This window comes from Pipistrellus hanaki, assembly GCF_964339955.1.
Source record: "Pipistrellus hanaki genome assembly, chromosome: 16".
In the NCBI taxonomy this organism is placed as follows: Eukaryota; Metazoa; Chordata; class Mammalia; order Chiroptera; family Vespertilionidae; genus Pipistrellus; species Pipistrellus hanaki.
This window is the reverse complement of record NC_140518.1, coordinates 36191933-36336111: the sequence shown is the minus strand read 5'-3', so window position 1 is coordinate 36336111 and position 144179 is coordinate 36191933. Positions and strand designations below refer to the sequence as shown.

The 144179-nt window shown below is 43.5% G+C and overlaps 3 protein-coding genes and 1 pseudogene across 5 annotated transcripts in view; 1 reads left to right on the top strand and 3 right to left on the bottom strand.

The window, feature by feature from the left end:
• Positions 1-31712, bottom strand: part of LOC311611240 (NACHT, LRR and PYD domains-containing protein 1-like) — a 55926-nt gene extending 24214 nt beyond the window's left edge. For both annotated transcript variants that reach the window (XM_084863175.1, XM_084863176.1), the window contains exons 1-8: positions 31576-31712; positions 30609-30980; positions 23331-24957; positions 20690-20809; positions 9140-9310; positions 3533-3703; positions 2103-2192; positions 400-491 (exon numbers count right to left, since the gene is read on the bottom strand). In XM_084863175.1, coding sequence (XP_084719301.1) covers positions 400-491; positions 2103-2192; positions 3533-3703; positions 9140-9310; positions 20690-20809; positions 23331-24957; positions 30609-30980; position 31576 — 2644 coding nt within the window. In that variant the 5' untranslated portion in view covers positions 31577-31712. The remainder of the gene's footprint in view (positions 1-399; positions 492-2102; positions 2193-3532; positions 3704-9139; positions 9311-20689; positions 20810-23330; positions 24958-30608; positions 30981-31575) is intronic.
• Positions 31713-35604: 3892 nt separating this feature from the next.
• On the top strand, positions 35605-39945 carry LOC311610764 (MAP kinase-interacting serine/threonine-protein kinase 1-like; annotated as a pseudogene). The gene is made up of 3 exons: positions 35605-36489; positions 37171-37588; positions 39833-39945. The product of its transcript is annotated as an MAP kinase-interacting serine/threonine-protein kinase 1-like (transcript).
• Positions 39946-40909: 964 nt separating this feature from the next.
• On the bottom strand, positions 40910-41642 carry LOC311611292 (ras-related protein Rab-7L1-like). The gene has a single exon (XM_084863325.1). It carries the CDS (start codon positions 41601-41603, stop codon positions 40992-40994), a length of 612 nt encoding a protein of 203 aa, XP_084719451.1. The 5' UTR covers positions 41604-41642; the 3' UTR covers positions 40910-40991.
• A 13526-nt stretch (positions 41643-55168) lies between these two features.
• On the bottom strand, positions 55169-140230 carry LOC311610763 (NACHT, LRR and PYD domains-containing protein 1-like; the record flags this gene model as incomplete). Its single annotated transcript, XM_084862292.1, has 16 exons — positions 55169-55467; positions 61905-62046; positions 64340-64465; positions 64945-65216; positions 71887-72110; positions 73196-73355; positions 74607-74674; positions 77806-77892; positions 84214-84291; positions 88756-88842; positions 91077-91247; positions 93323-93493; positions 101641-101811; positions 104224-104394; positions 129183-130812; positions 139933-140230. 16 exons carry the CDS (start codon positions 140228-140230, stop codon positions 55169-55171), a joined length of 4155 nt encoding a protein of 1384 aa, XP_084718418.1.
• Positions 140231-144179: the final 3949 nt, after the last annotated feature.

The following is a 144179-nucleotide window of genomic DNA, read 5'->3' as shown; positions in this document are numbered from 1 at the left end:
CCTGTTATCCCCTGATGCCACCCTTGCCCACTGTTACAGAAGGCATTTCTATTCCAGAATCCACAGAAAGGTAGCTTATGAGAAAAACGTGGCCCTGAAGGTGGATGGGCAATGATGAAAAGGGATTCCCAGGCCTCAGAGGCCAGCATGGACCAGAGCCTGAGACATGCCAGAGATGAGCTGGAGAGGAGCAGCCTCAGCCCCTGAGTCTGGGAGGGAGGAAATCAGAGATCTTGCCAGGTTCCAAGTGTGGAAGACCTTGCATGGAGCGAGGCCTCTCTAGTTGGGAATTTTGCCATGCCTCACCCCAGAGGCAGGAGCATGGAGGGGATGGCCTTTCATATTCTCCTCACCCCTGTCCCAATTAACGGTGCTCCCAGCCTGGCCCCTTCAGAGTACCTGCTTCTGATGTCTGCAACTGGGGTGGAGATGTGCCATCACTCCTCTGTGGTCCACACAGGACAATCTCAGAGACTGTTTCACGTGGTTCCCTAGACACAGAATTGGTCATTCTCTCTGAGATCTTGGAGGAAGTTGTGGCTGTCTATGTGACATCCCCACTTAATTTCAACCCATCTGAATTTGAACTCATGGCCTTCATCTGACGTTCTCGCATAGATGCTGTCTTTGTGATGGCTTGCATCCACCCCTCCATCCATGCAGGAACTGGGATGCAGTCCTGACTCCTGGCTCCCTCTGAGAGTTGATTGGCCACTTGTCACTGGCTCTAGTATAGTTCTCCTTTCTAGTCCCTTCTCTCAACCTCCACTGCCTCCACCTCCAGCCAAGGCCCTGGCATCTGTGGCTCAAACCACTGCATCCTCCCCTTGTAGGTGCCCTCTTCTTCTCTTGACTCTCTCCAGGCCATTTCTACACAGCAGCTGGTCTTCAATTTGATCCTGACTCATCACTTAGCTACTGAAGCCCTGAAATCTTTTTTTTTTTTTTTTACTGCTTTTGAGGTAGAAGCGAAAGTCATTAACATGGCCCAAAGGCCTCTTTGCCTCTCAACTTCCTGCCACCCCTCAGCTCCAATCCCACCTCTGCCACTCTCCCTGCTCACTCACTTCTAATCCAGTGCTGCTGAAAGGCCCTGTCAAAACACAGATTCTGATTCAGCAGGTCTGGAGTGAGGCTTGAGATTTGGGTTTTTTAATGAGCTCTGAGGTGATGCTGATGCTGACACTGCTGGTCCATGGTCCACACTTGGAATAGCAGTGTTTCTGGTACCTGGCATCCTTCCATTCCTCAAAGGAGCTGAGAATAGAGCCTCTACCTCTGTCAGGAATCTACCCACTTGAGGCTCAGCCGAGCCCTCCCACCTTTTATAACTCAGCTCAGGTCCTTTGGACAGACTCAAAGAGGCCATCAGAGCATTCGCGCTGACTCAGGCACAATGATTCATGCTGTGGATCACCTGGGTCTGTGTCCCTGCTGAGTTAATTCCTGGGTGTTGGGCCCATATCCATGGTCTTGTGCCTAACACACTGTGGGTTTGAAGGCAATATTTGTTCTCTGAGGTATGGCTCCTTCTAAGGCCTCCTAATGTCTTCTGCCACATTAGGTGAGGCCGAGGAATAGGGACCAGGGCATAGATGTATTTTGCAGTCACAGGAGAAAACATACCAAAATGAAGGCCCATGGGGCTGCAGCCAATTCCCAGCAGGAAATTGTATTCTCCTGTTCCCAGTATTCCCCTCCGCTGGGCTGCATGCATGGGTGTTTATATGTGTGGAGATTGAATGAGGTTGGTCTGTCCCCTCCGAAGCTCTCTCTGCTTGTCCTTATCTCCCCCTCAACATCATTGCTTTTCATGTTACAAATCTTACCCACTCACTGATACACATTTCTTCTTTTTTTTTAACCTCCTAATCATCTCATGGAAGGGTTTAAACAGAGAAGGGGCATAATCTTGTTTGAACTAAACAAACAAAGAAACAACCTCATTCTGGCTGCTGTGGTTTCCCAGCTTCTTCTTGCTTCTGTCTGTCTCTACCTCCAACCTCACCCATTCCCACTTCTGGCCCATGTTTCTGGAATAGCCTGTAGGAGTCAGCCGTGGGCCTGGGTCAGCTCGAGGGAGTTCTATGTCTCATCCTTACCAACTACCAATATTCACAAGCTGAGGCTTCTCCTGCTGCAGGAGACTCAGCATCTTTTTCACCTCCTCACTCAGCTGAGTCTGGTCCAGCCTGCAAAGCAAAAAGGAAGCTTAGTTATCCAGGGACCCCCACATGATCTCAAGGGCCTCAGGGCCCAGAATCATGGAACATTCCAGGACCTGTAGGAACCTGTTGTGGGTTGGGTTCCTTAAAAACACATTCTATGATGGAAAGTAGAGTTGAGTTAGGAGGTTTATTAGGGAGTGTTCTTGGGTCAACACCAGGGCAAAGGGAATAACAGGACTGGGTAGAGTGACATGTTGGGCTGTGATGCAGTCCCAAGGAGCACAGCTGACTCTGTGGGGCTTCTGATGTGGGAATGACCCTCCAGGGCTGTCCATACTTGGAGGAGGGTCCTTATACCACTACACCAGTCACTGGATGTAAGCCACGCAGGAGGACAGTGACTTTGTGTGAGATGGCTCTAGTTGGCAGAGGCCATCCTTGTAGCTGGCAGCACTCTCAGGGGTGTGGGGTGGGTCTTCTTTCCTGAAAACAGACTCAGCAGCACTTCACAGCATCCACCAGAGAACAGTCAGTCATGGCTTCAAACTCACCACACCAAACTAGGTCCTGAGATTTCCTTCCTAGAGGCTAGGTGGCTTCCTAGAAAGAAAGAGCCCGTTTCCATTCTCACAAGCCCTGTGCTCTGGGGTTTCTGTTGGATTTGGGATAGCTGCTGCCCTCTCTGGGCCTCCATGTCCTCACCTCCAACATGGAGTAACCTATTATGAGCCATGGACAAGGTAGGTGTGAAGACCCTGAACCTGTAGAGGGCACAGACCTTCCTGCTGTCAGAGCTGTTCTCCCTTGGGGAGGGGATGACCCATGATGAAGTGGTTGTTCCTTTCATCCCAGTCCCAGGGCCCTAGGAAGGAAGGAGGCAGAAACCTTCGCAGGACGTGTTAGAGCTACTGTGAGGCAAACAAAAGTAACAGGTGAGGAGTAACAGGTGAGCAGGGCATGGATACAGACCTACTGCAAAGGCCCAGCTCTGGAGATAGTGATAGCCACACATGCTCAGAGGGGAGGAGGTTGGGTGGTGGTAGACCTATAGGATGGGGTGCTCTTGGTTGTGAAGGGTCAGAGTGGGCTCTGGGAGGACCCACATGTAGAGTGTTCACTTTCTGCTGCTTTAGGTTTGAGAAAGGAGGACTCTCAGAGGGAAGGCTGAGAGTCGGCTGGAGCCTTGGCCAAGACTCCAGCCGTCTCAAGGCCTAAGTCAGTGGCGGATATGGTAGGGGAGGCAGGCTGCCCATGCATTTTTCTGCTCCCTTACTTCCCCTGTCCATTTCAGGGCCCCCACACCCCTTCCCATCACTCTCCCTCCCCTTCCCTGTCCTCTGCCCAGAAATGACCCAGGGCCTTACCCCAGGTTCCTGAGTTGGCAGGCAGGCTGCCTGAGCCCTTCGCAGAGCAGCGTTACACCGAGGTCGCCCAGGTCGTTTTGCTGCACGTCTAGCTCTGTCAGGCTGGAGCTGGTAGCCAGCATGGAGGCCAGGTCCTTGCAATAGTCATTCGTGAGGCCACAGTTGACCAGCCTGTGGGAGAGATTTGCAAGTCCTGAGGGCCCTCTCCTCAGGGTAACTGGGGTCTGGTTTCCATTTCTAGTACTGTGGTCCTTTTGGGGTCCTTGGTGATATTAACAGAGGAGAAACACATGTCTGGAACATTTTACTTAAATTTTATTTTTTATTTTTGGGGAAAGAATTATGGGGGAGGATGGCAGTAGGGTGGAAGAGGTTTATGGGGGGACAAAGGATGATCTATGTAATACCTTCAACAATAAAGATTTGAAAAATAAATAAATGAAAATAAGAGACCAGCAAAAAAAAAAAAGAAATTTATTTTATTTTAAAAAATATATATTTTATTGATTTTTTACAGAGAGGAAGGGAGAGAGATAGAGAGCTAGAAATGTCGATGAGAGAGAAACATCCACCAGTTGCCTCTTGCACACCCCCACTGGTGATTTGCCTTCAACCAACGTACATGCCCCTGACCAGAATCGAACCTGGGACCTTTCAATCCGCAGACCAACGATATACCACTGAGCCAAACTGGTTTCAGCAAGAAATTTATTTTAAATCCTCACCAAGGATATTTTCGCCATTGATATTTAGAGAGAGTGGAAGGGAGGAGAGGGGGGAGAGAGATAAGGGGAGAAATACTGATGTGAAAGATAAAAGAATTGGTTTCCCCCTGCAGGGAGCCCCAGTTGGGGCACCGGGAATTGAAGCTGCAACTGAGGTTCTCACCCTTAACTGGAAATTGAACCCGTGACCCTTCAATTTGGGGGTCAATGCTCCAACCACTGAGCCAAATTGCCAGAGCATGGGAGATTTTCACTTCTCCTGCAGCCAAGGAGCCACTCATCAACATTTCTCACTCCTGTGTAATTCTTACCAATGCTTTCTACTCTCCACATCAGCATTGTACAATTAACTAACCCAACCTTCCAGTTGTGTACTGGGCCTAATTGTTAACCACATCAGCCCTTCCAAATGCCCAGTTAGCTGACACAGGGTGCTTTGGTGGAGTTCAACATGAGGGTGTGTATCTGCTCCCAACCCCATTCTCCCATCTTACCTAGTTCTCACTTTCTCTGTGACTTATAATCTTAGGGTAACTATCTCCCCTCCTGTGGCTGCACACCCCTCAAAGTAATGTCAATGATGAGCAATTATAGCTGCAGCTGTGGGGTGGAAGGAATAAAGTTTTATATCTTAGTAGCTTTGATTTCATTTCTTTCCTGATGTTTGAGCAAGATCACTGCATTTTCATTTTGTACAGATCCTACAAACTATCAAGCTAGTCCTGAAAGGAGGAATTGATGTTTTTTGGTTAGGTAGGAAAGTCTAGTTTAGAATACACTGAATTTGAAGAGTCCCTAGCACATCCTGGAGGAGGGTATGGTTTTTCAGTCCTGAGTTGAAGATGGAAACTTGGCAGGTACCCACTGAAAGGGGTCTGGGATGCAATTGTGGAAAGGCTCTGAATGAGGTGGAGGACACTAAAATTAAGATACCTAGGAATAAATTAACAAAGGCGGTAAAAGACCTATATGCAGAAAACTACAGGACATTGAAAAGAGATAGAGGAAGACATAAACAGATGGAAGAACATACCATGTTCATGGATTGGTAGAATCAACATCATTAAAATGTCCATACTACATATATTTTGTATCCTGCTACATTGCCAAATTAATTTATTGTGTGGCAATTTTAAAAATACATACATATGTATTTTAAAAATATTACCACACTTAATAAATTAATTTAGCAATGTAGCAGAATACAAAATTAACACCCAGAAATGTATGGCTTTTTAATACACCAATAATGAACTCACAGAAAGAGAAACTGAAAAACCAATCCCATTTATCATTGTGCCAAAAAAATTAAGATATCTAGGAATATGCTTAACTAAGGAGATAAAAGACTTGTACTCAGAAAACTACAGGACATTGGGAAAAAAAGATAGAGGAAGGCATAAACAAATAGAAGAATATACCGTGTTCATAGATTGGTAGAATCTATGTCATTAAAATGTCATATTACCCAAAGCAATCTATAGATTCAATGCAATCCCCATTGATTTTAGAGAGAAAGGGAGAGGGCGAGAGAAAGATAGAAACATTAATGATGAGAGAGAATCAGTGATCAGCTGCCTCCTGAATGCCCCCTACTCAGGAGTGAGCCCACAACCTGGGCATGTGCCTTTGACCAGAATTAAACCAGCGGCTCTTCAGTATGCAGGCTGATGCTCTATCCACTGAGCTAAACCAGCTAGGGCAAGTCTAATAGTTTGTGTTTTTTTTTATGGAATATTTGGGGTTTTCTATGTACAATATCATGTCATCTGTGAATAAAGACAGTTTTACTTCTTTTTCAATTTGGATGCTTTTTAAATTTCTTTTTCTTGTCTGATTACTATGGCTAGCATTTCTAGTACTATGTCAAACAGGAGTGGTGAGAGTGGGCATCCCTGTCTTGCTCCTATTCTTAGGGGAAATGGTTTTATTTTTTGCCCATTGAGTGTGATGGTGGCTGTAGGTTTGTCATATATGGCCTTTATTATGTTGAGATATGTTCCCTCTATTCCCACTTTGCTGAAAGTTTTTTTTTTTTTTTAAATAAAAAATGGGTGTTGGATTTTTTCGAATGCCTTTTCTGTGTCTATTGATATGATCATGTGATTTTTGTCTTTCAATCTGTTTATGTGAGGTTTCATGTTTATTGATTTGTGAATAATGTACCAACCTTGCATCCCTGGAATAATCACACTTGATCATGGTGTATGGTTTTTTAAAATATATTGCTGGCCTGGGAGCATATCTATGCAGCATCTACTTACTCTGCTGCCATTTTTTATCCTCCAGACTACTTCTCTTGTATAGAATAGTTTTAGTTTTTTAATGAAAATTGGTACCTCTCCTTTCTTCCCTCTGAAGTTTTGCATTCACTTCTGTGTTTCTATGTCTCTGGAACAGTTTCTATGTCTCTGGAGAGTTCTTATATACCTCTTTCCCTATATACACAGCCACCCCCATTATCAACATCAGCCAGGAGAGTAGTAAATTTGTTGGAATCACTGAACCTACATTGACACATCATAATCACCCAAAATCCATAGGTTACATTATGGCTCATTTTTTGTGCTTTATATTCTATGGTTTTTTGAAATAAAAAATGACATGTAGCCAAAACCGGTTTGGCTCAGTGGATAGAGCATTGTCCTGTGCACTGAAAGGTCCCAGGTTTGATTCCGGTCAAGGGCATGTACATTGGTTGGGGGCACATCCTCCATGGGGGGTGTTCAGGAGGCAGCTGGTTGATGATTCTCTCTCATCGATGTTTCTAACTCTCTATCCCTCTCCCTTCCTCTCTGTAAAAAATCAATAAAATATATTTTTTAAAAATGACAGGTATCCACCATTATAGTGTCATATAGAGTAGTCACTCTGCTCTGCCTATTTATCTCTACCTCCCCAAATGCCTGGCAATCATAGATCTTTTTACTGTCTTCATATTTTTGTCATTTTAAGAATTTCACATTGTTGGAATAATATAGTATATAGCTTTTCAGATGTACTTTTTTTTCAACAAGTAATATGCAGTTAAGGTTCACTCATTTTTTTCATAGCTCTAGGGTTCATTTTTTTTCACATGATGAATAATATTTCAATGTATAGATATACCATGATTTATTTATCTGCTCACCTACTGAAGGACGACTGATTGCTTTCCAGGTTGGGCAATTACAAATAAAACTGACATAAACACCATTGTGCAGATTTCTGTGTGGGCCTAGGTTTTCAACTCATTTGAGTAAATACCAAGGAGCAGGACTGCTGGATCAAATGGTAAGGGTGTGTTTAGTTTACTAGGATTGTGCAAAATGGCACTATTATTTTGCATTCCCACTAGCAATATATAAGGGTTCCTTTTGCTCCACAATCTTGTCAGCATTTGGTGGTGTCAGTGTTCTAGATTTGTCAGTTCTAATTGGTGACTAGATGTGTCCCTTATTTCTAAAATCTAGGCATTGATAATATACATTTCCCTGTAAACACTGATTTAAAATAGTTGCATCAAATACATGTTTGTTTGTTTTTTAATTCATCTCAAAGCATTTTAAATTTCCCTTGTGATTTCTCTTTGACCCATTGTGTATTTAGGAGTATGTTGTTTCATTTCTGTGTATGTGTAAATTTCCTACATTTTCCTTTGTTATTGAGTTCCAATTTCATTTCATTATGTTCAGGTAATATAATTTGCATGGTTTCAATTCTCTTAAATTTGTTGAGATTTGTTTTATGGGGCATCTTATTTTTGCACAGAAGTTAATTTGATACTTGCTTGACATCTCTCATTAGATATCTCAATAAAAAAAAAACAAAAAACCCCCCCTGAAGATTTTGCACAAAATCACACCCTGGACATTCCATCCCACATTTACCCCTCTTTCAGTATTTCTATCTCAGTGAAGGTGCCACTATCCCATGCATATCTCTGGCCTGAACCTAAGATTATCTTCTGTAGCTCTATCTCTCTTTCTCCATAATTCAAAGCTATTGGATTTTACTTTCTTTTTAGATTTCTTAAATCCATTCACTTTTTTCCCCATTTCTGTGGCCGACACCATAGTCCAAGATACAACTATTTCTTGTAGAAACTATGGTAATTTTCCTTAATGAAACCTCTCACCATTTTTATTGGAAAATTGAAACTTTCATATGAATTGGTTTCCTAACCTTTCCTGTGCTGTCCTTCATTCCCGGTTTTATATGGCAGTCTGTGTCTACTTTGTAAACATACTGATTTTTATCAGCCTTTTAATTATAATCACATTGCATTAGAAAAAACAACCCCAAATTCCAACAGGGCCATGCATAGACAGTCTTAAATCATGATCTCTGAAGTAAGGGACACCTTTCTCTCTATTCTTCAGCCTCATTTATCTGCTTTCAATTCCATAACAGCCCATTCACCCTCCTGCCACAGGGCCTTTGAACTTTCTGCCATCCTGCATCAACTAGGTGAACCCTCTGTATTCTTTCCATGTCCTTCAATATTCACTTTATTCAAGTTGTTTTCCACTGGAGGCCCTTATCTGGGCCTGTAATGACACATTTGTTTGCGTGGTTAATGTCATTCACTTGCAAGTTCTGTGGTAATAGAATCCTGTCTGTATTTGCTTATTGCAGTACCCATGGTCAGAGAGGGGATCAATAAATGTTTGTTGGATACACGGATTTTTAAGGATGATCACTTAGTAAGTTCTATAATGTCTAATGACTCGGATATACATCTGGAACTAATATAATATTGTATGTCAACTGTAATTGAAAAATAAAAATTAATGTTAAAAGCCTAAACAAAAACAAAGACCACCCACCCATCCTAGACACAACTTCTATCTTGTATCTCCTGTCCATCCCTGTTTCAGATCAGAACCCAGGCCAGACTCACCTCAAGGTCTCCAGGTGACAGTGAGGACTTTTCAGGGCATCACAAAGACTCTGTACTGCAGAGCAGCTCAGAGAGTTCCCACTCAGGTCCAGCTCCTGCAGGCTTCCAGGGACTTTGAGAAGAGAGAAGAAAGTCTGCCACCAGCAATCTGTAAATAGGCCCCAGTTGTGCCTGAGGGAGAGAGAGAGAGATAGGGTAGATGGGACAGGTGTGTGTGGGGGTTCTTATGTGCACACTGTGCTGAACACCATGGGATTTGGCTCCTCTGAGTGCCAGGCTGCATAGGGCAGGGCTATTGCCAGGGGTTATCAGTCTCTGGAACTGCCTCTCTGCTCCCACCACCCTGGGCTAATTGCTCCCTTCAGTGATGTTTCTCATGGTGCAGCCCTTGCCATTCTACACTGAGGTGCTCATTTAGTGTGTCTGTTTCTGCCTCAGTCTGGGAATTTCTTGTGGGCTGAAGCAGATGTTCATTTTTTTATTTAAAAAAATCTTTAGTGTCCAGCTTAAGGCCTGATAAAGACCTTGGGGATACAGACAGTCTTCCTCTCATCAATGCAGACATGTCTTTATTGCTTTGGCATGGATTTTGTAAAGTTACAGTTTCCAGAAAGGAAAGGAAGAGATGGGAGGTGGGAACAGAATCTGGGCGAGTTGGTTTAAAGATAGTTTTGTGATGGATTTTTGTATATTACTACATACTATACTGTTGTCCAGATTGGCTTGTGTGGGTCCATATAGCCTTCCCATAATTGCAAGAACGTATAGAGGTTCCTCAGGTGAGAGATGGCAAAAGGGAATGTTCTGGGAGAGAACATTTACAGAATATGGGAGAGGAGGATGAGCTTTGTTTGAAAGTTATAGGATAGATTGTCTTGTATAATTTCCACCAATTTAAATTTTATATTTCACACACTATTTAAGTGATTTTATCTACTCCCAAATAGAATAGATTTTTATTTATTTCAAGATGCAAACTGCAATCTCAATTTTATTGCCAAATAAATCCACCTCGATAGCCAAGTAGCACCTTGACCCAATATGTCCCCAATTCAATTCATCTTTCCCTTCATGTCTGTGGACCTGGGATTAACTAGTAAGTGCTCAGTCTATTATCCCTTTCTTTTTGGGCTGTTCTGCATTTTTCTGTCCGGGATAATGAGGGTCAGGCTCTGGGCTGTGATTGTATACCCACTCCCTAGCCGAAATCCAGCGCTGGTCAGAACACACTCCCCGGGAACCAGGTTCCCTGGTCCACCTGTCTGTGGGGATGCCTACAGGTGTGATCACCCATGTGTTTCTGATGCTCAGGAGGAGAAGGGAACGCCTTTCTCTAACTTACTGTCCATGGGAGATTAGACTCAAGGCCCACTTTTGTGGAACACACAGTCGGCCATTCCCTGCACCACACCTCTGGGATGTCTTCTTAAGAATCTACAGGCCCTAGGGTTTGCTCAGGACCTATGTCCCAAGTGCCTAATTTTTTATTGCAATACTGTTTGGCTGCAATGCAAATTAGAAAATAGGTCCCAATGGCTGAGAATGGTACTTTTGATTTCCAAAATCTCAGTGATCTTGGCAACTTCTGCTGCCAATAGACCAGGTGGTCTGAGGTCCCAACTTCTGCTGCCAACAGGCCAGGTGGTCTGAGGTCCCATACGATCAGGCATTTTTACACTTAAGGACACATCCTTTTCTCTGCTACAGCTGCCCACCGTCACAGATTTTTCTTCCTCACTCTAAGCCCTCCAAATCCCCTCCCCCATCTCAAATCCTCCTCCTTCACCACTTTTGATCCTACTGAACATCCCCCAGGCCCAGCCTACAGCTCCCCAGTCTCAGCAGCCTGAGAGTCTGCCACCCTACCCACTGCCACCATCCTATCTCATACCTGCTCTGGAACAGGTTTTTGGCTCTCTTTTTCCTTCAACTCTGACACTAGCCTTAAAGTGCTCCCTTCGGGAGATTGCTGGCACTAAATCTAGCTTCATGCCCAGGGCCACATGAATACCCTCTGCTGGCAGGTTCCTGCCTTCCCAGGCCAAGCAGATGCTGTCCCTAACAGGGACCTACAGAATGGAGCTATCAGGAAGGGCAGACAGGCCACAGGTCTTGATGGTTCTCTGGCTGATAGAAGGACTAAGAAAGGCAGCCCAGAACGCAGTTAATTATAAAAAATTAGCAGAGGTCACCCATGAAAATCCAGCAGTCTTTTCTCTCACCTTACACAGGCCATCAAAAAATACATCAACCTTGACCCTATAGGCCCAGAAGGAACTAAAATCCCAAAGAGACCTTTAAAAATCAACCTTTAAGGTTTTTAATAATAGAGACAAAGAAACCCAAACCCAAAACTAAGACGAAATCTGGCCAAGGCTGAGGCCCAGATGAGGGCCTTTTAGTTCTTAGCCATCACTCTCATAAACCCCAAATAAAGTGCCAGTCCTCCAACCAAGGGTAAGTCAGGAGCTAAGTTTCCTCCGGGATCATGCTTCAAATACAACAAGAAAGTACACAGGACCAAGTCCTACACAAACCCAAGACCCCTGCCTAGGCCCTGCCCAGGGTACAGGAGGGAAGGCCACTAGAAATCAGACAGTAAATAGTCCGGCCTCTCCAGGTCAGACCTCAGCAAGGCCACCCCCTGGATCCGGTTTGGAGCTCCCAGACCTTCTGGGACTAGCCACCGAAGACAGAAGCTGCCCAGGCCCCGAGAGGGCCCCACACACTTACATCACCAGGACAGAGCCTTGGGTAATGATTGTGGTGGCAGGTAAGCTGATGTCCTTTTTAATTGACACGAAGGCCACTTATTCTGCCCTCTCCAAATTTTCTGGGACCCTTGTCCCCTCCTCAGTCTCTATTATGGGGTTGATGGAGCAGTCTCACAGTCATTAGCTACCTCACCTTACACTGCATCTTACTAAATACCCCCTTATCCATTCTTCTTGCCCAACAGGAGTGGTACACGCATGCCCTCATAAAGCCCAGTTGTCTTAAATGACAGTCACCTACTTCAGTTTCACTCTCATCCCACAAAGCTGTGACATTCCTCAGATTACAAACACCTTATCTCCTCCATGACTGTCTCCTCCTCTAAACAAGAACACTCTCCTTTCTCAGACTTGCTAGATACTCTCTTCTCTGTGTTCCCAACCTCAGTCTTTTAAAAAAATTCCTCTATAACATGACATGGCAAAGAGACTCTTCACTGAACTTTTAGATCCCAAGGCCAGCATTCTCACTCCTTTAATGCTCTGAAAACTGCTCTGACCTTAATGCCTTCTCACCCTCCTTTTCCAAAGAACAACTTTCTTTACTGCAAAACTACAAATGTTTACTTAACAGTCTGGCTACTATAAGAAGCTGAACTCATCATCACCCAAACCTTAGCATGTTATATTTAAGGAAAAATGTGGCAGTTTTAAATCCAAGCAGCTAGAGGCCTGGGAGAAGGCTGCTGGGCGTGCTCCCTCCTCCCCCTGACTTTTTTCCAGTTTCATATGCCTATACATAATTTTCCAAAGTTTTGGAAACTTAAAAGCTTTAGAGCATTGCTGGGTTAAATGATAAACATCTAAATATTTCAATAAGTTTTAAGTTCACCTGATTTTAACTTTTATTATAGAAAATCTGTAAGATAAATTTAGAACTGTTAATGTAATGTCTTACACTTTATTAAAAGTATATTTATTTTATTAAAAAATGTATTTTATTGATTTCTTACAGAGAGGAAGGGAGAGGGACAGAGAGCTAGAAACATTGATGAGAGAGAAACATCAACCAGTTGCCTCCTGCACACCTCCTACTGAGATGTGCCCAAAACCAAGATACATGCCCTTGACCAGGATTGAACCTGGGACCTTTCAGTCCACAGGCCGATGATCTATCTACTGAGCCAAACCAGTTTCGGCAAGGTATATTTCTTAAAAGTGAGAATGTTCATAAATGTCAATTTAAGAAATGTTGGTTGTTTATTTTTTTATTATCATTGAAAAATTAAGGTTTAAATATTGTATGGTTTTCATAATAGAGGATATAAGGCATAGATATGCATTTTTAAAGGAAAAAGAAAGTGAGTTAAAGTTGTAAGAATGTTTATGAAAGTTGTAAAAAGGTTCATGAGAGTTATAGAAGGTTTGTAGGAAAAATGTTAAAAGGAAGTTATATAAATGACACAGGCCAGTAAGCCACAACAAGCAGAAAAGAGAAACTGAGATAGTAAGACAGTAGTCCACAACCATCTAGTAAATCCTATCTTCCTAAACCAAGGACACTTAAAAGTAAATAATTTAAGAATAAAACTCATTTTGGTGTATTAGATGACAACCCTCTAATGTCTCTTTCCTTCTACCAGACCAGTGGTCGGCAAACGGCGGCTTGCGAGACACATGCAGCTCTTTGGCTCCTCCCTTGAGTGTGGCTCTTCCACAAAATACCACATGCAGGCATGCATGTACAGTGTGATTTAAACTTTGTGGCCCATGTATAGAAGTCGGTTTTCAGCTATCAAAAGAAATTTTAATCGTTGTACTGTTGATATTTGGCTCTGTTGACTAATGAGTTTGCCGACCACTGCACCAGACCATTTGCCATAACTCTTTAATTTTTTTAAGGTTTTTTTTTTTTAAAAATATATATTTTATTGATTTTTTTTGCCCCCGTCCCTCCCTCTCATACATACCCTCCCTCCCCAGAGTTTTATGTCCATTGGTTGTACTTATATGCATGTATACAAATCCTTCGGTTGATCTATTATCTCTTCCAGATCTTCCTCCCCTCCCCACTATAATTTGACAGTCTGCTTGTTGCTTTACTATCTCTATATCTGTCTTTTGGTTCATCAGTTTATGATGTTCTTTATTATCCATAAATGAGTGAGGTCATGTGGTGTTTCTCTTTCATTGATTGGCTTATTTCACTCAGCATGATGTTCTCCAATTCCATCCAGGTTGCTGCAAATGATGAGAATTCCTTCTCTTTTATGGCAGCATAGTATTCCATTGTGTAGATGTACAATAGTTTTTGGATCCAATCATCTGCTGATGGGCACCTAGGCTGTTTCCAAATTTTGGCTATTGTAGATTGTGCTGCTATGAACATAGGGGTGCATATATCCTTTCTGATTGGTGTTTCTAGTTTCTTGGGATATATTCCTAGAAGTGGGATTACTGGGTCAAATGGGAGTTCCATTTTCAGTTTTTTGAGGAAACTCCACACTGTTCTCCACAGTGGTTGCACCAGTCTGCATTCCCACCAGAAGTGCACGAGGGTTCCTTTTTCTCCGCAACCTCGCCAACACCTGTCATTTGTTGATTTGTTGATGTTGGCCATTCTGACAGGTGTGAGATGGTACCGCATTTTTGTTTTGATTTGCATCTCTCGGATAATTAGTGACTTTGAGCATGTTTTCATGTGCCTTTTGGCCTTCCTTCTGTCTTCTTTTGAAAATATTCTATTTAGGTCCATTGCCCATTTTTTAATTGGATCATTCATCTTCCTTTTATTTAGTTGTATAAGCTGTCTGTAAATGTTGGAGATTAAACCTTTATCAGCGGTATTATTTGCAAATATGTTCTCCCACACCGTGGGCATTCTTGTTGTCTTGTTGATGGTTTCTTTTGCTGTAAAAAATCCTTTTATTTTGATGTAGTCCCATTTGTTTATTTTCTCTTTAGCTTCCATTGCCCTAGGGGCAGTATCAGTGAAGAAGTTCTTTTGGCATACGTCTGAGATTTTGCTGCCTGTGGATGCTTCTAGTATTTTTATGGTCTGATGTTTAAGTCCTGTATCCATTTTGAGTTTATTTTTGTGAATGGTGTAAGTTGGTGATCTAGTTTCATTCTTTTGCATGTGTCTGTCCAATTTTCCCAACACTATTTATTGAAGAAACTGTCTTGACTCTATTGTATATTCGTGCCTCCTTTGTAAAATATTAATTGAGCATAGTGATTTGGGTTGATATCTGGGTTCTCAATTCTATTCCATTGATCTATATGTCTGTTCTTGTGCTTGTACCAGGCTGTTTTGAGAACAGTGGCTTTGTAATATAGTTTGAAGTCTGGTATTGAGAACCCTCCTACTTTACTCTTCTTTCTCAGGAAGTTGTGGCTATTTGGGGTCTTTTATTGTTCCAAATGAACTTTTGGAGAGTTCTTTCTAGGTCAGTGAAATATGTCGTTGGTATTTTAATGGGGAGTGCATTGAACCTATAGATTGCTTTAGGAAGTATGGACATTTTGATGATGTTGATTCTACCAACCCATGAACATGGTATGTTCTTCCATCTCTTTACATCTTCCTCAATCTCTTTTTTCAGTGTCATGTAGTTTTCCACATATAGGTCATTTACTTTCTTAGTTAAATTTATTCCTAGGTATCTTAATTGTTTTGGTGTGATGGTAAATGGAATTGCTTTTTTAGTCTCTGTTTCTGTAGTTTCACTGTTGGTGTATAGAAATGCCATGGATTTCTTGGCATTAATTTTGTATCCTGCTACATTGCCAAATTCATTTATTAAGTCTATTAGTTTTTTAATGGAGTCTTTTGGGTTTTTTATGTACAATATCATGTCATCTGCAAATAAGGATAACTTTACTTCTTCTTTTCCAATTTGGATGCCTTTTATTTCCTCCTCTTGTCTAATTGCAATGGCTAGTACTTCCGGTACTATGTCATACAGGAGTGGCAAGAGTGGGCATCCCTGTCTTGTCCCTGTTCTTAGAGGGAATGGTTTTAGTTTTTGCCCATTGAGTATAATGTTGGCTGTGGGTTTATCATATATAGCTTTTATTATGTTGAGGTATGATCCTTGTACTCCCACCTTGTTAAGAGTTTTTATCAGGAAAGGGTGTTGGATTTTATCAAATGCTTTTTCTGCATCAATTGATATGACTATATGATTTTTATCTTTCAATTTGTTAATGTGATGTATCACGTTTATTGATTTGCGGATATTGTACCATCCTTGAATTCCTCGAATAAATCCTACTTGGTCATGGTGTATGATCTTTGTGATGTTCTTCTGGAGTCGATTTGCTAGAAATTTGTTGAGGAGTTTGGCATCTATGTTCATGAGGGATATTGGCCTGTAATTCTCTTTCATTGAGTTGTCTTTACCTGGTTTTGGTATTAGGGTGATGCTGGCTTCATAGAAGGAGTTTGGAAGTGTTCCTTCCTCTTGGATTTTTTTTGAATAGTCTGAGGAGGATAGGTTTTAGTTCTTTCTTGAATGTTTGGTAAAACTCTCCTGTGAAGCCATCTGGCTCTGGGCTTTTGTTTGCTGGAAGCTTTTTGATGACTGTTTCAATTTCTTCCCAAGTCACTGGTCTATTGAGATTTTTACATTCTTCCTGATTGAGTTTTGGAAGTTTGTATTTTTCTAGGAATATGTCCATTTCCTCCAGGTTGTTCAGTTTGTTGGAATAGAGTTGTTCGTAGTATTTTGTAACAATCCGTTGTATTTCGGTGGGGTCTGTTGTTATTTCACCTCTTTCATTTCTGATTTTGTTTATTTGTGTCCTCTCTCTTTGTTTCTTGGTTAGCCTGGCTAGAGGTCCATCTATCTTGTTTATCCTTTCAAAGAACCAGCTCTTGGTTTTGTTGATCTTATGTATTGTTTCTTTGGTCTCTATGTCGTTTATCTGTGGTTTGATTTTTGTTATTTCCTTCCTTCTGCTTACACTGGGCTTTTCTTGTTGCTCTTTTTCTAACTCTTTGAGTTGTAGAGTTAGATCATTTGTTACCATTTTTTTCTAGTTTTTTGCAATAGGCTTGTAAGGATATGAACTTTCCTCTCAAAACTGCTTTTGCTGTGTCCCATAGATTTTGGATTGTTGTGTTTTCATTGTCATTTGTTTCCAGGATGTTTTTAATTTCTTCCTTGATTTCTCTGGTAACCCAGTCCTTGTTTAATAGCATGCTGTTTAGTCTCCATGTGTTTGATTTCTTTGTATTATTTTTATTGTAGTTAATTTCCAGTTTTATGCCATTATGATCTGAGAAGATGCTTGATATGATTTCTATCTTCTTGTGTTTGAAGAGACTTTGCCTATGTCCCAAAATGTGGTCTATCTTTGAGAATGTCCCATGTGCACTTGAGAAGATTGTATATTCTGTGGCTTTGGGGTGGAATGTTCTGAAGGTGTCAATTAATTCCATCTGGTCTAGTGAGTCATTTAGGATTGATATTTCTTTGCTGATTTTTTGTTTAGATATTTGTTGAAGGGTGACAGTGGGGTATTAAAATCTCCTACTATGATTGTATTGCTGTTAATCTCTCCCTTAAAGTCCTGCAGCAGTTTTTTTTTAATGTATTTGGATGCTCCTGTATTGGGTGCATATATATTTACCAGGGTTATTTCTTCTTGTTGGATTGTTCCCTTTAGTATTGTGAAGTGGCCTTCATTATCTCTTGTTATGTCCTTCACTCTGAGATCCAATTTGTCAGATATAAGTATTGCTACCCCAGCTTTTTTTCATTTCCATTTGCCTGGAAAACTTTTTTCCATCCCTTCACCCTCAGTCTGTGTGCATCTCTTTTTCTGAGGTGGGTTTCTTGTAGACAACAAATGTATGGGTCTTGTTTTCCTATCCAATCTGACACCTTATGTCTTTTGATTGGAGCATTTAATCCATTTACATTTATGGTTATTATTGATAGGTACTCATTTGATGCCATTTTTATTCTATACCCGTGTTTCTTCTTCACTTCCTATTTCTTTATTTTTACAGTAGACCCTTTAGCATTTCTTGCATTGCTGGTTTGGTGGAGATAAATTTCTTCAGTCTTTTTTTGTCTGTGAAGCTCCTGATTTCCCCTTCAATTTTGATTGATAGCCTTGCTGGGTACAGTATTGTTGGATTCAGACCCTTCCTTTGCATGACTTTGTATATTTCATCCCATTCCCTTCAGGCCTGATATGTTTCTGTTGGGAAATCAGTTGCTATTCTGATGGGTGTTCCTTTGTATGTAACTTTCTGTCTCTCTCTGGCTGCTTTTAAGATTCTTACTTTGTTGTTGTTGTTTGCCAATTTAATTATAATGTGCCTTGGCGTCTGTCTTCTGGGATTTATTTTGCTTGGGACTCTGTGAGCATCTTGGATTTGAGTGGGTTTTTTCTTCTCTATCTCAGGAAAGTTTTCTGTCATTATTTCTTGAAATACTTTTTCCATGTCCACCTCAGTTTCCTTTCCTTCTGGAACCCCTATTATTCGAATATTATTTTGTTTTGTATTGTCCCAAAGCTCCCGTAGGCTCTCCTCCTGCTTTTTAATCTTTTTTTTTCTAGAAGCTGCTCTAATTGGGTATTTTTTTCCATCTTGTCTTCTAGCTCACTGATGTGGTCCTCTGCTTCATCTAGTCTACTCTTGATGCTTTCTATTGAGTTCTTCATGGTAGTGATGTCATTTTTCATTTCTTCTTGGTTCTTCTTCAATTCCTCTTGGTTCTTCTTCAATTCCTCTTGGTTCTTCTTTAATTCCTCATGATTCTTCTTCAGTTCCTCATGGTTCTTCCTTATTTCTTCTTGGTTGTTGTCAAATTTCTCTTCCATTCTTTTTAGCCATCCTATGATCATTACTCTGAATTCTTGCTCTGGTAAGCTGCATGCCTCTGACTCGTTTACTTCCTTTTCTGGTGATGCCTGCTTTTCTTTCATGTGCGGGCTATTTCTCTGTCTCCCCCATGGCCTCTCTTTTCAGGATGCCTGGTTATGTGGTGTTCTTCTCCTGCGCTGATTTAAAGGTACAAAATACAAAACTACCAGGTACAACACAAGAGGCACTTAACAGGAATGTATTTACAATATTAATAACTTCTAATAGAGGTGACCACCACTTAAAGGCAAATTAGGGGATAGGAGAGAAGGAAGAAAGGTAAAAATAAAATAAAGAAAAATTTAAAAAAATAAATAAATAAGTAAATTAAAAAAAAGAGGGATAAAGAGATAGAAAAAGATGGGAAAAAAAGTAATGACAAAATGAAGTTGGAAAACAGGGAAAAAAGAAAAAAGATAGATAGATAGATAGATAGATAGAGAGAGAGAGAGAGAAAACAGTCTAAAAGAGAAATGTGAAACAAACTATATATATATGGAAAATTCCCATAGAACCACCACTAAACCCAGCCAATGCCAGTAACAATACTTGGAGATTAATACAAAGTACAATATCCACTATTATTAAGCAAGGCTATGATATACAGAACTAAAAAAAACAAATTAAAACAGAGGATTAAAAAAAAATACAAAGCAACAATAACAACACAGGAATAAGCATAACCATTTCACTAAAAAGCATAAAAATTCACAATAATCAACATTCACAAACAATGAGAAAAAGATAGAGAGGGGAACAGTTTTTTTTTTTAACTAGTTAATAAAGTGCAGAGAGTGGTATTTATACACTTGGATAAGGGGTTGGAACTTAGGTCTATAAGTATAGTGACAGCTTTAGCAGGGGGTATACAGAAAGAATAGAGGAAAAACTAAAGCTGGAAAGGGATAGGATAAACAGGAGACTAAAAGGGTCGAGTTGAGATAGGGTTGAATGATGCTATAGTAGAGATTAAAATAGAATGAAGATTGCTCCTAATGTAAAAAAAAAAAAAGGAAACAAAAATTGCAAAATTGCAGTAGTAATAGTGATGATAGAGATTGAAAAATGTAATAATTGAATAGGTAAAATCAAGTAAGGAAAAATGAAAAAAATTCGTTTCTTAAGTCAAAGATGTAACAAATGAAAATTAAATAAAGAATAGTAAAATTAGCATAAAAATGTCCAGTAGTGAACATTCACTTCCTCTGTTATTGTATTTGGCACGCCTGATTCTCAGATCAGACAGTCTTGCAGTTCCCAGCATTCCACTGTACCTCAGTTTTGTAAGGTAGTCCTTAATTTTAAGTAGGCTATATCTTAGTTATTTGTGTCCATTTATTTTTGATTAATTAAAAGTAAAAAGTAAAAAAAAAAAAAAAAAAAAAAAGGCAATTTCTACTTAAGTCTCTAGGTTGCAGTGTTTCCTGTTTGACCTCCCAGTATTTTTGGTTGCTCTGGCCTTCTTTCTCTATGGCTCTAGCTGGCAGAGTGCCAACTGGCTCCCAGACTATCTCTTCTGGCTCCAATCCCTTGTTTCCAGGAAGGCAATTTCCCCCTGCAATTTCCCCCAATATGCCCACTGGGCAGTCCTTCCCGAGTATTCAGGAGCAAGGGGGTGAAGGGGATCAGGTACCAAAGTGTCCAGATGTTCTGCCCTTGGTGGGACAGCCGCGATTCTTAACAATCTGTCCCGTGTCCCCTGGCGTTTTAAAAAAGTCCCGCTTCTGGGGAAGATTATATGTCAAACCCAGCACTGGGTGTCGCTGGGCAGGATTCTCGCTGCAGCCTTCTTAGGGTGCAGCTAGGCACGGGCTGCCGCGCGGAGCTCCCAGCTACAGTGGAGGCTGGGCCTCACGGGAGCTCCGCAGCTACTGCTGCCTGCGCCACGGGACCCAGATCCCTCATGCTATCCCCGCAAACTCTGACCTTTCCCTGGGTGATTGAAGAACTCACTTGAATCCACGTGTTTGCGCCGATTGGGGCGTCACAGCTGCTCGATGGACTCCTCTGCTGTGGGTTTTCCAGGCCTCAGAGAAGCTCCTCCTTTCCTGGTGAGGGAGTGTAGTGGAAATTCTTGGAGAAAGAGAGTGTGGGGGTGCGGGAAGAGATTAGACAAAAATCTTACACCTATGGACGATGATAGGGGGTGGGTGGGGGAGGGAGTGAGGGCATGGGGTGGGGTGGGAACCAGGTGAGGGGAGCTACAGGGGGAAAAAAGAGGAACATCTGGAATAATCTGAACAACAAAGATTAAAAAAAAGAAAAAAAGGGAATAGAGCTCTAACTTAGCAGAAACTAAGTTTGTTCTACAAGCCTAAGCTTTGCAAAATGTGCTCCCCTTGAGCAAATATCTTACATGAACTTCTGAGACTACAACTCTTGCATAGCCCAGATACATGCATCAACAGACGCCTCTTGCAGCCCAGTCCAGATACATATGTCAGCAGAAGCCACCTGCAGCTCTCCCTAAGCACCTAAAAAAACCCTTCTTCCTCTCCCATTTGGGGCTGACTTCTTTCCTGAACTCAGCCCATCTGCACCCAGACACCTTAAGTAAATATAGTTTTGACTACATTAAGCCTTGAGTCAGTGCTGTGCAACCTTGGCCTAACTCAGAACCTTTCAGTGTTATTATATTAGGCTACCTAATAACATAAGAAGAAAGTCTCAATATAAAAATAAAGAGCCCTAGAGCATCAGCCTGCAGATTGAAGGGCCACAGGTTCAATTTCGGTCAAGGGCAGATACCCAGGTTGCATGCTTGATCCCCAATAGAGGGCATGCAGGAGGTAGCCAAAAAATGATTTTTTTTCATCATTGGTGTTTCTTTCTCTCTTCTCTCTTCCTCTCTGAAATCAATAAAAATATATTTAAAATAAAAATAAAGGAATAAAGCTGATTGTGAAATAAAATGTATAGTATGGCTCAGTTTTGCTCTAAAATGTCCATAAAAATTAGACAAGAGGATATATAGCTAAATTTATAATGATGGTCACCTATGAGTGATAGAAATTGGGTTGATTTTAATTTTGCTTATTTGCATGTTCTCATTTTTCTATAATGAACATTAGTTTGATATTAGAAAAAAATATTGTAAATCTATATATATAAAAGCCTAAGCAACTGTCAGACCCTTTGACTGTCCTACTGGTAGCTATGACACCCAATGACCACCAGAGGGCAAATGCTCCAACTGGTAGCTATGATGTACACTGACCACCAGGGGCAGATGCTCAATGCAGGAGCTGCTTAGTTGCAGTGACTTGACAGCTGCAGTTCTCGGGTGACACAACTGGAACCAAAGAAGAGGGAGCCCGATTCTGGGGTGAGTCACCCAAGAACCACCATCTCGAAATCCAGGACCCCTCGGGGGATGTCAGAGAGCTGGTTTCAGCCCGATCCCCACAGACCAGGCCAAGGGAGCCCACCTGTGCATGAATTCATGCACCAGGCCTCTAGTCTGAAAATAAAATACCCAGGACTACCATTTCTTTATCTGAGACTACGAATCAGGTCCACTTGAGTGATCCCCCTTCTTAAATTATGATTTCACCTTGTCCCTGCCTCTCTTACCAGGGACTTTGCATGCTGTTCTAGTTATTAGATGGATATCTATCTTCTCTTCCAGATTTGAGTTTGTAGTGGACAGGGCTGTGCTTTACTAATCTGTGATCTTTAGGAGCTGGTGTAAAATCAGTGCTTTAATACACATTTACAGAGTGAATCGTTTAAAGGGGAGTTAGACACCTCAAAGTACTAAAAGATCAAAGCTGCCCCTGAGGTATGGGACCTCGATGTAGAAGTTAACAGTGTTACTGGTGCTGTAGGGTAATTTGAGAAATCTACTCTGTCATACTACTCAGATGGTTGGTTTCAGCAGAGTACCTGGGGCAATAGTGCATCATTGAAACAAATAGGGAAGTTAGTTTTGTAGAGAAAAATAAAGACTCCTTTTCAGATAGACACATTCTGAGGTGACAGGGGAGAACTTAAGCCCAATGTCATAATCAACAGCAATCAAGGGGGTGCCTGAAGCAGCTGAGTGAGCTGTTCCATGAAGGAAGCATGTGTGAGGGAGAAACAGAGGCAGGTGGGCTGGGTGGAGGGTAGCTGATATTGGCATAGGGTGGAAGTGCACCCAGGAGAGAAGGTGGCCATCGTGACAGAGACAGGAAGAGAAGCAGCAGTGCAAGGCAGGGGCACAGCAGGCTTACCAGAATGAGGGAGGGAAAGTCACATGGTCAGATACTGCAGCAGAAGATCCTATGTCAGGGGTCCTCAAACTTTTTAAAGTGGGGGCCAGATCACGGTCCCTCAGAGAGCTGGAGGGCCAGACTATATGAACTACTAATTCCTACTGTAACACCTCGGCTGCGCTCACTGCCCAAAAAACCTGGTGGGCAGGATCAGACTCCTCTGCGGGCCGCATGTGGCCCTCGGGATGTAGTTTGCAGACCCCTGTTATGTGGACAGAGAATGGAGGTCAGAATTCACTGGTCACATCAATCCTTTAGCCCCTGGTGAGAGTTCCCTCAGTGGTAGGACAGTGATACCAACAGAGGAGCTGGATAGAGGAGAGATGGGAAGCACTTACATAAGTGCACCAGAAGTCCTTCCTGCTTGTCTGTGCTGTCCACCCGCATTCAGTTGAAGCCTTTTAATGTGGTGACAGAATGAAAAGAAGAAAGTGAACAGCAAGAGTTCCATGTCAGTTTGGACACATATCCTCATTTCATTAAAAGTGAAAATATTTTTCATAAAGTTTTCATCCTGAATCTCATAAAAACAATGCAGCAAATGCCAGGAATATGGGTCTAGGTTCAGATGCTTCTCAAGGACCTTACTCTTGGCCAACTGTAGTAGATAGGAATGCTGCTCCCGAGACAGGCTGCATTTGAAGATGTTCTTAATCTCTCTCATCCCCTGATCACTCAAAAGGCCAAATAGGAAACATGTGGTTGGTTCCCCAAATAGGTCATCCTTGTCATATACATCTGTCAAGTCTGTTATAAATTTGACGTTATCACAGTGATCAGTTTTCCACACTCTATTGCCTAAAGCATAGGACATTGCTGCAAAGAACTCCTGGAAGCACAGGTGAATGAAGCTGAAGCTCCGAGGGGTGGAGTACTCTTGAAGAACACCCATGCTTAAGAGAGTGGAGATGTTGGCCTCATCTAACCCATATTTCCTGAAGTCCCCGGGGCTGAACAGAGTCTTTCCTTGCCAGGTGCCTTCAGCAGCCAGAGAGCAGAAGCCCCTCAGTTGAGTCCCGAGGGACTGAGCCTGGAGAACGTGGAAAAAGTAGTGCAGACAGAGGGCTGTGGTGGTCTGGGAGGTCAGTGAGAGTGGTTTCTCCTGCTCCATCTGCTGCTTTAGGCAAGTGCAGACCAGCCAAGACACCAAGGGCATGAGACACATGGTCAAGAGGGCTGGGTTGGATTCAACCAAGGTGAAGGCTCTAATTGCTTGGCTCTCATTTGTGAAATATTGGAAGAAATACTCCTTCCTGGCCGACTCGGAGAATCCCAGGACCTCCACCCAGTGAGGATGCTTTAAAGAAGGCATGAGTTTTCTCCGAGCCGTGCTCCGAGCTGTGATAAGCAGGGAAGCCTTGGGAAGTAAGGTTTTCCTTAGCAAACTGCCCAGCAGTGTGCGCTCTGGCCGCTTTTGCCTCCAGTGTAGACAGAGCCCAGAACTCGGCTTCTTCAGGCCCCATTTTAGTTCATCTAAGTTATCAAGAATGAAGAGCAGCTGCTCTGGCTGAGACAGGATCTGCCCAATGGGAGGATCATCAGGAGCAGCCCAGTCTTTTGTGATGAGCTCAGCGAGACTCATTGTCTCAGACAGGACCAGCTCTCTGCAGTTGAAGTAGAAGACATACTTGAAGCGGTCCCTGAAGAGCCAGCCTTCCTCCCAGGCTCTCCTCACCTGCCTGGCCAGGGTTGACTTCCCGATTCCAGCAGCCCCATGCACCACGACAGTGGGAGGCTCCTCCTGGGTACTCAGGCCTGGGCCAAATAAGTCTCCAATCTCCAACTGTCCTTGTTCATGTACCACCTTGTGATTCCTTCTTCTCCTGAGCAGGAGGTCAGAGCCTCTGGGTTGAGATCTGTGTAGAAGTATCAGCTGTGTGAATTTTTGGTGCAAATACTCATTTCTCCATGACTGAGTGGGGCAGGAACAAACTCTCCTTTGTTTCTGGCATTTTTCTTTGATTTCTACAGAAAGGAGAAAAAGATGGAACATTTGTTCAATTGTTTCTCCACTTATTCATTCCACAATTGTTTTCTGAACCCAGTTGAAGCTACATACTGTGCTGACTGCTGATATGGTACATTCTTGTCAGGCCAGTGGAGAAAACAGGGTCTTATCAGGCCAGTGGAGAAAGCAAGGTCCAGCTTAAGTTTTGACTTGACCAAATTATTCTCATAGGGTGATAATTCTTCATTTTGCTATTATCTAAGGTAGGGGTGTCAAACTCAATCAGAGAAGGGGCCAAAATCTAAAATCCAGCCTAAATCGCTGGCCGAATGGTTTACTGAACAGTCATAAACTGACAATGTCATAAACTGACAGCGGAGTGCAGTGATGACAGCGTGGTGCGGGCCACATTGCAAGGCCTGGCGGGCTGGATTTGCCCCGCGGGCCTTGTGTTTGACACATGTGATCTAAGGCTTACACTCTGAGGCTTGAAATAAAGAGTGAACAAACAGACACAATTTTCTGCTCTCATTAATTCCATGACATGAGCTATTAGCTCCACTAGCATCAGTTTTTTCAGTCATAAATTGTAAGTAGTTATGGTCGAGTGAAGGATATAATGGATGTTGAAGCGAATACTATTGGTTCCTGAGAGTACCTCCTCTGTACCCACCATTGAATCATAGGGCAAGGATATTCTACTTGCATCTGTGGTTTTCTGTCTGAGGACTCTCTCTCAGGCATTGGGTGTGACAGGCCAGAAGCCCTGGGGAATTAAAGCTCCAGGGGGAGATCTCAAGCAGTGATAGGTGGTAGTATCCTGGACCCCAGGAAAGACAACATTGTCTTCTGAAGATTCATAGTTCATTGAACCTCAGTTGCTCCACAATGCAGGTTTCAATGGTTTCCCCCTTGCCCTTCCCACTTCTCTCTCCTAATGGCGCTTCCAGGGAACCAGTTTCTGAATAAGCCACCTGCTCTCCAATGTATTGTCAGGGTCTCCTTCTGGGGGAAACCACCTGGACAGAGGAGGAAGTAGTTTGTGAACTGTGAGGACCTGAGCACATGTCAGGGACTGTGCCCCTGGGAGGAACCTCACGGTTATATCTGTCAGATTCCAAGTTACATCTTTTTCCCTTCTTCCCCTTCAGAATATATATATATATATATATATATATATATATATATATATATATATATATATATATAGTTTTGTTTTTGTTTGTTTGTTTTTTTTATAGAGAGGAACGAAGATAGTTAGAAACATTGATGAGAGAGAAACGTCTATCAGCTGCCTCCTGTACAACCCCTATTGGGGATGTGCCTGCAACCAAGGTACATGCTCTTGACTGGAATTGAACCTGGAACCCTTGAGTCTGCAGGCCAACACTCTATCCATTGAGCTAAACCAGCTTCAGCTATTTTGAGTGATTTTCACCTCTCTTCATAGATGAATGTTTGAGATGATGCAAGCAACCCACCTGGGGTCCTGAAGCCCAGTTCATCTGGGAAACCTGCTGGACCTCCAGAGTATGTGGGGCCAATTTTTACCTGTAGCTTGGTGAAACTGGGGTATTAGGAGCTCACTTACTCCTCTGGAATCATGACCTAAAGATCCACTTTTACTGTCTCTCATGAGAACATTTCTGGCAAAGTGAAGATCTTCTAATGCATCAATATGGCCAATCTGCATCATGGCTATGGCCCATCCCACTCTGAATCCTGTATCTGTCTGAGTTACCAAGAGAAGACTTAGGCTTTTTTGGTACCATGTTCTACAAAATATCTTGGTTTTAATGGTTCTGCTAGCATGCCACATACTTAAATCCTCTTGATTTAGTAAAACTTTCAAAATTCTACCCTTACCACCAATACTTCTAACAGGATACATTTTAGTATTATGGTTTTGACCAGGGGTTGGAAAACTCTGGCCAAATCTTAGTGTCTACCTGTTATACAACCTGTGACATAAGAATGGTTGTTAACATTTAAATGGTTGAAAAAGTAAAAGAAAAATGATATTTAATGACATAAAAATTCTATATAATTCAAGATGTCTGAAGAGATATACATCCAGGTACATTAAACTCACAGGACCTGATTTAGATTCAACTTTAAAAGGACATCATTTATCACATTATAATGAACTTGTAAAAAGTGAAAGACAAAGAGAATATGAAAGCATCAAGAGAATGACTGATCTCAGACATGGGGACTCCCACAAAGCAATGAACAAATTTCAACAGAAACATCACCATTCAGGAGAGAGTAGATGATATATTCCAAGTGCTGAGAGAAAAAAACAACAACACTCAGCTGTCAGCTTAGAAGCAAAGGTTCAGAAATGAAAAAGCTATAAAGGTATTCCTAGATAAACAAAAGCGGGAGTTCATTACCACTAGAACAGACTCACAAAAATGCAGAAAGGAGTACTCTAAGCTGAAATAAAGGATGTTAATTGGTAACATAAAAACATATAAAAGTATGTATCTCACTGGTAAGAGTAAATATATAGTCAAATTCAGAATATGCTATACAGTAATGATGGTGTGTAAATAATTCTAGTAGAGAAATGAAAAGACAAAAGTATTAGCTAATGCTGTGGGAGTGGGGTGGGTGTGGGGTTATCAGACTGTAGTAAATCCTGGGATTTGGTGAAGGGGGGCATGGAGGCACTGATGCAGGACAGTATGGTGACCATGGAAAGTCTTTGAGGTATACAGTGGGTCATTGGCTGATGATCAGGCATCTGGCTTTAACTTTTAGCTTTGTAACAGCTTAAGGGACCATATGAGAACATGTGTGTAAATGGTTCAGAGTTTATATGCTCTTTTTCTATGAGTGATTTCCCAGATTACAGCTAAGATTTCCAGCCCAGGTGACTCCATATGTGGAGGGTGAAGTCAGAAAAATCAGGAGAGGGGATTGGCTTGAGCTGAGGAATAGGCCTACCCTCCTCTTGGGGCTCAACTGGAGAACAGAGTCTTTCTTGGAACTTTCTGGACCACCCAGACCCCAGTGAAGTTCAGAGTTATTATGACCCATGCTGTGCCTGGCCAAGGACCATGTTCCACATGGCACCTGATTGGGTAAGATTCACTGCTTGTCCTGCATAGGCCTGAGTTTACCCATCTGTCAAGTCAGAGCGGGTGTAACCTCAAAACTGGAATGTTCCTGAAAGATCATTTCTAGGCCTACTGACCCATCCCCACTCTGGCTCCTTCATCCTTCTTATGGAGTTCTCTTGGCCCAGGTCCTCATGCTGTTCTAGGCTCACCTGGCTTGGAACCCACTTGGGCCCTCAGGACAGCTCAGCAAGCCTCACATTTCCAGCTCTGTCCATCTGTCAGGCAAGTGTTTCAAATTCTCTCTATGTCTTGGAAGAACCAGGATTCAGGGTCAAAGAATTTCAGCAGCTTGGTGGAGATGAACCCTCTGGGGGAGTTCTGCTAGGGTGGAATCAGGGAGTAGGGGAATGGGAGCAATTGGGCTGTGGGAAGGAGATTAGGGGTTGATGCTTGCTAGCAGGATGGGCAGGAGCCAAGGCATTGAAAATGGGGGTCTTCAATGGAAAACTGTGCTGGCATTTAGGCAGACATGAGCAGAGTGTCCCGACCTGCGGGGCAACAACGGGGGCACGCAGGAACCACCTAAGAGAATGAGGCAAACAAGGAACGTGAAAGAATGGAGGCAAGACAAGGTTCTGATCAAGCCTCGAACTTTTATTCTCTGAAATGGCTGTATTTATACAGCAGAAACAAAGGGGGGCAGGGCCGCCCATGCAGAGGGGTCCCTGGCAGTGTCCATGGGGGAGGATCAGGAAGGGGAAGTTGCAAAGATGTTTACATTCCAAGGTGCAACATTCCAAGGATGGGCTATCTAGGGGGGAGGATCAGGAAGGGGAAGTGGCAGGAAGATGCTAAGCAGGAAGATGCTAAGCTGCAGGTTAATCTTTATCTTCTGGCCAAGCCCTCAGGGCACCGCATAACTTCTGCTAGAAGGAACTTAATTCTATTTTCTTAAGACTGAGTTGCTCCTCTCAACTCTGCTGGCTCCCAACAGCAGAGCAAGGACAATAGGCCAGGTACAGAAGGTCACCAGGATGGACAGCTCTGGAGGCGTAGCAATGGGAAAAATTTGAAAAACAAGGACCTCTCCCCCAGGATGAGGTCCCCTAGCATATCACTTCCCATAGCATATCACTCATTATGGGGTTTGGACCCCCTGACATTTTATATCTCTGGCTATGCTGTTCAGCCCTCCTGTTCTGACAGGTCTGGTCTGACCCCTCTGTTCTAACACCTGTACTTTTCTCACAGTCAGTCGTAATCAACAGCTGCTGTTTGTTCCTCCTTAGAAATAACATCTGGGCATCAGTTATATCTCAGCTCCAGGCCCAGAAAAGGCAGCAAAATCACTCAGGACCATCTGCATTGACCCTTCGCCCTGGCACAAACCAGTCAGTGAAGGCAACGATCCTGAAAGGACCCACTTGGAAAGCTGATGAATATTCTATTGAGATCCTCCCTGGATCACCACTAAGATCTCCACTCTTAAAAGCTTTTAGAATGGAGGACCCAGTGTGCTCTCCCTCCTGGAAGCATGCCAGTGACTTTCCACACCCCTCTCCTTCCAACCCTCGTTATCATTACCTTTACCTTCCTCACTCCCAAGCTCCAAGGGCCCTTCTTTTGCTTCTGTAAGTTATTTCCTGAACCCCTTTGTTCTGCCATCCATTTCTGACACCTCTGTGATTTTCTAAGTAAACGTTCTCTTATAGTTTGAGTCTTGGCTCTGCATTCTTCCTCAGTCAGAACTCAAGTACCAATGTTGCTGAACCAAGGTCCAGTCTGACCCCACTGCTCTAACACCTGGTGCTGTTCTCACCATTGTGGTCAACAGAACCAGAAAACAAGAGACGAAGTCTTACCTAGGAGAGGCCAGGGAAACCAGCGAGCCCACTGCAGCCTGCCCCACCCTCTCATTGGAGAATGGTGCCCTGACACTGCTGGGCAACTGTCCTAATCTGGGCTCCAGGAACTCTGTATCTCTGCCCTGGTTCTACCTCTGCCTCCCCAGATATGTCCTCTCTGTGCCTCAAATTCCCTCACATGAAGCTGAGAGCTTCTGCCACCCACAGCTGTCAGTAGTAATAACATCCGCAGGGGCAGCAACAGTAACAACAGAACAGTTCATTGAGCACTTACTGGGAAGTGGACTCTGTGGTGGGTGTCTAACATGGATTACCTCTTGACTCTCCTATCGTCCAAAGGGCTCCTACCCTCTCATTTTACAGATGGAGAGAAGATGCAGAGAGCAGTGAAGTGACTTGCCCAATGTGGTTGTGCTAGGATTGAAACCTGCTTCTCCCCGACTCCCTTCTGTGCTTACAGCACAAACCAGGCAAGTGGCCTCTTCCTGCTGGTGCCTTCTGGGAGTCAGCCTCTAGTCTTTCTGGCCCTCTGAGTGCTCCCTCCCAGGTGCTGTGAGGACCCATGGGTTGCTAGGAATGCACTTGACATTCTTCACAAGCCTTTTAGCTGCAGTCTAGTCTGAGTCTGGATCCCCCCTTTGTCAGGGAAGTACCCAGAAGAAGGTCTGATTTGGTTCAGTTGGTGGTGGGTAGGAAGGAGAGCAACAGAAGGCAGAGGGTATGTTGTCTACTCACCTGACTTCATAGCTGGCTCTTTCCGGGCTTGGGCACATAGCTCGCTCAGGCCCATCTGCTCCCAGGTCTGCAGGGCAAGGTCCCAGGCCTGCTGCTCCCCGTATTGAGCCATAAGGCATGAGGCCACCTCCATGTGACCCACCTCCTCGGTTTGCGTTAGGGTCGCCCCAGGAGAGTGCTGGCAGAGATCTTTATCAGGCAGCCTCAGCAGGAACTCCCTCAGCTGCTCCTTGCTCATAAACCCCAAGATCCAGGCCAGCTGCTGCTGGGCTCCATGGGGCATCTCTCCTGCACTGGCCATGTCTGCTGCACTGGCCATGTCTGCTGCACTTGTAGTTTCAGTCCCAGCTCCGAAGGCCTCAGAGATATTCACTGCGGAAGAGGTGGATTGGGGTGGGGAGGCATTAGGCAGGCAGAGAATAGCAGTCATTCTTTTTTTCTTTTCTTTTCTTTTTTTTTATATATATATTTTATTGATTTTTCACAGAGAGGAAGAGAGAGAGATAGAGAGTTAGAAACATCGATGAGAGAGAATCATTGATCAGCTGCCTCTTGCACACCTTCCACCGGGGATGTGCCAGCAACCAAGGTACATGCCCTTGCCCGGAATCAAACCTGGGACCTTTCAGTCCGCAGGCCGACGCTCTATCCACTGAGACAAACCGGTCCAGGCGGCAGTCATTCTTGTCCCCTACCATATCCCAATACCAGACTCCCACCAGGGTCATTATTGTTTCTCTGGCAAACTGTTCAGCACCACAAACCCTCTTTTGTAATCCTCTTGGTCTCTTCCAATGGATGATGTTGGGAGAAGGGAGGTGAATGGAAGAGGCAGGAAAAGCCATAAAAGGAGGAGCCCAGAGAAGGCAGAGACATTTGCAGAAGTCAGGTTACTGAGATGCTGGGGTAAGAGCAGTCTGAGAGTGAAGTGGTGGGGATGGGAAGATGGGATATTCAGGATACTCACTGTTATGTGCTCTTCAGTCTTCCCTCCTTTGAGACCCGGAGCTCTGGAGCAACCTTGAGTTTTAATGCTGACAGGAGATGGGGGTGAGGGGAGAGGCAAAGCACAGGGTGGGTTTTTAGATCTCAGGATGGAGTTCAGAGCTGCTCCACCCAGATCTCTTCAGACTTCTCCTAGCCCTCGGCAACCAAAGAGGAAGAAGGCCTCACCCAGGCTGAACCGGAACAGAGTGTAGCCAGGGGAGAGGTGGGGCCAGGGCAAGCCTGCAGAGCTTGTACTACTTAGAGCCAGACATCCACAGGCCACATCTACAAGCAGCCCATGGGCATGAGTTCTGGTAGTGTACTGTGATAGTGTATGAGACAGGTTAATAAGCCAGACAAGTGGAATAGGGAAACTGAAACAGATATCTGAACAAACTGGAAGAGCAATTTACAGCAGCTACAGAAGGTCACCTCCCTAGAGATAACACCTAAGCCTCAGTTGTATTTCAGCTTCAGGCCCAGAAAAATAGCAAAATCAGGTGGGTGACACCAGGACCAGCTGCAAAGACCCCCTGCCCTGGCACTGACCAATCAGTAGAGACCAGGACCCTAAAAGAGCCCACCTAGAAAACTGATAAATACTGTGCTAAAACCCTCCTCTAGGACTCTCACCTGCAAGAGAGAAAAAAACTCTCGAGACAAAGGACCCAGCATGTACTCACCCTCTGCAGAATACACCATGTCTTTCCCTTCTCTGTCTTCTTCCCCCAAAGGCACACATCTCCTAAACTCTAGGAGACCCCACAAACTTGCAACCAGGGAAGCCATGGGCAGCAGCAGCTCATCCCAGGCTAACCCCCTGAACCTGTCTCCCTTTTCTCAGACTTCACAGTGAGCTAAAGCAGCCCTGCTTTGGCTCATTTATTTCCAATAACATTTTTAGAAAACCAAAGGACCCAGCCTAGGTCTCTCCTGTTGCTTCTTCTATGCTAAACTCTGTTTACTGTTCCCAGCTATAATAAACATACCCTCACAGTCACTTGGACTCATGGTGTAAAAACTTTTCTATAAGAAGTCAAGAACACACATACTGGCTGTCCTTATGCCAACCTGCTCAGGGCCAGGTCCCCTGTCCAATAACATCTGGTGCCCCAGATGGGACCTTGTTTCCTGAGGCTACGGATCCCAGCTGGCTCACTTTTTATGACTAGGATTGTCTTATAGAGTGGCAGGATTCCAGAGGAGCCCACCCAGAACCACCTCGCAGACTCAGACCCATGCTAGGTACAGCTGGGGCCCTCTGGGCTCTACATGCTCCTCATTTTGCATTGGGTGAGTTCCTTTGGGATTCTGGACCTTTAGAGAGTACCTAGGAAGGCACACGAGCATTTCTTTAATTATTATCAGCTGAATCCAGTGGCATTGGTAGAACCATGTCCTGAAAACGCACCATGCCAGAGGCAGGTACGTTGTTAGCCTGACTTTTAGCTCAGATGCCAGGCAGTGGGTTTTATTATTTAAATTCAGCCAGTTACAGAAATGGACGAAATTATCTGGGTTTAGCCACAAGAATAAAAAATTATAGTTTGATCTTGAACCATGACTTCTCATAATTCCCTTTGTTTTAATCTCTAGTAAAACTTCCTGGAATTATTCTGTATAAAATAAATGCACTGTACTGGCTCTGGGTCACTGTTTCTCCATCAGAGGACATCTGTCCTACCCGGTCCCTACTTTTCTGTACTTTTCTTTTTCTTTTTTTTTTATTTTTATATTTTATTGTTTTTTCACAGAGAGGAAGAGAGAGGGATAGAGAGTTAGAAACATCGATGAGAGAGAATCATCGATCAGCTGCCTCTTGCACACCCCCTACTGGGGATGTGTCAGCAACCAAGGTACATGCCCTTGCCTGGAATCGAACCTGGGACCTTTCAGTCCGCAGGCCGACGCTCTATCCACTGAGCCAAACCGGTCCCGGCTTCTGTACTCTTCTGTTCAGTTTTCCCTACTGTTTCTGCAACTGTCTCTTTCATTTTCTCAATTCCCTATTGCCCCTACTCAGGACACCTCTTTGCTCTCCAACCAGGCTGGACTTGGTAAAGAGAGAAATAATTACATCTGGCACCCTGAACTGGAACCCAAATACTGGGGAACTCTCAAGAGTCACGTGAGAGACATGCTCCAGGAGTGCGTGCACAACAAACTGAAGAAGTAAGGTAAGGAGCATAAGCCGGGACCGGTTTTGCTCAATGGATAGAGCGTCGGCTTGGGGACTGAACGCACCCGGGTTCGATTCCGGTCAAGGGCATGTACCTTGGTTGCGGGCATATCCCCAGTAGGGGGTGTGCAAGAGGCAGCTGGTCGATGACTCTCTCTCATCGATGTTTCTAACTCTCTATCTCTCCCTTCCTCTCTGTACAAAATCAATAAAATATATATTTAAAAAAAAAAAAAGGTAAGGAGCATAAGGTAAAAACTGGGTGTAAAAATATGGGATATTCAGAGTCTCAGGAAAGGGATCTCTACTCTCAAATGCTTAAAAGTATGCTCAAAGCTAGAGGATGCTATATTAAGCATAGTAAAATTCTTGATTTCTTAAGGTTTATTAATGAAACTTGCCCTTGGTTTCCTGAAGAGGGTACTGTCAACTTTCAAATGTCAACTGGAAAGCAGTTGTGTGACTGATACCAGCAGAAGATCCAGAGAAAATTCCTATTTCTACATTTATACTATGGTCTCCAATTCATGATTGCCTTGATCCAGCACAGGAGCGTTTAAGAATCTTTAAGCACGGTGTGGCCACGGCTTTTCAGCCTACAATGGAGGGGTGCGAAACTCTAAAAACACTACCTCCTCTCTCTGCACCTCATCTGCCTCCACCCGCAGCTCCTGTGACCACAGTCAAAAGCTGCCTGATAAATATTTACCTTGTAATTATGAGCGGAAGCTAGACTTTGAGGCAGAGTAGGACAAGCTTCACTGTGATCGGGGTGACTCAGATAATGAAAAATAATTTTGCTTGCAGCTGCTCAGCCCTTAAGGCTGGACATAGGTGCTCAACTGAAAGTGAGGTATTTGATAATTTCAAATTTAGGCTTAGGTAAATGACAATTTCATATTTCATTTTGCTGAAGGCTCAAACTACTTATAGCAGGCTGAAAAGATTAAAGGAGTTTCTCAGCAACTGCCAAGAATTCTTAAAAATCTTATTCTTTTTCTCCCAGGTCACTAGAAACTCTTTGCTAGTTAATTTTTTTCTATGTGTCTATATTGTAACTTTAATTTGCTTTTCTTTGATTTATGATTTTATTGTGCTGTATTAAAAATTTAAGATTCTAAGATTAATTTAAAAGTATAAAACTGTGAAAATAGCAACCCAGGAAAGTTTAAACAAAGGCCAGCTAATTCCAAGCCTGCCTGTGACACATAAACCCTCATAGGCCAGCCCTGGAGAAGTGAAACATGGGAATGGACAGGCTGTAAGTGTGTCCTCCCAGCATTTTCTCCATAATTCAAAGTATATTGTAGAGTTATTAAAAAAATAAAAATAAAAAGGCCTAAAAAGGAACAAGGGCAGACCAAAATAAATAAATAAATAAATAAATAATGATAATGATAATAATAATAAAAATCCCTTGTCCTGCCTTTTCCTCCCTATGCAACCAGGGGTTGGGGGCGGGGAGAATCTAAGGATAAACCAAGATAATGATTTACAATCTCAGCCTCCCCTTGAGGCTCCAAGCAGCCCTTTGACCACCTTGCCACTAGAAACCAGCCCTTTGGCAAGTACGTTGAGGGGAAAGACCAGAAATTGAGATTTTCATGAAGCAGAAGCTGAACTGAAGCAGAGAGTTAAAGAATGTGTGCTACCTGTAGAGACCATGGAAACACTTCCTGCAGGTGGAAGACAGCAAACCCCTGTCAGAAGCAGTTTTTATCTGGAATTTCAAATTTATAGAGGATTTGCTTTCCAAAAATTGGTCAAACCTATAGGCAAAGAGTATTAAGGCTCCATTCTGGATCAGGGGAGAATCATGACATGTTCTAGATGGGCAGCAGTGAACTCCTTCCCATTGCAGAAAGTGACAAGAGAAAGAAGAAGAAGCAGAAGGCCCGGGCCACTGGCTCCTTGCCGGGAAAGTTTGAAGATGTGTACAAGCTGACTTCTGAATTGCTTGGAGAGGGAGCCTATGTCAAAGTTCAAGGAGACGTGAGCCTGCAGAATGGCCAAGAGTATGCTGTCAAAATCATTGAAAAGCAAGGAGGGCACAGTAGGAGGAGGGTATTTTGAGAGGTGAAGATGCTATAATATGTCAGTGTCAAGGAAACAAGAACATTTTGGAGCTGATTGAATTCTTTGAAGATGACACAAGGTTTTACTTGGTCTTTGAGAAATTGCAAGGAGGCTCCACCTTGGCCCACACAGGAAGCAGAAGCACTTCAACGAGCAAGAGGCCAGCGTTTGGTACAGGATGTGGCTGCTGCCCTTGACATCCTGCACACCAAAGGCATTGCTCACTGAGATCTGAAGCCAGAAGATATATTATGTGAATCTTCAGAAAAGGTGTCTCCACTGAAAATCTGTGACTTTGACTTGGGCAGTGGGGCAAAATTGAATTACTCCTGCACCCCTATAACTACGCCAGACTCCGTGTCACTCTGCAGAGTACATGGCCCTGGAGGTGGTGGAGGTTTTTATGGAAGCGGTCATGTTTTATGACCAGCGCTGTGACCTGTGGAGCCTGGGTGTTGTCCTCTACATCATGCTGAGTGGCTACCTCCCCTTTGTAGGTCACTGTGGGGCTGACTGTGGCTGGGACGGGGGAGAGGTCTGCAGGGTGTGCCAGAACAAGCTGTTTGAGAACATCCAGGAAGGCAAGTATGAGTTTCCTGACAAGGACTGGGCACACATCTCCAGTGAGGCCAAAGACCTGTTAACGGGAAAAAACAAACAAACAAAAAAAAAACCACACAAACAAACAAACAAACAAAAACCACAAAACAAAACATTGAAACCTGTAAAGAATTTTTTTGTGAGTTTATTTGAGCCACTGTTGACATATGCCGGGAACCTCAACGGATTGAGATAATGCTCCAAAGAATGGCGGGTTACATTTCTATATTTATACATTGCAATCAAAGGAAAGGGATGTAGGTGAGTTACATGAAATTCATTGGTGATAGATTAGGGAGGTGGGACAAAGCGAAGCGGGGAAACCTCTGGGATAGGGTAAAAGGTGAAATGATGGACATGAGCTTGTTTTACAAAGATGGAAATAGGATACTCTATCGTAATTAACAGTTGACAATTAACTTGATAACAATAAGAATGAGGGAATGTCTGGAGGCCATTTGTTGTGCCCTGAGGGGCCCGGGGTAAAAAGGAAGTTACAAGTTACACAGACATCTCACAGATATGTTATCTTAGATGCGGTTAGGCAGATGGGCTCAGTAAAAGTAGATCATAGTTGATCTTTGTCAGGTGAAATATCTGGGACATGCTACCTATTATAACCTGTTAGATATTTAATTTTCAAACCATCTTTTGTGGTTATCTTAGGTCTCTGGGTTTGCAAGACTGCCACGCAGGCCTTCCCTGAGCTTGTCACGTTAGCGTGTGGCTTTTTTCTTTCACAGACCTCATCTCCAAGCTCCTGGTTCGAGATGCGAAGAAGAGACTGAGCTCCGCCCAAGTTCTGCAGCAGCATGGGTGCAGGGGCAAGCTCCAGAAAGGGGACTCCCCACACCGCTAGTCCTCCAGAGAAATAGCAGCACAATGGACCTGACACTCTTGTTAGCCGAGGCCATCACCCTTAACCACCAACTGTCTCAGCACGAGGAGAATGAACTGGCAGAGGAGTCCCAGGCTCAGGCCGAGGGCCTCAGGTCTGTGAGGCTTTCTCCACTGTCCAAGTCATGCCTGGCCCAGGCAGGCCACAGTGTGGAAGAGGGGCCACACCCACAGCTTTCAACTGACTCCAGCCACACCTTTCAGGCCCTGGGCCTGTCCAGGCGTTGGCCTCTGGAAATATGTGAGGCCAAAGTCTGCAGAGCCCACAGAAGGACCTGCTGTGGGGCTGGAGCCGCTTTCTCATCCATAGAGGCCTTGAGGTTCCCACCCAACCTCCCATTTTCCCAGGGACCTCAAGGAAAAGGCTTTTTCCAAAGGGGTTGTCATTGAAAAGGAAAGCAATCACTTGTCACTTTGCATAATTGCCTGAGGCAGGAACATCTCTGTGGGCTCCAGCCCACCAGCTCACCTGCCTGCAGATCCTGGATCAGCCTACCAGCCTGCTCTCCTGAATGGGCAGAAGTGGAGGCTGCTGCCTTCAGGGAGCCAGTCTCAAGAAGCATCAGTTGACGAAGGCCCTTCCCTCCCTGCACTGTCACCCCCCACTCTGTCTGTCCTTCCGCCTTCCTCTGTCCTCTAGATGTCCTCCTCCAGGACTGAGCAAAGCCATCCCCTCAAATCAGGGAAGGGCAGAGAGGCTCTGCATTTCGGAGCCAGATCAGTCTTCCAGTCTGTAACACAGAGAAGCACATAATCTTTCTTTGCCGTGACCGAAATGTGTCCCTCATTTATCATTCTCTTCCTTGTTTGGGATTGCTGCTAAAGTCAGTATTACCCTGTTTCCCCGAAAATAAGACAGTGTCTTATATTAATTTTTGCTCCCAAAGATGCGCTAGGTCTTATTTTCAGGGGATGTCATCTTTTTCCATGAAGAAGAATACGGTACACTTTTATTGTTAAATAAAAATAAAGGAAATTTATTACCTCTATACCGTACGGTAGTACGGTATAATAGTTGTCAACACAAACCAGACAAACTGTGAATCCCACAGTATCAAGAATTTACTCATTTATTCAATGACAATCGTGACATCATCTTCTGGAACATCATCATCACAATCCAATTCCTGAATTTCCTGGTGAATTTCTTGTGACTCCATTTCTTTCAGAATCAGTGGACCAAATCTCTCATGTTTAGCCTGGGGGGGGGGGGGGGTGGTGGGGAAGGGCTTATTTTCGGGGGGATGCCTTATATTTCACTCAGAAGGAAACCTGTAAGTAGGTCTTATTTTCAGATGATGTCTTATTTTCGGGGGAACGTGGTATTTTGATTTAATTTTTTTTTTTTTTTTTTTTTTTACGTCGCTCTTCCAGCAAAGATGGGAGTTAAAAACTCCCACTTGCAAGCCCATGGACTAACTCGAGGGGGGAGGGGAGGGTATTCTCATTCTTCTTTTCCTGAATGCCCACCTGTGTGAAATGTTTTAACCAGCTGTTTCCTATAATATTATTCTAATTGGTTTTCAATGACTTAGAGAACAAGTCTGCTGCTGCCTCTCAGGCCTGGTGTGGAAGGTAGCACAGGTCTAGGCCTGAGGCAGTTTGAGTGATGTGGCACTTGCTGCCTGCAACCTGGCATCGGATAAGCTGAGCTGCTGAGTTACCTAAAGAAAATCAATATGCAGATCTCAGGCAGACATTTATACTACACCATGATGCTATTATACATTGTGCTTGTTTGAATAAAACTTTTAAATTATAAAAATAAAAATAAAAAATAGAAACCAGTTTTTATCTCTAAGGAAAATCTGGCAGTTTTTTTTAAATTATGAATACAAGATTTATTTCCCACTTATTGCTGGGATTGAAACCAGTGCATACAAATCAATGTTCTTCTCAAATAAAAAGAATTTGTTAACCCACTATTATCTTCAGTATCATTGTAATAAAAACTCTACCTGAAAAGGGTAATTCAAAAGAGATCTTCAAGATCTCCAAACATTGTGCAAAAGTTATAATTGGTATTAAAAACAAACAGACTGAGGTCTGTCAGTCTGCTCCATATCTCTGGATCTATTTTGTTGGTCAGTTTATTTTGTTCATTCGATTCCACATATAAGTTAGATCTGACCAGTCAGACTTGGGAACCACTGACTTAGGATACATTTAGACAAGGGTCTCTCAAAGAACTGTAGGCCTCCGGGTCCACTAAGAATATTTCATAATTCTGAGTAGGTTATAAATCACTATCCTGTCAGAATTTAACAAATTATACTGCTTAGAAGCGATTTGATACTAAAAACTCTCCCTGATTTAGCACTTAAATTAGCTAATGATTTCCAGCCTGTCTACTCCCACCCCCAGGCAAAGGTCTGTACATAATACTTGTTTCCCGTGGCTGTTAAGTGCTAGCCACTCAGATTGCTCATAAGCAAATTGCTCCCGGAATTTTGTTTTATTAACCCCTCCCTCTTCTTCCATTCAGATTCCCAGAGCTTTGAGGATCAGACACCTGGGCACCACATGAAGCATTATGCATCAAAACATCAACCCAGAAACCTGCAGAAGCAGCAAACCCCTCCCTTACCCTACTGGTAGGAAGACAATTAGACCACCCTAATTTCTTTTCAGAAAGAAATGCTGGCATCACACAAGATAGATAATTTGAAAGCTTGACTTTTTTTTTTTTTTTTCTTAAAGGGAGGGAGGGAGGGAAGGAGAGTGAGAGAGAGATAGAGAGAGAGAGAGAGAGAGAGAGAGAGAGAGAGAGAGAGAGAGAGAAACATCTATAAGGGAGGGAGAGACACATCACATTAATTGGTTGCCTCCTGTTTCTACCCTGAGCAGGAACTAAACTCGCAACCTAGGCATGTGCCCTGACCTGGAATGGAACCTGCAACCTTTCCATGCAGGAGATGATGCTCTAACCAACTAGCCACACTGGTCAGGGCAAGCTTGATTATTCTTGAAGCCAAGACAAGAGAAAGCTAGTTATGACTTTAGAAGCTTCCAAAATAAGTGACTTTTGGGTCACCTCCAGTAGCCCCCAAATCCAAAGATGTCAAGTCCCACTCTTACTGCATCTCAGAATCAGATCTTTAAATTGAAAGTCCAAGATTGAAAGTCATGACCTATAAGGGAAATGACCTTTGATCTCATTTTCTTCTCAATCTGAAGTCATATTAGAGTCATATCTCAACATACATCAGATGGAAAAATAGGCTCAAAAGTAGCTGAGAATTGTGATCCTTAAAATACACTGATTTCTAGTCCTACCTACAAAATCCCAGATCACAAATGGAGTGATGAGATGATCTTTCTTATACAAAAGGCACTAGCTGTACAGATGATGTATTGTATTGTAGAACTGTGCACATGATACCTATATAATTTTGTTAACCAGTGTCACCCCAATAAGTTCAATAAAAAGGGGACGAGTGGGAAGGCACTGACTGGACCACATGCGTCAGCAGCAAGTGAGAACCAAATTTCAGGAGATGCAGAAAAGCACATGGATCCCAGGTGTCTTTTCTCAGTGATGACGGCCCTCCTTACTGGACAGTTCAAATGCACTTAATAAAACTGCTGGGTGGGCAGCCAAAGGGAAGGAACTGGAACCTGGAGGGAAAGCAGGCGAAACACGACTAGCAGCAGCCCCAACTAAAGGAAGGCTTGGCTAGTAGGTTGATGTAGTCCCCTTGGGTGGACAAAGACATGTCTTCTTTGGAATTGCTCATCATCTTTTCCATGAGGACTCTCATGGCCTCATTAACATTTTTGTTCTCCTTGACTGATGTTTCTGTCCAACCCGAGAAACTGTTCTCCTTACTGAAACTGTCAACCTGGTCTCGGCTCACTGCCCAAGGGGACAGGTCACACTTATTGGCCAAGAGCAGGCAGGGCACAGGCTCTCCACTGGGCAGTGTGAGCTTGCTGTCCAGGTCCTGTTTCCATCTCTGGCTGTTGCTGAAGGTAGTGGCATTGGAAACATCAAACATAATAACACAGGCAGAGGCATCTTGATAGTACAGTCGTGTCATAGATGTGAAGCGCTCCTGGCCTGCAATATCCCACAGCTGCAGCCTCACCATCTCGGAGTCAGACCACTGGAGAACCTTCAGAGCGAAATCCACTCCCAAGGTGGACTTGTAGTGTTTGCTGAAGCTGTCCTGGCAGTATCTCTGCACCAGGGACGTCTTGCCCACCGCGGCGTCCCCCACCACCAGCACTTTGAACAGGTGGTCGCGGCTGCCCATGGCGAGCGTGGTGGACGTTTTGGGAAGGGGGGAAGACGGGGGAGGTCGCAGGTTTTAACCTCTGTGGCTCCCGACGCCCTCCCTACTGAGGCTTGGCATTCTGCCCACAGCCTGTTGGGGCTGCGCTGCCAGAAAGCAAAACCGGAAACTGCACTTAACCTTTGCGCGCTTCCTGCCCACGCGGCCGCAGCTTGGGTGGAGTGCGGGGCGCAGGGCGCCGGGCGCGTCCTCCGAACCCCCCCCCCCCCCCCCCGCGAATCGCACCCTCTCCCCCTGCCCGCCCCGCTGCCGAAAACGGAATGAAGCGAGGCGGTGCCGCACCCGCTGTGGGGCAAGCCACTGAACCAGGCCACCTCACTTCCCGGGTTGGGCCAGAAGATGGGAGCCCTCCCTCCACTGCAGGAATCGAACTCTGAACTCTGAGGCCCGAGCGTCTCACGTTTTTCCGCCCCCCAAATCTGGCATTTTTAAGTCCAAATGGCCACAAAGCCTGGGAACAGGCTATAAGGTCTGCTCTCTCCTCCCCCTACCTCTTCTCCAACCTCATATACCTATACATAATTTTCCAAAGTCTTTATTAGCTTGAATACTTTGGAGCATTGCTAGGTTAAATAATAAGTATCTAAATATTTTAAAATAACATAAAGTATTGAAATATTGTTAGACAAGTTTTAACTCACCTGTCCTTAGCATTTATCACAGGTCTCTTATACTTCATTAAAGATATATTTTCTTAAAAGAGTACATTTAAAGTATATTCATAAATGTCAATTTAAGAAATATTGGCTATTTATTTTTTGAGAATCATTAAAAAATTAAGGGTTTTACATTTTGCCTCCCTAAAGAAGAGGATAAATAGCTCATATCAAAGTGCTTAGGAAGATTAATAGAAGAAATCCAGTTAGTATCATTTGCTGTCCACACCCAAGGAAAAAGACAATTAGAAAATAAGCCTTATTTCGTGATAGGTTAAATAGAAGGTAGCCAGAGACTGGGATGGCAGGACACGCACAGGCTTTATTGGAGGGAAGGGTACCCCTGCCAGCTGCTTCCACAGAGAGGGGCGGAAGAGAGCGAGGGAGGGGCTTACAAGCACCTTTAAGGATAGGGGGCGGGGCTTAGGGCACTCAGCACAAGCTGATTGATTAGGGACCTAGGGACTTAGGAATGGGGGCCTAGGGTATTTGGCAGGTGCTGATTGGTGGTTCAGAGCTCAGGAATGCCTGGCCGCAGGTGGGGTTTATGTCTATCCATCAACTGAAGGAAGGAAGGATCTATCATTTTGGTTAGTTTTTTTTTTTTTCCTAGTAAAATAATTAATTTTAGCAATCAAATATTTTAAAAAATTATTTTAATCACAGGAACTAAAGTTTACTAGCTTATGTTCCTGTCTAGTATATTTTAATATATAATCTTTTGGTACAATAAAGTTTGACAGTCCTTCAAGGATTTGAATTTTAAGAAATTTTCTCATAATCTCAAATTGACTTTATATCATCCCAATAGGCTCTAAAAGGTCTTGAATATTTTTTTTCTCTCTCATAAAGAAAAGTACAAAGCATGATTTTGAGAGTATGTTTATTAAAAGTGGGAATAGTGAAACTAAGGGCTGAATGTAGAAGTGTGATTGGACAACCAATGGGCCATGTAGTCAGTACTTGAGCCAATTAAGCAGAGACCGGGTTGAATCATATCTGATCGTTTATTCCAATGCTAGCAGCACAAGAGAGTAGCAGGTCATCCAAAAAAATCAGCTCTCTACCCCACCATAAGCTAGCTGCTTATATTAGGTAGAAGGACAAACATTACATGGGGAAGTAGGCAAAAAGGGCAAAAGGGCATTTTACAGATATGCAAAAGGGCTGGGGTCTTCAAAGGGATTAGTGATATGAAAAGGCTGGGGGCTTCAAAGGCTGGAAGCTCTGGTTTCTGCTTTCCATGACAATAGGAAGCTCCCTGATGGGGAGGATGGGCTGCATTTCCAGGTCCCACAGGCAACTGCTATCCAGGTTAAAATGTGCCTTCTTTAATCAGAATAAAACAATCATTGTTTACAGGGCATGATTAATATTTCTTACAATTATAGTTGTTACCCAATATTCTATTTCTGCCCCTATCAGAAGAAGAAATAAAAGAGAGCCTGGGAGAGGCTGCTTTGGTTCACTGAGAAATAGAAGTCACAGTGACAGAAGTGTGACTGAAAGTCAGAGAAAAAGGGGGCCTTGGAGACAGGTTCTGGAAGTAAGCCCAAGATGAACTGCTGCTGCCCACTGCTTTCCTGGTTGCAAGTCTTGTGGGGTGCCTTAGGAGTACTCCCATCGATATTTCTAACTCTCTATTCCTCTCCCTTCCTCTCTGTGAAAAAACCAATAAATTATATATATATATGTGTGTGTGTGTGTGTGTGTGTGTGTGTGTGTATGTGGTGTGTGTGTGTGGTGTGTGTGTGTGTGTGTGTGTGTGTGTGTGTGTATATATATATATATATATATATATATATATATATATATTTTTTTTTTTTTTTTTTTTTTTTAAAGAGTGCACCATGGGTTCTTTGTCTTGAGTTGTTTTTTTTTTTTTTTTTTTTTTTTTCTTTTTCTTTCTTTAGCTGGACAGAATCCTAGGGAGGTCAAAGGGGAGGGTTTTAACAGAATATTCATTAATTTTTCAGGTGTGTCTTTCAATATGTTGATTCATTAAAATTTAGGTAAGGAGGGTCAGGGGTAAGTTTCTGGTTTCTTCCATTTTTTGGTAAGGGATTATAAATGTGTTAGGTCATCTGGATACCAGATGGACTGAGCCCCAAAATGATGCCAGTACCCAAATATGGGAGTCAGAGGTTTCTAAAGGATTCTAGGTGAGCTGATTCTGGGTGAAGAATTCTCTGGACATGTCGGGATTCTGGGAAACTCCGGAGGGGAGAGATAATGGTTTTAGCAAGTGGGATGTCCATTGTGAAGTGGCCTAAAGATCAGTTCCTAGAGGAGGGAGAATCAATTCAATTATTTGATCAGATTTAACATTTCAGCCTTTTTGTTTTATGGAATAAGGACAAAGGTCATATCTCCCATAGTTACTTCCTGCTGAGAGGGGGTGTCAAGATCACAGGGGTTGGACTTTGATTGTAGTCAATTGAAATATTGTATAGACACCTCCTGGTTGGAGCGAGAGGTTGTGGCAGAGAAACTGGTTGGTGAAGGCTCAAAAGTGGTCCTGTTGAGTGACTTAATAAAAGCTGGTCCTCAGAGTGCCACAGCATCACTTGTTTGGTTTTGCTGCTTTTCTGGGCCTGGAGCTGAAATACTATCAAGGCCTAGATGTTATCTGCCTCCCTAATCGTTACCCAAGGCTTTGTCCTGGTGATGTAAGTCTGTGAGGCCTTGTCAGAGTTTGGACAACTTCAGTCTTCCGTGGCCAGTCCCAGGAGGTCTGGGAGCTCCAAACTGGATCCAGATGGCAGTCTTGCTGGACTGGCTGAGGTTCGACCTAGAGAAGATTGGCTGATGTGGGATAGAGGGTCAGCAATGGAGGAGATTCCTGATCCTTTATCCTCCTTGGCTGGTTTGGGAGGGTCCATAAGGGAGGAAGGCCTAATTGAGACTGGTGATTGAGTCACCTAAGTAGGATTCAGAGGTAAGCCCGTGTTGAGCTGCCACTGCCTACTGCTCTCTGAGTAGCAAACTCAGGGTGACAGAAGCCAGGGTAATGGCTCCCTATCCCTTTGGAACTCCCTTGGCTTTCAGCACTAATTGTTAGTGTCACCAAAGGAGAGATACATGAGGCCAAAGTGGTAAGGAATTATAAATTTACCAGAGGCCTGGTGCACAAAATTTGTGCATGGGTGTGTTTGTGTGTGTTCCTCAGACCAGCCTGTACCTTCTTGCAATCTGGGACCTTTTGAGGGATGTCTGACAGCCAGTTTAGGCCAGATCCCACAGATATCCCTCTTGAAATCCAGGATTGCTGGCTCCTTACCACACTGTTTGCCTGCCTGATTGCCCCCAACTGCTCACCTGGCTGTCTGATTTTGCCCCTAAAACTCAGGCTTCTTTTTTATTTTTAATATTTATATTTCTTCTGAATTTTTTATTTTAAAAGTCAAGCTTCTTGAGAACATGAGGCATTTAACATTATTATGTATTCCTTACAGAGAGCTAAGCATGGTAAGCACAGCAAATACTTAATACTTATGGGCTTCTATATAAACACTTTCCAACAAGGAATTTTTTTTAAAAAAAATATTTTATTGATTTTTTACAGAGAGGAAGGGAGAGGGATAGAGAGCTAGAAACATTGATGAGAGAGAAACATCGACCAGCTGCCTCCTGCACACCCCCTACCGGGGATGTGCCTGCAACTAATGTACGTGCCCTTGTCCGGAATTGAACCTGGGACTCTTCAGTCTGAAGACCGATGCTCTATCCACTGAGCCAAACCAGTTTTGGCGAACCAACTAGGAATGTTTTAATAGGCAGTTTCCAAAAACTTTAACTGGAAAAGTAGAATGCTCAGATTTCAGGCATCGGGAGTTATTACAATAGTAGGATTTCTATCCCAATTAAACTCTATTTCTGAGCTCTCAACAGTCTGGACAAACTGCCCTTCACTGTCCCCAAAGTTTCTTATTTATCACTATCCCATTTTCCTTTATTTTTTATTTTTATTTAGTTCAATGTTTTATATCTAAATCATTATCAACGTACCGTACAAAACCCACCTGCCAGCCTAGATAGGCAGGCAGGAAGGGGGTCCATGGCAGCATAGAAAACCATCCCATTTGCCGTTCAGCATTTCCCCAGCCTGCGTGTGGCTAATCTTGCCCACGTACCAGGTTTACTCCTCATGGTGGGGGAGGTCATCCTCATGCTACATCAGTGCATACTGGTCTTCAGGCTCATTTTTGATTCCCAACCACTCGTTGATTTTCTTCTGCTGGGCGCCTTTCTGGGTGAGCCATACCAGGCACTTGTCTTGGATCTTGCGCAGCTTCCTGAGCTCTGGTTTCCAGCTGTTCATGTGCTTATCGATCTCCAGGTTGTCTGAGGCCTGCGTCCACAGCTGCTGTCCCAGCTTCATGCGGCTCTGTGGACCTCGGTGATGGGAGACTTGAGCTGTTCTGAGCTCAGCAGCATCCTCTGCATCTCTTTTCATTGTTTTCACGCGGGAAGCGCTTTAGATACTCCTTGCTGCACTCTTCTTGAGTCTGGCCCTGCTCTTGGAAGATCTTGATGGTTTCATTGAAGGCTTCCATTGCGGTGCGCTTCCTCTGCAGTTCCTGGGAGGTGCGTGTGTACTCCTCCTAGAGCTGGTGGTACTACTGGCTCTTGGCCCCTGCTTCAAACCAAGGTAACAAACAAATAATTTCCCGCCATAAGTCACCTCCAAATACTGTAAGACTGAGGACTCCAGGGCTGACTATGTACATGGGCAATAACAGGCTCACGGCCTAGCTGCACCCAGGCGTCCTCCACAATCCCACAGTCCTCTGGTCACATATTTCCAGTTTCTCTAGCTCCTGAAGTGATGTTTCCTTCAGTCGTATTGCAAGACCAGGGCCTTGAGTTGTAGAGCATTTTTCTGTTTTGAGGTTGATAGCTGTTTACTATTTGGAGTCAGTGAAGTTTTGGGAGCACTGCTGCTGCCATGAACATGTTGGACCCAAGTGCACTCATGAAACAACCGCCCATTCAGTACGCAGCTGGCGCCGTCCTGGTTCACAATGAGAAAGGTACTATGCTGGCCGTCTTCCAATCGGATCTTCCTCTTCCTTCCCCAGCACACTCCAAACCTACTCCGGGCCAACTATCCCAACCTTACAGACCCTTAAGACCTTCCCCTCCATTTATTCGACTTTCCCCCACCACACTCGCACTGTATTGCATTGCCTAGGGGCCCCCTAACTGCTCCCTGGGGGGCCATGCCAGCTCCTTCTGGTCTTGACGCCTGGCTTTTTATTATATAAAAAGATTGGGTCATCTGGATACCAGATGGGCTGAGCCCCCAAATGGCTCTAGCAACCAAAGACAGGAGTCAGAGGTTTTTTTTTTTTTTTTCTTGTTTGTTTAATTTTTAAAGGATGTCATCATTGGAGAGGGACCAGGATGAGGCTATAAACCATTTTTGGAATGTGTAAAACATTTCCTCCTCAGTGTCCTTGGTTAGAGAAGGTAAAATCTTATGGTTCATTAGCTGGGTGTAAAACTCAAACCGTTTGGCTTTGTTTAATTGTTTTGTCCTATTTTCCCTTATTCCACTTGTTGAGGAATTTCCCTAGCCCAGTGGTCCGCAAACTCATTAGTCAACAGAGCCAAATATCAATAGTACAACGATTGAAATTTCTTTTGAGAGCCAAATTTTTTAAACTTAAACTTTTTCTAACTCCACTTCTTTAAAATAGACTCACCCACGCTGTGGTATTTTGTGGAAGAGCTACCCTCAAGGGGCCAAAGAACTGCCTGTGGCTTGAGAGCCAAGGTTTGCCGACCACTGCCCTGGCCTCTTACTATCCCGCCACACTTAGAATAGTACAGAATCAAGGAATCTACCCTCATAAAGATTTTCCTGACTTTCTCTGGCACCTTGATGGGTTTTGCAAAGGAATTTAACTGTTGAGAATATGGTTCTGGCTATTCTGATCTATTGCAATTAATATACCTACTAGTTTCTGGGAGCAAAGCAATAGAATTACCAAATAGTCTGCTGGAAAACTACCAAAGAGAAGTGTGTCTTTATTAAAGAATGTCAGGTCACAATAAGAAAGATTATGGGAAATGGAAATAGAATTTAGAAAGAGAAAAGAAACAAAAGTTTGCATAGAGTTGCTCTGAGGGCATTTCCCCTTCTCTTCACTGATAGTTTGGAAGAGTTTGGAATTATCATCAAGAGGGAAGCCACTAAGACCCTCATAGGTACTTATCTGTCCTAAACCACTCCCAACTAAGTTGCCTCCTCCCTCAGAATGAGAGCTTCTACACAAATGGCAGGGTTATCTAATCAGTGTCTGTTTTTTAATCATAACCAGTTTCCTATTCAAGTAGGGAATGTTATGGGACAGTATGTATTTTTACTAATTAAATCTACTTGATTCACCTGATAAGGTGACACCCACATATCTTTTTTATTTTTTTTCCCCAGTAGGGTGATATGTATTTAGAAATATGTACCCAGATGGGGAAAAACAAAACAAAACAAAAATGTGTGAATGACTGCCCTGGCCAGGTAGCCCAGTTGGGTAGAACATCATCCCAATATGCCAACATTGTGGGTTCAATGTCTAGTCAGGGCATATTCAAGAATCAACAAATGAATTCATAAATGAGTGGAACAACGAATCATCTATGTCTCTCTTCTTGTCTCTCAAAGCAATAAATTTAAAAAAAGAAAAAAATTGGTGAATGGATTTGTCAGTCCGGAACCAACAACATTTGAGTGACAATCCACTATTGAAGTATTGAAAACGACTGTCCTTGTTTAACAAATGAAGTATTTTTAAAATATCCTCAACAGAGGATTTCTAGAGAGAGTAGAAGAGAGAGAGGAGGCAGAGAGAGAAACATCGACATGAGAGAGATACATCGACTGGTTGCCTCCCACACATGCTCCAACTGCTCTTGCACCCTGAGCAAAACCAGCCAGGACTACTAATGAAGTCTTTAGGGCCAGAGGTGTGAATCCAGAATGTCAAAGCCCACTAATTCTTTTTACCTTCTAATGACTCCCCTATTCATCTTAAACAACATATAGATAACTGACTATGAAACCAAAGTCCTTCTAGGAGAAGATTGATTTTCTTTCTCTACATCTTTGAAATGCAAATACCTGATCTTTTTCAAGAACTCCTCTCTGGGCCAACTTTTAAAAGACAAATCTCAGGGAAGTAAATCTTGTCAGAATGAGAAAAATCTTAGCTATATCTGAGCAAGTCAATTCAATTTATTTCAGATTTTACTTTTTAAATTAGATTGTTAGAAATTCCTTTTTAATCTTGACTAAAGTTATTGAATATCTAGATATTTTGAAATAACATGAAATACTAAAATGTTGCTTGCTACAAGTCTTATGTTCACCTGCTTTTGGTGTGCCATTGCAGAGAGTCTATAGAGTGGTTTTGATAAATGTCCTGTGCTTTGTTGGAGATGTGTTACTTGAAAGTGAGAGTGTTTGTCAAAAAGGAGAAGCTTATGCTTCTAAAGGTTATAAAATCCTATATAATAAAAAGCTAATATGCAAATTAGCCAAACAGCAGAATGATTGGTTGCTATGACCTGCAGTGACCACTAGTGCTAAGGGATGTCTGTCAGTTGGGCATCCCCCTAGGGCTCCCATACTGTGAGAGGGTACAGGACGGGCTGAGGGACACCATTCCACCCACTGATTGCAGGAATTTCATGCACCAGATCTCTAGTATGTTCATAAAAGTATCAATTTAAGGAATGCTGCTTACATGCTTTTTGGTTATCATTGGAAATTAAGGTTTCAAAGAGTTAGAAATTCGAGTAAAGTTGGAAAGAAATTATATAATTTTGGTAATAGAAGGCAAAAGGTATAGAGATACTTTTTGAGGGAAAAGGAAGAGAGTGAGTTGTCAATTGAGTTTGAAGGAAAGGATTTTGTTTGGAGTCTGAAGGTCCACCTCTGTCTTGAGAATGTTGCAGTAACAGACAAGTCATTGAGCTTGCCTGGTCTCAGTGTCTACACCTGTAAACTGGTAGTAATAATGCTTAATTCATGGGGTATAAAATCTTCCATGTGATGGTCATTGGTTCCAATTCAACAGCAATAGAATTCTTACATTTGGGGTGTGATGAATGGGGGGACTTTATTTAATACAAACATCTCAATTGTGATACCTCATGGCTGGGAAACAAATGGCTGTGAAATAGCTCAATGGTATTACAGCCCAATTATGAAACAGCATGGCTGTGGCACAGCATATCTGTGAAGTGGCACTGGGCATAAGCCCTCTCAGCCCAATGTTGTACCTCAGCCAGAGTTGGCACTTGGCTGCATGTTGCAGGTCAACCTCTTTCAAGCTAGACACTCTGCTCTGCTCAGCTCTGGTTCACTCTGGTCTGCAGAAACAGGACAGCTTACTCCTGACCAGTGAATTGTCTCTGGTGTTTCATCTCTAGCTGGAAATGCAGTCTTAGGAGGAGTGGAATGTGAGCTCCATTTTGGGGTTGACCAAATAGGGAGAATTCTGGCCCCTGCTCCCTGATTTGTCTGTTCTGATGAAAATGGAAGACTCTAGCCCCAGCCAGTTTGGCTCAATGGGTAGAGCATTGACCTACAGAATTATTGTCCCAGGTTCAATTCTGGTCAAGAGTACATGCCTGGGTTGCAGGCTCAAGTAGGTGGCATGCAGGAGGCAGCAGATCAATGATTTTTCTCTCATCATTGATGTTTCTATCTCTTTCTCCCTCTCCCTTCCTCTCTGAAATCAATAAAAATATATTTAAAAAAAGAAAGTAGAAAACACCAAGCATTCACAGTTTGTTCCAAAATGGACTCTTCTTATTGGTTGAAATAGAGCCACTCTGGATATTAAAGATGCTAATGAAGATATAGTTGCACAGTTCTGATTGGACAGGGAAAGTCTCAGTCCTATTGGTTGAAATATGATTTCAGGAACTCCTTTTTTAAATTAAATTAATTAATTAATTTTTTGTTAATCCTCACTGGAGGATATTTCTTCCATTGATTTTTAGAGAGAGTGTAAAAGATGCGGAGAGACACACAGAGAGAAATATTGATGTGAAAGAGGCACACCAATTGGTTGCCTCCTGCACATTCCCCATCTGGGGTTGGGGTTTGAACCTGTGACACTCCATTGCTCAGGCTGACACTCTAACCACTTGGAAACACTGGCCAAGGTTGCCTCTTTTGTTTGGTAAAATGAGGGTGATAGTAAACCAGACATCACATTTCCCCCCTTCCTTCTTTCCTTCCTTCTTTCCTTCCTTCCTTCCTTCCTTCCTTCCTTCCTTCCTTCCTTCCTTCCTTCCTTCCTTCCTTCCTTCTTTCCTTTCTTGAAAATGAGATTTAAGTGAAAGATGAAACAGAGAGGGGGCAGAGACCGGGATGCTAGGACACATGTTTTATTGGAGAGAAGAGTACCACTGCTGGCTGCTTCCAGAGAGAGGAAGAGAGCGAGGGCAGGGGTTCAGGCTTTTAGGGGAGGAAAGAGAGGGGACGGGGCTTAGGGCACTCAGCACATGCTGATTGGTGGTTTCATGTAAGGCCTATGATTAGGGACCTAGGGACTTAAGAATTGGGGGCTTAGGGTATTTGGCAGGTGCTGATTAGTGGTTCAGTGCTCAGGAATGTCTGGCTGCAGGTGGAGTTTATGTCATTCTCCGTCCATAAGTTGGAGGAAGGGAGGATCTATCATTAAGTTTTCTGTAAGATAGCTCATAACTTTTTGTTTTTGTTTTTTGCTTTTTCTGATGGTTCACAACTTTTGCAACATTTTTTTAGGGAGTCACCACTCCCCAAAAGATTAAGAATTACTACATTATGCCAACACCTACCTATTACCTTCCAGGTCCCGACCCCCATCGCAGCTCGGAGAAGCCGACTCCTCCCGCCTCCAAACATGTGCCAGCACAGGAAAGGGTGCCCTCAGAGCCCAGGTGGAGCAGGCTCACTTCCTGCTACCTGGCCAGCCCACCTGCATGCCTGCATGCATGCCGCTCCTGATTCTTAAGACCTAGACTTCCCAGTACTTCTACCTCACCTGCTTCGTGCTCCTCTGCAGCAAGCTCCAATCCCCCCTCAAATCCCTACCACCCCTGATTACAGGAGCTCCCAGGGCTGTAGCCCCAGCCTGCTTCTCAGTTCTTCAGCCCTGCTGCCCCCTCCCAGTCTTCTCCTTGGAACTAGATATGCGCACAACTAAGCAACAGGCCCACAGAAACATGAAAAAACACCAAACTGTGTCACTGTGTCTCTGATGCGCCCCACCCAAAATCTGGGAAGGACCACATATGACACCCGGCTTCCAAGGTATGCACGTTAGCTTTTATGTTTCTTCTCTGCTTGTCACTACCTTTGTCTATCAGTAGGAATGTCAAAGCAGCTGCTAATATACACCAATAAAAGAGAAATATGCAAACTGACCATACCTCCTTGATGCCCACCAGCCAATCAAGATTGAGCATGCAAATTTACAAAACAAAGATGGTGACTTAATTTGCATACACAAGTGCAGAGCAGCAGGGCAGGGCTGGACGCCTGCTATGAGGGAGAGAGTTGGGGGTGGAGGAAGCTACAGGAATGGTGCTCTGGCTGGAGCAGAGAAGACTGTTCTGGCTGGAGCAAAGGCCTGGGTCCTGGGTGCCAGAGGGAAACTGGTGCTGTCAGCCAGAGGAAGGCAGGCCTCTAGTAATAAAATAAGGGTATATATTTGCACCTGAATGTTAGATGAGAGGACAGTTGGATTTAAATATTTAGAATCTTGAGGTACAGGTGGGCCCCGTCTATAGTAAGATAATGTCCCTGGACCCTACCAATTTGTGAAATGAGGGCACGTGCAGGGAACCTATCACTTTGTGTTTAGGGTGTGCACAGCCTCCAGACTGTTCTGTAAGGGATGAGCCAACCACTGAATGCGGCTCTCCAAAGAGGCCTGTGCAGAGGGTGGATGCCCTGGGCTGGGCTGGGCATTGCCCCAGGAAGAGGCAGCTGTGCCCACAGACAGGTCTTTGAGCATGGGAGCTGGAAAACAGGGACTTCGCCGGAGTGCAGGACACAGGGAGTGGCCTTTGTCAGGGTAGTGTGCCCTGTTGCCACTGGTTCAGGCTGACCCGGACTCTGCATTTTCCTGCTTTAGGTTTTGCTGCAGCCACCACCTTCGCTTGCAAACTGAGCAGAGGCCCATGGCCCCGAGGAGCTGTCCAGGGTGGGACCAGAGGCTGCAGACCTAATGGGATGCAGGCCCGTAGCTTGAGCTTCGCATGGGGGTCCTGGCTGGGATCCTCACAGACTGTGGTGGGAAACCTTTACCAGTGTTGGGAGGAGCCTGAATGATGAAATCCAAGAGCTAAAGTAGCTCAGGTGAAATGTGGTGCTCCTGTTAGGGGAAGCGAAGGACTCAGCTCTGCAGAGGGAAGGAAGATGGGTGTGTGTGTGTGTGTGTGCGCACACACACACACACACACACACACACGCAATGACTGGGGGTGGGGGACAGTGGAGGTGGGGGACAACCTACACAACTTGTAAAAGAGCATTGTCACTGAGAATTCATTGATTGCTTATTCAGCAAACATTGGTTCAGTGTCTGTCCTGGGCCTGCTGTTGTAATAAGCCGTGAGGGTGTACTGACACAGGATGCTATCCGGGGAAGTAGTGGGAAGGTAGTCCCTGGTTTTGACCAAGGGAGTGGATACTAGAGGTCACTTTATTAACTGTGCTGGTGCAACTGTTAATGGATGCACGTGATTCTGCCCATTTAGAGGCTAGAGGCTTTGTGAGTGTTGCCGGGTTTGTATCCAAATGACATTGTGTGGTGCAGAAATTGTCTTGTGGGAGCCCGAGCAATAAATCTATTTTCTCTGCTCATTGACCAGCCCTGACCTCATTTTTGCATGTCCCAGGGCTGAAGCTGCAAAGACAGGGATCCAAGGTCTGTTCTGAAGGGGGTGAGGTGTTATGGGAGCAAGGTTACGGAGAAATTCTAGGGGTGCAGAGGGCATGGCTGCTGACACTCAGGCTCTAATTAATAGGGGCTGGCCCTGCAAGACTAGAGTCCTTCCTCTGGGATCTTCTCTGCCTTTTATTGACCCATCACTTTCTGGGCTCATCCTTTCCTGCTCCTGCCTCCCTCTTTTCCAATAGCAGGTCTGCCCAGTAGTCTGCCCTTGTCTTCTCATTAGAGCACATGGCTTCCAGTGCTGCCCTCTGTATTGTCTCACCCTGTACAGTCTAAAGCTAACATCTCCCACACACTTCTCAATCTTAGGCTTTCTGTCTACTCAATATTCTGCTTTACTGTCATGCACTATCATGATATATAAATGTAGTATCATGATATGAAAAAATGTATCATGATATACAAATATCTACTGGTCCATAATAACAGGGAGGCAGCCTGGGAGCCCTAAGCATGGACATTTAATGCCCAGCAAAGGTATCAATGCTCCATAACTTTAGGGCAAGAAGGCAACTCAAATGGTAATGTGTTTGTTTATGTTTATACTCACTGAGGACATGCTTAGAGAGAGTGAGAGGGATGGAGAGAGGGAGGAGAAGGAAGGGAGGGAGGAAGGAAAAGAGGGAGGAAAGGAGAGAGAGAGAATGAGAGAGAATGAGAGAGAGAGAGAGAGAGAGAGAGAGAGAGAGAGAGAGAGAGAGAGAGAGAGAGAGAGAGAAACCCGAAACCTAGGTATGTGCTCTGACCCGAAATTGAACCAATAACACTTTGGTGCACAGGACAACACTAACAAACTGAGCAACTCTTGCTGGGTGACGACAATTGTTTAGACTTGAAGAAACCTAGACCCAAAGCCTGGACAGCCAGCGCCAGGACACATAAGCAGGTGTTCAGACTTCAGCTGCCGAGCTTGTCAGTAGCCCCAATAGTCTCCTCCACTGTGACACTTCTCCCAGAGTTCCACAATTAGGTGAGGATGGGTCTCCTTCAGTGCTCGGTAGAGCTGATCTTTGCAGGCCCAGTCCCAGGACTTGCTGAAGCTGAACAGCGTCCTCATCTTGTCTGGATTGATGGGCTCAGCCCGCACCTTCTCATACTGCTCCTCGCTCAGCACCTGTCCATGCAGCTTGTCTAGGACTGCATCTACCGAAGTCACTCGAGCCACCAGGTCCTCCCGATGATGTTCCACAAAATGCAACAAAGTAGAGGCATCTGGGGATGAAAGTGAGGCCAGTAATGAATATCCTCTCCAATTCCCCAGCCTAACTCTTCCCTCCCTTTATCTGCATCCCTGGCTCCTCCCTCATCCCCACATGTTTCATGGTCCTCCCTCATGCCAATTGCCAGACTAACATTCTGCTGAGCTAAGGGTGGGGTATCAGATTCATGATGGAGACATTTCAGATTGTCCAGTGGAAGGTCCCAGAGCCATGATGGGCAGGAATAAAAGGGATGGGGGAGAACACACCACTCTCTAAGGACTGAACCCTTTTGAGGTATGAGTCCCCTTATTTCTCTCTTTCCTCCCTCTGGGACCAGGCAGCACACTCCAGAACTGCCCTGGCTCTGGTGGTCTCTAACAGCTGTTACTGACCTGTCAGGGTAACTGAAGGTCTGAGGTCTCCTGGAGGAAAAGAGATATGAATAAGCATCGGTATCAATGATAGTTATGATAAGCCTTGAAGCTCCTACCTACTTTTCTCTTTTGAGGTTTATTCTGAGAACAAGCTACAGAGTAATTCTGATAGAATAAGGATTAAGGGTTGCAAGTGCTCTTAGAGACAATGTTGACGAATCATTTCTTCATGCATATTGAGAAACTGAGGCCCAATTTTCCTCTTTACACCTGGTTTAATTTTGTCTTGGCCTGAATGGAACTCTGGTAGAGAAATAGCCGAGATCTTTGCTAGATATCTTCAACATGAGATTTCCTTATTCTGAGGGTAAATCTACCTCCTTGACCTTTTTTGCACTTTGATTCTCACACTGTTTGTTCTGGAGATTGATGTCAGAATCAAGAATTAACACCAAGAAAATCTTAGCACCTCAGAGTAATAGGTAAATTTCAATGGAAAGAACAAACAAAAACAACAAAAAAGGGATTAAATAATTACTTGCATATGGAGAGGAAGGGGGAGTTCAGAGCAGCCCCTGTGGACATGGCCAGAGGTTTTGAGCCGACCCAAGTTCAGTGAGACCTGACAGTGTGGAAGGGAAGCCAAACACAGGGGAGCTCCAGTTGTGGTGGTGGGAGCAGCAGATTCACTTGGATGGAGGAAGGAGGGTGTTCCACGTCCTCCATGCTGACTGGACAGTCTTACAGTCCATCCTGACTCATCCTCAATGGGCACATCTACTGAGGAAGGTGACTGAAAAGGCACAGATGTTAAAATCCAAAATGTAAGAGGAATGATGGAAGAAAATAGAGATGTTTAACTTGCACAGGAGGAGACTATGATCCATCTTCAGGTAACTGAAGGGCTTTCCCATGGGGGTGGAGATAATTCTTTTGTCAGCTCCAAAGAGCAGAATTAAGAAGATCATTTAATATAAGAATAAGTTATAATACTGCTACTATGTATAACAAGGATAGGGAATGTCTATCCAATGGGCTGTATAAAAATCATTTGGTCTGACCCTGCCAAGGTATTAGGGCTGAGTTAATTAAATGTTTGTTCAAAAATAGCAGGCTTTATTTATTTATTTATTTTGTGTGTGTGTTAATCTTCACCTGAGGATATTTTTCTATTGATTTTTAGAGAGTGGAAGGGAGGGGAGAGACAGAGAGAAACATGACCCCGACCATGTCTCAGGGATAGAACCTGCATCTGAGATCCGTATCCTTGACTGGAATAAAATCCAAGACCCTTCAGTCCATGGGCTGATGCTCTATCCACTGAGCCAAACTGGCTAGGAAAGCAGGCTAATTTTTTAGTTGATATTTTTGTATGGGTCACAAATGATGTTATGCATATCCAATTGGCCCTTGCAGAAAAAAGGTTCCCCATCCCTGATTTATAAGGACCACTGCATGAGATATGCATATACATCAATGATGTCAAACTCATGGCCCACAGGCCACATGCAGCCCACAATGAATATTTTTGTGGCCCAGCCAATATAACGGCATGTAAGAAATGTGTGTGTGTTTTTTTTAAAATTTTAAATAAACCTTGATTGTTCAGATTATTACATGTGTTCCTCCCCCCCCCCCCCCCCTAGCTCCACTCCACCTGATTCCCCACCCCACCTTATGCCTTTACCCCCGCGCCACTGTCTTCATCCACAGGTGTAAGATTTTTGTCCAATCTCTTCCGGAACCTCTCACACCCCCTTCCCCCTGAGAATTGTCAGTACACTTCCTTTCTTCCTTCCTTTTCCTTCCTTCCTTCCTTCCTTCCTTCCTTCCTTCCTTCCTTCCTTCCTTCCTTCCTTCCTTCCTTTCTTTCTTTCTTTCTTTCTTTCTTTCTTCCTTTCTTTCTTCCTGTCTTTCTTTCTTTCTTTCTTTCTTTCTTTCTTTCTTTCTTTCTTTCTTTCTTTCTTTCTTTCTTTCTTTTTCTTTTACACAGAGAGGAAGGTAGAGGGATAGAGAGTTAGAAACATTGATGAGACAGATCATTGATCAGCTGCCTCTTGCACACCCTCCACCAGGGATGTGCCCACAACCAAGGTATATGACCGGAATCGAACCTGGGACCTTTCAGTCTGCAGGCTGATGCTCCATCCACTGAGCCAAACCAGCTTTGGCCAGTCCACTCCCTTTCTATGACCCTGATTCTATTATATTCATCAGTCCATTTTGTTCATCAGATTTTTTATTCACTTGATTTTTAGATTCATTTGTTGGTTGGTATGTATTTGTTGTCATTTTGTTGTTCATAATTCTTATCTTTACATTTTCTTCTTCCTCTTCTTAAAGAATACCCTTCAGTATTTCAAATAGTCCTGGTTTGGTGGTGATGAACTCCTTTAGCTTTTTCTAGTCTGTGAATCTCTTTATCTCACCTTCAATTCTGAATGATAGCTTTGCTGGATAGAGTAATCTTGGTTGTAGGTTCTTGCTGTTCATCACTTTGAATATTTCTTGCCACTCCCTTTTTGCCTCCATGGTTTCTGTTGAGAAATCAGCTGACAGTCGTATGGGTACTCCCTTGTAGGTAACTAACTGTTTTTCTCTTGCTGCTTTTAAGATTGTCTGTCTTTTGCCCTAGGCATTTTAATTATGATGTGTCTTGGTGTGGTCCTCTTTGGATTCCTCTTGTTTGGGGTTCTGTGCACTTCCTGAACTTGTAAGTCTATTTCTTTCACCAAGTAGGGAAAGTTTTATTTCATTATTTCTTCTAATAGGTTTTCAATATTTTGCTCTCTCTCTTCTTTTGGCACCCCCAAAATTTGGATGTTGGTACACTTAAAGTTGTCCCAGGGACTCCTTACACTATCTTCTTATTTTTTTATTCTTTTTTCTTTTTGTTTTTTTTGGTTGGTGTTTTTGATTCCTCATATTTCAGATCTTTGGTTTGATTCTTGGAGTCCTTTGATCTACAGTTGAGTTTCAGTATATTCTTCTTTTTTTTTAAATATATTTTATTGATTTTTTTACAGAGAGGAAGGAAGAGAGATAGAGAGCCAGAAACATCGATGAGAGAGAAACATCGACCAGCTGCCTCCTGCACACCCCCTACTGGGGATGTGCCCACAACCAATGTATATGCCCCCGACCGGAATCGAACCTGGGACCCTTCAGTCCGCAGACCGACGCTCTACCACTGAGCCAAACCGGCTTCAGCGAGTTTCTGTATACTCTTTGTTTCAGACAGTGTATGCTTAATTTCTGACTGGTCCTTTTCTTTTTTTTTTTTTTTTTTTTTTTGCATTCTCATTAAGGTCCTTGAAGGTCTCACTAAGCTCCTCAAAGGTCTCATCATGGTTTTTAGAAGATTCTTTAGTAACTTTATAAATATGGTTTTGAACTCTATGCCCAGTAGTTTGCTTTCCTCCATTTCTTTCTTTCATGACATGTTTCTTTGTTTCTGTATTTTGGCTGCTTCCCTGTGCTGATGGAGTGGCTTTGTGTGGTAGGTGACCTATAGGGGCCAGTGGTTCAGTCTTCCAAATCACCTGAGGTGGACACTCTTGGTACACCCCTTTGTGGGCTGAGTGCAAAGTCTTGGTGTAGTTAAGCCTTGATTGTTGTTGATACACTGGGAAGAATTGACCTCCAGGCTAATTGGCTGTGAGGATCTGCTGTGTCTATAATAGAAGAACTGCTGTACTGGAGACACACTTATGTTGCAGTACTTGTTTCATTGTGGCTTTGGTACTCACTGAGTCTGCCTCTTGAATGTGTCACTTATGGATGCGAGGAGTTGAAATCTGGTGTCATCTCACACTGACCACTAGGCACACTGGCTTCTGGATCTCCAGTGGGGTGCAGGGAAGCTACTGTCTGAGGGACCCACCAGGAGCTATAGTAAGAACTACAGTTTTCTGCTCTTTGCTTGGGGTTTGGAGGTTTTGGAGCTGTCTGACCAGGACAGCAGTTTGTTAGGTTAAGCTGTGATAGGGCAAACTCCACAGTCTGACCTCTCTGCATGCATTCACGCATGTGCACCTCCACACCCCTGCCCGCTGCGGCTCCCCCGAGCCTCTGAGTCTCCGATTCTCTGTGTGCCTTACTCTATAGTCCAGACTCCACCAGTATGAGCCTGTGTTCATGGAATTTCAGCCGGAACTGGGGTTCAGTGCAGTCGGAACTGGGGTTCTGTGCAGTCGTAGGCTTCCTATCCCCTCCTGTCAGCCAGGCTCTTGGCCGCCCTTCCTCTCTGTGCGCACATCTCCACACCTCAGAGCTCTTTGGCTCCTTTGATCCGTGAGCTTTTTTCTTTCCTTGTAGTTGTAGAATTTCCACTCAGCCAGCTTTCCTGTGGTTTTGGATGATGTCTGTTCTGTCTTTTAGTTGTTGTTTTGAAATTGTTTTGCAAGCAGCAGTTTAGGTGCTTACTTAGGCTGCCATCATAGTTTCTATGAGGATATATTTTTTAATAAAATATATTTTGATTTTTTTACATAAAGGAAGGGAGAGTTAGAAACATTAATGAGAGAGAAACATTGATCAGCTGCCTCCTGCACACCCCTTACAGGGGATGTGCCCACAACCAAGGTACATGCCCTGGACTGGAATCAAACCTGGCATCATTCAGTCTGCAGGCCACCACTCTCTCTATCTACTGAGCCAAACTGGTCAGGACTACCTGAGGATATTTTTTCCAGAGGATATAATATCAAGAGAAAGAGTGGAAGGGAGTGAGGAAAGAAAGAGAGAGAATGAGAGTGAGAGAGAATCATCAATGTGAGAGAAATACATTGATTGGTTGCTTCCCACATGCACCCTGACTGGGGCTGAGGATTGAACCTGCAACCCAGGTATCTACCCTTGACAGGGAATTAAACTTTGACCCTTTGGCCTATGGGGTGACACTCTAACTACTGACCTACAGTGGTGAGGGCCAGATTTATTATGTTTTAACATTGAAGATAATCTGCTTTTTCTTAAAAGGACTTTTATTTTTAAAACATGTTTTTATTATTGACTAGAAGCCCAATGCACGAAGATTTCGTGCAAGAATGGGCCTTTACCCATTCTTGCACACTCTGCCAACACTGCCTTTGCTCCAGCACGGAGGCACCTTTCTGCCTTCCAAAGCTGCCAAGAGGCCTTGAACTGCTGGGGAAGTGTGGAACTCCTGCATCATCACCATGGCGATGATGCAAGCATCCTGGGGTGGGGGGGCGCCACTAGGTGTCTGTGTATGCAAATTAACCCGCCTTCTTTGTTGGGTTAATTTTCATACTCACCCGTGATTGGCTGGTGGACATTACAAAGTTACAGTCAATTTGCATCTTTCTCTTTTATTAGTGTAGATTGCAGAGACAGTAAGGGTGAGAGAGAGAGTTAGAAGCATCAATGATGAGAGAGAATCATCGATAGGCTGCCTCCTGCATGTCCTCTACTGGGAATCAAGCCCACAACCTGGGCATGTGTCCTGACTGGGAATCAAACCATGACCACCTGATTCACAGATGGACCCTTACCCACTGAGCAACACCAGTGGGCCCTAGAAGGACTTTTGAGGGATTTTGCTTCTTGGGTGTGTTGGTGCTGGTTTAAGACACTGTAAAGTTACATTCATTCCTGAAAGTTCATTATTTGATTCCATGTTATCTACTTTGAAAATATCTGAATGATCCAGGTTAGTGTATGTGCTATTGCCATAATTAGCTTAATTCATATAACCATATAACTGTCTAGTTCTTATTTTTTCATCTCATATCCAATCAATTGTGAGAAATTTTGCCAAATGCCTTGTGGGTGTCAAAATCTGTTAATTCAAAGGCAGTGTAGAGACACCATGGTGCACAGGAGAGGGAATGGAGTGTAGAGTTAGACCAACTTTAATTCAAATTCTAGTTACACCAACTGTTATATAACTAGAAAAAAATTGCATAACTTCTCTGGGCTATTTTTTCTCATAAGCGAATTGTGATATCACACACACACACACACACACACACACACACACACTCAGATTCTTTTATTGACTTTCTGTTTCCCAACACCACCGAGCTCCCTGGACTTGTCTTGACTTTACCTGATTTCACCATGGCTTCCCATACCACAGTCTCATCATCTTCGCTTTTAATCTGCAGCCGGATCCCTGACCCCAAATGACCAACGTAGAACTCAGAGAAGAGCTGGGGTTTCCCAGGGCTTCGATAGCAGAGCTCTAGTTCCTGTACAAAAAGTGGTGATGTGAGAAGCCATCATTCATCCTGCAAGTAATATGTCTCCCCACCTAACACCTTCTTGGCCCATGGGGACCCTTGAATGATCTCTACTGAAATTAATGCCACTTCAGGAACTGCTCTCTTCCTCATTTTCCATAGATCCTAACTCAGAAGGAAGAGGACATGGCTGGGTACCCCATGGATGAGTCAGGACTCACCCATAATGCAGTGTTCACATATCTTAAACCAGATCCTTCTCCCTTTATCTTCAACCAGATCCTTCTTCATCCATCTCCCCTGTCTTGAACCTAAATTCTCATTTCTCCAGCCCAAAGCCTGTCTTCCTAATGGATCCTAAGCTTGACATACTTTTTTTTTTTAAAGCTAGTAACATAGTAGTTTATTATCATTACCAAGTATTATGTATTTTTTAAAAAAGTGTATTTTTATTGATTTCAGAGAGTAAGGGAGAGAAAGAGAGAGATAGAAACATCAATGATGAGAGTGAATCATTGATTGGCTGCCTCCTTTGTGTTGAACTGAGCCCGTAACCCAGGCATGTGCCCTTGAGTAGAATCTAACCAACCCTTTGGTCTCAGGCTGACGCTCTATCCACTGAGCCAAACTGGCTAGGGCTATTATGTATTTTTTTTTAATTTAAATTATTTACTGTTTTAAGTGTTATGTATGTCTCCTTTCCTCATCACTGACCTTTCCCTGGCCACTCTAATCTCCCAGCTTGACCACTTTTAATCAACAAAAAATTTATATACATCCCTTTTCTAAATCACATTTGAGATGACTCTTGATTCCCAACTGTCTTCCAAAAATATTTCCTCCCCAGCTTCCCCACATGCAGTAAATGGCACTACCATCACTGAATATCCATATTCCATATTTAGACATCATCTTTAATTCTTAGCTTTCTCTCTCTCTTTCTCTTCCTCCCCCCCACTCCTCCTCCTCCTCCTCCTCCTCCTCCTCCTCCTCCTCCTCCTCCTCCTTCTTCTTCTTCTTCTTCTTCTTCTTCTTCTTCTTCTTCTTCTTCTTCTTCTCTCTCTCTCTCTCTCTCTCTCTCTCTCTCTCTCTCTCTCTCTCTCTCTCTCTCTCTCTAGCTTTCTGTCTTATAAGTCAAGTTCTATTGACTGTACTTGCAATATATATACCCGTAATCCATCAATTTATCTTCATCTCCACTGCTTTTCCCCTAATCAACGCATCTGAAGCTTCTGCCGGTACCATAGCAATGGTCTTTTGATTTGTCTTTTGTTTTCACTCTTCTCTTCTTGTCACCCATTCTTACTCGGCAGTCAGAGGCATCTATATGAAACTAAAGCAGGTCTTGTATTACCAAGCAACAACTTCTGAGATCTTGTCATTTCACTTAGAACAAAATCCAAACTCCACATCAGGGCAACATAGTTGATGGGCTCTAGGAAACCTCTGTCTCTTGTGTGACCCCACCTTACTTCTCTCTTTGCTACACTCATTAAGCTCTGCCACACTGACCTCCTATTTGTGTTGTGGGAGATTTAAGGGTGCCTACTCCTCTGTCCTCTGGACCTGAAGTGCTTTGTTACAAATATTCACCTCCCAGGACCCTTCTTGTCACTCAGGTCTCAGGTATATGTCACTACTCAGCAGCTCTTCCCCTGACCACCCAGTATAAAGCAGCCCAGTCACTCTCTTAAGTGGCAAAGTTGTGTTTTCCTCACAGCACTTCATGGTCCTTGGTCCATTTCTTTAATTATGTAGGTCTCATCCACCAGAATGTCATCTTCCCAAGGGCAGGGCCTTTCTGTCTTATTCACTGGACTATCACAAATGAAGACAGTACATGGTTGGCACTGGCTAAATGTTGGATGAATGAATTAATCATGTCTCTTATCCCTTGTTAAGATCTGACACAGCAGGGAAATATAAGGTATTCATTGTTGGAGTAATTTTTCTCAACTTAAAAGGTATATAATTATTTTTTAAAATATTTTATTGATTTTTTACAGAGAGGAAGAGAGAAGGATAGAGAGTTAGAAACATCAATAAGACAGAAACATTGATCAGCTGCCTCCTGCACACCCCCTACTGATGATGTGCTTGCAACCAAGGTACATGCCCTTGATTGGGAATTGAAGCTGGGACCTTTTAGTCCACAGGCCGACGCTCTATCCACTGAGCCAAACCGGTTTCGGCTGTATGTCCAACTTTAACTGGGCCTGCCCCTGGGGAAGCTCAGAAACCTGCCTCATAGCTATTCCCAAGCATGACCTCTCAGGGAGGAGGAGGTATCTAGACTGCTCACCTCAGGGATTATTTCCAACTTGTCTGAACCAGACACAATATATCTTGAGCCCATGTAGAGTGGTGTCAGCGGGGGCGGCTTGCGTATTTGAAAAAACTGGAACTTCTTTTCTTCATCATCTATGGCCTAAGGGCATACAGACATTGATTTAAAAAGGAGGGTTTCTGTGGTCTAATCCAGAGATTCCACCTATGGAATCTGTCTGAGCAAGGTGAGGTGGTGTTTCCACATATTTATGTGGGTGAAGGGGTTATACCACCCATGAACTCTCCCACCGCAATGACTGCTACACAGAGACCCCCACACTTGGCCAGTGCTATATTCAGGATGTGAATTGGGGCACTGCTAGAGAAGAAGTGAGAATGGAGGAGTGGGTGCATCTCTGAGCAGGGAGCCCTCCCATCCTTCTGACTCCTGGAAAGAAGCTGCAAAAGGTGTCTAGCAATGAGCAGTGAAGCAGTGATCCCAGTCAGGGAAGGCCTTAGGGACCGGAGACCAGTCCATTTCCCATACCAAAGCCCAGTTGACCCATCTAGGGGGCTCTCTGGATGCATGTCATGTCTTTGTCAGCCTACCCTGGCCTAACTTTCTGGCTATTGGAGTACCTTCTCAATGGTGCAGTCGCTGGGGATTAGGTAGAGGTGGAAGTTGACTTCCTCAGGTTGGATGCGATGGTAGAGCAACACGTTGGAGATGACAGGAATCCTGACAGGAATGCCCAGGGCTGTTTGGATCATTCTCAGTAGAACGCCCATGGGGGAGAAGCTAGGATTCTCCAGGACTATGTAATGTGGCTCCACATTGGTTGGTTTCTCCATGAGTATCCCATCCTCTTTAACGTGGGCCACTCGGAACCCGGATATGTCCACATGTTGCCCTGAAAAGAATAAATTTGAAAGGTGAGCATTCGGTGGTCTCACTGAGTCATGTATGCTTGGGGCAGTCGGGTCCTTAGGCATAGGCTCAGTGGCCTATCTGGGGAACCCAGCAGGGAAGGCAGCATCCAGGGTCTGGGTCCTTTTGCGGTTGTGGGCAGTAGTGTTTTGAGAATGGGAGCATTGTGAGAAGCCACTCAAGATAAACCTTTACAATAGCCTAGCTTCTCCATATTTTTTATCTATGGAATTTGGCTGTGTTCTTGGCTTCTCAGCATTATTTCATCAGTGTCTTCTTTTCATTTAATATTTGTGTCTAATTGTTTCTAAAGTTTATGAGCTGCTCAACAATATCCTTATACATCCATTTTCTGCCCAAATCAACCAGAATTGGTTTCTTTGATTGCAGCCAAAATCTCTGACCAGTGTACCAGGTGTGGACATTGTCACCACAAAGAGAGCTTGAGGGATGAAGGCTGGTAGTGGGAGATACACTGGCCTAAGTGTCAGGAGTCCTGACTCCATCACTGTGTTGCTTGGCAATTGCTGCAATGCAGGCCATTTCTGGGCAGCACAGGGACATCCAACAAAGCTCACAGGCCCTTGGTTTGCATGGGTTCCAATCAGCGCATGGCTGACTGAATTAATCCCAAGAGTGACTGTGGAGACTACAGCTAAAGTTTTCTCATTTATTAATTCCTTTGTGCGTGTATGTGAAAAATAATATCATAGTGGTGAACACCACCTGACAAAATGCAAAAATATTTACATCTGATCTTACCAAGCAGTACAACTATTATTATCATCTTTTTTTTTCCATTAGTCTTTCTCTGCAGCAATACCTTTTCATTTTGGCCATGTAGTGCTGCCTTTCCCAAGCTGGTTTAAATGGCCCTAAGAGCCTCTGGACCTTTCTAATGACTGCAGTACTTGATCCCTCCTAGTGGATGTAGCATCCCTAGTTCACTGCTTCTTGTTTTAGTGTTGAGGTTGCTTCTATCTCTTTGCCATGATAGATAGTCCTGCAATGCACATGTTTTTGCAGGGAACTTTTCTGTTTCCCTTGAGCTATTACCTTGAATTGTAAGTCCCAAGGTATAAGAAAGTGTGTGAAAGGATGTGAGCAATTCTATGACTTGCCAGGTTTTTCCAAATTGCTTCTCCAACAGGTGGTGTACTTTGCACTGCCTTGGTGGCACCAATTGGATGATGTCACCTTGCCCTCCACCGAACTGGAATGTCCTCATGTGTCAGTGTCAGATGGGGGAACTGAAACTCTTGGAGCAAAGTGCTTATTTGAAGTTCATGGGTCAGCTCCAGCTCTGGGCTGAGATCCCTGCTCTGAGACAGTAATTCACGGCACTTAACCTCTGGGCCACACTAATTTTTACTGAATTCTGGATGGTGCTATGTGTGTATCTAACTTGCTTTTTTGCTAAGGTGACCAGCTGTCCTGGTTTGCCTAGGACTGAGAGGGTTAAGAACTATTAGTCACTGGGGTCATTGTTTCTAGGACAACAAGAAGCTTCAGCCCAGACAGCAGGCAACAGGGATTCCTGGGATCTTGGTTTTCTGGCTGAGCTCAGCACAGTGAGCACTGGGTGGTTGGTTTCAGCCTGATCCCCTCAGGCCATGCCAAGGGACCCAACCAGTGCACAAATCTGTGCACTGAGCCTAAAGTATTATTATATTTAAAATTGTTTTTCTTGAAATATTAATGTTTGTTGCATGTAAATGGCTAATTGTTTTGTATCCACAAATAGTAGATTTTTTTTTTGGTATATTGTGAAAAAAATAAATGTAATGAAAAAATAATAAAATGTCTATTTTACTTACTATTTAAACAATTATTTTTCTGTTACAATTCTTTTTTGTTTTGTTTTGTTTTCTAATTTTCTTTTCTTTCTTTCTTTCTTTCTTTCTTTCTTTCTTTTTTTTAGTAAAATTTTATTATTCATATTATTACAAATGTTCCTCCTTTTTTTGCCCCTCCATTGCTCCCCTGCACCAGGTTCCCACCCCACCCTCTGCCCTTTCCACACCCCCCATTGTCCTCATCCATAGGTGCACAGTTTTTGTTCAGGCTTTTCCCACACCCCTCACTCTTTTCCCCGAGAATCGTCAGTTCACTCCCCTTTCATACCTCTGATTCTATTATATTCACCAGTTAATATTGTTCATCAGATTTTTTAATTCCCTTGGTTTTTAGTTTCACTTGTTGATAGTTACGTATTTGTTGATCATAATTTTTATCTATATCTTCTTCCTCTTCCTAAAAAATCCCTTTCAACAATTCATATAATTCTGGTTTGGCGGTGATGAACTCCTTTAGCTTTTTTTTAATTTGTGAAGCTCTTTATCTGGCCTTCGATTCTGAGTGATAGCTTTGTTGGGTAGAGTATTTTTGGCTGTGGGTTCTTGCTATTCATCACCTTGAATATTTCTTGCCATTCCCATCTGGCCTGCATGGTGTCTGTTGAGAAATCAGCTGACAATCGTATGGGTGCTCCTTTATAGGTAACTATCTGCTTTTCTCTTGCTGCTTTTAATATTCTCTCTTTGTCTTTTGCTTTTGGAATTTTAATTATGATGTGTCTTGGTGTGGTCCTCTTTGGATTCCTTTTGTTTGGAGTTCTGTGCGCTTCCTGGACTTGTAAGTCTAATTCTTTCACCAGGTGGAGGAAGTTTTCTGTCATGCTTTCGGTATCTTGCTCTCTCTCTTCTTCTGGGACCCCCATAATTCAAATGTTGGTTCGCTTGAAGTTCTCCCTGAGGTTTCTTACATTATCTTCAATTTTCTGGATTCTCTTGCTTCTGCGGAGGAGTATCTTCTGGGTTGATTTGATTTGATTCTTGCTATCTTGATTCTGTTTTTAGGACTCTGTATAATATATTTTTATTTCAGAGAATGTATTCTTTATTTCTTGTTGATCCCTTAATATTTCTTGTTGATCCCTTATTATTATTATTATTTTTAAAAAATATATTTTATTGATTTTTCACAGAGAGGAAGAGAGAGGGATAGAGAGTTAGAAACATCGATGAGAGAGAATCATCGATCAGCTGCCTCTTGCACACCCCCTACTGGGGATGTGCCCACAACCAAGGTACATGCCCTTGCCCGGAATCAAACCCGGGACCCCTCAGTCCGCAGGCCGACACTCTATCCACTGAGCCAAACCGGTCCCGGTTGATCCCTTATTATTTCTTATTGATCCCTTATTATTTCTAGTAGATCCATTTTCATATCCTCATAGGTCTTATTGACCTTTTCTAGGAAATTCTTGAAAAACCTTTTAAGCGTGGTTTTGAACTCTATATCCAGTCACTTTTTGCCCTCCATTTCTTTCATTTGTGATCTGTTTCCTTGTCTCGGCATTTTCGCAGCTTCCCTGAGTTGGTATCCTTAAAAGTCTGTGTTCAGCTTGGATGGGGCGGAGTTTCAGGATGGAGCCTACAGCCTTTGCTTCCGTCAGTCATGCCCTATGAAGCTCCTGAGTCTCAGTATTCCTCAGAGTCCTTCAGTACTCGTTGCAAGCACCTCTGAGAGAAAGGTGCCCTCGATTTTCGCCTGCTACCAAACAGTCTAGGCTCTCCCCCAATGAGCTCGGAACTGGGGTTAAGTTCAATTGGCAGTGGAGTTGGAAGTGGAGTTCAGAGCAGTCAGGAGCCCCTGACTCCCTCCAGCAAGGGCAATCCAGTGGCACAGTCAACTGCCCGTTCTCTGTGTGCAATGTGCGCGCCTCCGGGACTTCCTTTTGCCACTCCCCTGGGTTTCCGCCTTCAGCCCAGGCTCCCTCTGTTTGAGCCTGGGTCCCCAGGGTCTGGCTTAGAACTGGGGTTCAGTGCAGTAGGAACTGGGGCTCAGCACAGTACGGAGCTTTTGTCTCCTTCCTTTCCACTAGGGCAATCTAGCAGCAGAGTCAACAGTCCGTCCTCTGTGCGTAATGTGCGCACCTCTGGGGGCACTGCCTTTCGCCGCTCCCCTAAGATTCTGCCTAACAGCCCAGGCTCCCTCTGTATGGGCCTGGGTCCCCAGGGTCTGCCTAGAACTGGGGTTCAATGCTGTCAGATCTGGGGTTCAGTACAGTCCGGAGCTTTTATCTCCTTCCTTCTAGGGAATGCCAGCAGGCACTCAGCCTCCCCCTCCTCTCCGGCTCCATCCTCTCCACGAGTGCAACATGTCTCTGCACCTTAGGCTTTTACAGCTTCTCTGATTTTCCTTCTGGTTTTCTCTTTTCTTCTCATTGTAGAATTTCCAGTCAGTTGACTTTCCTGTAGTTCTGGGTAATGTCCATTTTATATTTTAGTTGTATTTTATTGAAATTGTTGTGTGAGGCTGCAGTTAGGTGTTACCTATGCCACCATCTTGGATTCTCCTGTTTCCTAGGAAACTCTTGAAAAACCTTATAAGTGTAGTTTTGAACTCTATATGTAGTCGCTTCTTGTCCTCCATTTCTTTTGTTTGTGATCTGTTTCCTTTTCTCGGCATTTTCACAGCTTCCCTGAGTTGGTAGGGTGGCTTTGTGTGGTAAGGTGTCCTGTATGGTTCAGTGGGTCAGCCACCCAGTTACCTGAGTGGACAGTCTTGGTATAGCCCTTTGTGGGTTGTGTGTGCAGTCTTGTTGTTAAGCCTTGCTTCTTGTTGGTATCACTGGGAAGCATTGATCTCCAAGACAATTGGCTATGAGGACTAGAAGTGTCTCAGCTAGGAGGGTTTCTGTATTCCGCTTGGATGGGGCGGAGTCTCAGGGTGGCACAGCCAAGCTTTGGTGAATCCTGAAGATTGGTTGCAGGCGCGCACACCTCTTTGGTATAGGTGCAGACAAGCATTAGATTCCTGTCTGCCCCTCCCTAGGAGAGTCCTATTTGTGGCGAATGAGAAAGCTAGCCACTGGAAGGGCTTCTGTGCTCCGCTTGGATGGGGCAGAGTCTCGGGGTGGTGCAGACAAACTTTGGTCAGCCCCTCCCTACAAGGGTATGGTTTCTGAGTCCCGCAGTAATGGCCACTGGCTTCACACACCTCCGAGAGATCTCTGCCCACTGCCTGACAGTCTGGCCTCTCCCTGTCTGGAGCCATCTATCAGAGCAATAGGGTGGTTCTGTTTTCCTCCTGCACAAGAAAGCCAGCCGTGCATTAGCTGTCCACCCTCTCAGCGCTCCATAAGCAAGCCAGCAGCGAAGTCTGCGGCCACCTTTTCACACGCACAGTTCTCTGCACCTTCACAGTTCCTGAGTTTCAGTGTGCCTTCTCTCTCCTTCCCAGATGGTAGAGCCTTCTCTCAGCCAGCCGTCCAGTGCTTCAGGGTGATGTTTCCCTTGTTTTCCAGTTCTAAATTCAAATTTGTTGTGGTAGGCTGCATTTGTGTCTATCCTATGCCGCCATCTTGGTTTCTCCTCTGTTACAATTCTTCATTGGCAATTATTTCCTCATTACTGTGAGGATATCATTCTATTATCTTCTGCCTTTCATTGTTACTGTTGAAAATCAGTTGTCATCCCAATTGTAGCATCTTTCTGACTAATCTTTCTGGGTGCTGTTAAAAACTGCCCTTAGATGTCTGTATTCTGGCGATGCACTTTAATGCGTTGCTGATTTCTCTCTATCCCTCTCTCCTGCTTTGGATATTTTTCCTTCTAGAAGGAAATTCTTTCAGCAATTCTAGAAATTTCTTGGTAATTTTTTGAATATAGCATCCTCTACATTCTCTCTATAATATTCTCCTGGAATTCTGATTAGATGTATGTTAGGTCTTCTAATAGTATCTTCCATGTCACTTATTCTTTTCTTAATTATGCTTTAGTATATTTTTTAAATTATGTTTCAGTTTAGCTTTGTTTCAAACTTGATTCATCATTTTAATGGTTTATTGCTTCTTGCTCATATTTCAAAAATGATTTCTTTAAGCATAAAAAACATACTTATTTTTTTTCTGATAATCTAAATGTCTGACTTCTTTATAGGCCTGATATAACCTGAAGTTTCTGTTGGTTCTTCACTTATTATGCTTGTTTCCTGTTTCTAAGGTTTTGCCTGTTAGCTTACATTTTCAGAATTTTATCTATGGGAAGTCTTTGGAGATGGGAGATGTTGGGATAATAACATTACCCTTTATGACTAAGTCTCCTTCTGAGATGCCCTACTTTTGTGGCTTGAGTTCTCATATGGAGTCTGATGACAGCATTTCTTCTCCCTGCCTCTAACAGTAGCAATGGCTTCCCATTTGTTGCTGTTCTCCAGGTACCTCAACCTTTCTCATTTGTTCACTTAGCCTTACTTGCAAATAGATTAGTCTTTGAAAAATCTCTTAAAAAATCTGAACTGAGTACATCATATGTTTCCTGATGAGACTCTGAGTAATATAATCTATGTGAAGATAACTTAATAAATGATAGCTATTATTGTTATTGAGGAGACCACTTTTTATTGAGAGGAATCTTCAAGTAATTCAGGCAAAAATGATTATGATGCTTGGGGACGAAATGTTTCAAAAAAGATATGCCCAGAGCATTGTGGAATGAGAAAAAAAGCTCTCTCCACTTCTTTAAAGCCACACCCCCTTAATCAGTATAAGGAAGCTCCAAGTTCTTCCCTCAGGATATTGTTGTCAGAAGCCATTTCGAGCCCATTCTCACCACCAGCACCTTCCCCCATACTTCCCTCTTACTCACCTTGGAGGGATATAAAGTGAGGGAGATACAGAGCTTGCACAGCTCCTGGTAAAGCCTTGATGTCAAAAAGAGGTCCTGCAACCATCCAGCTGTGCTGTGGAACAATCTGGTCCAGGAACTGGTCCCAAACACAGAATTGAATGTCAATGGTCACTGGCCCTCTCACCACAAAGTGGAGCCCCATTTTGGGACAGTGGTAGGAACCAGCCACAGGGAAGTGAACTCTGGGGATAACAGAGAGAGGCAGACATTGAATTAATTATTCCACACAAGCTTCCTGACTACCTACTGGGTGCCCAACCCATGCAGTGCACTGTATATTTAGTAGGTTGGCTACAAGCTCAATTGTCACAGCCAGAGGGATTTGAGTTTGATTCTTGGCCCCTTTCCTCCCGACTGTGGATCCTTGAATAAGTCATTGAACTCCTTAATCACAGTTTTCTTATATTTAGTAAAAGTAATAACAACATTACCTCTTAGAATTGTGAATAATAAGTGACCTATTATATGATAAATATGTGCTTAATACTTGTGAGTAATAAGTGACCTATTATGTGACAAGTATGTGATGGCTTAATACTAGTGAGTAATAAGTGACCTATTATGTGACAAGTATGTGATGGCTTAATACTTGCGTGGGTGTGGTTAGCTATTTCTATAATGGTGAAAATGATGAGAATAATTAAATGCTATAAAGCAGGAATGTGTAGATGAAAAAGAGATTTAAATGAGATTTATGATACATAAAAAAAAAAGCCAAGTAAAATGAGTGGACTTGGTTTGGATCCTGATTAGAATAAATTTACTGCAAGGACATATTTTGGACAATTGAGTATATTGAATACAGATGGGGTATTAGATGAAATGAAAATGACTTATTGTAAATGTTAGATATGACAATGGTATTGTGGTTATGACAATGGTGTTGTGATTATTTTGTATTCTTCAAAATTCATCACAAAACATATAAGGATAAAATCACCTGATATCTTGTATTTAAAATAGTATAACAACAAAAGAAGGGGAAAGTGAATAGTTGAAACAAACTTGGGAAAATTGTTGTTAAAGATGGGTAATGAATAAATGATAGTCCCTTGAACATTTTTCTTTGTTGTTTGCAACTTATCACAATAAAACTTCTGTTTCCATAATAAAAGTACTAATACAGCCCCGTTTCTCTGCCTGGTGGCTCAACAATGAGAAGGGACCCAATAGATCATGAGTAGGATGCTCAGTGTCTGTTGGGATCCAGTGTAGGGATGGTGGGGGTGGGGAAGCCAGCCTGGCACACCAGAGTCCTGTCACTCACCGGTACAGACTACTGTGTTTGTCAACCATCTCTGTAGCCACAGGCCCTGTGGGGCCCCAGAAGTCATCATCCATCCTTAGAGGCTCCACTGGTTGGTTCCGCAGAGGTTCATGAGAGGACAGACAGTAGCGTTTCTGTGATACTTGAGGGGAGCTCTTCTCTGGAACACACAGGGAAGTGGTCAGCTTTAGGGTCTCCTGTCTGGCCTCTTCTACCCCTTAAGCTATAACATGGAGGGGTCCTTCTCAAGGCTTACCTAGCTGGACTTTGGACAGTGTGTGTTAGTAGGCTCTGTCCAGGCTCCTGGGGCTGCCTGCCTGCTATCTGAGGAGGCCCAATCCTGTTGTCCCCTGATGCCACACTGCCCACTGTTACAGAAGGCATTTCTATTCCAGAATCCACCAGAAAGGGAGCTTATGAGAAGAACGTGGCTCTGAAGGTGGATGGGCAATGATGAAAAGGGATTCCCAGGCCTCAGAGGCCAGTATGGACCAGAGCCTAAGACATGCCAGAGATGAGTTGGAGAAGAGCAGCCTCAGCCTCTGAGCCTGAGAGGGAGGAAACCAGAGATCTTGTCAGCTTCCAGATGTGGAAGACCTTGCATGAAGCGAGGCCTCTCTAGTTGGGAATTTTGCCATGCTTCACCCCAGAGGCAGGAGCATGGAGGGGATGGCCTTCCATATCCTCCTCACCCCTGTCCCAATTAATGGTGCTCCCAGCCTGGCGCCTTCAAAGTACCTGATTCTGATGTCTGCCACTGGAATGGAGATGTGCCATCACTCGTCTGTCCTCCACCTGGGACAATCTTAGTGACCGTTTCACTTGGCTTCCTAGACACAGAATTGGTCATTCTCCCTGAGATCTTGGAGGAAGTTGGGGCTGTCTATGTGACATTCCCATTAAAATCAACCCATCTGAATTTGAACTCATGGCTTTCATCTGACTTTCTCTCATAGATGCTGTCTTTGTGATGGCCTCCATCCACCCGTCCATCCATGCAGGAACTGGGATGTAGTACTAACTCCTTCTGGCTCCCTCTGGGAGTTTATTGGCCAATTGTCACTGGCTCTACTATAGCTCTCCTTTCTAGTCCCTTCTCCCCACCTCCACAGCCTCCACCTCCACCCAAGGTACTATAATCTGTGGCTTGAACCATGGAATCCTCTCCCTACCAGTAACCTCTTCTTCTCTTGTCCCTCTCCAGGCCATTTCTACACAGCAGCTGGTCTTTAATTTGATCCTGACTCATCACTTAGCTACTGAAGCTCTGAAATCTATTTTTTTTTTTTTTTTACTGCTTTTGAGGTAGAAGCAGAAGTTATTAACATTGCCCAAAGGCCTCTTTGTCCTCCCAACTTCCTGCCACCTCTCAGCTCCAATCACACGTCTGCTACTCTCCCTGCTCACTCACTTCTAATCCAATGCTGCTCAAAGTTTTTGTCAAAATACAGATTCTGATTCAGCAGGTCTGAAGTGAGGCTTGAGATTGACATTAAAAAAAAAAAAATCTCTTCCAGCTATAATTTTATTTTTAAATAAATCTTTATTGTCCAGATTATTACAAATGTTTCCTCTTCCTCTTCTCCTCAACTGCTCCCCTCCACCAGGTTCCCACCCCATCCTCTGCCCTTTCACCACCCCCCATTGTCCTCATCCATAGGTGCAAGGTTTTGGTCAGTCTCTTCCTGCACCCCCACTCCCCTTTCCCCCCGAGAATCATCAGTCCACTCCCCTTCCATACCTCTGATTCTATTATATTTAACAGTTAATATTGTTCATCAGATTTTTTAATTCCCTTGATTTTTAGTTTCACTTGTTGATAGTTACGTATTTGTTGTTCACAATTTTTATCTTTATCTTCTTCCTCTTTCTAAATAACCCTCTTCAGCAATTCATATAATTCTGGTTTGGCGGTGATGAACTCCTTTAGCTTTTTATTTATTTATTTGTGAAGCTCTTTATCTGGTCTTTGATTCTGAGAGATAGCTTTGCTGGGTAGAGTATTTTTGGCTGTAGGTTTTTGCTATTCATCACCTTGAATATTTCTTGCCATTCCCGTCTGGCCTGCATGGTTTCTGTTGAGAAATCAGCTGACAATCGTATGGGTTCTCCTTTATAGGTAACTATCTGCTTTTCTCTTGCTGCTTTTAATATTCTTTCTTTGTCTTTTGCTCTTGAAATTTTAATTACGATGTTTCTTGGTGTGGTCCTCTTTGGATTCCTTTTGTTTGCACTTCCTGGACTTGTAAGTCTAATTCTTTCACCAGGTGGGGGAAGTTTTCTGTCACTATTTCTTCAAATATATTTTTGGTATCTTGCTTTCTCTCTTCTTCTGGGACCCCCATAATTCTTATTTTGGTTTGCTTGAAATTGTCCCAGAGGTTTCTTACACTATCTTCAACTTTCTGGGGAGGAGTGTCTTCTGGCTCTTTGTGTTCTAAATCTTTGTCTTGATTCTTGTGATCTTCCAGTCTTTTTTTAGGACTCTGTGTAATATTATTTTATTTCAGACAATGTTTTCTTTATTTCTGTTGATCCCTTTTTATTTCTAGTTGATCCCTTTTCTTATCCTCATAGGTCTCATTTATTTTATTGGCCCTTTTAAGGAAATTCTTGAAAAACCTTATAACTGTAGTTTTGAACTCAATGTCCATTCTTTTCTTTTCCTATATCTCCTTCCTTTGTGTCCTGCCTGTTCTCTGCATTTTAGTTGTTTCCTTGATTTGATGGAATAGTTTTGTGTGCTAGGTGTTCTGGTAGAGCCCAGTAACACAGCCTTCCCAGTTACCTGCGGTGGACAGTCTTGGTGTAGCCCTTTGTGGGCTGTGTGTGCAGTCTTGTTGTTAAGCCTTGCTTATTGTTGGTATCACTGGGAAGAGTTGATCTCCAAGGCAATTGGTTGTGAGGATCAGCAGTGTCTCAGCTAGGAGGGCTTCTGTACTCTACTTGGATGGGGCGGACTCTCGGGTTGGTGCAGACAAGCTTTGGTTCCCTGTGAGTCTTGCCTTAGGAAAGTCCTGTTTGTAGTGAGTCTCACAAGATTGGTTGCAGGTGTGCACACTTCTTTGGTAAAGGCACAGACTAGCTTTGGATTCTGGTCAGTCCCTCCTTAGAGAAACCCAGCCTTTGGGAGAGCTTCTGTGCTCAGCTTGGATGGGGCAGTGTCTCGGGATGGTACAGACAAGCTTTGGTTTCTTGTTGGCCCCTCCCTGAGTCCCGCAGTAATGGCCACTGGCTTCACACACTTCCGAGAGATCTCTGCCCGATACCTGACAGTCCGGTCTCTCCCTGACTGGGGCGGTCTATTAGAGCAATAGGGTGATTCTGTTTTCCCCCTGAACAAGAAAGCCAGCCACGTGTTAGCTGTCTGCCCTCTCTGTGCGCCTGGAATAAGCCAGTAGCGAACTCGGCCCGTCCTCTCCACGCACCGGGAGTAAGCCAGCAGCGAACTCTGTGACCGCCTATTCGAGCACACAGTTCTCCGCACCTTCACAGTTTCTGAGGCTAAGTGCATCTTTTCTCTCCTTCCCAAATAGCAGAGCCTTCTCTTAGCAAGCTGTCTGGTACTTCAGGGCTATGCCTCCCCTGTTTTCCAGTTCTAAATTCAAAACGATAGTGGTAGGCTGCATTCGGGTGTCTATGTTTCCTGAGATTTGCATTTTTAATAAGCTCTCAGTGATGCTGATGCTGACAGTACTGGTCCATGTTCCACACTTGGAATAGCAGTGTTTCTGATACCTGGCCTCCTTCCATTCCTCAAAGGAGCTGAGATCAGAGCCTCTAATTCTGTCAGGAATCTACCCACTCGAGGCTCAGCCAAGCCCACTCAGCTTTCATAACTCAGCTCAGGTCCTTTGGACGGACTCAAATAGGCCATCAGAGAATTCACACTGACTCAGGCACAATGATTCATGCTGTGGGTCACCTGGGCCTGTGTCCCTGCTGAGTTAATTCCTGGGTGTTGGGCCCATGTCCATGGCCCTGTGTCTAACACACTGTGGGTCTGAGGGGAATGCTAGTTCCCTGAGGAATGGCTCCTCCTAAGCCTAGGAGCCATTTCCTGCCGAGTCAGGTGAGGCAGAGCAGTCAGAACCAGGGAATAAGTGCACTTTGCAGTCCCAAGTCAAAATACACTAAATGCCCCAGAAGAAGATGCATTCTTCTGTTCTTAAGGCTTCCCCTCAGGTGGGCTGTGTACATGAGTGTTTATGTGTGTGGAGGGTAAAGGAGGGTGGTCTTGTCCTCTCCCCTACCCCCCGCCATCAAGCTCTCTCTCCTTGTCTTTGTCTCCTCCTTGTGGTCATTGTTTTCCCTGTTCCAAAAATCACCCATTTACTTTTTTTTCACTTATTCATCTCCTTATCATCTAGTCAAAGGTTTTAAACACAGGAGCGACATTATTTTGTTTTCACTAACCAACGAACCAATCAACCAATCAACAAACAATCTCCCTCTGGCTGCTGTGTTTTCTTGGCTTCTTCCTGTTCTGTCTGTCTCTGCCTCCAGCCTTACTCCACCCCACCCCACTTCTGGCCCATGTCTCTGGACCAGCCTCCAACAATCAGCCCTGGGCCTGGGTCACCTTGAGCAAAGTCTGTCTCCCCCTTTACCGATTGCTGTTAATCAGCTGGCGTTTCTTGTGCTTTAGGGTGTCCTGCCTCTTTGCCACCTCTTCATCCCATGAAAGTTGGATCGGCCTGCAAACACAAAGGAAGCCTGGTTACCTGGGAACTCGACATGATCTCAAGGTTCTGTCGGAACAAATGTAGGTTGGGTATCCTGAAATCAGGTTCTGAGATGGAGAATAAAGTTAGGAAGCTTATTCAGAAATGTTCTTGTGTCAATCAAGGCAAATAAAGGGAGCAAGCAAGAATGGGCAGAGGGACAAGTTGGGCTGTGATACAATTGCAAGGGACACAGCTGACTCTGTGAGACTTCTGGTGTTGGGATAACCCTCCAGGCTGTTCCATACTGGGAGGAGGTGCTTTATACCACTACACCAATTAGTCACTGGATGACAGCCACCCTAGAGAGGGGAGGTGACCTTGCTTGAGTTTTCAGAGGCCATCCCTGTAGCCAGCAGCACTTCCAGGACCTGGGGTTACATCTTCTTTCCTGAAAGAAACCTGGGCAGCACTTCACAGCATCCACCAGAGAACAGCCAGGCTTCATGGACTCAAACTGACTACATAGGAGTAGGTCCTGGGATTTCCTTCCTATAGGCTAGGAGGTGTCCTGGAAAGAAAGAGCCACTCTCACAGGCTCTGTATTCTGGGGTTTCTGTTGATTTGTTCCAGAGGTAGGAGCCTCCCATGGGGAAGTGATCTTTGGGGATTACAGAGAGAAGTAGACATTCAATTAATTACGGTACTCAAGCCCACTGAGTATGTACTGAATATCCAACCCCACGCCATGCACTGCATAGCTAGTAGAGTGGCTGCAAGCTCAAACATATCACAGAGGGATTTGGGATTTTGTTGTAGCCCCTCTGCTCTCTGCTGTGGATCCAGAGCAAGTCATTGAGACTCCCTAATCTCAGTTTTCTTATTTTTTTCAAAAATGTACTAAAATTTAATAATTTATAAAAGCTGTAATTTAATCTGATAGTAAAACACAAGAAGCAATATTAGAGTTGGTTTAGTATATTATATATTTAACTTTGAAAGCCATAGGAATCAGTTATCCCAGGTTTTTTTTCCTATAAAATATAACAACCCTTTTTCCAAAGCATTATGCACAAACAATTTTAATTGGAATATAACGATAGAATGATATTTCATAATTTTAAAATATTAAATGAAGTCAATGACTCCAAATAGTTATCTGCTGTAATGAGTTTGAGGGGAAATTTCATCATCTATATCGTTACAGACATAAACTATAATCGTTCAATGTTTAGTGCCTGATGGGAGGAATCATGATAGAAAGGTCACTATGAAATCATTTGATTATAGAAGCAATATCTAACTTCTGAAATGCATCCAGGATCTTATGTATAATCATATTAGAGTCAAGTATATTTATTTTCACATCTGTTATAACTGCTATTGCAAAGGAGAAATACTATTGTTTATTTTCTGAGAGATATACACAGAGCAATTCTGTTTTCTCCAGGGAACGTGTGCAAACCAATATAAGACCTAAATTCTTCACATAATATATAAAACAGGAGAAGCCGCTTCAGATTTACTTTTTGAAGTCTGGAATTCTGGCACTTTCCAATTAGGCACCAGTTCTTCATCCCTGTAATCTGGCTCAGGGCTGCTGCTCACTGTGGGCCTAATGCAGCAGACAGGATTTCTGTTTAGGCTTCTTCTTTTCCACTGGTGTCTTTCTATTGATCTGTCTGACCAGGTCATAAAATATCTCATTAACGTTGATCTTTGACTTTGCTGATATTCTAAAAGGCACAGTTACTCTACTGTCTTGCTAAATTCTGACCCTGTTCTCTGCCAACTACTCGCTCATCTTCCAGGACACATTTATTGCCAACCAAAATCATTGGAATATCTTCTGTGTCCTTAACCCATAAAATCTGTCCCCTCAGGTCCTGGAAGTCATCAAATGTGGACTGAGCTGTGGTAGAATATACCAGTGCAAACCCTTGGCCATTCTTTATATGCAAATTCCTCATCGTTGCAAATTGCTCTGTTCCTGCTATGTCCAGGATGTCGTGCATACACTGTTTGCAATGTACTTCAACTAGCTTTCTGTAGGAATCTTTTACCATTGGGTCATATTTTTCAACAAAATTTCCCTGAACAAACTGAACTGTCAGAGCAGACATCCCCACACCTCTTGAACCAAGGACCACTAGCTTGTACTCACCTACAGTATGGATCATTTACTTTCTGAAAATCTCCTCCTCTTCCCTTCTTTGGGCCTTGGCTCTGGCTCCAGTTCTGGCTCTGCATGGTGTCTGCAGCCCTGAAAGCAGCAGCAGTTGTGAAGGCTTCAGAAAGCCTCAGTTTTCTTATTTGTAAGTAGAAGTAATAATAGCACCATCTCGTAGAGTTGTGAGTAATAAATGAACTAATATATGTTGATGGCTTAATGTATGACTGCAGATGGTTAACTGTTTCTAGGATGATGACAATGATGAAAATAATAATAGTATTAAAAACACTAAATAGGAAAGTTATTAATTTTAAGGGTCCTAATTTTCAACAATTAATGCAATCTATATGGTGACAATAATAATAACCACTTGAGCTTAAACTGACACTTTCAGAAATATTACAGAGATTTTCTCCAGGTTCCTGGTTGGTATAGAATGGGCTCCTGGGACGTCAGCTTTTGTGTGTGTCAGTTGGGAGTAATATTATCACCCAGCTGAGATCATGTCTGTGACAGCGAATGGTAATGTTTTATGTAAGAGAGCAGGACTAAGATGATAGACATTGATTACTTATGACTGGAAACCCTTGGGAGGCACGACTCATGGTTGGTTGTTAGTGGTATGGACCTTTACACACAGTGATGTTAACAAGACAGGAACATATAGGTGGAAAGAGATTTGAATGAGATTTGTGAGACATAACAAACCAATTACAATCGGTGGACTTTGTTTGGATCCTGATTAGAACAAACATACTGCAAGCACACATTTTGGACAACTGAGCATATTGAATGCAGAATGGGTATTAGATGATATGAAAATGACTTATTGTAAACATTGTTAGATAAGATAGTGGCATTATGGTTATGGGAGAAAAGGTCTCTATATATATTCTTCAAAATGAACCACAAAATATATTCAGATAAGATTACCTGGTGTCTTGTATTTAAAATCCTATAGAACAAAAGGGTAATATGCAAATTGACCCTAAAGGCAGAATGACCAGTCACTATGATGTGCACTGGCCACTGCGGGCAGACGCTAAATGCAGGAGCTGCCCCTGGTGGTCAGTACACTCCCTCAGGGGGAGCTCCACTCAGGCACAAGCCGGGCTGATGGTTGCTAGGACAGTGGCGGTGGCGGGAGCCTCTCCTGCCTCCTTGGCAGTGCAAAGGATGTCTAACTGAGGATTAGGCCCACTCCCTAAGCCTCAGTCAGACATCCCTCAAGGGTTCCCAGGCTGCCAAAGAGATGTTTGACTACCAGCTTAGAGCTGTTTCCCCGAGGGGTGGCAGACTGTGAGAGGAAGCAGGCTGTGCTGAGGGATCCCCCCCAACAGCCCGCCCAGCCCCTGAGTGCATGAATTTTCATGCACTGATCCTCTAGCACTATAATAACTCCCTAGCTGATTTGGCTTGGTGGATAGAGCTTCAGCCTGCGGACTAAAGGGTTTGGGGATTCCTGTCAAGGGCAACTGCCCATGTTGTGGGGTTTATTCCCAATAGGGGGCATGCAGGAAGTAGTCGCTCAATGATTCTCTCTCATCATTGATGTTTCTACCTCTCTCTCCCTCTCACTTCCTCTCTGAAATCAATAAAAACCCAAAACAAAACAAGAACTAGATTGAGGCATACATGACATACAATAAAATGAAAGTATTTTAAAAATAAAATAAAATAATAACAAAAGAAGGGGAAAGTGAATAGTTGAAACAGATTTAGGAAAATGGTTATTGAAGCTGAGTAATGAGTTTGTGGTAGTTCCTTGGACTTTTTTGTTGTTGTTTGCAAATTTTCACAATAAAACTTCTGTTTCCATAATAAAAGTACTAATACAGCCCCGTTTCTCTTCCTGGTGGCTCAACAATGAGAAGTGGCCCAATAGATCATGAGTGGGGTGCTGAGTGTCTGTTAGGATCCAGTGTAGGGATGGTGGGGGTGGGGAGGCCAGCCTGGCACACCAGAGTCCTGTCACTCACCGGTACAGACTCCTGTGTTTGTCAACCATCTCTGTAGCCACAGGCCCTGTGGGGCTCCAGAAGTCATCATCCATCCTTAGAGGCTCCACTGGTTGGTTCCGCAGAGGTTCATGAGATGACAGACAATAGGGTTTCGGTAATACTTGAGGGGAGCTCTCCTCTGGAACACACAGGGAAGTGGTCAGCTTTAGGGCCTCCTGCCTGACCTCTTGTACCCTTTAAGCTATAACATGGAGGGGTGCTTCTCAAGGCTTACCTAGCTGGACTTTGGACAGTGTGTGTTAGTAGGCTCTGTCCAGGCTCCTGGGGCTGCCTGCCTGCTATCTGAGGAGACCCAACCCTGTTGTCCCCTGATGCCACCTTTGCCAACTGTTACAGATGCATTTCTATTCCAGAAGCCACCAGAAAGGTAGCTTATGAGAAGAACATGGCTCTGAAGGTGGATGGGCAATGATGAAAAGGGATGCCCAGGCCTCAGAGGCCAGCATGGACCAGAGCCTGAGACATGCCAGAGATGAGTTGGAGAAGAGCAGCCTCAGCCCCTGAGTCTGGGAGGGAGGAAACCAGAGGTCGTGTCAGGTTCCAGGTGTGGAAGACCTTGCATGAAGCGAGGCCTCTCTAGTTGGGAATTTTGCCAAGCTTCACCCCAGAGGCAGGAGCATAAAGGGGATGGCCTTCCATATCCTCCTCACCCCTGTTCCAATTAATGGTGCTCCCATCCTAGCCCCTTCAAAGTACCTGATTTTGATGTGTGCCACAGGAGTGGAGATGTGCCATCACTCATCTGTCCTCCACCTGGGACAATCTTAGTGACCTTTTCACTTGGCTTCCTAGACACAGAATTGGTCATTCTCCCTGAGATCTTGGAGAAAGTTGGGGCTGTCTATGTGACATCCCCATTAATTTCAACCCATCTGAATTTGAACTCATGGCCTTCATCTGACGTTCTCTCATAGATGCTGTCTTTGTGATGGCCTCCATCCACCCCTCCATCCATGCAGGCACTGAGATGTAGTCCTGACTCCTCCTGGCTCCCTCTGAGAGTTGATTGGCCAGATTATCACTGACTCTAGTATAGCTCTCCTTTCCAGTCTCTTCTCTCCACCTCCACAGCCCCCACCTCTAGCCAAGGCCCTGGCATCTGTGGCTCAAACCACTTCATCTTCCCCCTGTAGGTGTCCTCTTCTTCTCTTGTCCCTCTCCAGGCCACTTCTACACAGCAGCTGGTCTTCAATTTGATCCTGACTCATCACTTAGCTACTGAAGTCCTGAAATCATTTTTTACTGCTTTGCAGGTAGAAGCAGAGCTATTAACAAGCTCAAAGGCCTCTTTGCCTCCCAACTTCCTGCCACCCTTCAGCTCCAATCCCACCTCTGCCACTCTCCCTGCTCACTCACTTTTAACCCAGTGCTGCTCAAAGGCCTTGTCAAAACACAGATTCTGATTCAGCAGGTCTGAAGTGAGGCTTGAGATTTGCATTTTTAATGAGCTCTCAGTGATGCTGACAGTACTGGTCCATGTTCCACACTTGGAATAGCAGTGTTTCTGATACCTGGCCTCCTTCCATTCCTCAAAGGAGCTGAGATCAGAGCCTCTACCTCTGTCAGGAATCTACCCACTCTTGGCCCAGCTAAGCCCTCCCACCTGTCATAACTCAGCTCAGATCCTTTGGACGGACTCAAATAGGCCATCAGAGCATTCACACTGACCCAGGCACAATGATTCGTGCTGTGGGTCACCTGGGCCTGTGTCCCTGCTGAGTTAATTCCTGGGTGTTGGGCCCATGTCCATGGCCCTGTGTCTAACACACTGTGGGTCTGAGGGGAATGCTAGTTCCCTGAGGAATGGCTTCTCCTAAGCCTAGGAGGCTTTTCCTGCCATGTCAGGTGAGAACCAGTCAGAACCAGGGAATAAGTGCACTTTGCAATCACAAGTCACTTATTCATCTCCTTATCATCTAGCCAAAGGTTTTAAACAGAGGAGGGACATTATTTTGTTTGCACTAACCAACCAATCAATCAACCAATCAACAAAAAATCTCCCTCTGGTTGTTGTGTTTTCTTGGCTTCTTCCTGATCTGTCTGTCTCTGTCTGTAGCCTAACTCCATCCCAACCCACTTCTGGCCCATGTCTCTGGACCAGCCTCTAACAATCAGCCCTAGACCTGGTTTAGCTTGAGCAAAGTCTGTCTCCCCCTTTACCAATTGCTGTCGATCAGCTGATGTTTCTTATGCTTTAGGGTGTCCGGCCTCTCTGCCTCCTCAAGCCACGTGGAAGCACTGCAAACACAAAGGAAGCCTGGTTACCTGGGAACTCGACATGATCTCAAGGTTCTATCAGAACTACTGTAGGTTGGGTTCCCTGAAATCAGGTTCTGAGATGGAGAATAGACTTAGGAAGCTTATTCAGAAATGTTCTTGTGTCAATCAAGGTAAATAAAGGGAGCAAGCAGGAATGGGCAGAGGGACAAGTTGGGCTGTGATACAATTGCAAGGGACACAACTGACTCTGTGAGACTTCTGGTGTTGGGATAACCCTCCAGGCTGTTCCATACTGGGAGGAGGTGCTTTATACCACTATACCAATTAGTCACTGGATGACAGCCACCCTAGAGAGGGGAGGTGACCTTGCTTGAGTTTTCAGAGGCCATCCCTGTAGCCAGCAGCACTTCCAGGACCTGGGGTTACATCTTCTTTCCTGAAAGAAACCTGGGCAGCACTTCACAGCATCCACCAGAGAACAGCCGGGCTCCATGGACTCAAACTGACCTCAAAGGAATAAGTCTTGGGATTTTCTTCCTAGAGGCTAAGAGGTGTCCTGGAAAGAAAGAGCCACTCTCACAGGCTGTGTGTTCTGGGGTTTCTGTTGATTTGTTCCAGGCGTAGGAGCCACCCATGGGGAAGTGAAGTCTGGGGATTACAGAGAGAAGTAGACATTCAATTAATTACTGTACTCAAGCCCACTGAGTATGTACTGAATATCCAACCCCACACCATGCACTGCTTAGCTAGTAGAGTGCCTGCAAGCTCAAACATATCACAGAGGGATTTGGGATTTTGTTGTAGCCCCTCTGCTCTCTGCTGTGGATCCAGAGCAAGTCATTGAGACTCCCTAATCTCAGTTTTCTTATTTTTTTTTCAAAAATGTACTAAAATTTGATAATTTATAAAAGCTGTAATTTAATCTGACAGTAAAACACAAGAAGCAATATTAGAGTTGGTTTAGTATATTATAAATTTAACTTTGAAAGCCATAAGAATCAGTTATCCCAGGTTTTTTTCCTATAAAAAAAAAAACCCCCTTTCCCAAAGCATTATGCACAAACAATTTTAATTGGAATATAATGATAGAATGATATTTCATGATTTTAAAATATTAAATGAAGTCAATGACTCCAAATAGTTATCTGCTGTAATGAGTTTGAGGGGAAATTTCATCATCTATATCGTTACAGACATAAACTATAATCGTTCAATGTTTAGTGCCTGATGGGAGGAATCATGATAGAAAAGTCAACATGAAATCATTTGATTATAGTAGCAATATCTAACTTCTGAAATGCATCCATGATCTTATGTATAATCATATTAGAGTCAAGTATATTTATTTTCACATCTGTTATAACTGCTATTGCAAAGGAGAAATACTATTGTTTATTTTCTGAGAGATATACACAGAGCAATTCTGTTCTCTCCAGGGAATGTGTGCAAACCAATATTCTTCACATAATATATAAAACAGGAGAAGCCGCTTCAGATTTATTTTTTGAAGTCTGGAATTCTGGCACTTTCCAATTAGGCACCAGTTCTTCATCCCTGTAATCTGGCTCAGGGCTGCTGCTCACTGTGGGCCTAATGCAGCAGACAGGATTTCTGTTTAGGCTTCTTCTTTTCCACTGGTGTCTTTCTATTGATCTGTCTGACCAGGTCATAAAATATCTCATTAACGTTGATCTTTGACTTTGCTGATATTCTAAAAGGCACAGTTACTCTACTGTCTTGCTAAATTCTGACCATGTTCTCTGCCAACTACTCGCTCATCTTCCAGGACACATTTATTGCCAACCAAAATCATTGAATATCTTCTGTGTCCTTAACCCGTAAAATCTGTCCCCTCAGGTCCTGGAAGTCATCAAATGTGGACTGAGCTGTGATAGAATATACCAGTGTAAACCCTTGGCCATTCTTTATATGCAAATTCCTCATCGTTTTAAATTGCTCTGTTCCTGCTACCGTGTTTCCCCCAAAATAAAACATCCTCCGAAAATAAGACCTACTTTCAGGTTTCCTCCTGAGTGAAATATAAGGTATCATTCTAGAAACAGTTAACCATCTGCAGTCATATATTAAGCCATCAACATATATTAGGTCATTTATTACAACTCTACAAGATGGTGCTATTATTACTTTTACTTACAAATAAGGATTCTGAAGCGGTCTGGAGCCTTCAACACTGCTGCTGCTTTCAGGGCTGCAAACACCAGGCACAACCAGAGCTGGAGCCAGAGCCAAGGCCCAGAGCAGGGAAGAGGAGGAGATTTTCAGAAAGTAAACGATCCATACTGTATGTGAGTACAACCTAGTGGTCCTTGGTTCAAGAGGTGTGGGGATGTCTGCTCTGACAGTTCAGTTTGTTCAGGGAAATTTTGTTGAAAAATATGACCCAACGGTAAAAGATTCCTACAGAAAGCAAGTTGAAGTACATTGCCAACAGTGTATGCACAAAATCCTGGACATACCCTGTTTCCCCAAAAATAAGACAGTGTCTTATATTAATTTTTGCTCCCATTGATGGAAAGGGATTCCCAGGCCTCAGAGGCCAGTGTGGACCAGAGCCTGAGACATGCCAGAGATGAGCTGGAGAAGAGCAGCCTCAGCCCCTGAGCTTGGGAGAAAGGAAACCAGAGGTCTTGTCAGGTTCCAGGTGTGGAAGACCTTGCATGAAGCGAGGCCTCTCTAGTTGGGAATTTTGCCAAGCTTCACCCCAGAGGCAGGAGCATAAAGGGGATGGCCTTCCATATCCTCCTCACCCCTGTCCCAATTAAAGGTGCTCCCAGCCTGGGCCCTTCAAAGTACCTCGTTCTGATGTCTGCCACAGGAGTGGAAATGTGCCATCAATCATCTGTCCTCCACCTGGGACAATCCTAGTGACCATTTCACTTGGCTTCCTAGACACAGAATTGGTCATTCTCCCTGAGATCTTGGAGGAAGTTGGGGCTGTCTATGTAACATCCCCACTTAATTTCAACCCATTTGAATTTGAACTCACGGCCTTCATCTGACATTCTCTCATAGATGCTGTCTTTGTGATGGCCTCCATCCACCCCTCCATCCATGCAGGAACTGAGATGTAGTCCTGACTCCTTCTGGCTCCCTCTGAGAGTTGATTGGCCACATTATCACTGACTCTAGTATAGCTCTCCTTTCTAGTCTCTTCTCTCCACCTCCACAGACCCCACCTCTAGCCAAGGCCCTGGCATCTGTGGCTCAAACCACTTCATCTACCCCCTGTAGGTGTCCTCTTCTTCTCTTGTCCCTCTTCAGGCCATTTCTACACAGAAGCTGGTTTTCAATTTTATTCTGACTCATCACTTAACTACTGAAGTCCTGACATCTTTCTTTATTGCTTTTGAGGTAGAAGAGGAAGTCATTAACATGGCTCAAAGGCCTCTTTGCCTCCCAACTTCTTGCCACCCCTCAGCTCCAATCCCACCTCTGCCACTCTCCCTACTCACTCACTTCTAATCCAGTGCTGCTCAAAGGCCTTGTCAAAACACAGATTCTGATTCAGCAGGTCTGGAGTGAGGCTTGAGATTTGCATTTTTAATGAGCTCTCAGTGATGCTGATACTGTCCCTGCTGGTCCATGGTCTGCACTTTGAGTATTAGTGTTTCTGATACCTGGCCTCCTTCCATTCCTCAAGGGAGCTGAGATCAGAGCCTCTACCTCTGTCAGGAATTTACCCACTTGATGCTCAGCAAGCCCTCCCACGTTTTACAACTCAGCTCAGGTCCTTTGTATGGATTCAAATAGGCCATCAGAGCATTCACACTGACTCAGGCACAATGATTCATACTGTGGGTCACCTGGGCCTGTGTCCATGCTCAGTTAATTCCTGGTTGTTGGGCCCATGTCCATGGTTCTGTGCTTATCACACTATGGTTCTAAGAGAATATCTCCTTCTCTAAGGCCTCTTAATGGCTTCTGCTATACTAGGTGAGACAGAGGATTGGGAACCAGGGCATAGATGTACTTTGCAGTCATAGGCCAAAATATACCAAAATGAAGGCCCATGGGGCTGTAGCAAATTCCCAGCAGGAAATCGTATTCTCCTGTTCCCAGGATTCCCTTCAGCTGGACTGTGTACATGGTGTTTATATGTGTGGAGATTGAATGAGGGTGGTCTGTCCCCTCCAAAGATCTCTCTGCTTGTCCTTATTTCCTCCTCAACATCATGGCTTTTCATGTTCAAAATCTTATCAACTCACTGATACACATTTCTTCATTTTTTCACCTCCTTATCATCTCATGGAAGGGTTTCAACACAGAAGGGGCATATTGTCATTTGAACTAAACAAACCAACAAACTCACTCTGGCTGCTGTTGTTTCTTGGCTTCTTCCTAGTTCTGTCTGTCTTTGCTTCCAACCTCACCCCTTACTTCTACCCCATGTTCTTGGAACAGCCTCTAGGAGTCAGCCTTGGGCCTGGGTCAGCTCAAGGGAGTTGTATGTTCCCTCCTTACCAACTTCTGGTATTGACTAGCTGGAGCTTCTGCTGCAGGAGTCTCAGCTTATTTTTCACCTCCTCACTCAGCTGAGTCTGGTCCAGCCTGCAAAGCACAAAGGAAGCCTGGTTATCCTGGGAACTCCACACGATCTCAAGGGCCTCAGACCCAGAATCATGGAAACTTCCAGGTCCTGCAGGAACCTGTTGTAGGTTGGGTTCCCTGAAAACACATTCTATGATGGAAAGTAGGGTTAGGAGGTTTGTTAGGGAGTGTCCTTGGTTCAATACCAGGGCAAAGGGAGGTAAAAAGGACTGGGCAGAGGGACAAGTTGGTATGTGATACAGTCCCTAGGGACACAGCTGACTCTGTGAGAAGATTTTGTGGGGATGACACACCAGGGCTGTCCATACTTGGAGGAGGGTCCTTATACCACTACACCAGTCACTGGTTGCAAGCCACTAGGAGGGCAGTGACCTTGTGTGAGATGGCTATAGTTGGCAGAGGCCATCCTTGTAGCTGGCAGTACTCTCAGGAGTGTGGGTTGGGTCTTCTTTTCTGAAAACAGACTCAGCAACTTCACAGCATCCACCAGAGAATAGTCAGTCCCCATGGCTTCAAACTCACCACACCGAAGTAGGTCCTGGGATTTCCTTCCCAGAGGCTAGGAGTCTTCCTGGAAAGAAAGACCCTATTTCCATTCTCACACGCCCTGTGCTCTGGGGTTTCTGTTGGATTTGGGATAGCTGCTGCCCTCTCTGGGCCTCCATGTCCTCACATCTGACAGGGAGGGATCTGCTCAGCCTATTATCAGCCATGGACAAGGCAGGTGTGAAGACCCTGAACCTGTAGAGGGCACAGACCTTCCTCATTCCTGCTGTCAGAGCTGTTCTCCCCTGGGAAGGGGATGACCCACGATGCAGAGGTTGTCCCTCTCATTCCAGTTCCGGGGCCCTAGGAAGGGAGGAGGCAGAAGCCTTCGCAGGATGTGCTAGAGCTGCTCTGAGGCAACCAAGAGGTGAGGAGTAACGGGTGAGCAGGGCATGGATGCAGACCTATGCAAAGGTCCAACTCTGGAGAGGTGGTAACATAGAGGAGATGGTGACAGCCACACATACTCAGAGGGGTGGGGTCTGGGTGGTGGTAGCCCCAGAGGATGGACTTCCCTTGGTTGTGAAGGGTCAGAGTGGGCTCTGGGAGGTCGTGCATGTAGAGTGTTCACCTCCTGCTGCTTTAGGTTTGAGAAAGGAGGATTGGTGGAGGAAAGGCTGAGAGCTTCAAATAAGACTGAGGGGTTAGGACACAGAGGTTTGGAGCCCTGTCAGTTCTAAGTGTGAGACAGGAACGAGGCAGGAGTCACAGGGAAATGTTCAGTCAGAACCTGGCTTTGGACTAGTTTTCAGGCTGGGGGGAGAAAGGGTGGCATGACAGGAAGTGGTCAAGATACAGCATGGGAAATGGGGGGGGGGGGGCGGGTCACTGCACCTTAGCCATAAGCTCTCAAGTGTTCTGAGCCTCTTTCTGTCCTGGGGTCTTCCCCACATCATTTACAGCCTGGAATGCTCCCCCTGACGGGGCCAGGTCAGCCCCTCTTTCTGCTTCAGTTCTCGGCCTGATGTTACTCCCCCAGAGAGGCCCTCTCTTCCCTCGATTCTATTTCCATCCTCCCCACCCCCCAATTAACCTCTCATAAAGCAGTGCACTTTCCTTCACAAACTGCATGGAGCTCAGAGATACACACTGTGTGTTAACATCTGTCTCCTTCTCACTGGAGTTCAAGCTTTAAGGGGGAGGACACACGTCTGTTGCTCAATATTGTCTCCTCAGTGGTGCTTGGCACATGGGAGTCATGAAATGAAAGAAAGGATGAATGAGTGAATGAAAGAATGAGGCAATGAAGGAAGAAAGGAAGGAAAGAAGGAGAGAGGGAAGGACTGAAGGTAGAAAGGAAGAAAGGAAGGAAGGAAAGAAAGATGGCAGGACTGCCTTGGATAGAGAAGTAAACCTGGGCAAGGATCCTCTGAACACGTGGCCTTACCAATGGGTATCATTTGAGGCTCTCAACTCTGTTCCCAGTGCTCTCCAGTTTTACATGCATTTTATTTGATCACATCTAAGAGGTGGGTATAATAGTCCTGTTATACAGGTGAAGACACCGAGTCTCAGAAGACCTGCCCATCTCATGGCCTAAGTCAGTGGTGGATCACATAGGAAAGCCAGGTTGCCCATGCATTTTTCTGCCCCTTTGCTTCCCCTGTCCCATTCAGGGCCCCTACACCACTTCCATCGCTTTCCCTCCCCTTCCCTATCCTCTGCCCAGAAATGACCCCAGGGAATACCTCAGGTTCCTGAGTCGGCAGGTAGGCTGACTGAGCCCTTCACAGAGCAGCTTCACGCCATGGTCACCCAGGTCATTCTGCTGCAGGTCCAGTTCTGTCAGGTTGGGGCTGGTAGCCAGTATGGAGGCCAGGTCCTTGCAGCAGTCTTTGGTGAGGCCACAGCTGACCAGCCTGTGGGAGAGATTTGTATGTCCTGAGGGCCCTCTCCTCAGGGAAACTGGGGTCTCGTTTCCATTTCTAGTTCTGTGGCCCCTTTGGAGTCCTTGGTGATATTAAAGGAAGAAAAACACATGTCTGGCTTATAGTAACCTGGGACATTTTATTTTAAAAATTTTGAAGGGAAGGTTGGTTGAGGATGGGAGCAAGCTGGAAGAGGTTTATTGGGGAAACAGGGCGACCTATGTAATACTTTCAACAATAAAGATTGAAAAATAAATAAAATAAATAAAATAAAGGTTAAAGAGACTGGCAAAAATTATTTTTAATTTTCACCAAGAATATTTTATCCATTGATATTTAGAGAGAGTGAAAGGGAGGAGAGGGAGGAGAGAGATAAGGAGAGAAACACTGATGTGAAACACAAAAAGATTGGTTGCCTCCTGCAGGGTCCCCCAGGGACACCAGGAATTGAAGCTGCAACTGAGGTTCTCACCCTTGACTGGGAATTGAACCCGTGACCCTTCAGTCTGGGGGTCGATGCGCCAACCACTGAGCCAAATTGCCAGAGCATGGGAGATTTTCATTTCTCCTGCAGCCAAGGAGCCGCTGGTCAACATTTCTCACTCATGTGTGATTATTATCAATGCTTCCTCCTCTCCACATCAGCACAGCACACTTAACTAACCCAACTTTCCAGTTGTGTATTGGGCCTAACTGTTAACCACATCAGACCTTCCAAATGCCCAGGATGCTTTGGGATGCTTTGGTGGGGTTTCACAGGAGGATGCGTATCTGCTCCCAACCCCATTCTCTCATCTTATCTACTTCTCACTTCCTCTCTGATTTATAGTCTTATGGCATCTATTTCCCCTCCTGTGGCTGCCTAGCCCTCAAAGTAATGTCAATGATGAGCAATTACAGCTGCAGCTTGGGGTGGAAGGAATAAAGCTTTATATCTTAGTACTTTTGATTTCATTTCTTTCTTGATGTTTGAGCAAGGGCACTGCATTTTCATTGTGAATGGATCCTACAAACTATCAAGCTAGAACTGAGAGGAGGGACAGGTGTTTTTTGGTTGGAGAGGAAAGTGTAGTTTGGAATACACTGAATTGGAGGAGCCTTGGCACATCCTGGAGGAGGGTGTGGTTTTTCAGACTGAGCTGCAGATGGAAGTTTGGCAGGTACCCACTGTAAGGGTTCTGGGATACGATGGTGCGAAGGCTCTGGGTGAGGTGGAGGACACTAAAATGGGACCTGCTTACACTTCACCTGATTGGGAGTCAGATAGACCTGGCTTCAGAGCTCACCTCTGTCAGTTACTAGATGAAGACTGGGGGCAGGTTTCTGAATCTTCAAGTTTGCTGATCTGTAACAGGAATTCCACATGCTTTGCACATGGTGGGTGCCAAGGTCAAAGGAGATAACATATCTCATGTGCTTTAACAGTTCTTAAAGGTTGCTGCTACCCTGGAACCTGAGCCCCTTGGCTTTCTTCTTGGTCTCCTTCCTGTTTTTACACAGCCTCACATCTCAGTTTTCATGTAGCCCTTCTGTTTTCCCTCTGTGCCTGAAGGGCCAAGGCTTAAGTGGAAGATTAAGGGGGCATGGCCCGTGTCTATTGCTCAATATTGTCTCCTTGGTGGTGCTTGGCACAGGGGAGTCATGAAATAAATGAAAGGATGAATGAGTGAATCAATGAATGAGGCAATGAAGGAAGGAAGGCAGGAAAGAAGGAAGGAAGACCTTAGAGAAGTAAACCTGGACATGAATCATCTGAACATGTGGCCTCACCAGTGGTTATCATTTGAGCCTCTCTACTCTGTTTCCAGCTCTGCTCTAGTTTTACATGCATTTTATTTCATCACATTTATGAGGTGGCTATGATACTCTTAGTTATACAGATGAAGAAACAGATTCTCAGATGAAGACCTGCCCAGCTCATGGCCTAAGTGAGTGGTGGAAGCCAGGTTGCCCATGCATTTTTCTGCCCCTTTGCTTCCCCTGTCCAATTCAGGGACCCCACACCCTTTCCATCGCTCTGCCTCCCCTTTCGTGTCCTCTGCCCAGAAATGACCCCAGGGCCTTACCTCAGGTGCTTGAGTTGGCAGGTAGGCTGCCTGAGCCCTTCACAGAGCAGCTTCACGCCAAGGTCACCCAGGTCATTCTGCTGCAGGTCCAGTTCTGTCAGGTTGGGGCTGGTAGCCAGCCCGGAGGCCAGGTCCTTGCAGCAGTCTTTGGTGAGGCCACAGCTGACCAGCCTGTGGGAGAGATTTGTATGTCCTGAGGGCCCTCTCCTCAGGGAAACTGGGATCTGGTTTCCATTTCCAGTTCTGTGGCCCTTTTGGGGTCCTTGGTGATATTAAAGGAAGAAAAACACATGTCTGGCTTATAGTAACCTGGGATATTTTATTTATTTCATTTTATTTTATTTTTTTAAATATATTTTATTGATTTTTTTTGCCCCCCTCCCTCCCATACATACCCTCGTTCCCCAGAGTTTTATGTCCATTGATTGTACTTATATACATGTATACAAGTCCTTCGGTTGATCTATTATCTCCCCCAAATCTCCCTCCCCTCCCCGTTGTAATTTGACAGTCCGCTTGTTGCTTTACTGTCTCTATATCTATCTTTTGGTTCATCAATTTATAATGTTCTTTATTATCTATAAATGAGTGAGGTCATGTGGTGCTTCTCTTTCATTGATTGGCTTATTTCACTCAGCATGATGTTCTCCAATTCCATCCAGGTTGCTGCAAATGATGAGAATTCCTTCTTTTTTATGGCAGCATAGTATTCCATTGTGTAGATGTACCATTGTGTTCTGATCCAATCATCCGCTGACGGGCACCTAGGTTGTTTCCAAATTCTGGCTATTGTAGATTGTGCTGCTATGAACATAGGGGTGCATATATCCTTTCTGATTGGTGTTTCTAGTTTCTTGGAATATATACCTAGGAATAGGATTACTGGGTCAAATGGGAGTTCCATTTTCAGTTTTTTGAGGAAACTCCACACTGTTCTCCACAGTGATTGCACCAGTCTGCATTCCCACCAGCAGTGCAAGAGGGTTCCTTTTTCTCCGCAACCTCGCCAACACTTGTCGTTTGTTGATTTGTTGATGTTGGCCATTGTGACAGGTGTGAGATGGTACCGCATTGTTGTTTTGATTTGCATCTCTCAGATAATCAGTGACTTTGAGCATGTTTTCATGTGTCTTTTGGCCTTCCTTCCGTCTTCTTTTTAAAATATTCTATTTAGGTCCATTGCCCATTTTTTAATTGGATCATTCATCTTCCTTTTATTTAGTTGTATAAGCTGTCTGTAGATGTTGGAGATTAAACCTTTATCAGTGGTAACATTTGCAAATATGTTCTCCCACACCGTGGGCATTCTTGTTGTCTTGTTGATGGTTTCTTTTGCTGTAAAAAAGCCTTTTATTTTGATGTAGTCCCATTTGTTTATTTTCTCTTTAGCTTCCATTGCCCTAGGGGCAGTATCAGTGAAGAAGTTCTTTTGGCATACGTCTGAGATTTTGCTGCCTGTGGATGCTTCTAGTATTTTTATGGTCTGATGTTTAAGTCCTGTATCCATTTTGAGTTTATTTTTGTGAATGGTGTAAGTTGGTGATCTAGTTTCATTCTTTTGCATGTGTCTGTCCAATTTTCCCAACACTATTTATTGAAGAAACTGTCTTGACTCTATTTTATATTCGTGCCTCCTTTGTAAAATATTAATTGAGCATAGTAATTTGGGTTGATATTTGGGTTCTCAATTCTATTCCATTGATCTATATGTCTGTTCTTGTGCCAGTACCAGGCTGTTTTGAGAACAGTGACTTTGTAATACAGTTTGAAGTCTGGTATTGAGATCCCTCCTACTTTACTCTTCTTTCTCAGAATTGCTGTGGCTATTCAGGGTCTTTTATTGTTCCAAATGAACTTTTGGAGAGTTCTTTCTAGGTCAGTGAAATATGCCATTGGTACTTTAATGGGGAGTGCATTGAACCTATAGATTGCTTTAGGAAGTATGGACATTTTGATGATGCTGATTCTACCAATCCATGAACATGGTATATTCTTCCATCTCTTTACATCTTCCTCTATCTCTTTTTTCAGTGTTGTGTAGTTTTCCGCATATAATTTTTTTGGTGCGATGGTAAATGGAATTGCTTTTTTAGTCTCTGTTTCTGTAATTTCATTGTTGGTGTATAGAAATGCCATGGATTTCTTGGCATTAATTTTGTATCCTGCTACATTGCCAAATTCATTTATTAAGTCAATTAGTTTTTTAATGGAGTATTTTGTTTTTTTTTATGTACAATATCATGTCATCTGTAAATAAGGATAACTTTACTTCTTCTTTTCCAATTTGGATGCCTTTTATTTCCTCCTCTTGTCTAATTGCAATGGCTAGTACTTCCAATACTATGTCAAACAGGAGTGGCGAGAGTGGGCATCCCTGTCTTGTTCCTGTTCTTAGAGGGAATGGTTTTAGATTTTTGCCCATTGAGTATAATGTTGGCTGTGGGTTTATCATATATAGTTTTTATTATGTTGAGGTATGATCCTTGTACTCCCACCTTATTGAGAGTTTTTATCAGGAAAGGGTGTTGAATTTTATCAAATGCTTTTTCTGCATCAATTGATATGACTATATGATTTTTATCTTTCAATTTGTTTATGTGATGCATCGCATTTATTGATTTGCGGATATTGTACCATCCTTGCATTCCTGGAATAAATCCTACTTGGTCATGGTGTATGATCTTTGTGATGCTCTGCTGGAGCCGATTTGCTAGAATTTTGTTGAGGATTTTGGCATCTATGTTCATGAGGGATATTGGACTGTAATTCTCTTTCATTGAGTTGTCTTTATCTGGTTTTGGTATTAGGGTGATGCTGGATTCATAGAAGGAGTTTGGAAGTGTTCCTTCCTCTTGAATTTTTGGGAATAGTCTGAGGAGGATAGGTTTTAGTTCTTCCTTGAATGTTTGGTAAAACTCTCCTGTGAAGCCATCTGGCCCTGGGCTTTTGTTTGCTGGAAGTTTTTAATGACTGTTTCAATTTCTTCCCAAGTCACTGGTCTATTGAGATTTTTAGATTCTTCCTGATTGAGTTTTGGAAGGTTGTATTTTTCTAGGAATATGTCCATTTCCTCCAGGTTTTTCAGTTTGTTGGAGTAGAGTTGTTCGTAGTATTTTGTAACAATCCATTGTATTTCGGTGGGGTCTGTTGGTATTTCACCTTTTTCATTTCTGATTTTGTTTATTTGAGTCCCCTCTCTTTGTTTCTTGGTTAGCCTGGCTAGAGGTTCATCATTCTTGTTTATCCTTTCAAAGAACCAGCTCTTGGTTTTGTTGATCTTGTGTATTGTTTCTTTGGTCTCTATGTCGTTCATCTCCACTCTGATTTTTGTTATTTCCTTCCTTCTACTTACAGTGGGCTTTTCTTGTTGCTCTTTTTTTTTTTTTTTTTTTTTTAACTCTTTGAGTTGTAGATCATTTGTTACTGTTTTTTCTAGTTTTTTTTTCAATAGGCTTGTAAGGATATGAACTTCCCTCTTAAAACAGCTTTTTCTGTGTCCCATAGATTTTGGATTGTTGTGTTTTCATTGTCATTTGTTTCCAGGATGTTTTTAATTTCTTCCTTGATTTCTCTGGTAACCCAGTCCTTGTTTAATAACATGCTGTTTAGTCTCCATGTGTTTGATTTCTTGGTGTTATTTTTATTGTAGTTAATTTCCAGTTTTATGCCACTATGATCTTAGAAGATGCTTGATATGATTTTTATCTTCTTGAACTGGAAGAGACTTTGCTTATGTCCCAACATGTGGTCTATCTTTGAGAATGTCCCATGTGCACTTCAGAAGAATGTATATTCCGTGGCTTTGGGGTGGAATGTTCTGAAGATGTCGATTAATTCCATCTGGTCTAGTGAGTCATTTAGGATTGATATTTCTTTGCTGATTTTTTGTTTAGATGATTTGTCGAAGGGTGACAATGGGGTATTAAAATCTCCTACTATGATTGTATTGCTATTAATCTCTCCCTTAATGTCCTTCAACAATTTTTTTAAGTATTTGGGTGCTCCCGTATTGGGTGCATATATATTTACCAGGGTTATTTCTTCTTGTTGGATTGCTCCCTTTAGTATTATGAAGTGGACTTCATTATCTCTTGCTATGTCCTTCACTCTGAGATTTAATTTGTCAGATATAAGTATTGCTACTCCAGCTTTTTTTTCATTTCCATTCGCCTGGAAAACCTTTTTCCATCCCTTCACCCTCAGTCTGTGTGCGTCTTTTTTTCTGAGGTGGGTTTCTTGTAAACAACAGATGTATGGGTCTTGTTTTCTTATCCAATCTGTTACCCTATGTCTTTTGATTGGAGCATTTAATCCATTTACATTTAAGGTTATTATTGATAGGTACTCATTTCACACCATTTTTATTCTATACCCGTGTTCCTTCTTCGCTCCCTAATTCTTTATTTTTTACAGTAGACCCTTTAGCATTTCTTGCATTGCTGGTTTGGTGGAGATAAATTCCTTCAGTCTTTTTTTGTCTGTGAAGCTCCTGATTTCCCCTTCAATTTTGATTGATAGCCTTGCTGGGTACAGTATTCTTGGATTCAGACCCTTCCTTTGCATGACTTTGTATATTTCATCCCATTCCCTTCTGGCCTGATAAGTTTCTGTTGAGAAATCAGTTGCTAGTCTGATGGGGGTTCCTTTGTATGTAACTTTCTGTCTCTCTCTGGCTGCTTTTAAGATTCTTACTTTGTCGTTGTTGTTTGCCAATTTAATTATAATGTGTCTAGGCATCTGTCTTCTGGGATTCATTTTGCTTGGGACTCTGCGAGCATCTTGGATTTGTGTGGGTTTTTTCTTCTCTATCTCAGGAAAGTTTTCTGTCATTATTTCTTGAAATACTTTTTCCATATCTACCTCAGTTTCCTTTCCTTCTGGAACCCCTATTATTCTAATATTATTTTGTTTCGTATTGTCCCAAAGCTTCCATACGCTCTCCTCCTGCTTTTTAATCTTTTTTTTCTAAAAGCTGCTCTAATTGGGTATTTTTTTTCCATCTTGTCTTCTAGCTCACTGATGTGGTCCTCTGCTTCATCTAGTCTACTCTTGATGCTTTCTATTGAGTTCTTCATGGTAGTGATGTCACTTTTCATTTCTTCTTGGTTCTTCTTCAATTCCTCTTGGTTCTTCTTCAATTCCTCATGGTTCTTCCTCATTTCTTCTTGGTTATTGTCAAATTTCTCTTCCATTCTTTTTAGCCATCCTATGATCATTACTCTAAATTCTTGCTCTGGTAGATTGCTTGCCTCTAACTCGTTTACTTCCTTTTCTGGTGATGCCTGCTTTTCTTTCATGTGCGGACTATTTCTTTGTCTCCCCATGGCCTCTCTTTTCAAGATGTCAGGTTATGTGGTGTTCCTTCTCCTGCGTTGATTTAAAGGCACAAAATACAACACTACCAGGTACAACAGAAGAGGCACTCAACAGGAATGTATTTACGATATTAATAACCTCTAATAAAAGTTACCACTAGAGAAAGGCAACTTAGGGGATAGGAGAGAATGAAGAAAGGTAAAAATAAAAGAAATTTAAAAAAAATAAAAATTAAAAAAAGAGGGATAAAGAGATAGAAAAAGAAGAAAAAAAGTAGACAAAATGAAGTTGGAAAACAGGGAAAATAGAAAAGAGAGAGAGAGAGAGAGAAGAAGCAGACTAAGAGAGAAAGGGGACTAATCCCAGCCCATGTCAGCAACGATACTTGGAGATTAATACAAGCTACAATATCCACTATTTTTAGGTAAGGCTCTGATATACAGAAGTAAAAAAAACAAACAAAAACAAAGGCTTTTAAAAAAAAAATACAAAGCAACAATAACAACCCAGGAATATGCATAACAATTTCACTAAAAAGCATAAAGATTCACAACAATTAACATTCACGCAAATAATGACAAAGAGATAGAGAGGAGAACAGTTTTTTTTTTTCAACTAGTTAATATAGTGCAGAGAGTGGTATTTATACATTTGGATCAGGGGTTGGAACTTAGGTCTATAAGTATAGTGGGAGCTTTAGCAGGGGGTATACAGAAAGAATAGAGGAAAAACTAAAGCCAGAAAGGGATAGAATAGATAAGAGACTAAAAGGGTAAAGTTTAGTAAGAGAGTGATGGTGTAAAGGTCGAGTTGAGATAGGGTAGAATGATGCTATAGTAGAGATTAAAATAGAATGAAGATTACTCCCAATTTAAAATAAAGAAAAAATAAAATGGTACTGGGGAGAATATAGAAGAAAAAAAAAAGAAGAAAAAGGATACAAAAATTGCAAAATAGCAGTAATAATAGTGATGATTGAGATTGAAAAATGTAATAATTTAAAATGTAAAATCAAGTAATGAAAAAAGAAAAAAAATTTGTTTCTTAAGTAAAAGATGTAAAAAATGAAAATTAAGTAAAAGATGTAAAAAATGAAAATAAAATAAAAAAATAGTAAAATTAGCCTAAAAATGTCCAGTAGTGGCCATTCACTTCCTCTGATATTGTACTTGGCACGCCTGATTCTCGGACCAGATAGTCTTGCATTTCCCAGCACTCCACTGCACCTCGGTTTTGTAAGGTAGTCCTTAATTTTGAGTAGGCTATATGTTAGTTATTTGTGTCCATTTATTTTTGATTAATTAAAAGTAAAGAAAAAAATGGCAGTTTGTAATTCAGCCCCTAGGTGGCAGGTTTGACCTCCCAGTCTTTTTGGTTGCTCTGGCCTTCTTTCTCTATGGCTCTAGCTGGCAGAGTGCCTGGTAGTTCCCAGACTTTCTCTTCTGGCTCTGAACACCCGTTTCCAGGAAGGCAATTTCCCCCTGCAGTCCCCAGGATATGCTCAACTGGGCTGTCCTTCCCTAGTATTCAGAAGCAAGGGGGTGAAGGGGATCAGGCGCCAAGGTGTCCAGATGTTCCGCCCTTGGCGGGACAGCCCCAATTCTTAACAATCTGTCCCGTGCCCCTTGGCGTTTTAAAAAAGTCCCGCTTCTGGGGAAGATTACACCAAACCCAGCACTGGGTGTTGCCGGGCAGGATTCTCGCTGCAGCCTTCTTTGTGCGCAGCTCGGGGCGGGCAGCCACTTGGGCACTTGGCGGCTACAGTGGAGGCTGGGCCGGAGCTCCTCGGCTAGTTGCTGCCTGCGCTGCCAGAACCCTCACGCTATCCACGCAAACTCTGACTGTTTTGTGGGTGACTAAAGAACTCCCTTGAATCCACGTGTTTGCGCCGATTGGGGCGTCACAGCTGCTTGTTGGACTCCTCCGCTGTGGGTTTTCCAGGCCTCAGAGAAGATCCTCCTTTCCTGGTAAGATGGCGCAGCCTTCCCAACACTCTCCACCAGTCAGGATCCATCGCCAGCCCATATCATGCGAGCGCCCCCATACCTCAGTTTTTTAGCGCTTGTGCCCTGAATGCTCCTTTCTCTTTCTGTCTAGTTATAGAACTTCCACTCAGCCAGCTTTCCCGTGGTTCTGGGTGATAGACGTTTTATCTTTTAGTTGTAGTTTTGAAATATGTAGTTGTGCACAGCAGCAGATTAGGTGTGTTTACCTAAACAGCCATCTTGGATATTCTTTGCCTGTGTGATTCTCACCAATGCTTCCTCCTCTCCACATCATCACTTCACGATTAATTATCTCAACCTTCAAGTTGTGTACTGGACTTATTGTACTTAACAGCCTTTCCAAATGTCCAGTAAGCTGACACAGGATGCTTTGATGGGGTTTAACATGAGGGTGTGTATTTGCTCCCAACTCCATTCTCCCACCCTGCCTAGTTCTCACTTTCTTTCCGATTTATGGCCTTAGGGAAACTATTTCCCCTCCTGTGGATGTACAGTCCTTAAAGTAATGTCAATGATGAGCAATTACAGCTGCAGTTTGGGGTGGAAGGAATAAAGCTTTATGTCTTAGTACCTTTGTTTCATTTCTTTCCTGATGTGTGAGCAAGGGCATTGCATTTTCATTTTGTATGGATCCTACAAATTACCAAGCTAGTCCTGAAAGAAGAACGGGTGTTTTTTTGTTAGGGAGGAAAGTGTAGTTTGGAATACACTGAATTGAGAAGCCACTGGAACATCCTGGAGAGGGTGTGGTTTTACATGCATTTTATTTCATCACATATATGAGGTGGCTATGATACTCCTGTTAAACAGATGAGGATACTGAGTCTCAGATGAAGACCTGCCAATCTCATGGCCTAAGTGAGTGGTGGAAGCCAGGCTGCTCATGCATTTTTCTGCCCCTTTGCTTCCCCTGTCCAATTCAGGGCCCCCACACCCCTTCCATTACTCTCCCTCCCCTTCCCTGTCCTCTGGCCAGAAATTACCCCAGGGACCTACCTCAGGCGCATGAGTTGGCAGGCAGGCTGCCTGAGCCCTTCACAGAGCAGCTTCACGCCATGGTCACCCAGGTCATTCTGCTGCAGGTCCAGTTCTGTCAGTCTTGGGCTGGTACCCAGCACGGAGGCAAGGTCCTTGCAGCAGTCTTTGGTGAGGCCACAGCTGTCTAGCCTGTGGGAGAGATTTGCACGTCCTGAGGGCCTTCTCCTCAGGGTACCTGGGGTCTGGTTTCCATTTCTAGTTCTGTGGCCCTTTTGGTGTCCTTGGTGATATTAAAGGAAGAAAAACACATGTCTGGCTTATAGTAACCTGGGACATTTTATTTAAAAAATTTATGTTGGGAGTGTTGAGGGAGGATGGGAGCAAGCTGGAAGAGGTTTATGGAGGAAAAAAGTGCAACCTATGTAATACTTTCAACGATAAAGATTGAAAAATAAATAAAATAAAGGTTACAGAGACCAGCAAAAAAAAATTTATTTTTAATCCTCGAGAATATTTTATCCATTGATATTTAGAAAGAGTGGAAGGGAGGAGAGGGAGGAGAGAGAAGGAGAGAAACACTGTTGTTAAATGCAAAAGAATTGGTTGCCTCCTGCAGGCGGCCCCAGTTTGGGCCCCAGGAATTGAGAAGCCACTGGAACATCCTGGAGAGGGTGTGGTTTTACATGCATTTTATTTCATCACTTCAACTGAGGTTCTCACCCTTGACTGGGAATGAACCTGTGACCCTTCAATCTGTGGGTGGATGCTCCAACCCGTGATCCAAATTGCCAGAGCATGGGAGATTTTCATTTCTCCTGCAGCCAAGGAGCCACTGGTCAACATTTCTCATGCCTGGGTGATTCTTTTTTTTTTTTTTTTTAAATATATTTTTATTGATTTTTTTACAGAGAGGAAAGGGGAGGGATAGAGAGCTTGAAACATCAATGAGAGAGAAACATTGAGCAGTTGCCTCTTGCACACACCCCCAGAGGGGATTTGCCCGCAACCACTGTACATGCCCTTGACTGGAGTCAAAGCAGGGACCCTTCAGTCTGTAGGCCGAGCTCTATCCACTGTGCCAAACCGGTTTTGGCGTCTGTGTGATTTTTACCAGTGCTTACTCCTCTGCACAATAGCACTGCATGATTAACTAACCCAACATTCCAGTTGTGTACTGGGCCTAACTGTTAACCACATCAGCCCTTCCAAATGCCCAGGTAGCTAAGGCAGGATGCTTTGGTGGGGTATAACGAGCGGATGTGTATCTGCTCCCAACCCCATTCTCCCATCCTGCCTAGTTTTCTTTCTCTCTGATTTAGGTCCTTGGGGCAACTATCTCCCCTTCTGTGGCTGCTCAGCCCTCAAAGTAACGTCAATGATGAGCAATTACAGCTGCATTTTGGGGTGGAAGGAATAAAGCTTTATATCTGAGTACCTTTGTTTAATTTCTTTCCTGATGTGTGAGCAAGGGCATTGCATTTTCATTTTGTATGGATCCTACAAACTATCAAGCTAGTCCTGAGAGGAGGAACAGGTGTTTTTTGGTTAGGGAGGGAAGTGTAGTTTGGAATACACTGAATTTGAAGAGCCACTGGCACATCCTGGAGAAGGGTGTGGTTTTTCAGTCTGAGCTCCAGATGGAAGCCTGGCAGGTACCTGCTGAAAAGGAACTGGGATGCAATGGTGGGAAAGATCTGGGTGAGGTGGAGGACACTAAAATGGGACCTGCTTACACTTCACCTGATTGGGAGTCAGAGAGGCCTGGTTTCAGAGCTCACCTCTGTCAGTTACTAGATGAAGACTGGGGGGCAAGTTTCTGAATCTTCAAGTTTGCTGATCTGTAACAGGAATTCCACATGCCTTAGCACATGGTGGGTGCCAAGGTCAAAGGAGATAACATATCTCATGTGCTTTAACAGTTCTTAAAGGATGCTGCTGCCCTGGAACCTGAGCCCCTTGGCTTTCTTCTTGGTCTCCTTCCTGTTTTTACACAGCCTCACATCTCAGTTTTCATGTAGCCCATCTGTTTACCCTCTGTGCCTGAAGGGCCAAGGCTTAAATTGAAGCTTAAGGGGGCAGGGCTCATGTCTGTTGCTCAATAATGTCTCCTCAGTGGTGCTTGGCACATGGGAGTCATGAAATGAATGAAAGGATGAATGAGTGAATAAAAGAATGAGGCAATGTAGGTAGGAAGGAAGGAAGGCAGGACAGAGGGAAGGAAGGACAGAGGGAAGGAAGGATGGCAGGACTGCCTTGGATGGAGAAGTAAACCTGGGCAGGAATCCTCTGAACATGTGGCCTCACCAGTGGTTAGGATGTGAGCCTCTCTTCCCTCTGTTCCCAGCGCTGCTCTAGTTTTACATGCATTTTATTTCATCACATCTATGAGGTGGCTATGATACTCCTGTTAAACAGATGAGGATACTGAGTCTCAGATGAAGACCTGCCAATCTCATGGCCTAAGTGAGTGGTGGAAGCTAGGCTGCTCATGCATTTTTCTGCCCCTTTACTTCCCCTGTTCAATTCAGGGCTCCCATACAGCTTCCATTACTCTCCCTCCCCTTCCCTGTCCTCTGGCCAGAAATTACCCCAGGGACCTACCTCAGGCGCATGAGTTGGCAGGCAGGCTGCCTGGGCCCTTCACAGAGCAGCTTCACGCCATGGTCACCCAGGTCATTCTGCTGCAGGTCCAGTTCTGTCAGTCTTGGGCTGGTACCCAGCACGGAGGCAAGGTCCTTGCAGCAGTCTTTGGTGAGGCCACAGCTGTCCAGCCTGTGGGAGAGATTTGCACGTCCTGAGGGCCTTCTCCTCAGGGCACCTGGGGTCTGGTTTCCATTTCTAGTTCTGTGGCCCTTTTGGTGTCCTTGGTGATATTAAAGGAAGAAAAACACATGTCTGGCTTATAGTAACCTGGGACATTTTATTTAAAAATTTTGGGGGGAGTGTTAGGGGTGCATGGGAGCAAGCTGGATAAGGTTTATGGGGGAAGAAGGGCAACCTATGTAATAATTTCAACAATAAAGATTGAAAATAAATAAAATAAAGGTTACAGAGACTGGCAAAAAAAAGGAAGAAATTTTATTTTTAATCCTCACCAAGTATGTTTTATCCATTAATATTTAGAGAGAGTGGAAGGGAGGAAAGAGAGGAGAGAAAAGAGAAACACTGATGTGAAACAGAAAAGAATTGGTTGCCTCCTGCAGGAGGCCCCATTAGGGGCCCCAGGAATTGAAGCTGCAACTGAGGTTCTCACCCTTGACTGGGAATTGAATTTGTGACCTTTCAATCTGGGAGTGGATGCTCCAACCACTGAGCCAAATTGCCAGAGCATGGGAGATTGTCATTTTTCCTGCAGCCAAGGAGCCACTGGTCAACATTTCTCATGTCTGTGTGATTCTTACCAGTGCTTCTTCCTCTCCACATCAGAACTGCATGATTAACTAACCCAACCTTCTAGTTGTGTACTGGGCCTAATTGTTAACCACTTCAGCCCTTCCAAATGCCCAGGTATCTGAGGCAGGATACTTTGGTGGGGTTCAACATGAGGGTGTGTATCTGCTCCCAACCGCATTCTCCCATCCAGCCTAGTTCTCACTTTCTCTATTATTTACAGCCTTAGGGAAACTATCTCCCCTCCTGTGGCTGCCCAGCCCTCAGAGTAATGTCAATGATGAGCAATTACAGCTGCAGCTTGGGGTGGAAGGAATAAAGCTTTATATCTTAGTACCTTTGATTTCATTTCTTTCCTGATGTGTGAGCAAGGGCACCGCATTTTCATTTTGTATGGATCCTACAAACTATCAAGCTAGTCCTGAGAGGAGGGACAGGTGTTTTTTGGTTGGAGAGGAAAGTGTAGTTTGGAATACACTGAATTTGAGGAGCCCCTGGCACATCCTGGAGGAGGGTTTGGTTTTTCAGACTTAGTTCTAGATGGAAGCTTGGCAAGTACCCGCTGAAAGGGGACTGGGATGCAATGGTGGGAAGGCTCTGGGTGAGGTGGAGGACACTAAAATGGGACCTGGTTACACTTCACCTGAGTGGGTGTCAGATAGGCCTGGTGTCAGAGCTTACCTCTGTCAGTTACCAGATGAAGACTGGGGGCAAGTTTCTTAATCTTCAAGTTTGCTGATCTGTAACAGGAATCCCACATGCCATAGCACAGGGTTGGTGCCAAATTCAAAGGAGATAGCAATTCAATTTTCATGTCCCCCTTCTTTTTACTGTGTGCTCCAGAAGGACTAAGGCTTTTGTGTTTTTGACTCTACAATATCCTGCCTCCCTTCTGATAGGATTTTTCTGGAATCTTCTCTTCTGACCTCCAACCTCTTCTTTATAGTTCCCTTTTCTTTGTCCATCTACTATGCTCAGTTTTCCATGTCCATAAAATTCAAAGCATCCAGAATCCTTGATTCTTTCATATTCAAGTGTTCAGGAGAAACCCAATCATTAATTAGACATTGTTCAAAGTCTTCGATATTCCTACACTCAGTGTGCAGGACGTAACTGATAAATATTTCTGTCATAGATGTTTTTATCTCTCTCTCCCTTTCCCTTCCTCTCTTTCTAAAATCAATAAAAACAGCCAGGCGCGGTGACGCGCGCCTGTAGTCCCAGCTACTCGGGAGGCTGAGGCTGGAGGATCGCTTGAGCCCAGGAGTTCTGGGCTGTAGTGCGCTATGCCGATCGGGTGTCCGCACTAAGTTCGGCATCAATATGGTGACCTCCCGGGAGCGGGGGGCCACCAGGTTGCCTAAGGAGGGGTGAACCGGCCCAGGTCGGAAACGGAGCAGGTCTAAAATCAATAAAAACATATTTATATTTTTTAAATAGAAATGAACCCATCAAGTTCCCACAATCAAATCTATGTGGCCAATGTCCCTCTGACAGTTTTTCTCCTCTCCTGTTACAGTTGGAGGTGTTTCCCAACTCCTACAAATCCATCCTTCTCCCATTGCCTCCCTCTGAGGAAAGGGAAACCATCAATTAGTCCTTCTTCTCATATCTTTCATCATCCTTTATCAACAGATATTCAAACTTAGACTGTTTCTTCTTTAGTGTAAACAAGCACATTTGAGCATGTGCAAACACACACACCCACACACACACCCACACACACCCACACACTCTTAGTCTGTCCCAAATTCCCTTATGCTTTAGTTCTCTCTTGGTGTTTTTTTTTTTTTAATTAAATCTTTATTGTTGAAAGTATCATATTACCGTACATAGGTCCTTCATTGACTTCTTCTAGCCCAACCCCTCCCCTTCACCACCAGGCCTTCACCAACCTATTTTCTGTGTCCAGGGGTTATCTTTATAAGTATACAAGTTCTTTCGTAGATGTCTTCCCACTGACCCACCCTTCCCCACCTTCTTTCTGAGATTCTGCAGTTGGTTCTATGCTTCTTTGTCTCTGGATTGACTTAGTTCAATAATTTATTTTGCTCATTAGATTCCACATATGAGTGAGATCATGTGATACTTACCTTTCTCTGATTGACTTTTTTAGTTAGCATAATACTCCTGAGGTCCTTCCATGCTGTCCCAAAAAGTGAGATACCTCTTTTTTATAGCTCCGTAGAATTATATAGTGCAACTGTCCTACAGTTATTTTTTTATCCACTCATATACTGATAAGTGTGCTTTTCCCAGATTTTAGCTATTATAAAATGTGCTGCTATGAACATATGGGTGGCATACATTCTTTCTGATCGATGTTTTTGATTTCTTAGGATATACTATTTTTAAAAAAAATATATTTTATTGATGTTTTACAGAGAGGAAGAGAGAGGGATAGAGAGTCAGAAACATCAATGAGAGAGAAACATCGATCAGCCACCTCCTGCACACTCCACACCGGGGATGTGCCCGCAACCAAGGTACAAACCCCTGACCGGAATTGAACCTGGGACCTTTCAGTCCGCGGGCTGACGCTCTATCCACTGAGCCAAACCAGTTTCGGCAGTATATATTCCTATAAATGGGATTACTGGGTCAAATGGCAGTTCCATATTTAATTTTTTGAGGAAACTCCACACTGTTTTCCATACTGGTTTCACTAGTCTGCATTCCCACTAGCAGTGCACAAGGGTTCCTTTTTCTCCGCAACCTCGCCAGCACTTGTTGTTTGTTGATTTGTTGATGATAGCCATTTTGACAGGTGTGAGATGGTACCTCATGCCATTTGGATTTGCATCTCTTGGATGATTAGTGACTTTGAGCATGTTTTCATATGTCTCTTGGTTTTCTGTATGTCCTTTTTTGAAAAGTGTCTATTTAGGTCATTTTCCCATTTTTTGATTGGACGGTTTTTCTCCCTTTTGTTAAGGTGTATGAATTCCCTATAAATATTGGAGATTAAACCTTTATTGGAGGTAACATTGGCAAATATGATCTCCCATTCAGTGGGTTTTCTTGTTGTTTTGTTGATGGTTTCTTTTGCTGTGCAGAAGCTTTTTAATTTGATGTAGTCCCATTTATTTATTTTCTCCTTAGTTTCCAATGCCCGAGGGGCAGTATCAGTAAAGATATTGCTATGACAGATGTCTGATACTTTTCTGCCTATGGATTCTTCTAAGATTTTTATGGTTTCCCAAATTATGTTTAAGTCCTTTATCCATTTTGAATTTATTTTTGAGTATGGTGTAAGTTGGTGGTCTAGTTTCAGTTTTTGTATCTGTCTGTTCAATTTACCCAACACCATTATTGAAGAGACTGTCTTGACTCCATTGTATGCTCTTGCTTCCTTTGTCAAATATTTATTGACCATAATGGCTTTGGTCGATTTCTGGATTCTCCATTTATTTCCATTGGTCTATATGTCTGTTCTTGTGCCAGTACCAGGCAGTTTTGAGAAAAATGGCTTTGTTTTATAGCTTGATATCTGGTATTGTGATCCCTCCAACTTTGTTTTTCTTTCTCAGTATTGTTGCATCTATTCAGTGTCTTTTTTATTTTTTATTATTCCATATAAATTTTTGAAGGGTTTGTTCTAAGTCTATGAAATATTCCATTGGTATATTAATGGGGATTGCATTGAATCTATAGATTACTTTGGGTAGTATTGACATTTTAATGACATTGATTCTACCAATCCATGAACACAGTATATTATTCTATTTGTTTATGTCTTCCTCTATCTCTTTTTTCAATGTCCTATAGTTTTCCAAGTACAGGCTTTTTATGTCCTTAGTTAAGTTTATTCCTAGGTATTTTAATTTTTTGGGTACAATGATGAATGGGATTCTTTTTTAGTTTCTCTTTCTGTGAGTTCATTATTGGTATATTAAAGAGTCATATATTTCTGAGTGTTAATTTTGTATCCTGCTACATTGCTGAATTCATTTATTAAGTCTGGTAGTTCTTTTTAAAAACATATTTTTATTGATTTCAGAGAGGAAGGGGAGGGAGAGAGAGAAACATCAATGACGAGAGAAAATCAGTGATCAGCTGCCTCTGAACACCTACTATTTGGGGGGCGAGTCCACAACCTGGGCATGTTCCTTTGACTAGAATAGAACCTGAGACTTTTCAGTCTCCAGGCCAATGCTCTACCACTGAGCAAAAACAGCTAGGGCCAATCTAGTAGTTTTTTGATGGAGTCTTTGGGGTTTTCTATGTACAATATCATGTCATCTGTGAATAATGACATTTTTACTTCTTTTCAAATTTGGATGCTTTTAATTACTTCTTGTATGATTACTACGACTAGCACTTCCAGTACTAAGTGGAACAGGAAAGTGAAAGTGGGCATCCCTGTCTTATTCCTGTTCTTAGGGGAAATGGTTTTAGTTTTTGAGTATGATGTTGGCTGTAGGTTTGTCAATGTATGGTCTTTATCATGTTGAGATATGCTCCCTCTATTCCTACTTTGCTGAGAGTTTTTATCTAAAATGTGTGTTGCGATTTTGTTGAGTGCTTTTTCTGCATGTATTGATATGATCATGTGATTTTTGTCTTTCAATCTGTTTATGTGAGATTTCACATTTATTGATTTGTGAATATTGTACAAGCCTTGTATTCCTGGAATAATCCCACTTGATCATGGTTTATGATCTTTTCAATATATTGCTAGCCTATGAGCATGTCCATGCAGCACCCACTTACTCTGACACCATTTTTAATCCTCTGTCTAGAGTAGACCAATGGTTCTCAATGTTTTTAATGCTGCGATCCTTTAATACAGTTCCTCATGTTGTGGTGACCCCCAACTATAAAATTATTTTTGTTGCTACTTCATAACTGTAATTTTGCTATTGCTAATGAATCGTAATGTAAAATCTGTGTTTTCCAATGGTCTTAGGCGACCGTGCTAGTGGTTCTCAACTTGTTTCACAGAATTCAAGAAAAATTCTTTAAGGATGCTTTCCGGCTTCCATAACAAAATGCAACATCTGTTCTCTGATTCTTTCTGAACTTTGATTTCTTTGTAAAATTTAATATATCCTCACAATCATAATGAGAAAAAAAATCATAGAGACCAGATACAGATCAGGAGTCACCTCAATAGGGATTTTTTTCTGAGCCTTTACTAGGCCAAGCAACTCCTCTGGGTTCTCATCATCTATATTCATGCTCTGATCATTACACTTAATAGTTTGTATCTATAAGTCTCTTTAATAATTTTCTTTAAAAAATTTTTATTTATTGCCCTGACTGGTTTGGCTCAGTGGATAGAGCATTGGCCTATGGACTGAAGAGTCCCAGGTTCAATTCTGGTCAAGGGCATGTACCTTGGTTGCAGGCACATCCTCAGTAGGGGGTGTGCAGGAGGCACCTGATTGATGTTTCTAACTCCCTATCTATCTCTCTTCCTCTCTGTAAAAAATCAATAAAATATATACATAAAATAATTTTATATTGTTGGGATTATATAGTATAATAAAGGCCTGATGCACAAAATTCGTGCACGGGGAGGGGGAGGGAAAGCTGGTTCCTCAGAAAGACCTGCATCCTCTCCAATTCATGACCCCTTGGGGATATCCCTCTCACAATCCAGGACCACTGGCTCCTAACCGCTCACCTGCCTGTCAGCCCGATCACCCCCTAACTGCTTCCCCCTGCTGACTGATCATTCCTTAACTGCTCCTCCCTGATGGCTCGATTGCCCCTAACTGCCCTCCCTTGCAAGCTTGACGGCTCCTAACTGCCTCTGCCTTGGCCTCCATCACTGTGGCTTTGTCCAGAAGAACGTCTGGAAGATGTCTGGTCTAATTAGCATAATAAAATTACCCTTTTATTAGTATAGATAGCTTTTCAGAATGTCCTTTTTTCAACTAGTAATGTGCAGTTAAGGACTGCTCATTCTTTTTATAGCTTGAGGGCTCATTTTTTTCACATACTGAATAATATTTCATTGTATAGGTATACCATGATTTATTTATCTGCTCACCTACTGAAGGACAACTTGGTTGTTTTCCAGGTTGGGCAATTACAAATAAAACTGACATAAAACTGTTGTGCAGATTTTTGTGTGGACATAGGTTTTCATCTCATTTGAGTAAATACCAAAGAGCATGACTACTGGATCATATGGTAAGGGTGTGTTTAGTTTACTAGGATTCTCCAAAATGAACATATTATTTTGCATTCCCACTAGCAATATATAAGGGTTCCTTTTGCTCCACAATCTTGTCAGCATTTGGTGGTGTTAGTGTTCTACATTTGGCAGTTCTAATGGGTGAGTAGTTGTATCCCTTATTTCTAAAATCTAGGCATTGATAATATATATTTCCCTGTAAGCACCGATTTAGTTGCATTAAATACGTTTTGTTTTGTTTCCATTCATCTCAACACATTTTATTTATTATTTATTTATTTTTAAAATAAATATTTATTGTTCAGATTATTACAGTTGTTCCTCTCCCCCCCCCCCATAGTTCCCCTCCACCTGGTTCCCACTCCACCCTTTTCCCTTACCTCCCCACCCCCCCCAGTGTCATCCATAGGTGTACTATATTTTGTCCAGTCTCTTCCAGCACCCCTCACATCCCTTTCCCCCTGAGAGTTGTCAGTCCACTCCCTTTCTATGCCCCTGATTCTAATATATTCACCAGTTTATTCTGTTCCTCAGGTTTTTAATTCACTTCATTTTTAGATTCACTTGTTGATATAATAGATATGTATTTGTTGTTCATGATTTTTATCTTTCTTCTTCTTCTTCTTCCTCTTCTTAAAGAATACCTTTCAGCATTTCATATAATACTGGTTTGGTGGTGATGAACTCCTTTAGCTTTAAAAAAAAAAAAATATATATATATATATATATATATATATATATATATATATATATATTATTGATTTTTTACAGAGAAGAGGGGAGAGAGAGCTAGAAATGTTGATGAGAGAGAAACATCGACCAGCTGCCTCTTGCACACCCCCTACCGGGGATGTGCCCGAAACCAACATACATGCCCTTGACCGGAATCGAACCTGGGACCCTTCAGTCCACAGACCGATGCTCTACCACTGAGCCAAACCGGTTTCGGCTCATTTAGCTTTTTCTTATCTGTGAAGCTCTTTAGATGACCTTAAATTCTGAATGTCAGGTTGGCTGGGTAGAGTACTCATGGTTGTAGGTTCTTGCTAATCATCACTTTGACTATTTCGTGACACTCCCTTCTGGCCTGCATAGTTTCTGTTGAGAAAATAGCTGAAAATCATATGGCTGCTCACTTGTAGGTAATTAACTGTTTTTCTCTTGCTGCTTTTAATATTATCTCTTTGTCTTTTGCTCTTGGCATTTTAATTATGATGTGTCTTGGTGTGGTCTTCTTTGGATTACTTTTGTTTGGGGTTCTGTGTGCTTCCTGGACTTGTAAGTCTATTTCTTTCACTAGGTGGGGAAAGTTTTCTGACATTATTTCTTAAAATAGGTTTTCAGGATCTTGCTCTCTCTCTTCTGGCACCCCCATAATTCTGATGTTGGTATGCATTAAGTTGTCCTAGAGGCTTCTTACACTATCTTCAAATTTTTGGATTCTTTTTTTTTTTTTTTTTTTTTTTTTTTAGTTTTTCCAGTTGAGTGTTTTTTGCTTCTTTGTACTTCAAATCTTTGACTTGATTCTTGCATTCCTCTAGTTTTCAGTTGGGTGTCTGTATAATATTTTTTATTTCAGTCAGTGTTGGTCCTTTTTCATATCCTCGAGGGTCTTGCTAAATTTTCTGCCTTTTCTAGGAAATTCTTGAAAAACCTTATAACCATGGTTTTGAACTCTATCTCCAGTTGTTTGTTTTCCTCCATTTCTTTCAATTGTAATCTGTTTCTTTGTCTCCACATTTTCACTGCTTCCCTGAGTTGGTAGGGTAGCTTTGTTTGCTAGGTATCCTACATGGGCCAGTGGCTCAGCGTCCCCAGTTACCTGAGGTGGACACTCTTGGTGTACCCCTTTGTGGACTGTGTGTACAACCTTGTTGTAGTTAAGTCTTGATTATTGTTGGTATCAGTGGGAGGATTTGACTTCCAGGCAATTGGCTGTGAAGATTAGCTGTGTCTACACCAGGAGACAGCAGTATTTGACTAGACTTGAAAAATTGCAAAAGCCTATGTGCTCAGCTTGGATGGGGTGGAGTTTCAGGGTGGAGCCTAGAGCTTGGCTTCCCATCAGCCCTGCCCTATTAAGTTCCTGGGTCTCAGTGTTCCTAGGTACTTGCTGCAAGCACCTCTGAGAGAAAGGCGCCCCTCAAGTTTTGCCCACTGCCAGACAGTCTAGTCTCTACCTCAATGAATCTGGATTCCCAGATTCTCACCTGGAACTGGGGTTCAGTGCAGTCGAAGCTGGGGCTCAGCACAGTCTGGAGCTTTTATCTCCTTCCTGCTATAGAATGCCAGCCAGGCTCTCAGCTGCCCCATCCTCTCTGGCTCCATCCTCTTCGCACTTGCGCGCCCACTTCTCTGCACATCAGGCTTTTACAGCTCCTCTAATTTTGCTTGTGGTTTTCTCTTTCCTTCTAGTTGTAGTGTTTCCAGTCAGTCAGCTTTCCTGTGGTTCTGGATCATGTTTCTTTTGCCTTTTAGTTGTATTTTTTGAAATTGTTGTTCAAGGCTGCAGTTTAGGTGTTTGCCTATGTTGCTTGCTATATTGGTATTTTTTTTTTTTTTTTATCTCAATGCATTTTAAATTTCCCTTGTGATTTCTTCTTTGACCCATTGTTTATTAGAAGTGTGTTGTTTCATTTCTGTGTATGTGTAAATTTCCTAATTTTCCCTTTGTTATTGAGCTCCAATTTCATTTAATTATGTTCAGATAATATAATTTTCGTGGCTTCAATTCTCTTAAATTTTTTGAGATTTGTTTTATAGGGCATCTTATTTTTGCACAGAAGTTAATTTGATACCTGCTTGACCTCTCCTATTGGATATATCAATAAAATAAAAAAAAAACTTGAATATTTTGCACAAAATCACACACTTGATTCCATCCCCATTCATTCCTCTTTCAGTATTTCCATCTCAGTGAAGGTGCCACTATCCCATGCATATCTTTGGCCTGACCTAAGATTATCTTCTGTAGCTCCATCTTCTTTTCTCCATAATTCAAATCTACTGGATTTTAATTTTTTTTTTTTTTTTTTTTTTTTTAGATCTCTTAAATCCATTCACTTTTTTCCATTTCCATGGCCAACACGCTAGTCCAAGATACAACTATTTCTGGCAGAAACTATGGTAACTTTCCTTAGTGAAACCTCTCACCATCTTTATTGGAAAATTGAAAATTTTCTATGAACTGGTTTTCCAATCTATATTATTGCTCTCCTCCATGCCCAATTTTATATGGTAGTCTGTTTCTACTTTGTAAATGTACTGATTTTATCAACCTTTTAATTATAATCACATTGCATTAGAAAAAACAACCCCAAATTCTAACAGGGCCTTGCATAGACAGTCTTACTTCATGACCTCTGAAGCAAGCCTCTTGTGGCTCCTTTGCTCTCCATCCTTCAGCCTCATTTTTCTGCTTTCAATCCCATGACAGCCCACCCTTCCTCCTGCCACAGGGTCTTTGAACTTTCACAGATTCCTCATGATTCACTTAGGTAAACCCTCTGTATTCTTCACATGTACTTCAATATTCTCTTTATTAAGGTCGTTTTCCACTGGAGGCCCTTATCTGGGCCTGTAATGACACATTTGTGTGGTTATTGTCAATCACTTGCAAGTTCTGTGAAAATAGAATCCTGTCTGTGTTTGCTTACTGCAGTAGCCATGGTCAGAGAGGGGCTCAATGAATATTTGTTGGACACAAGGATTTTTCAGGATCATCACTTAGTAAGTTTTATAATGTCTAATTACTGGGATGTAGATCTGAAACTAAAATATGTCAACTGTAACTGAAAAATAAATAAAATGTTAAAAGCTTAAACAAAAACAAAGACCACTGCTGAAACCAGTTTGGCTCAGTGGATAGAGCATCGGCCTGTGGATCGAAAGGTCCCAGGTTCGATTCCTATCAAGGGCATGTACCTTGATTGTGGGCACATCACCAGTGAGGGGTGTGCAGGAGGCAGCTGATTGGTGTTTCTCTCTCATTGATGTTTCTAACTCTCTATCCCTCGCTCTTCCTCTCTGGAAAATAATCAATAAAACATATTTAAAAAAACCCACACAAAACAAAGACCACACACCCATCCTAGACACAACTTTTATCTTGTATCTCTTGTCCATCCCTATTTCAGATCAGAACTCAAGCCAGACTCACCTCAAGGTTGTCAGAATGCAGTGAGGACTTTTCAGGGCACCACAAAGACTTTGTACTGCAGAGCAGCTCAGAGAGCTCCCACTCAGATCCAGCTCCTGCAGGCTTCCAGGGACTTTGAGAAGAGAGAAGAAAGTCTTCCACCAGGAATCTGTAATGGGGCCCCAGCTGTGCCTGAGGGGGAGAGAGAGGCACAGGGGAGATATGACTGGTGTGTGTGGGAGTTCTTAATGTGCATACTGTGCTCAACACCATGCGGTTGGCCCCTCTCAATGTCAGGCTGCAATGGGCAGGGCTATCACCAGGGGTGATCAGTCTCTGGAATTGCCCTCTGATCCCATCACCCTGGGCTAATTGACACTTTCCATGTGGTTTCTCACAGTGCATCCCTTGACATTCTACACTGCGGTGCTCATTTAGTGTGTCTGTTTCTGCCTCAGTCTGGGAATTTCTTGTGGGCTGGGTCAGATGTTCATTTCTTAAAAAATCTTCAGTACCCAGCATAGGGCCTGGCAAAGACCTTGGGGATATAGACAGTCTTCCTCTCATCGATGCAGACATGCCTTTATTCCTTTGGCACAAATTTTGTAAAGTCCCAGTTTCCAGAAGGGAAAGAAGGAGGTGAGAGGTTGGAACAGAACCTAGAAGAGGTTGTTTAAAGATATAGTTTTATGATGGGATTTTTGTATATTAGTATATACTAGTATACGGTTGTCCAGATTGGCTTGTGTGGCACCATATCCCCTTCCCAGGATAGCAGGACCATAGGGAGGTTCCCAAGGAGAGAAATGGCAAAAGGGAAGGTTCTAGGAGAGAACATTTGCAGGATGTGAGAGAGAGAAGAATGGGCTTTGTTTGAAAGTTATAGGATAGACTGCCTTGTATAATTTCCACCAATTTAAATTCTACATTTCACACACTATTTAAGTGATTTTATCTACTCCCAAATAAAATGATAAAATAGGATTTTATCTATTTCAAGATGCAAATTACCATCTCTATTTTATTGCCAGATAATCCACTTCAATAGCCCACTAGCACCTTGACCCAATGTGTCCCCAACTCAATTCATCTTTCCCTTCATGTCTGTATTCACTGAATTAACTGGTAAGTGGCTCGAGTCTATTATCCCTTTCTTTCTTTCTTTTAAAAAATATATTTATTGATTTTCTACAGAGAGAAAGGGAGAGAGATAGAGAGTTAGAAACATCAACAAGAGAGAAGCAACAATCAGCTGCCTCCTGCACACTCCCTACTGGAGTGCTTGCAACCAAGGTACATGCCCTTAACTGGAATCAAACCTGGGACACTTGAGTCCAAAGGTCAATGCTCTATCCACTGAGACAAACTAGTTAGGGCTATTAGCCCTTTCTTTTTGGGCTGTTCTGTGTTTTCTGTTCTGGATAATCAGGGCCAGATTCTGGGCTATGACTGCACAGCCACTTCCTACCTGAAATCCGGTGCTGGTCAGGACACACTCCCCGGGAACCAGGTTCCCTGGTCCACCTGTCTGTGGGGATGCCTACTGGTCAGGTGTGATCACCTGTTTGTTTCTGATGCTCAGGAGAAGAAGGGGACGCTTTTCTCTAACTTACTGTCCATGGGAGATTAGACTCAAGGCCCACTTATGTGGAACACACAGTCGGCCATTACCCACAACACACCCTTGGGATATCTGCTTAAGGTTCTACAGGCCGGATTGTTCTGAGAGGACCTTCCCTGGGCATCCTTCTTGGCTAACTGGAAGGAGAGAGAGATCTACATAACCTGACATCCTGAAAAGATAGACCATGGGGAGACAAAGAAACAGCCCACAAATGAAAGAAAAGCAGGCATCACCAGAAAAGGAAGTAAACGAGATAGAGGCAAGCAACCTAGCAGAGCAAGAATTCAGAGCAATGATCAAAAGGATGGCTAAAAAGAATGGAAGACAAATTTGACAATATGAGTAAGACCCAAGAGGAAATTAAGAAGAACCAAGAAGAAATGAAGATGACTCAAGAAACTATGACATCGGTACTATGAAGAACTCAATAGAAAGCATCAAGAGCAGACTAGAAGAAGCAAAGGACCACATCAGTGAGCTAAAAGACAAGAGGGGGGGGGGGGAATACCCAATTTGAGCAGCTTCTAGAAGAAAAAAAAATTAAAAAGCAGAAAGGAGAGCCTAAGGGAACTTTGGGACAATACAAAACAAAACAATAGTAGAGTAATAGGGGTTACAGAAGGAAAGGAAATTGAGGAAGACATGGAAAATGTATTTCAAAAAATAATGACAGAAAACTTGCCAGAGATAGAGAAGAAAAAACCCACACAAATCTAAGATTCTCGCAGAGTCCCAAGCAAAATGAACCCCAGAAGACCAACCCCAAGGCACATTATAATTAAACTGGCAAACACCAACAACAAAATAAGAATCTTAAAAGCAGCCAGAGAGAGACAGAAAGTTACATATAAAGGAACCCCTATCATACTTGCAACTGATTTCTCCACAGAAACTTATCAGGCCAGAAGGGAATGGGATGAAATATATACAAAGTCATGCAAAGGAAGGGTCTGAATCCAACAATACTGTACCCAGCAAGGCTATCAATCAAAATTGAAGGGGAAATCAGGAGCTTCACAGACAAAAAAAGACTAATGGAATTTATCTCCACCAAACTAGCAATGCAAAAAATGCTAAAGGGCCTACTGTAAAAATAAAGAAATAGGAAGCAAAGAAGGGACACAGGGGTATCGAATAAAAATGGCATCAAATAAATACCTATCAATAATAACTGTAAATGTTAATTGATTTAAATGCTCCAATCAAAAACATAGGGTAACAGATTGGATAAGAAAACAAGACCTATATATCTGTTGTCTACAAGAAACCCACTTCAGAAAAATAGAAGCACACAGACTGAGGGTGAAGGGATGGAAAAAGGTTTTCCAGGCGAATGGAAATGAAAAAAAAAAAAAAAAAAGCTGGGGTAGCAATATTTATATCTGACAAATTAGACCTCAAAATGAAGAACATAACAAGAGATAATGAAGGCCACTTCATAATACTAAAGGGAGTAATCCAACAAGAAGAAATAACCCTGGTAAACATATATGCATCCAACAATGGGAACACCCAAATACATTAAAGAAAAAAACAAAAAACTGCTGGAGGACATTAAGGGAGAGATTAATAGCAATACAATCATAGTAGGAGATTTTTATACCCTACTGTCACCATTCGACAAATCATCTAAACAAAAAATCAGCAAAGAAATATCAATCTTAAATGACTTACTAGACCAGATGGAATTAATCGACATCTTCAGAACATTCCACCCCAAAGCCACGGAATATACATTCTTCTGAAGTGCACATGGGACATTCTCAAAGATAGACCACATGTTGGGACATAGGCAAAGTCTCTTAAAGTTCAAGAAGATAGAAATCATATCAAGCATCTTTTCAGATCATAGTGGCATAAAAGTGGAAATTAACTACAATAAAAATAATCTAAAGAAATCAAACATGAAGCCAGGACCAGTTTGGCTCAGCAGATAGAGCGTTGGCCTGCGGATTGAAGGGTCCCGGGTTCGATTCCGGTCAAGGGTATGTACCTTGGTTGTGGGCACATCCCCAGTAGGGCGTGTGCAAGAGGCAGGTGGTCGATGTTTCTCTCTCATTGACATTTGTAACTCTCTGTCCCTCTCAATTCCTCTCTGTATAAAATCAATAAAATATATTTTTAAAAAAAGAAAGAAATCAAACATGGAGATTAAACAGCATGCTATTAAACAAGGACTGGGTTACCAGAGAAATCAAGGAAGAAATTAAAAACATCCTGGAAACAAATGACAATGAAAACACAACAATCCAAAATCTATGGGACACAGCAAAAGCAGTTTTGAGAGGGAAGTTCATATCTCTACAAGCCTATTGCAAAAAACAAGAAAAAATTGTAACAAATTATCTAACTCTACAACTGAAAGAGTTAGAAGAGCAACAAGAAAAGCCCAGTGTAAGCAGAAGGAAGGAAATAACAAAAATCAGAGCGGAGATAAATGGCATAGAGACCAAAGAAACAATACATAAGATCAACAAAACCAAGAGCTGGTTCTTTGAAAGGATAAACAAGATTGATGAACCTCTAGCCAGGCTAACCAAGAAACAAAGAGAGGACCCAAATAAACAAACTCAGAAACGAAAGAGGTGAAATAACAACAGACCCCGCCAAAATACAAAGGATTGTAACAAAATACTACGAACGACTCTATTCCAACAAACTGGACAACCTGGAGGAAATGGACAGATTCCTAGAAAAATACAACCTTCCAAAACTCAATCAGGAAGAATCTAAAAACCTCAATAGACGAGTGACTTGGGAAGAAATTGAAACAGTCATCAAAAAACTTCCAGCAAACAAAAGCCCAGGGCCAGATGGCTTCACAGGAGAGTTTTACCAAACATTCAAGGAAGAACTAAAATCTATCCTCTTCAGACTATTCCCAAAAATTCAAGAGGAAGGAACACTTCCAAACTCCTATGATGCCAGCATCACGCTAATACCAAAACCAGATAAAGACAACTCGAAAGAGAATTACAGTCCAATATCCCTCATGAACATAGATGCCAAAATCCTCAACAAAATTCCAGCAAATCAGCTCCAGCAGAACATCAGAAAGATCATACACCACGACCAAGTAGGATTTATTCCAGGAATGCAAGGATGGTACAATATCCGCAAATCAATAAACATGATATATCTCATAAACAAATTGAAAGATAAAAATCATATAGTCATATAAATTGATGCAGAAAAAGCATTTGATAAAATCCAACACCCTTTCCTGATAAAAACTCTCAACAAGGTGGGAGTACAGGATCATACCTCAACATAATTAAAGCTATATATGATAAACCCACAGCCAACATTATACTCAATGGGCAAAAATCTAAAACCATTCCCTCTAAGAACAGGAACAAGACAGGGATGCCCACTCTCGCCACTCCTGTTTGACATAGTACTGGAAGTACTTGCTATTGCAATTAGACAAGAAGAGGAAATAAAAGGCATCCAAATTGGAAAAGAAGAAGTAAAATTATCCTTATTTGCAGATGACATGATATTGTACATAAAAAATCCAAAATACTACATCAAAAAACTAATAGACTTAATAAATGAATTTAGCAATGTAGCAGGATACAAAATTAAAGCCAAGAAATCTATGGCATTTCTATATAACAACAGTGAATTTACAGAAACAGAGACTAAAAAGGCAATCCCATTTACCATCACACCAAAGAAATTAAGATACCTTGGAATAAACTTAACTAAGGAGGTAAAAGACCTATACACGGAAAACTACACAACACTGAAAAAAGAGATAGAGGAAGATGTAAACAGATGAAAGAACATACCATGTTCATGGACTGGTAGAATCAACATAATCAAAATGTCCATACTTCCCAAAGCAATCTATAGGTTCAATGCACTCCCCATTAAAATACCAACGGTATATTTCACTGACCTGGAAAAAACTCTTCAAAAGTTAATTTGGAACAACGAAAGACCCTGAATAGCCACAGCAATTCTGAGAAAAAAGAGTAAAGTAGGAGGGATCTCAATAACAGATTTCAAGCTGTATTACAAAGCCACTGTTCTCAAAACAGCAGGGTACTGGCACAAGAACAGTCATATAGATCAATGGAATAGAATCGAGAATCCAGATATCAACCCAAATCACTATGCTCAGTTAATATTTGACAAAGGAGGCACGAATATACAATGGAGTCAAGAAAGTCTCTTCAATAAATGGTGTTGGGAAAATTGGACAGATATATGCAAAAGAATGAAACTAGATCACCAACTTACACCATATATAAAAATAAACTCAAAGTGGATACAGGACTTAAACATAAGACGGGAATCCATAAAAATACTAGAGGCATCTACACGCAGAAAATCTCAGATATATGCCAAAAGAACTTCTTCACTGATACTGCCCCTAGGGCAATGGAAGCTAAAGAGAAAATAAACAAATGGGACTACATCAAATAAAAAGCTTTTTACAGCAAAAGAAACCATCACCAAAACAACAAGAAAGTCCACTGTATGGGAGAACATATTTGCAAATGTTATCACTGATAAAGGTTTAATCTCCAACATCTACAGACAGCTTATACAACTTAATAAAAGGAAAATAAATGACCCAATTACAAAATGGGCAATGGATCTATATAAATAGAATCTTCTCAAAAGAAGACAGACGGAAGGCCAAGAGCATATGAAAACATGCTCAAAGTAACTAATTATTCAAGAGATGCAAATCAAAACAACAATGCGGTACCATCTCACACCTGTCAGAATGGCCAGCATCAAGAAGTCAACAAACGACAAGTGTTGGCGAGGTTGTGGAGAAAAAGGAACCCTCGTGCACTGCTGGTGGGAATGTAGACTGCTGCAACCACTGTGGAGATCAGTATGGAGCTTCCTCAAAAAACTGAAAATGGAGCTCCCATTTGACCCAGTAATCCCACTCCTAGGTATATATCCCAAGAAGCTAGAAACACCAATCAGAAAGGATATATGCACCCCTATGTTCATAGCAGCACAATTTATATTAGCTAGGATTTGGAAACAGCTTAGGTGCCCATCAGCAGATGATTGGATCAAAAAACTATGGTACATCTACACAATGTAATATTATGCTGCCATAAAAAAAAGGAATTCTCATCATTTGCAGCAACCTGGATGGAATTGGAGAACATCATGCTGAGTGAAACAAGCCAGTCAATGAAAGAGAAATACCACATGTCTTCACTTATTTATGGATGATGAAGAACATTATAAACTGAAGAACCAAAAGATATAGAGACAGTAAAGCAACAAGCAGACTGTCAAATTACAGTGGGAGGTTAGGGAGATCTGAGGGAGATAAGAGATGAACCGAAGGACTTATATACATGCATATAAGTACAACCAATGGACACGAAACTCTGGGGAGGGAGGGCATGTATGGGAGGGGAGGGCAATGGTATATGTACAAAGATAGTAATTTAATAAATAAATAAATAAAGAATCTACAGGCCCTAGGGCTCGCTCAAGATTTATGTCCCAAGTGCTTCATTTTCTATCGCAATTTTGCTTGGCTGCAATACAAATTAGACAATGGGTACTAATGGCCTGAGAATGATACTTCAAATTTTAAAATTCTCACTGATCTTGACAACTTCTGCTGCTGGCAGGGCAGATAGCCTGAGGTCCCATATATTCAGGATTTTTTTGTTTTTTTGTTTATACTTAAGGACAAATCCTTTTCTCTGTAACAGCTGCTCTCCCTCACAGCTTTTCCTTCCACCCCCTAACACCCCCCCATCTCAAATCCTCCTCCTCCTTCACCACTTTTGATCCTGCTGACCATCTCCTAGTCCCCAGTCTATGGCTCTTCAGTCTCTATTATGGGGGTTGATGGATCAGTCTCACAGTCATTAGCTACCTCACCTAACACTGCATCATACTAAATACCCCCTTATCCACTCTTCTTGCCCAACAGGAATGGTACATGCATCCCCTCATAAAGCCCAGTTGTCTTAAATAACAGCCACCTACTTCAGTTTGACTCTCATCCCACAAAGCTGTGCCATTCCTTAGACTATAAACACCTTATCTCCTCCATGACTGTCTCCTCCTCTAAACAAGAAATGCTCTCCTTTCCCAGATTCACTAGATGCTCTCGCCTCTGTGCTCCCGACTTCAGTCTTCTCAGAAAACTCCTCTATAACAGGACATGGTGAGGAGACTCTTCACTGAGCCTTTAAATCCCAAGGTCAGCTCTGAAAACTGCTCTGACCTCAGCGCCTTCTCACACCCAAACCCCCTTTTCCAAAGAACAACTTTCTTCCCTGCAAAACTACAAACACTTAGTTTACAGTCTGGCTACTATCAGAAGCTGAACACATTATCAACCAAACCTTAGCATGTTATATTTAAGGAAAAATGTGGCAGTTTTAAATCAAAGTGGCAGAGGCCTGGGAGAAGGCTGTGGGCCTGCTCCCTCCTCCCCCTGACTTTTCTTCAGTTTCATATGCCTATACATAATTTTCCAAAGTTTCAGCAACTTAAAAGCTTTAGAGCATTGCTGGATTAAATGATAAACATCTAAATATTTCAATATGTTTTAAGTTCACCTGCTTTAACTTTTATTTCAGAAATCTATAAAAATAAACTTAGAACTGTTAATATAATGTATTGTACTTTATTAAAGGTATATTTCTTAAAAGTGAGAATGTTCATAAGTGTCAATTTAAGAAATGCTGGTTGTTTATTTTTTATTATCATTGAAAAATTAAAGTTTAAATATTATATGGTTTTAATAATATAGGACATAAGGCATGGACATGCATTTTTAAAAGAAAAAGAAGATAAGTTAAAGTTGTAAGAATGTTTATGAAAGTTGTTAAAAGTTTCATGAAAGTTGTAAAAGGTTTGTAGGAAAAATGTTAAAAGGAAGTTATATATTGTATATGATACAGGCCAGTAAGCCAGAACAAACAGTCTAAGGAAACTGAAATAATAAAACAGAAGTCCACAGCCATCTAGTAAATTCTATCCTCTTATACCAAGGACACTTAAAAGTAAATAATTGAAGAATACACCTAATTTTGGTATATTAAACTACTACCCTCCAAACTAATGTCTCTTTCCTTCCATCAATTCATTTGTCATAATTCTTATTGTACTAGCTTTTGCCCCAGTAATACTAAAATGTATCAGACACTTTGTCTCCATCAGATTACAAGCCCTACTTGTACTCAAGAAATACCACTCCTAGATACCATCAAAACCTCCTTTTGTGCCCAGACCTCATTGTCCCCTTAATCTCCAGAACAAGAACAATGGGCCAGGTACAGGTGTAAAAACTCAACAGGGTGGAAAGCTCCAGATTCCTAGAAAAGGACAAAACTTGGGTAAAACAAAAACCTTGTCCCCAGGGTAACCTACCCTCCCATTAGCTTTCCTGGAGAAAAATAACCCCTCTCGCATCTAATAAAAGAGTAATATGCAAAACCCACAAGCCACACCCACCAGCCAATCAGGAGCAATTGTGCAAATTAACCCAACCAAAATGGCTGTGGCCATGGAGGGAGTAGGAGGGAGGTGTGAGTTTCCCTGGCGATGGGGAAGCCAAGCTTTACGCCTGCCTTGGCTGGCTCAGGCCTGCATTCCAGGCTAGAAAGTTTCAATTATAGAAGATAAATGAATCCCAACAAAAATGGTGGCAGCCATGAAGTTGGAGAGAGCAGGAGGCTAGGGTTGCTCCGGACAATGGAGGAAGCCAACCTTCTGCACACTCTAGCAGGCCCAGGCCTCCACATAAGGCTACAAAGTTTCAATTCTAGAAAAATAAATCCCCATGGAAATGGCTGCCACCATGAAGTGAGCAGAAGGCTTGATTCTGCTCCAGGCTACAAAGTTTCAATTGTAGAAGAAATAAATCCCAGATACCAGGGCCTCCACTTGAGTCACCATGGGGTGTGGGCAGCCTGAAAACCACCACAGGCCCCTCTCCCAGGCCACCCCATGCCCAAAGGAAATCCCCACCCTGATCTGGGACACCCTTCAGAGCAACAGGCCTCTATTCTATCTAATAAAAGAGTAATATGCAGTTGACCATCACTCCAATACACAAGATGGCTGTCCCATGTGGTCAAAGATCCTGCCCCCATGTAGACACAAGATGGCCACCACAAGATGGCCAGCAGGAGAGGGCTGTTGGGAGGGACCAGGCCTATAAGGGAGGGCAGTTGAGGGTGATCAAGTCTGTAGGGGAGGACAGTTAGGGGTGACCAGGCTGGCAGAAGAGGGAAGTTGGGGGGGAACAGGACTGCAGGGGATGGCAGTTAGGGGCAAACAGGCTGGCAGGGGAGAAGTTAGACATCAATAAGGCTGGCAGGGGAGTGGTTAGGAGGTGATAAGGCTGGCAGGAAGAAGTGGTTAGGGGAAATCAGGAAGGCAGGCGGGCGAGCAGTTGGGAACCAGCAGTCCTGAATTGTGAGAGGGATGTCCAACTGCCCGTTTAGACCAAATCCCGGTGGTGGGATCAGACCTAAATGGGCAGTTGAACATCCCTGGAGAGGTCCCAGTTTGGAGATGGTACAGGATGGGCTGAGGAGCCACCCCCTCCCCATGCAAGAATTTCATGCACCGGGCCTTTAGTAAATTATATACCTAGACTTTCACATTCCTGCAGATTGTTAGTGACAACATTCCCCCAGCTGGAGCAGACTATCCCATCTGAACAGTGCAAGATATTTTTGAATTCATTATAGACCTCTGGCCCTAGGACCATTTACAGGATTTCTCTCCATCACATCTCCTTGTTTACCTTCATAATGCTCTTATGTCCCTAAAATGGTCCCCCTAAAATGGTCACCCTCTTGTAATCCAGTGGTTGCCAACATTTCAGATCTCACGGACCACCAGTTGTCAACCACGGCCATAGACCCATGGTCTGCAAACTGCGGCTCGCGAGCCACATGCGGCTCTTTGGCCCATTGAGTGTGGCTCTTCCACAAAATACCATGGTCTGGGTGAGTCTATTATGAAGAAGTGGCGTTAAAAGAAATTTAAGTTTAAAAAATTTGGCTCTCAAAAAAAATTTCAATCATTGTACTATTGATATTTGGCTCTGTTGACTAATGAGTTTGCCGACCATTGCCCTAGACCAGGTGTCGGCAACCTACGGCTCCAGAGTCGCATGCGGCTCTTTTGAAGCTTTACCGTGGCTCCAACAACTTGCAAGCCTGTGTGAAAATGAAGGTAACGTCTTATAGCCCTGATGTGCTGACACTGTGCACTGAGGTTCAGGGGCAAAAATCCCATTAACCAGGTAAATTAAATATTTTAATTAGCTATTAATTTGAAAAATATATTTTATATTGTTAAGTGAAAAAGTTCTCTTTTTCTTTAGATTGACAGCTAACTGCACGATCTGGTATATAGCATTAAGGTAAGAAATAATATATGCAGTGTTATATTTGTTTTAAATGTCGCAATGGTTTTGCGGCTCCCAGGATTTTTTTTCCTTCGGAAATGGGTCCAAGTGGCTCTTTATGTCTTAAAGGTTGCAGACCCCTGCCCTAGACCATCTTTTAGCCAAAGAGGGAGGGGTTTGTTTAATTGCTAACACCCCTGTTGTTTTTATCTAAACTCTACAGATCAGAGAGAGGAAAGATCACACACATTCTACAAAATATTCAATAGCTCAGGGAAATCAGTTAGGAAAGCAAAGTCAGTATGGTCTAGTCTATAAGCAGCTCTGCCCAAATTAATCTGGCATTTACCCCTTTTGTTCCTCCTAACACTATTTCTCCTCTTCCTCTTCCTTGGGCCCTGCATTTTAAAATTAGTTACTAAGTTTATACAAACAAAATTGCAAGTTCTAATTAACCAGACAGTGGTACAGTTTTCCTTACCCAGGTAAAGGGACCCTACAGGCCAATATCCCAGGAAATAATCTGAATTTACTTCTTAGGCATCCACGACACCTCCTCCCATGCAAGAAACAGACAAAGAGAAATGGCAACCCATCCCCCTTCTTTTCCTTTATATGTACCCATTACAAAGGGAATGAAAGGGTTAATCAAGAAATAGGGCTCTAACTTAGCAGAAATTAAGTTTGTTCTGCAAGCCTAAGCTTTGAAAAACAGCCCAGATACTTGCATCAACAGAAGCACCTGCAGCACAGCCTGGATACCTGTGTCAGCAGAAGCCACCTGCAGTTCTCCCTAAACATCTAAAAAACATTCTTCCTCCCCCATTCGGGGCTGACTTCTCTCTGAAATTCAACCCATCTGCACCCAGACACCTTAAATATCATTTTGACTACATTAAGCATTGAGTCCGTTCTGTGAAAATTTGGCCCAACTCGGAACCTTTCAGTGTTATATTAGGCTACTTCAAAGCATAAGAAGACAGTCATAATATAAAAATAAAGGGCCCTAGAACATCAGCCTGCAGACTGAAGGGCCCCGGGTTTGATTCGGTGAAGGGCACATACCCGGGTTGCAGGCTGGATCCCCAGTAGGGAAAGTTCAGGAGGCAGCCAAAAAATGATTCTCTCTCATCATTAATGTTTCTTTCTCTCTTCTCTCTTCCTCTTTGAAATCAATAAAAATATATTTAAAATAAAAATAAAGGAGTAAAGCTGACTGTGAAATAAAATGTACAATATGGCTCAGTTTTGCTATAAAACATGTATAAAAATAAGACTAGAGGATATATACCTCAATTTATAATGATGTTCACCTGTGAGTGATAGAAATTGGGTTGATATTGCCGAGACCAGTTTGGCTCAATGGATAGAGTGTCGGCTTGGAGACTGAAGGGTCCCGGGTTCGATTCCAGTCAAGGGCATGTACCTTGGTTGCGGGCATATCCCCAGTAGGGGGTGTGCAAGAGGCAGCTGATCGATGACTCTCTCTCATCAATGTTTCTAACTCTCTATCTCTCTCCCTTCCTCTCTGTTCAAAATCAATAAAATATATTTTAAAAAAAAGAAATTGGGTTGATATTAACTTTGCTTATTTACAAGTCTTAATTTTTCTACAATAAACATTAACTTTATATTAGAAAAACAACAACATTGCAAATATATATGCCAAAGTGACTGTCAGACTAGTCTTACTGGTAGCTATGATGTGCAACGCAGGAGGGCAGATGCCCAACGCAGGAGCTGCCAAGCTGCAGTGACCTGGCAGTTGCAGTTCTTGGGTGACACACCGGGAAACAGAGAAGAGGGAGTCCAATTTCAAGGTGTGTCACCCAAGAACCACCTTCTCCCAACCCAGGACCACTCAGGGGATGTCAGAGCGCTGCTTTAAGCCTGATCCCCATAGGCCAAGCCAAGGGACCCACTGTGCACAAATTCAAGCACTGGGCCTCTAGTCTGAAAATAAAATACCCAAGTCTACCATTTCTTTATCTGAAAATCTGTACTAATCAGGTCCACTGTGTGATCCCCATTTCTTAAACTACGGTTCCACCTTGTCCATGCCTTTGTTGCCATGGACTTTGCATGCTGTTCTAGTTATTAAATGGATGTCTGTCTTCTCTCCCAAATTTGAGTTCTTGAGGATAGGCCTGTGCTTTATTAATCTGTGACCTTTAGGGGTTGATGTAAAATCAGTGCTTAATACACATTTATGGAGTGAATCATTTAAAGGGCAGATAGGCACCTCAAAGTACTAAAGGATCAAAACTGCCACTGTGGGGAACCCGGCTGTGGAAGTTAACAGTGTTGCTGGTGCTGGAGGGTAATTTGAGAAATCTACTCTTTCATACTCAGATGGTGGGTTTCAGTGGAGTCCCTGGGGCAATAGTACATCATTGAAACAAACAGAGAAGTTAATTTTGTAGAGAAAAATAAAGACCCTTTTCAGATAGACACATTCTGAGGGGACAGGGGAGAACTTAAGACCAATCAAAGGGGTGCCTGAAGCAGCTGAGTGAGCTGTTGCCTGAAGGGAAGTATGTGTGAGGGAGAACCAGAGGCAGGTTGGCTGGGTGGAGGGCAGCTGATTTCAGCATATGGGTGGAAGTGCACCCAGGAGAGAAGGTAAGCCATTGTGACAGAGACAGGAAGAGAGGTAGCAGTACACAGTAGAGCCATAGCAGGCTGCCCAGAAGCAGGGAGGGAAAGTCACATGGCCAGATACTGTTGCAGAGAACCCTAGGTGGACAGAGAATGGGGGTCAGATTTGACTGTTAGAAGTCACTGGTCACATCAATCCTTTCCCCTGGGGCTAGGCTTAGTGAGAGTGCCCCCAGTGCCTAGGACAGTTGTACCAACAGAGGAGCTGGAGAGAGAAGAGAGGGGGAGCACTTACAGAAATGCACCAGAAGTCCTTCCTGCTTGTCTGTGCCTTCCATATGCATTCAGTTGAAGCCTTTTAATGTGATGGCAGAAAGTAAAAAAGAAAGTGAACAGCAAGAGCTCCATGTCAGTTTGGACACATATCCTTATATCATGAAAAGTGAAAATATTTTTCATAAAGTTTTCATCCTGAATCTCATAAAAACAGTGCAGCAAATGCCAAGAATATGGGTCTAGGTTCAGATGCTTCTCAAGGACCTCACTCTTGGCCAACTGCAGCAGATAGGAATGCCGCTCCCGAGACAGGCTGCATTTGAAGATGCTCTCCATCTCTCTCATCCCCTGATAACTCAAAAGGCCAAACAGGAAACATGTGGTTGGTTCCCCAAAAAGGTCATCCTTGTCATATACATCTGTCAAGTCTGTTATAATTTTGATGTTATTAAAGCAATCACTTTTCAATACTCTATCACCTAATGCATAGGACATTGCTGCAAAGAACTCTTGGAAGCACAGGTGAATGAAGCTGTAGCTCTGAGGGGTGGAGTGCTCTTGAAGAACACCCATGTTTAAGAGAGTGGAGGTGTTGGCCTCATCTAACCCATATTTCCTGAAGTCCTCTGGGTTGAACAGAGTCTTTCCTTGACAGATGCCTTCAGCAGCCAGAGAGCAGAAGCTCTTTAGCTTAGACCCGAGGGACTGAGCCTGGAGAATGTGGAAAAAGTAGTGCATACAGAGGGCTGTGGTTGTCTGGGAGGTCAGTGAGAGTGGTTGCTCCTGCTCCATCTGCTGCTTCAGGCAAGTGCAGACCAGCCAGGACACCAAGGGCATGAGACACATGGTGAAGAGAGCCGGGTTGGATTTAACCAAGGTGAAGGCTCTAATTGCTTGGCTCTCATCTGTGAAATATTGCAAGAAATACTCCTTCCTGGCCGACTCGGAGAATCCTAGGACCTCTACCGAGCGAGGATGCTTTAAAGAAGTTTTGAGCCTCTGCAGAGCTGTGATCCTAGCTGTGATAAGCAGGGAAGCCTCGGAAAGTATGATTTTCTTCAGCAAACTGCCCAGCAGTGTGTGCACCTGCTGCTGCTGCCTCCAGTGTGGACAGAGCTCAGAACTTTGCCCCTTCAAGTCCCATTTTGGTTCATCTAAGTTATCAAGAATGAAGAGCAGCTGCTCTGGCTGAGACAGAATCTGCCCAATGGGAGGAGCATCAGGAGCAGCCCAGTCTTTTGTGATGAGCTCAGCAAGACTCATTGTCTCAGACTGTGCCAGATCTCTGCAGTTGAAGTAGAAGACATGCTTGAAGCGGTCCCTGAAGAGCCAGCCTTCCTCCCAGGCTCTCCTCACCTGCCTGGCCAGGGTTGACTTCCCGATTCCAGCAGCTCCATGCACCACGACAGTGGGAGGCTCCTCCTGGGTACTCAGGCCTGGGCCAAATAAGTCTCCAATCTCCATCAAATGTCCTTGTTCATCTACCACCTCGTGATTCCTACTTTTCCTGAGCAGGAGGTCATAGCCTCTGGGTTGAGATCTGCGTAGAAGTAGTAGTTGTGTGAATTTTTGGTGCAAATACTCATTTCTCCATGACTGAGTGGGGCAGGAACTCTCTCTCCTTTGGTTCTGGTATTTTTCTTTGATTCCTACAGAAAGAAGAGAAAGATGAAACATTTGTTTAATTGTTTCTCCATTTATTCCTCAATTGTTTTTTGAATTCACTTGAAGCTATACACTGTGATGGTTGATGATACGGTATATTCTTTTCAGATTGTAGAGAAAATATGTGTGTGTGTTTTTGGGGGGCGGGGAGGTAGGGGAAGAGCCCTGTTCAAGTTTTGACTTGAGCAAATCATTCTCAGTGTGATGTTTCTTCCTTCTTCAAATATTAATCAATGGCTAACACTGCCAGACACTGGTTTAAAGGTTTGGGATATAGAGTGAACAAATAGACATACCTGTTTGATCTCATTAATTCTATGACCCAAGTTTACAATTTTTTATTAATAAATTGTAAGTAGTCATGGTCAAGTGAAGGAGATAATGAATGGTGAAACAGAAACTATTGATTTCTGACAGTATTCTCTTTGCACCCACCTCTGAAGTACATGCCTATGATAATCTTCTACAATCACCTCAGGTTATCTATCCCATGGCTCTCTCCAAGGCAATGAGTGTGACTGGCCAGAAGCCCCAGGGAATTCAAGCTCCAGGATGAGTGCTTAACCCCTGACAGAGGCAGTTCCTTGTCCCCCAGCAGAAACATCTCTGAGTTGTGTTCTCCACTGTCTCCTGAAGATCCCTCGTACATTGAACCTCAGTTGCTCAACAATGCAGGTTTCATTGGTTTCCTCCTTCCCTTCCCACTTCTCTCTCCTAATGGTGCTTCCAGGGAACCAATTCCTGAATAAACCACCTGCTCTCTAATTTAATGTCAGGGTCTGATTCTGGGGAAAGCCAGGTTCTAATACAGATTCAACTCTAAAGGACATCACTTATCACATTATAATAAAATTGTCAAAAATAAAAGACAAAGAGAATATGAAAGACAAAGAGAATATGATAGCAGCAAGAGAATGACTAATCACATACTAGGGAACTGCCATAAAACTATGAGCAATTTTCAGCAGAAACTTCACAGTTTAGAAGACAGTAGATGATATATTCAAAGTGCTGAAAGAAAAATAGTAAAAAATAATTTACCCAGAAAAGGTTCAGAAATGAAAGAGCTATAAAGTATTCCCAGGTAAGCAAAAGCTGAGGGAGTTTAACACCACTAGAGATGACTCACAACAAATGCAAAAAGGCATTCTCTAAGCTGAAATAAAGAATGGTAACATGAAAACATGTGAAAGTATACATCTCATTGGTAAAGGTAAATAATTGGTAAAGGTAAATATATAGTCAAATTCAGAATATGGTGTACGGTAATGATGGTGTGAAATAACTCTAGTAGAGTGGTTAGAAGACAGAAGTATTGGCCAATGCTGTGGGGCTGGAGCTGGTGAAGGGGGCGTGGAAGCACTAGCACAGGACAGTAATGTTGGCCTTAGAAACTCTTCAGGGTATGCAATGGGTTATTGGATGCTGATCAGGCACCTGACTTTAGCATTGTAACAGCTTCAGAGACCATGTGAGAATGTGAGTGGAGTCAGCCCTATCGCTTTGGATAGTTCAGAGTTTATATGTCCTTTTGTACAAGTGATTTTTCAGATTACAGTTCTTTGCTGAGATTTGAGTGTGATTTGACAATTTGGGGAAACGTGCAGCTTTGTAAGTTCAGAAGTGTAATCAGCTAAAACATTCACCTTTCGAGGAATTGTGTTTTGCCAATTATCACTCCCTCCTCGGCTAACTTCCATGTATAAGATATCCCTCGATTTTCAGTCTAATTATTTTATTTTACTTTCAAAATATTTTTTAATGATTTCAAAAAGGAAGAGAGAGGGAGAGAGAGATAGAAACATCAATGATGAGAGAAAAATCATTGGCTGCCTTCTGCATACCCTACACTGGGGCTTGAACCCACAACCCAGGCATGTGTCTTTGACTAGAATTGAACCCGGGACCCTTCAGTCTGCAGGCTTACACTTTATCCACTGAGTCAAACCAGCGAGGTTCAGTCTAATGATTTTAGGGAAAAAATAGCATCTTATACACAGAAAAATATATCTACTGCATTGGGAAGTGGAGGTTTCTCACCAGGGACAGGTGGTGGAACATTACAAAAAGGTGCCCATGCTCACCAGCCAGCATGGGGAGAAGCTGTATCGCATCAGACTGCTTCAGTGATGCCCTCCCAGGCCTTGGTGCCACACTTACAACTCCATAGCAGAGTGGGTGGCTCTAAAAAGACATGGTGTGTCCCTGACTACCCTGTGATCTCCTTAGTTCAGTGGCTCTTCCCCTACTGGCTTCGATGGCCTGGTTGATGTTTCTGTCCAGGTCCTTTGTTTCCAGCTGCCTCCCCTTTGCCATTTCAAGCCCTCCTTCTAGGGTTCAATATCAGCCCTCCCTACGGTGGTCAGTTTTAGAGAATGAAAAATGGAAGAGGAAAGTTTGTTCACTTTATTCTTCTCAATTAGAAACAGCCATAGACTGTTCAATGGTTATGCTGTCAGCACCCCTCAGTAAAGACTGGGCCCAGTGGGGATGCACTGAAGCTGCCCTCGGTGAAGTGACCTAGGTGCCCTCCAAGGTGAAGCACCCTGGTCCCAGCAGCCTTTGTTGGGGTCCTTTGCCCATACTTGGCTCTGCAACTATCCAGGGAGTGAACAAGTTTGCTGGTAGCAATACTGGAACCACCGGTGAGACAGTAGTGAGGAAGTTGTCCAGTGCCTTCGGGGTTGTGCTTGAAATAAAAAAAGATTTTCCTTGAAATTCAACCTGCAACTGACTTGGAAAGACAGATGTTTTTGTACTTTACCCCCAAATTCACTGTCTGTCTATGCTTTTTCCTCTTGCCTGCCCCCTCCCCCAGCTTGTTTAAATTTCACAATTATGTATTTAATTCTCAAAGTACTATATATCTGTGCTCATTTGTGATTTGTGGACACTAATACAATACAAATGATTAAGAAAAACACCTGATCTTGGGGAATGATAGATCCTCCCTTCCTCCGACTGATGGACGAAGAATGACGTAAACTCCACCTGTAGCTGAACATTCCTGAGCACCGAACCAGCAATCTGCACCTGCCAAATACCCTAAGCCCCCGATTCCTAAGTCCCTAGGTCCCTAATCATAGGCCTTACATGAAATGACCAATCAGTGTGTGCTGAGTGCTCTAAGCCCCGTCCCTTTTCTTTCCTCCCCTTAAAAGGTGCTTGATCCCTGGCCCTCACTTGCTTTCTCCTCTGGAAGCAGCTGGCAGTGGTACTCTTCTCTTCAATAAAGCCTGTGTCTGGCATCCTGGTCTCCGGCCCCTCTCTGTTTCATCTATCAGAGAAGAGTAGCTAATAACATTTAACTCACATAAACACATGCACACACAGAAAAACACACATATGTGTGTGTATTTACTGTATATATTTATGTATATATCTATATATGATATATGTATAAATTTTCCTTATGGGTGCTTCAATGTTTACAAAAAATATGTGATTGGTAATAGACATAGAATGTTTATGAAGATATTGCATTCTTTTCTATTTACATTTGAACTTCTTTATTTAAATATACAGTCTTGAGATATACATTTCTACAGTTGAAGGGGTCTTAACACCTCCTAAACCTGCATGCTCAGTCTCTGATTATTGTAATAACAAATATTATGACAGACTATATGTGACTTGCCTTAGGTTAACATTGACTGAATAATGGGATAGCAATGACTGAGCCATTACTGAATACTCTGTGCCTAAAGGGAGGCATTTAACACATTTATTAATTATACTAGTGGCCCTATGCACAAATCCGTGCATGAGTAGCTTGCTGTTGCTTGCCTCAGCTGGCTGCCCGGACCATCACCATTCTTGGCTCTCTCTTTCACTGTAGCTCGCTGCCCCGCCCTGCTGTAGCTCTCCACCCACTGCCCCGCCCTCCTGCGGATTGGACATTATGTAACATGGTGTAACAACCATTTGTATATTACCTCTTTATTATATAGGATGTGCTATTTTCTGTCACAACATTTTTATTATATTGAAATAATAAATTTATTGGATGAAACTCCAAGAGGAAACAAGAACAAAAGTATTAAAAATAACTCATGCAAACACACACACACACACACACACACACACACACACAAATAACTAATGCAGATTAAAATAATTTGGCAATGGATACACAATATAGAAGATGCAAATTATGACAGCAATGGAGGAATAAAAGGGTAGAATTTTTACATGTGATTGAAATTAAGTTATGAATCTGAAATAGACTGTAATAATTATGAGATACTAGAGGCCCAGTGCACGAAATTTGTGCAGGGGGGGGGGGGGCTGGTGAGGGGGTTATGTCCCTCAGCCCAGCCTGCACCCTCTCCAATCTGGGACCCCTCTCACAATCCAGGATTGCTGGCTCCCAACTGCTCATCTGCCTGCCTTCCTGAGTGCCCCTAACTGCTTCTGCCTGCCAGCCTGGTCAACCCCTAACCATTCCCATGCCAGCCTGACTGATGTCTAACTGCTCCCCTGCCAGCCTGTTTGCCCCCAGCTTCCTTCCTCTGCTGGCCTGGTCACCCCTAACTGCCCTCCCCTGCAGGGTTGATCACTCCCAACTGCCCTCCCTTGCAGGCCTGGTGCCTCCCACCTGCCCTCTCCTGCATGCCTGATTGCCAACAACGGCCCTCCCTTGCAGGCCTGGCCCTTCCCAATTGCCCTCCCCTGCTGGTCATCTTGTGTTGGCCATCTTCTATCCACATGGGGGCAGGACCTTTGATCATATGTGGGCAGCCATCTTGTGTGTTGGAGTGATGGTCAATCTGCATATTACTCTTTTATTAGATAGGATAGAGGCCTCATGCACAGGTGGGGGCTAGCTGGCTTTTCCTGAAGGGTGTCCCGGATCAGGGTGGGGGTTCCCTTGGGGTGTGAGGTGGCTGGGTCAGGGGCCTGTGGTAGTTTTCAGGCCAGCCATGCCCCCTGGTGACCCAAGCAGAGGCCTGGTATCTGGGGTTTATTTATCTTCTACAATTGCCTCCTGCTAGCTCTGTGGTGCAGCCATTTCTGTTGGGATTATTTTTCTATAATTGAAACTTTGTAGCCTGGAGTGAAGGCCTGAGCCTGCCAGGGCTGCAGAAGCTTGGCTTCCTCCATCGCCTGGGGCAAACCTAGCCTCCTGCTCTTCTAGCTCCATGACTATCACCATTTCAGCTGAAATTTATCTTCTATAATTGAAACTTTGTACCCTTGAGTGGAGGCCTGGGCCCACCAGGGTGTATGGAAAGCTTGGCTTCCTTCATTGCCAGGGAAACCCAAGCCTCCCTCCTGCTCTCTGTGGCTGGAGCCATCTTGGTTGGGATTAATTTGCATACTCACTCTGATTGACTGGTGGGTATAGTGGAGTGATGGTTAATTTGCATATTACTCTTTTATTATATAGGATTTTGTGTACATCTCATGATAGATACAAAGACAAACCCCTAGTGGATACACAAATGAGGCAGAAAGAAATCATAGCATACCACTATAGAAACTCATCAAATCACACATAGCAAGAGAGGAAGAAAGAATAAAAGCAGTATATAACAGCTACAGAAACAATGAATAAATCCTTCCCTACCAATAATTACTTTGAATAAAAAGCATTACCTTCTCTAATCACAAGATAGAGTGGCTGAATGAATAAAAAATAAAAACTAAGCACAATAAAATCTAAGATCTGACTATATTCTGCCTACAAGAGACTCTCTTTGGCTTTGAAAACACACTTAGGGTAAGGGAAAATGATGGAAAGATATTCAATGCAAATGGAAACAAAAGAGAGAAGGATTAGCAATTATTATATCAGACAATGAAGCTTGAGCTTGTAACCATCACAGCCAGGGTCTGGGAGCAGGAGGAGGAAGAGTGGCACAGAAGAAAGGGAAGAGAAAAGGGGGACATGGAAACTGGGGGTGGGGTCCTCACAAAGCAGCAGCAGCATGGAGGCAGAGGTCACTGGGTGTAGTTTCCAGCCCTGGATGTTTCCAAGTGCTGTGTGAGCAGGAATTTGGATGCTGGGATGAAAAGAGAAAGAGGCGAGGGTGTAGCTGAGATTTCCAGCCTGGGTGACTCCATATGAGGAGGGTGAAATAAAAAAGTAAGGAGAGGGGACTGGCTTGAGCTGAGGGCCTACCCTCCTCTTGGGGTTCACCTGGAGAACAGAGTCCTCCTTAGAACTTTCTGGACCACCCAGACCCTAGGGAACTTCAGAATTATTATGGCACACGCTGTGCCTGGCCAAGGACCATGTTACATATGGCACCTGTTGGGTAAGATTCACTGCCTGGCCTGCATAGTCTGAGTTTACCCATTTGTCAAATTGGAGGGGGTATAATCACAACAGTGGAATGTTCCAAAAAGATCATTTCTAGATTTACTGACCCACACCAACTTTGGATCCTCCATACTTCTTATAGTGTTTTATTGGCCCAGGTCCTCATTCAGCTCTAGGCTCACCTGGCTAGGAACTAAAGTGTTGGCTTACAGCCCCACTTGGGCCCTCAGGACAGCTCAGCAAGCCTCACATTTCCAGCTATGTCCATATGTCAGGCAAGTGTTTCAAATTCTCTCTATGTCTTGGAGGAGCCCCAGGACTCAGGGTCAAAGAATTTCAGCACTGTGGTGGAGTTTTGCTTGGGTGGAATTGGGGAGCAGAGGAATGGGGGCAATTGCAATTTAAGAAGTAGATAAGGAGGTTGACGCTTGCTAATAGGATGGGCAAGAGCTAGGGCATTGAAATTCGGGGACTTCAATGGAGAAGTATTGTGCTGGCATGAGCAGAGCAAGGACAGTAGGCCAGGTACTGAAAGTCACCAGGGTGGCATAGCCATGGGCAAAACTTGGAAAACAAGGACTTTACCCCAAGGGTAATCTTTCTTCCCCTAGCATATCACTCCTCATAGGGTGTGGACCCCCTGAGCTTTCTTATCTCTGGCCATGGTATTCAGATCCCCTGATCTTTCCTCCCAAGAAATAACATCTAGGTGTCAGTTGTATTTTAGCTCCAGGCCCAGAAAGGCAGCAAAACCATCTACATTGATTAATGACTCTTTGCCCTGGCACCTATCAATCGGTGCGAAGGACCCACTTGGAAAGCTGATGAACATTCTATTGAGATCCTCCCATAGTATCTCCCCTAAGATCTCCATATTAAAAGCTTTTAGGATGGAGGACCCAGGGTCCTCTGGGAGTATGCCCATGCCTTTCCGCACCCTGCCCTTCCATTTCTTGTTATCATCACCTTTATTTCTTCACTTTCAAGCTCCAAGGGCACTTCCTTTGCTTCTGTAAGTTATCTCTTAAACCCCTTTATCCTACCATTCATTTTTTATACCTCTTTGATTTTCTAAGTAAATGTTCTCTTATAGTTTGAGTCTTGGCTCTGAATTCTTCCCTAGTCAGAACTCAAGAACAAGAGTTCCTGAACCAAGGTCCTGTTTGACCCCATTGGTCTAACACCTGGTGCTTTTCTCACTGTTGTGACCAACAGCACCAGAAAACAAGAGATCCAGTCTTAACTAGGAGAGGTCAGGAGAAACCAGTGATCCCACTACAGCCTGCTCCACCCTCTCATTGGAGAATGGTGCCCTGACACTGCTGGGCAACTGTCCTGATCTGGACTCCAGGAACTTTTTATCTCTGCCCTGGTTCTGCCTCTACCTCCCCATATATGTCCTCTCTGTGCCTCAAATCCCCTCACATGAGGCTGAGAACCTCTGCCACCCACACCTGTCAGTAGTAATACCATCCACAGGGGCAGTAACAGTAGTAACAGAACAGTTCATTGAGCACTTTCTAGGAAGTGGACTCTGTGGTGGGTGTCTAACATGGATTACCTCTTGACCCTCCTACAGCCCAGGGGCCTCCAACCCTCTCATTTTATAGATGGAGAGAAGATGCAGAGAGCAGTGAAGCTACTTGCCCAATGTGGTCGTGCCAGGACTGGAACTTTCTTCTTGCCAACTCCCTCTGTACTTACAGCACAAGACCAGGCAAGTGGCCTCTTGGGAGGTGGGTGTGAAACCCACATTCTGCTGCTGGTGCCATCTGGGAGTTTCTTTGGCCTTGGAGCACTTTAGTCTCTGTGACCTTCTGAGAGCTCTCTCCCAAGTGCTGTGGGGACCCATGGGTTGCTGGGAATGCGCTTGGCATTCTTTTCCACAAGCCTTTTAGCTAAGGTGACTAGACGCTCCGCTTTTGGCGGGACAGTCCCGATTTTTAACAATTTGAACCGAGTCCCGCGGCATTTTAAAAAAGTCCCAATTTTTGGAAAGTGCATGACAAGCTCGGGAACAGCGGGAGAATAGGAAGGGAATATACAGTTTTCATTGGCCATGTGGCTATTTAGCCAGGATATGAGTTTTATATTATTTTTGTTAATTTTATAATGTTAAACTTTAATAATAATAAATAATTGTTGAGAACTGATTATCGAGAACTGCTTATCAAAGTTCACATTGTTGGTCAGTTGTTAGAATTCGACCACCATTGTTTGGACTTAATGAACAATGGCATTTTTTGGGATTTGCAACGACGAAAACATTTTGTAACTGTCTTTCAGATGATACACACATCGTACTGTGTGCTAGTAAGCTAGTTAAACAAGTGATATCATTACAAATCAGCTATTCAGATAATTTAGGTAAGTAATTTATTTATTTATTTCATAAATACATAAATTTTCTTGAATTTAGCAGACAGTACTCATATTTATATTTTATAGTGGTGGCAAAAAGTCTAGCGCAGGCCTTGAAAGTGACACTAACAACTATACATAATTTCTATTTATTTACTATAGTAGTAAATTGTAATTATATTGAAATTTAAAAAAACATATTACAATACTATTTTTGCGTTCTATGAAAATTTTTGTTGCTCCATAGACCCAATTTTTAATCAAGATTCAGGCCCCCTCCGCCCCCCTGCGTCAATGGGTCAATGGTGTCCTGCTTTACCAATGTTAAAATCTGGTCACCTTACTCTGAGCTGAAGTCTAGTTTGAGCCTGGATCCCCCCTTTGACTGGGTATTCTCCAGAAAAATGTCTGATGGGGTTCAGTGGGTCATGGGTGGGAAGGAGAGCAACAGAAGGCAGAGGGTATGTTGTCTACTCACCTGACTTCATAGCTGGCTCTTTCCGGGCTCGGGCACATAGTTCGCTCAGGCCCATCTGCTCCCAGGTCTGCAGGGCGAGGTCCCAGGCCTGCTGTTCCCCGTATTGAGCCACAAGGCATGAAGCCACCTCCATGTGACCCACCTTCTCTGGCACTGGGGTCACCCGAGGAGAGTGCAGGCAGAGGTCTTTATCAGGCAGCTTCAGCAGGAACTCCCTCAGCTGCTCCTTGCTCATTAATTCCAAGATCCTGGCCAGCTGCTGCTGGGCTCCATGGGCCATCTCTCCTGTACTGGCCATGTCTGCTGCACTCGTAGTCTCAGTCCCAGCTCCGAGGGCCTCAGGGATGTTCACTGGAGAAGAGGTGGGTGGGGAGGGCATTAGGCAGGCAGAGAATAGCAGTCATTCTTGTCCCCTACCATGTCCCAATACCAGACTCTCACAGGGGTCATTACTGGTTCCCTGGCAAACTCCTCTTCAGCACTACAAACACACTTTTATAATCCTCTTGGTTTCTTCCAATAGATGATGTTGGGAGAAGGGAGGTGAACAGAAGAGTCAGGAAAAGCCATAAAAGGAGGAGCCCAGAGAAGGCAAGACATTTGTAGAAGTCAGTTACTGAGATGCTGGGGTGGAAGCAGTCCCAGAGTGAAGTGGTGGGGATGGGAAGATGGGATCTTCAGGATACTCACTGATATGTACTCTCCAGTCTTCCCTCCTGTGAGACCCAGAGGTCTGGAGCAACCTTGAGATTTAATGCTGACAATAGATGCAGTGAGGGAAGAGTCAAAGCACAGGGTGGGTTTTTAGATCACAGGAAGGATCTAAATTCCCAGGAAGGAGCTCAGAGTTGCTCCACCCAGATCTCTTCAGACTTCTCCTAGCCCTAGACAATCAAAGGGAAAGAATGAGCCAGAGGCAGAGCAAAAGGTATAGGCAGGGAAGGGGTGGGGCCCGGGCAGGCCTGCAGAGCCTGTACTACTTAGAGCCAGACATTCACAGGCCACATCTATAGGCAGCCCATGGGCATGAGTTCTGGTAGGGTACTGTGCTGGTTCCTGAGACTGGTCAGTAAGCCTAGACAAGTGGAATAGGGAAACTGAGACAGATATCTGAACAAACTGGAAGAGCACTTTACAGCAGACACAGAAGGTCACCTCCCTAGAGATAACACCTAGATCTCAGTTGTGTTTCAGTTCCAGGCCCAGAAAAACAGCAAAACTAAGTGGGTGACACCAGGACCAGCTGCAAAGATCCCTTGCCCTGGCACTGATTGCAGTATAGACCAGGACACTGAAAGAGACCACCTAGAAAACTGGTGAGTACTGTGCTAAAACCCTCTTCTTGGATTCTCAACTGCAAGAGAGAGAGAGAGAGAGAGAGAGAGAGAGAGAGAGAGAGAGAGAGAGAGAGAGAGAGAGAGAGAGAGAGAGAGAGAGAAAACCAAAAAATTCTCAAGACAAAGACCTTTTTTTTATCTGCGCTCCCATCCCTCCCTCTGCTCCGCCTGTTCCACTGCCCAGATTCTCCTAACTCAGGAGAAACTCCCCCTGCCTACTGACACCCCTCCACTTTCTGCCTTATCTGAACCCCCTGAGAATCTTTCCTCCCCTCCGACTCGCCCGCCTCCTTGCCCCCAGCCTTCTCGCCCGCCTCCCTACGACCAGGTTCCTATGGCCCTGCCTCATTCTGCCCCGCAGTCAGTTTCCTTCCTTCCCCCATCCTCACTCCCAGACCTCCCTCTGCCGGCCCTTCCCCCAGAGCTGCCTTCTTTACCTGCCGACCTTCCCCTTCCCCCACCCCTGCCTGGTTCCCCAGTCCCAGGCACACCCGCTCCCGGCTCCTCCTCTCCTCTGCCCCCTCCGGGAAGTTGCGGGGGCTGAGGGCATGGTCAGGGTTTATGTTCCTTTCTCTCTGTCGGGTGTCTCCCAGATTGAGAAGCGGCTGGGGTCTTTTTCCACCAACCCCACCGCGTTCATCAAGGAATTTCGATACCTTTCTCAGGCCTATGACCTCACCTGGCATGACATCCATGTCATTCTCTCTTCCACCCTAACATCAGATGAAAGGGAAAGAGTCTTAGGAGCAGCAAGGGACCATGCAGATCAGATCACCTTACAGACGCCTCTATGCCAGTGGGGGCCCAGGCCAGTTCCTTGGCAGGAACCGGGCTGGGAGTACCAACTAGATACCCTCGAAGGGCGAGACGGGCGCCGAAGTTGCGACCAGATGCTCCAATGCCTAATAGTAGGCCTACAGGCGTCTCGTCTCCCACAAGGTAGTTAATTTTGACAAGCTGAGGGAAGTTACTCAGGAGCCAGATGAGAACCCCGCAGTCTTCCTTAACAGGCTGACGGAGGCTCTGACCTTTATACTCGCCTGGAACCTGGGTCCCCCAGTCGGGGCAACTATTCTAGCCACTCACTTCATTTCGCAGTCAGCCCCAGATATTCGAAAAAAGTTTAAAAAGGCAGAAGATGGCCCTCAGACTCCTATCCGGGATCTGGTGAATATGGCATTTAAGGTGTTCAATGCCCGAGAAGAGCAGGCGGAATCAGATCGGGAGGCCCGCCTGCCACAAAAGGTGAATCTGCAAACCCAAGCCTTGGTAGCAGCCCTAAGGCCGGCAGCCGCGCATGGTCCTAAGGGGGCTGTGCGTGGTGGGGGTGCAACAAGAGGACGAGCGCCACCTGGAGGATGCTTCAAGTGCGGAAATGAGGGTCACTGGGCTAACTGATGGCCACAACCCCGTGCTCCGACCAAGCCCTGCCCAGCCTGTGGTCAAAGCAGCCACTGGAAAAGTGACTGTCCCTGGAAAAGCGACGGGCTTTCCGTGTCTCCGCGTGGAGGGGCGGTCCTTCCAGGTCATGACTCGCCGCTGGGTATGCTGGGACTGGCCTACTGAAGATGTCAGGACTCCTGCACCCCCATCACCCTGGCCGAGCCTCATGTAAAGCTCCAGGTAGCTGGTAAAATGATCTCCTTTTTGATCGATACGGGGGCTACCTTTTCTGTTCTGCCTTCCTTTTCTGGGCCACTGTTCCCTTCCCCGATCTCGGTCATGGAAATTGATGGCAAATCCATCTGCCCACTGGCCACAGGGCCCCTTCCCTGTCTCCTCGACAATAGCCCTATAATCCACTTGTTCCTAATCATGCCTTCATGCCTTGTACCCCTTTTAGGACGAGATATCCTCCTCAAACTAGGGGCCACTCTGCAGCTCACTGAGAGTCCTTCAGCCTCCCTGCTTCTTCCGCTCCTGGCTCCCTCCCTTCACCGGAACACTGAACCCCCACTGCCTGCGGCCCTTGTCAACCCTAAAGTATGGGACACCTCTACCCCGGTGGTTACTAGGCACCATACCCCGGTGAGGATCAGACTTAAAGACTCCGCCTCGTTTCCCTCCCGTCCCCAGTTTCCTATCTCCCTAACTCATAGCCAAGGCCTCAAACTTTTCATTACTCGGCTTCTGGGGCAGAGTCTCCTCATACCTATCGACTCTCCCTGCAACACCCCATCCTCCCCGTTAGGAAGGCAGATGGGACCTACCGGCTGGTGCAGGACCTCCGATTAATCAATGAAGTGGTGGTCCCCATCCACCCGGTGGTCCCCAATCCTTACACTCCCCTTTCCCGTGTACCAGCTGGTACTACCCACTTTTCTGTCCTTGACCTCAAAGATGCCTTCTTTACCACCCCTCTGGATCCAGATTCTTACCATCTGTTTGCATTTACTTGGGAGGACCCAGATGAGCAGGTATCCCGCCAACTTACCTGGACAGTTCTGCCCCAGGGATTCAGAGACAGTCCTCATCTGTTAGGCCAGGCCTTAGCCATAGACCTCCAACAATGTTCATTAGAACCCAGCACTCTTCTCCAGTATGTAGATGATCTTCTCTGCAGCCCCTCTTTAGACATTTCTCCGAGGCAGACAGTTGACCTCCTCAACTTTCTAGGGGACAAAGGATACCGTGTGTCTCATGCCAAGGCGCAACTGTCGGCCCCTACTGTCACTTACTTGGGGATCTGTCTGACTCCCAACTCCCGAGGACTGACAGTTGAGAGAGCACAGGCGATACGCGACCTACCGCTTCCCACTTCTGCTGAACAGATCTTGTCCTTTCTAGGGCTGGTAGGATTCTTCCGCCATTGGGTCCCAAATTTTGCTCTCCTAGCTAAGCCTCTATACCAGGCCACTAAAGAAACACCAATAGGCCCCTTCTCCTCACTCTCCCTCATTCGCCAGGCTT

Coding starts and splice junctions, on each gene's coding strand:
- LOC311611292 (XM_084863325.1), bottom strand. CDS start 41,603: ATGGGCAGCCGCGACCACCTGTTCAAAGTGCTGGTGGTGGGGGACGCC.